At 44.0% G+C, this 107882-nt stretch overlaps 2 protein-coding genes and 1 long non-coding RNA gene across 9 annotated transcripts; 1 reads left to right on the forward strand and 2 right to left on the reverse strand.

Annotated features, from left to right (window-relative positions):
• Positions 1-6302: 6302 nt before the first annotated feature.
• LOC135525666 (sec1 family domain-containing protein 1-like) lies at positions 6303-23392 on the reverse strand. The gene is made up of 24 exons (XM_064953426.1): positions 23083-23392; positions 22196-22355; positions 21751-21841; positions 21407-21529; positions 21098-21185; positions 20852-20941; positions 20381-20436; positions 19621-19706; positions 19119-19218; positions 16891-17030; positions 14634-14724; positions 14433-14512; positions 14241-14322; positions 13904-14000; positions 12522-12592; positions 11208-11287; positions 11030-11092; positions 10746-10821; positions 7890-7943; positions 7354-7406; positions 7218-7251; positions 6937-7002; positions 6765-6833; positions 6303-6531 (listed from the first exon to the last, which is right to left on the reverse strand). Exons 1-24 carry the CDS (start codon positions 23111-23113, stop codon positions 6508-6510), a joined length of 1905 nt encoding a protein of 634 aa, XP_064809498.1. The 5' UTR covers positions 23114-23392; the 3' UTR covers positions 6303-6507.
• Positions 23393-25835: 2443 nt separating this feature from the next.
• Positions 25836-48554, reverse strand: LOC135525667 (G2/M phase-specific E3 ubiquitin-protein ligase-like). 3 transcript variants are annotated; one of them, XM_064953428.1, is made up of 15 exons: positions 48450-48554; positions 47079-47163; positions 46830-46927; positions 46367-46468; positions 37706-37830; positions 36736-36904; positions 36372-36478; positions 32670-32786; positions 32435-32559; positions 32176-32287; positions 30315-30628; positions 28653-28834; positions 28148-28320; positions 27755-27966; positions 25836-26639 (listed from the first exon to the last, which is right to left on the reverse strand). In XM_064953428.1, the coding sequence occupies exons 2-15, from the start codon at positions 47119-47121 to the stop codon at positions 26392-26394; spliced, it is 2127 nt and encodes a 708-aa protein (XP_064809500.1). In that variant the 5' UTR covers positions 47122-47163; positions 48450-48554; the 3' UTR covers positions 25836-26391. The 3 variants fall into 3 exon arrangements, with proteins under 3 accessions (XP_064809500.1, XP_064809501.1, XP_064809502.1); XM_064953429.1 differs by lacking the exon at positions 48450-48554 and adding an exon at positions 47364-47934; XM_064953430.1 differs by lacking the exon at positions 48450-48554 and adding an exon at positions 47330-47360.
• LOC135525668 (uncharacterized) lies at positions 47943-67480 on the forward strand. 5 transcript variants are annotated; one of them, XR_010453204.1, is made up of 6 exons: positions 47943-48084; positions 49607-50017; positions 51808-51955; positions 58850-59060; positions 59666-59884; positions 67277-67480. It is a non-coding gene; the product is annotated as an uncharacterized LOC135525668 (long non-coding RNA). The 5 variants fall into 5 exon arrangements; XR_010453205.1 differs by having other exon boundaries at positions 49607-49651; XR_010453202.1 differs by having other exon boundaries at positions 49607-51955.
• The last annotated feature ends 40402 nt before the right edge of the window (positions 67481-107882 follow it).

Raw genomic sequence — 107882 nt, forward strand, 5'->3', positions numbered from 1 at the left:
CTGCACAGACTACAATTACTTAGGTTTAAAAATAAGCTCAACTGGACACCTTACTGAGGCAGTAAATGAACTGAGAGAGAAAGCACGCAGGGTATTCTACACCATTAAAAAGCTAATTCAAATTGAAATACCGACTAAAATTTGGCTAAAACTAATTGAATATGTCATTGAACCAATTGCACTTTATGGCAACGAGGTGTGGGGTCCACTTGCAAAACAAGATTTCATCAAATGGGACAAACACCCCATTGAAACCCTGCATGCAGAGTTCTGTAAGATTATCCTACATGTCCAGAGGAAAACTACAAACAATGCATGCAGGGCAGAATTAGGCCAATATCCACTAATAATAAAAACTCAAAAAAGCAATTAAGTTTTGAAAACATCTCAAATACAGTGACCCCCTCTCATATCATTACCAAGCCCTGCAATGCCAAGAGCTGAGCAAAGAAAAGGGTCCCTTCATCCAGCTGGTCCTGGGGCTGAGTTCACAAAATTGTTCTACTAACACACTGAAGCCTCAGGACCAGAACATCCAATCAATCAGAATAAACCAAATTACAACACAGTTAAAACAAACCTACATTGCTTATTGGGAAACACAAGCACAAAGCAAAATGCAGTGCTATCTGGCCGTAAATCAACAGTACACCGTGGCTAAATATTTGACCATGGTTACTGATCAAAACCTTAGAAACACCTTGACAACGTCCAGGCTCAGTGAGCACAGCCTTGCCATTCAGAAGGGTAGACACAGGAAAACCTGGCTCCCTGTAGAGGAAAGGCTATGCAACCACTGCACAACAGCAGAACCTGAGACAGAACTGCGCGAGAGAGAGACAGAGCTGCGCAGAGAGTGAGAGAAAGAGAGAGAGAGAGAGAGAGAGAGAACAGACACACACACAGAGAGAGAGAGAGAGAGAGAACAGACACACACAGAGAGAACAGACACACAGAGAGAGTTAACAGACACACAGAGAGAGTTAACAGACACACACACACAGAGAGAGAGAGAGAGAGAGAGAGAGAGTGCAGAACAGTGCCCTGAGGTTGTGCCTGAACTTGGAGCTCATGCCCAGCTAGATGAAGGGGTTGTAGAAGCTGGCTGACTTAGTGAACAGTCTGGCCAGGATGTTGTGGAGAGGAGGCCACATTGAGATGAACTTGTTGGGAGACCAGAACATCAGGAAGGCTGAACACAGGATCAGACACCTAGGAGAGGAGTTGGTATAATACACACTACACATGAATAGCCACAAACACTGACCTAACCAATACCTTCTGAAGATGAGAAGATATAACTCTGCATTGGACTAAAATGTAAATGAAATCAAAGCAGTGTATAGCTAAAAGAGCAGGCCATCAGTCGACCCAAATTGGCTTAGTACTTTGAATCCAACAGCATTAACCAGTGTGTAGTATGTACCCAATCCTGCAGCTATCCTGATTTCACAAAAAACAATGACTACAACTGAGATCCTAATCTGATTCTCTCTAATAATAATAGTCCCATCTGATCTGTGCCATCAAGCCAACCTGCCCACCTGCAGTCCGGGAGCACTGAACAGCTTAAGGCCTTGACCAGGAGCTAATGGGGTTTAGAGTGGCTGACATTGACCCAGGGTGCACTGCCATGAGAACCTGGACCACACCCCCTGGCCCGCAACCTTGGCAGGGTCACAGCATAGACCATATACCATGGCTTGGCTGGCATCCCTTGTTGTAACGATTGACACTGATAGCTGTCAGTGTGTTGATGCTTATGAGCCCAAAGAGCAGGATCGGGAAGCCATCCACCTGGCAGACAGGCACCTACATCCACACACTTTTACATTAGGATGAAGCGCCTGCAACTCTCTGCCAGCCTGTGGAGGGAGGAATCCTTCCAAACCGGGTTTTGTCATCATTCACTAACCAGACTCTACAAGCCAGGTAGACGGACTACTGCAGAATAAAAACACATTATTCTCTGGTGGAATGGGATGTTTTTCTTTCTGTCGTTTATTCAATTGTCTGTCAAGTAGAATGCTGGGAGTCCTGGATAGAGACGGTAACAGTAGTCTACTGAGGGATTGATTTGATAATATGTGGGGCTAGAATGTAGTTCTGTTTTCATATTCACAGATGAACTCCTTGATAAGATCTGGGTTCCTTGTCAATCTATGAAGTGATCTTGAACCTCATTCAAGGTTTTAGAACAACTACTAACAGGGTTTGGTTCAATTACATTTAGTTCCGTCTGTTTGAACTGGAACTAAATTGGAATTGAAATTGTACATTTCACAGTTGATGGAATTAATACACTTATAAAAAATTGACTGCAGGATTTGTTTTAAATCATTTCTACCTGTATTCTACATTTCCAGTACAGCTAGTTTGTCTGAACAGTGACATTATCAGCCTGAAGGAATTTCATTTACATTTATGGAATTGTTGGGTTGGGATAATATTGATTGGGAATTTAAATATTGTAATTTACTGAACATTGGAATTGAGAGAAATTTAATTCTCAGAATTCAAAGACTGACATGGAATTAGAATTTAATTCAATGGAATTTACAGGAATTTAATTTGTGGAATTAACCACAACCCCGTCTCCGAACAAGAGGATCAGCATATCAACTTCTGTCACGTAATACACAAAACCACTATTAAAACAGTGCAACTATAACTAGCATTAGAAACATCAGAGGGCCATATAGGTCATCTGAAACATCTAATCTAATTGTATTGGTCACATACACATGGTTATCAGATGTTAATGCGAGTGTAGCGAAATGCTTGTGTTTCTAGTTCCGATAATGCAGTAATATCTAACAGATTCACAACTACCTAATACACACAAACGTAAGGGATGAATAAGAAAATGTACATATAAATATATGGATGAGCGATGGCCGAACGGCATTGGCAAGATATAGAACAGTATATATTGTACATATGAGATGAGTAATGTAGGATATGTAAACAATATTAAAGTGACTTGTGATACCTTTGTTAAGTACATTTATTAAAGTGGACAGAGATTTGAGTCAGTGTGTTGCAGCAGCCTCTCTATGTTAGTGATGGCTGTTTAACAGCCTGATGGCCTTGAGATTGAAAAACAGCTTCTGTCTCTCGTTCCCTGCTTTGATGCACCTGTACTGACCTCGCCTTCTGGATGGTAGCCGGGGTGAACAGGCAGTGGCTCGGGTGGTTGTTGTCCTTAATGATCTTTTTGGCATTCCTGTGACATCGGGTGCTGTAGGTGTCCTGGAGGGGAGGTAGTTTGGTGCAGACCGCACCACCCTCTGGAAAGCCTTGCGGATGAGGGCGGTGCAGTTGTCGTACCAGGTGGTGACACAGCCCGATAAGATGTTCTCGAGTCTGCATCTGTAAAAGTTTGAGTGTTATAGGTGACAAGCCAAATTTCTTCAGCCTCCTGAGGTTGAAGAGGCGCTGTTGCGCCTTCTTCACCACGCTGTCTGTGTGGGTGGACCATTTCAGTTTGTCGTTGATGTGTATGCTGAGGAACTTAAAACTATCCACCTTCTCCACTACTGTCCCATCGATGTGGATAGGGGGGTGCTCCCTCTGCCGTTTCCTGAAGTCCACGATAATCTCCTTTGTTTTGTTGGCGTTGAATGTGAGGTAATTTTCCTGACACCACACTCCGAGGGCCCTCACCTCCTCCCTGTAGGCCGTCTCGTCTTGTTTGTAATCAAGCCTACCACTGTAGTGTCGCCTGCAAACTTGATGATTGAGTTGGAGGAGTGCATGGCGACGCAGTTGTGGGTGAACAGGGAGTACAGAAGAGGGCTGAGAACACATCCTTGTGGGCCCCAGTGTTGAGGAACTCGTCATCAATCTCGAGACCCTGGGTTTCGACCCCGCCCTGTGCAACTGGGTACTGGACTTCCTGACGGGCCGCCCCCAGGTGGTGAGGGTAGGTAACAACATCTCCACCCCGCTGATCCTCAACACTGGGGCCCCACAAGGGTGCGTTCTGAGCCCTCTCCTGTACTCCCTGTTCACCCACGACTGCGTGGCCACGCACGCCTCCAACTCAATCATCAAGTTTGCGGACGACACTGCAGTGGCAGACTTGATTACCAACAATGACTAGACGGCCTACAGGGAGAAGGTGAGGGCCCTCGGAGTGTGGTGTCAGGAAAATAACCTCACACTCAACGTCAACAAAACTAAGGAGATGATTGTGGACTTCAGGAAACAGCAGAGGGAACACCCCCCTATCCACATCGATGGAACAGTAGTGGAGAGGGTAGTAAGTTTTAAGTTCCTCGGCGTACACATCGCAGACAAACTGAATTGGTCCACCCACACAGACAGCATCGTGAAGAAGGCGCAGCAGCGCCTCTTCAACCTCAGGAGGCTGAAGAAATTCGGCCTGTCACCAAAAGCACTCACAAACTTCTACAGACGCACAATCGAGAGCATCCTGTCGGGCTGTATCACCGCCTGGTACGGCAACTGCTCCGCCCACAACCGTAAGGCTCTCCAGAGGGTAGTGAGGTCTGCACAACGCATCACAGGGGGCAAACTTCCTGCCCTCCAGGACACCTACACCACCCGATGTCACAGGAAGGCCATAAAGATCATTAAGGACAACAACCACCCGAGCCACTGCCTGTTCACCCCGCTATCGTCCAGAAGGCGAGGTCAGTACAGGTGCATCAAAGCTGGGACCGAGAGACTGAAAAACAGCTTCTATCTCAAGGCCATCAGACTGTTAAACAGCCACCACTAACATTGAGTGGCTGCTGCCAACACACTGACTCAACTCCAGCGACTTTAATAAGGGGAATTGATGTAAAATACATCACTCGCCACTTTAAACAATGCTACTTAATGTTTACATACCCTACATTATTTATCTCATATGTATACATATATACTGTACTCTATATCATCTACTGCATCTTTATGTAATACATGTATCACTAGCCACTTTAAACTATGCCACTTTGTTTACATACTCATCTCATATGTATATACTGTACTCGATACCATCTACTGCATCTTGCCTATGCCGTTCTGTACCGTCACTCATTCAAATATCTTTATGTACATATTCTTTATCCCTTTACACTTATGTGTATAAGGTAGTAGTTTTGGAATTGTTAGCTAGATTACTCGTTGGTTATTACTGCATGGTCGGATCTAGAAGCACAAACATTTCGCTACACTCGCATTAACATCTGCTAACCATGTGTATGTGACAAATAAAATTGTATTTTATTTAGTTCAGTTACCTTCACTTTCTTGGGTACAGGAACAATGGTGGACAACATGAAACAAGTGGGTACAGAAGACCTGGATAGGGAGAGATTGAATATGTCCATAAACACACCAGCCAGCTGGTCTGCGCATGCTCTGAGGACGTGGCTAGGGATAGTCTTGGACAGCAGCATTGTGAGGGTTAACATGTTTAACTCATGTTGGCCACAGAGGAGGCCATAGGTTTTGGTAGCCGGCCGTGTCAGTGGCCCTGTGTTTTCCTCAAAGCGAGACACTTCAATAACAAATCCCCACTATTACCTAGCCAGGAGAGCCACCCTGGAAATGTAAATAAAATACATCCCAATTAAACCGTATCCATGAAGACAACTCGCAATGCTATCAGAATACAAGTACACTCAAGATTCACCATGTATTTATTTTGTGAAAGTTGTCTTTTCTATATTATCAACAGTGTAGCTCTACAGCAGTTTGACAAGGTAAACATTAGAATAATTACCTAGTATCAACAATGGCAGTCTCCTCCTTGGCTGACACACTGTAGACAGTTACATTAGGAAGGGATATAATGGTGTCCTCCATCAGCACCCTTGTCATTTGAGTGCCACTAGGCTAAGATCCAAACTTTCACAACGGTCTCATTTCAACCACACACACATCTGAAGAGCCCAGTGTTGTTCTGATTAAAGACAGGTGAAGTGAGTGGTGTCCCAGAGACCGCTCAGGTGGATGGTCGCGTTCTCTTGTCTCTCCACAGGATCACCATGTCTATGTGGCCAGCCAGCCAGCAGCAGGCAGGTGTACAGCAATAGACTGAGGCTGAGAGAACAGGCATGGCTGTGTCTTTCATACATTATTAGCCTAATCCCTTGATCCTGCTTGGTTGATGAGTTCAGCTCCAAAATGGCCCAAGGGGAACAGAAACAGACTAACGGGGCTATATGTAAACTTTTAAAATAATAATCCTGAAGTCTCCGCTAAAACACCCTGTTCTGATCTAGAATAAGATGAAACAAAGGACAAGTTGGAAAACCCTGGTACAAACACTAGACATCACAGCAGTGCTGAGTAAGACTGTTAATCTTTATTTGTTGAGAGTGTAAAGATAATTAGGTAAACAAACAATGTAAGTACAGTACACATGATAAAATACATGGAATATCAGAGAGAGAAACTAGAGGTATGATTCTACAGTATGATTCGGGAGGTCTTGAGTATTTAGGAGAAATGGAATTGAAGAAAATAAAATGTTCATATATTTTCTTGTTTTTACTTTTGGCCGAGTGAGGACAGCTGTGGAGATAAGCATGGAGAAATAGTCAGAACAAGACATCTGAGATCAATTAAGCAGAGTAGGTTATTTAACACAAACCCACAATGTGTGTCATCATTTCATATTATGTTTTGGGCTTGTTAATGATTACTGTTGATAAATATCATGATATTATCAAATGATAATGATCAATTATACATAATTAGCAATATTATTATTATTGAATTTTTTAAAAGGCTGTTGGTCCTCCTACCTGCTTGATGAACTGTCCTGCATTGAAGAGCTCACTGCATCCGTACAGCACCCTCTTCCCTGGCTTTGCCTAAAAAAGGGTACCACAAAATACACATGGTTCAATAAAAACTCAACTGGATATATGAAGAGGTTCTTGAAAAACAAACGGATTTAGAGTAATAAGAAGCTACCTTTGTGTAGTCCACCAGGTTTTGATATTCTACGTAGTTCCCTCCTCCCACCATGAAGACGATAGCCTAAAATAGGAGAGAAAGTCTCATTTTGAGACCGTAATGCTACATAAGGCTGCTAGATTCAGGTCAGGACACACAGATGAGATTAGTGCTCTACCCTTCACACAGTCAGGCCAGGCTAAGGGCCAGGACCGTCCAGGTTACTCAGGGCCACAGCAGTTACTGGACATGGAGGTTCTATTGGTGTGTCTCTTTCTGCTGACCATGGCAGGACTCACCTCTTGAAACGGGTTCTTGTTCCTTGGGATGGAGCTGGTTGGAAGGCAGGAGTGTTAGAAACATCTTGCAGGCACAGAACATGTATAGGCCTTAGCTAAGTAACTGCTATCTTTGGACTTCTTTATGGAGTCTTACCTCTCACTGCCACGCAGCATCTTGGGATCAAAGTATCTGTAGTCATCTGTCTCCTGCAGATCATATATCATCAGTACACCAGACTCAATTCTAGAAACACTCAATTCCTTCCATTGCTTAGAGGTCACCCAATTCCTCTTAGTAACCACAGCTCCTGTACAAGCAGGATGTATTCTGTGAGACACATTTAACTCATTCAGATCAAACAATACCCCTCTCTCCCTCCCTCCCCCATTTTGCAAAGTAGCTTAAGTATCTAAAAAAGTAATCCTTCACAAATAGTGATGAATAGTTTCTCCACATATCCAGTCAGAAGTGATCTGAACAGAATAGAGGCATGATTGCAGAGGTCTCAGACTCCATACATGAGCCTCCAATCAGGTTGTCCATCTTTTTGCTACTGTATTATGAGCATGCTTCCCTCCTGAATGTGACGGTGAAACACAAATACATAGAGGAATGTCCACGAGAAAGAGGGAACAGAGGAGGAGGGAAGAGAGAAGGAGAGGAGGGAATAAAAAGAGGAGGAGACTCACCGGGTTGGACTTCATCTCCATCAGGTTGTCCAGAATACGTGTGACGGGCAGGTTCTGAAAGAGAAACTCGTTCAAACTCTGTTCTGCTCACCGGATGATATCATTCATTACAGACTGACTAACATAGCAGCTACAGTGCCTTGCGAAAGTATTCGGCCCCCTTGAACTTTGCGACCTTTGGCCACATTTCAGGCTTCAAACATAAAGATATAAAACTGTATTTTTTGTGAAGAATCAACAACAAGTGGGACACAATCATGAAGTGGAACGACATTTATTGGATATTTCAAACTTTTTTAACAAATCAAAAACTGAAAAATTGGGCGTGCAAAATGATCTGCCCCTTTACTTTCAGTGCAGCAAACTCTCTCCAGAAGTTCAGTGAGGATCTCTGAATGATCCAATGTTGACCTAAATGACTAATGATGATAAATACAATCCACCTGTGTGTAATCAAGTCTCCGTATAAATGCAACTGCACTGTGATAGTCTCAGAGGTCCGTTAAAAGCGCAGAGAGCATCATGAAGAACAAGGAACACACCAGGCAGGTCCGAGATACTGTTGTGAAGAAGTTTAAAGCCGGATTTGGATACAAAAAGATTTCCCAAGCTTTAAACATCCCAAGGAGCACTGTGCAAGCGATAATATTGAAATGGAAGGAGTATCAGACCACTGCAAATCTACCAAGACCTGGCCGTCCCTCTAAACTTTCAGCTCATACAAGGAGAAGACTGATCAGAGATGCAGCCAAGAGGCCCATGATCACTCTGGATGAGCTGCAGAGATCTCCAGCTGAGGTGGGAGACTCTGTCCATAGGACAACAATCAGTCGTATATTGCACAAATCTGGCCTTTATGGAAGAGTGGCAAGAAGAAAGCCATTTCTTAAAGATATCCATAAAAAGTGTTGTTTAAAGTTTGCCACAAGCCACCTGGGAGACACACCAAACATGTGGAAGAAGGTGCTCTGGTCAGATGAAACCAAAATTGAACTTTTTGGCAACAATGCAAAACGTTATGTTTGGCGTAAAAGCAACACAGCTCATCACCCTGACCACACCATCCCCACTGTCAAACATGGTGGTGGCAGCATCATGGTTTGGGCCTGCTTTTCTTCAGCAGGGACAGGGAAGATGGTTAAAATTGATGGGAAGATGGATGGAGCCAAATACAGGACCATTCTGGAAGAAAACCTGATGGAGTCTGCAAAAGACCTGAGACTGGGACGGAGATGTGTCTTCCAACAAGACAATGATCCAAAACATAAAGCAAAATCTACAATGGAATGGTTCAAAAATAAACATATCCAGGTGTTAGACTGGCCAAGTCAAAGTCCAGACCTGAATCCAATCGAGAATCTGTGGAAAGAACTGAAAACTGCTGTTCACAAATGCTCTCCATCCAACCTCACTGAGCTCGAGCTGTTTTGCAGGGGGAATGGGAAAAAATGTCAGTCTCTCGATGTGCAAAACTGATAGAGACATACCCCAAGCGACTTACAGCTGTAATCGCAGCAAAAGGTGGCGCAACAAAGTATTAACTTAAGGGGGCTGAATAATTTTGCACGCCCAATTTTTCAGTTTTTGATTTGTTAAAAAAGTTTAAAATAGCCAATAAATGTCGTTCCACTTCATGATTGTGTCCCACTTGTTGTTGATTCTTCACAAAAAAATACAGTTTTATATCTTTAGGTTTGAAGCCTGAAATGTGGCAAAAGGTTGCAAAGTTCAAGGGGGCCGAATACTTTTGCAAGGCACTGTAAGTGAGATAATTATCATACACGTCTCCAGGAAAAACCTTCCCATCAAAACCAATTGACATCTGGACACTTTAAAAGAACACATACAGACAGTATCCTCGGCCAGCCTCTCCCAGCCGGGCCAGCCAGTCTCCCAGCCGGGCCAGCCAGCCTCTCAGCAAGCCAGCCAGCCTCTCAGCAAGCCAGCCAGCCTCTCAGCAAGCCAGCCAGCCAGCCTCTCAGCAAGCCAGCCAGCCAGCCTCTCAGCAAGCCAGCCAGCCAGCCTCTCAGCAAGCCAGCCAGCCAGCCTCTCAGCAAGCCAGCCAGCCAGCCTCTCAGCAAGCCAGCCAGCCAGCCTCTCAGCAAGCCAGCCAGCCAGCCTCTCAGCAAGCCAGCCAGCCAGCCTCTCAGCCAGCCAGCCAGCCTCTCAGCAAGCCAGCCTCTCAGCAAGCCAGCCTCTCAGCAAGCCAGCCTCTCAGCAAGCCAGCCTCTCAGCAAGCCAGCCTCTCAGCAAGCCAGCCTCTCAGCAAGCCAGCCTCTCAGCAAACCTCAGCAGGAGTAAGATTAGGAGACATTCGGTATCTTCCTACTCATCCTGTGTATTTCTCCCTCTGTGTTTGTGTGTGTGTGTATTTCTCCCTCTGTGTTTGTGTGTGTGTGCATTTCTCCCTCTGTGTTTGTGTGTGTGTGTATTTCTCCCTCTGTGTTTGTGTGTGTGTGTATTTCTCCCTCTGTGTTTGTGTGTGTGTGTATTTCTCCCTCTGTGTTTGTGTGTGTGTGTATTTCTCCCTCTGTGTTTGTGTGTGTGTATTTCTCCCTCTGTGTTTGTGTGTGTGTATTTCTCCCTCTGTGTTTGTGTGTGTGTATTTCTCCCTCTGTGTTTGTGTGTGTGTATTTCTCCCTCTGTGTTTGTGTGTGTGTATTTCTCCCTCTGTGTTTGTGTGTGTGTATTTCTCCCTCTGTGTTTGTGTGTGTGTATTTCTCCCTCTGTGTTTGTGTGTGTGTATTTCTCCCTCTGTGTTTGTGTGTGTGTATTTCTCCCTCTGTGTTTGTGTGTGTGTATTTCTCCCTCTGTGTTTGTGTGTGTGTATTTCTCCCTCTGTGTAGAGCTACTTACACGCTGTTTGAGCACCAGGTGCTTCACCCCCTCCATGACAAACTGGGAGCCAGAGTTCATCACCCTAGAGAAGAGGCTGTGAGACAGAGACAGGAAGACCGTGTCAACACGGGGGTTAGGAGAGTGTCAACACGGGGGTTAGGAGAGTGTCAACACGGGGGTTAGGAATATGGAACTAGCATGGATTATGTTATTGTAAAATAAAAATGTGTTCTCAATAACTTATCTGGTTAAATAATGATTAAAACTGTGGTCTATGGAAAGGGACACACTCTCTCTCTTACCCCATAGGTTTTACACCGCTGTTCCCATAGTTAGATGGTGTGGCAGCAATCTTAGTGAAAGCCCTGAAAAAAAAGAGACAATATATAAGTAGCTTGTTGTCTAAAACAAAATGTGGATAACTGTTATGTTTAACTGTTTTGTTCTGTATGTATGAAACAATTTTATGGACCAACTTACTTCCACTGCTTGATGTAGTTGACAGGGGACAGGTCACAGCCTGTGTCTAGCAGAGCCTTCTTGTATTGGTCCAGATCAGTCTACATCACAGAACATAAAGAATGCCTGTTTTCGACAAGGTAAAACATACAAGTGATCGAGCAGGCATTCAAGGTCTAGTACCCCAAAGGGATCGACACCCATTGTTCATAAACAGAGTGTGAGGCCAAGTGTGATGGCATCATCTTTATAGTATGGAATGAAGGCAGAGACTGTTTAATGTACCATGTTACACCACATCTGCCAGGGAAAACAAATAACCTTAAGAGCAGGAGTGGACGGATGAACCGGAGAGGGTAATCCCATGGTGATAATCTACCCAGGGAGGGTTCAGGTTCATGGGGACAGAGACGAAAGGAGAAATACCACAGACATTAGTGGTAGAAAACAATTTCCTGCTTGACTTCAGCGGTCAGGCCAGGGAACAGCATGGTGTCTCAGAGGAGAAGGCCTGTTAGGGAGACCATTGATCAACATGATGCTCCAGGACAGCCTGATCCTAACACTGATACCAGCCTGCAGCCACAGCCAGAAACCTGGGCCCATATTAACAAAGCGCCTCAGAGTAGAAGTGCTGTTCTGGGATCAGTTGTGTCTTTTAGATGATAATGAATAAGGTTATACGGACAGGGGTGAACAACAGATCCTAGATCAGCCCTAATCTCACTGAAGAGAACAGGAGGGACGTAGAACCCCCAGTCATTGTGGAGAGCCGGAAGGTCTCCTATACAGAGGGCCTTGAGATGCCCAGAACAGAACAGGCTAGCATTATTGGATATCTGGAGTAATGATGTTTGGTCGCGGCTTCAAAGGGTTTCAATGTTCCTAGAATCTGCCTCTACATGCGTCATATCGAACAATAAAGATTTTGAATGTTGTCAGAAGAAAAGAATATGAAAAATGAAAATGTTGGGAATTGGTGTTTTGCTTAATGGTGTTCTACATAATTAAATCCAAGGCAAGCCCAAGGTTTTTCAAAGTGTGTATTGTGTTTTTGTTTAGATTTCTACAGTGAAACCACAAAGTGTCTCTATTCAGGTTGCTAGTGTGTTGTTTTGGTCCATTGGACATGATACTGATCTGACTGCAGTGGATCAGCATAGAGTTCCCGAACAGAGGGGCCTGCATCCTGTGGGTCCTCCCCTGACCTGTGATAGAGTCTAGTTTGACATGCATTTGATGGGGACAGAACGTGTGATGGGAGTATGTTTTTGATAGGGACAGAGTTTAGGCTTAGACCGTTAGGGTAAGGGATCGGAGGGGCCCAGGCCTCACCTCTGAAGTGGGCTGCAGGGCTGTGATGTAGAAAATCAGGAAGAGTCTCATCTTGTCCTCCGGTGTTCCCGCTGTTACAAAGAGAAAAACGGTTGTTTGCCAAACCTTCAAAAAAGGCATCTCAGGTACTTCCAACCCTTGACAAAGTAGCACACATATGCATGATGCATGTCATTTCTGGCCAAGATAAGCACAGAGGCACATCTACCGTCAGGGTAAGATAAGCACAGAGGCACATCTACCATCAGGGTAAGATAAGCACAGTGGCACATCTACCGTCAGGGTAAGACAAGCACAGTGGCACATCGACCGTGAGTGTAAGACAAGCACAGTGGCACATCTACCGTCAGGGTAAGATAAGCACAGTGGCACATCTACCGTCAGGGTAAGACAAGCACAGTGGCACATCTACCGTCAGGGTAAGACAAGCACAGTGGCACATCGACCGTCAGGGTAAGATAAGCACAGTGGCACATCTACCGTCAGGGTAAGACAAGCACAGTGGCACATCGACCGTCAGGGTAAGATAAGCACAGTGGCACATCTACCGTCAGTGTAAGATAAGCACAGTGGCACATCAACCGTCAGTGTACGATAAGCACAGTGGCACATCAACCGTCAGTGTAAGATAAGCACAGTGGCACATCTACCGTCAGGGTAAGATAAGCACAGTGGCACATCTACCGTCAGGGTAAGACAAGCACAGTGGCACATCTACCGTCAGTGTAAGATAAGCACAGTGGCACATCTACCGTCAGTGTAAGATAAGCACAGTGGCACATCTACCGTCAGTGTAAGATAAGCACAGTGGCACATCTACCGTCAGGGTAAGATAAGCACAGTGGCACATCTACCGTCAGGGTAAGACAAGCACAGTGGCACATCTACCGTCAGGGTAAGATAAGCACAGTGGCACATCGACCGTCAGGGTAAGATAAGCACAGTGGCACATCTAACGTCAGGGTAAGATAAGCACAGTGGCACATCTACCGTCAGGGTAAGATAAGCACAGTGGCACATCTACCGTCAGTGTAAGATAAGCACAGTGGCACATCTACCATCAGGGTAAGATAAGCACAGTGGCACATCTACCGTCAGTGTAAGATAAGCACAGTGGCACATCGACCGTCAGTGTAAGATAAGCACAGTGGCACATCGACCGTCAGTGTAAGATAAGCACAGTGGCACATCGACCGTCAGTGTAAGATAAGCACAGTGGCACATCTACCGTCAGGGTAAGATAAGCACAACTACCGTCAGTGTAAGATAAGCACATCTACCGTCAGTGTAAGATAAGCACAGAGGCACATCTACCGTCAGTGTAAGATAAGCACAGTGGCACATCGACCGTCAGTGTAAGATAAGCACAGTGGCACATCTACCGTCAGGGTCACTGATTATGTCCAGTAAAGACTCCTCCAGGGTGGATTTGCTCATCAGCTTCTCCTCGTACTCAAAGTACACATCTAGTTTACGGCTCTGTGAATACATCCCATAAGGTGTAGATTAGTTGAAGAGGATTTTTAGGCAGCCCTTTGACAGATGTAGTAACTTTATATGAGATGGTAGAACTGCGATTGCACAGCACAACAGTCTTCCATATGTGTACAATATCTGAGAATAGTGTTAATGGGACGCTGTTCACTGTGGACATAAAGAGAACCCTCTCTCTCTAGACACAGAGAACACTGTCTGGCCAAGACAGTGCTAAACACTGACCTTAATGTGATCCAGAACGGCAGTGGCTACATTAGTGTGGAGGTCAATCAGCCTCTTCTTCTCCAGAAGTTCTGGCAGAGAGCTGTTAGAGGAAACACAGTTTGGTACGGACTGAGAGAACTGTCAATAATGGTGCCGTTATGAATAAATAATGATAATGATAAATCCTGTATATTCTACATTGATGCTTACCTGACAGCTGAGGTAAGTTTTGCGGTGTTGTCTGACATACTAATACTACTAATGGGTCCCTCATCCTCACCCTCCAATCCCTGGAGAAGAAAATTAAAGTTATTTTAGTGGGGAATATGCAAGTGTGAGTGTCGTCTTAATGTTTTCAGTGAGACTACTTCGTTGAACAGCTCTATAAAACCACCTGTGTGCCACGCTTACCATGATGCTCTTGAGGCGTTTCACCTCGTCCTCTTGGGCTCGGTATGTGTCTAACTCCTCCTGTACAGACTCAGCCACCTCTGGGAACGGGCTGGAAGAGTCAAAACGACCTCTCAGGCAAGAATAACTTCACTATGGCAATGCTCCAAATAGATTGTTTCTACCGAGTTATAAAGCATCCCCTGCAGACTACCTTCTAAATCAGTAATTGATCACGAGTTCCTAGGAAAGCTTCAAACTGAAACTAGTGCCTGCAAGCTGGTTCAGGTTATCAATCAACCTACCAGGGTAGTTAACCAGCACAAGATTGAAATAATCAACATGTATTGATCACATCTTTACTAAATCTGCAGAAATTTGTTTGAAAGCAGTATCTAAATGCATCGGATGTAGTGATCACAATATTGTAGCCATATCTAGAAAGCTGGGCCTAATATAGTGTATAAGAGGTCATACAAAATAAGTCTGGCTGTACAAGTAATTGGCAAACGTACTGTAAATTGAGAAATCATGTGACTAAACTGAATAAAACAAACTACGACTATGAAACAAAGAATGATACTAAAAAGCATTGGAGCATCTTAAATTACATTTTGGGCAAAAAGGCAAACTCCGCTCCATCATTCATTGAATCAGATGGCTCATTCATCACTAAACCCACTGATATTGCTAACTACTTTAATGATTTTTTCATTAGCAAGATTAACAAACTTAGGCATGACATGCCAGCAACAAACGCTGACACGACACATCCAAGTATATCTGACGAAATTATGAAAGACAAGCATTGTAATTTTGATTTTTTTTTATCAACAATGACAAACCACCTGGGTCTGACAACTTGGACGAAAAATGACTGAGGATAATAGCAGATGATATTGCCACTCCTATTTGCCATACCTTCAATTTAAACCTACTAGAAAGTGTGAGCCCTCAGGCCTGGAAGGAAGCAAAAGTTATTCCCTTACCTAAGCATAGTAAAGCCCCCTTTACTGGCTCAAATAGCCAACCAATCAGCCTTTTACCAACCCTTAGTAAACTTTTGGAAAAAATTGTGTTTGACCAGATATAATATAAATTGACAAACTTTCAGCATGCTTTTGTAGAAAGACATTTAATTACACAAATGACTGATGATTGGCTGAGAGAAATTGATGATAAAAAGGTTGTGGGGGCTGTTTTGTTAGACTTCAGTGCAGCTTTTGACATTATCAATCATAGTCTGTTGCTGGAAAAACTTGTATGGCTTTACACCCCCTGCTATATTGTGGATAAAGAGTTACCTGTCTAACAGAAAACAGAGGGTGTTTTCTAATAGAAGTCTCAAACATAATCCAGGTAGAATCAGGAATTCCCCAGGGCAGCTGTTTAGGCACCTTACTTTTTTCCATCTGTGCTTGAGTAAAGCCAGTGTATCTATGTGGATGACTCAACACTATTCACATCAGCAACTGTAATGACTGCAACACTTAACAAAGAGCTGCAGTCAGTTCCAGAATGGGTGGCAAGGAATAAATTAGTCTTAAATATTTCAAAAAGCATTGTATTTGGGACAAACAAAATCTTATAATGAATGTGGAAATTGAGCAATTTGAGGACACTAAACTGCTTGGAGTAACCCTGGATTGTAAACTGTCATGGTTAAAACATATTGATAACAGTAGCTACTCTGCATTCTTAACAGCACTTTCAGCACTGGCCCTTGGACGTGCAGACAGCTAATATTAATATGTCAATCTCTCCTGGCTCAAAGTGGAGGAGATCCCTACTTGTATTTGTGAGAGGTATTAACATGTTGAATGCACCGAGCTGTCGGTTTGAACTACTGGCACACAGCTCGGACACCCATGCATACCCCACAAGACCAGAGGTCTCTTCACAGTCCCCAAGTCCAGGACAGACTATGGGTAGGTGCACAGTACTACATAGAGTTCCGTTTAGTTATGGCTCTATTCCACATCAAGAAACTCATGCAAGCAGTAAAAATCTAGAGAAAAAAAAATGAACTGATAACACACCTTATGGAACAGCGGGGACTGTGAAGCAACACAATCATAGGAACAGACATGCATACAAACACACAATAACATACACACACGAACACGTGGATTTTGTGTTGTAGATATGTGGTAATAGAGAAGGGGCCGGAGGGCACACACTTAATGTTGTGAAATCTGTTGTGAATGCATTGCAATGTTTTCAAAAATGTGTAACTGCTTTAATTTTGCTGGAAAAATGTTGCATAGCAAATACAAACCTGCCCTTGTGTTTCTGCCAGAACATGTCGGCTGATGTGAGGTCATAAATCTTCTTGTTCTTCTTCTTGGGTCTGGCTCCGGCAGGACAGGATTCTGACCCCACAGACTCATCCATACTAACCCTGTTCAGGTGGAAGTCCTGGGACACACACAAATGAACAGACACCGGTACAGACACTAGTTACTCTGTTTGTTGGCTGGCAGAGATCCTATTGGATGTGAAGTCTAGTCATATTTCTACTCAAAACATTAGAAAACATACTGATCCATAGATACATGGGCCCCAGGTGGTGAGGGTAGGTAACAACATCTCCTCCCCACTGATCCTCAACACTGGGGCCCCACAAGGGTGCGTTCTGAGCCCTCTCCTGTACTCCCTGTTCACCCACGACTGCGTGGCCACGCACGCCTCCAACTCAATCATCAAGTTTGCGGACGACACAACAGTGGTAGGCTTGATTACCAACAACGACGAGACGGCCTACAGGGAGGAGGTGAGGGCCCTCAGAGTGTGGTGTCAGGAAAATAACCTCACACTCAACGTCAACAAAACTAAGGAGATGATTGTGGACTTCAGGAAACAGCAGAGGGAACACCCCCATATCCACATCGATGGAACAGTAGTGGAGAGAGTAGCAAGTTTTAAGTTCCTCGGCATACACATCACAGACAAACTGAATTGGTCCACTCACACAGACAGCATCGTGAAGGCGGCGCAGCAGCGCCTCTTCAACCTCAGGAGGCTGAAGAAATTCGGCTTGTCACCAAAAGCACTCACAAACTTCTACAGATGCACAATCGAGAGCATCCTGGCGGGCTGTATCACCGCCTGGTACGGCAACTGCTCCGCCCTCAACCGCAAGGCTCTCCAGAGGGTAGTGAGGTCTGCACAACGCATCACCGGGGGCAAACTACCTGCCCTCCAGGACACCTACACCACCCGATGTTACAGGAAGGCCATAAAGATCATCAAGGACATCAACCACCCGAGCCACTGCCTGTTCACCCCGCTATCGTCCAGAAGGCGAGGTCAGTACAGGTGCATCAAAGCTGGGACCGAGAGACTGAAAAACAGCTTCTATCTCAAGGCCATCAGAATGTTAAACAGCCACCACACTAACATTGAGTGGCTGCTGCCAACACACTGACACTGACTCAACTCCAGCCACTTTAATAATGGGAATTGATGGGAAATGATGTAAATATATCACTAGCCACTTTAAACAATGCTACCTTATATAATGTTACTTAACCTACATTATTCATCTCATATGCATACGTATATACTGTAATCTATATCATCGACTGCATCCTTATGTAATACATGTATCACTAGCCACCTTAACTATGCCACTTTGTTTACATACTCATCTCATATGTATATACTGTACTCAATACCATCTACTGTATCTTGCCTATGCTGCTCTGTACCATCACTCATTCATATATCCTTATGTACATATTCTTTATCCCCTTACACTGTGTATAAGACAGTAGTTTAGGAATTGTTAGTTAGATTACTTGTTGGTTATTACTGCATTGTCGGAACTAGAAGCACAAGCATTTCGCTACACTCGCATTAACATCTGCTAACCATGTGTATGTGACAAATAAAATTTAATTTGATTTTGATTTGATACATCTGGGAACAAACATTGATATCTACTAACATCATCATAGCCTACCTTCAAAATAACAACCGTTGTCATACATATATCGAGGCTAAAACAAAGGACCTGCAATGCTGAAAACCAATGGTTGGATAGGAGACTGGTTGGTCCACTCTACACCACAAATCATTTTAAGGCACGGATGGTGGAAAATGGTTCCTCACTAATATTTATGACCTCTGACACATGTCATTGCACTGAGCACATACCATTTACCCTCCTCTTTATCATACACACAGAGTAATTACAGTATCTCAGAAATAACATTCCAAGTTAAATCTGTTTGCTACCTTGAAAAACCACACACACCTTGGTGTACTGTATATACCCTATTCACACTACTGAGCAGACCAGTTCAGACTCAGTGTAAAATACCATACACCCAACACAATTCACCAGGAATGAGTCCAGACTGTAGAGGGGAGGTTTCTCATTAGTAAGCCCTTAGATTTGTCAAAGTGTATGATGTGTCTGTTAAGTCCATCATAACAGTGGCGGGAGAACGACAAACAGATCTGCTCCTCTCTTTCTCTCTCCCTGTATCCTGTCAGTCTTACCAGCACGTCGTGGATCAGGGCCTGGTAGGTCCATGTGTGGTGGAGGGGGGTGGCAAGATCCAGGTTGCGGTCAGCAAGTACAAATAAGGGTCTCTGGAAGCTGAGAGAGACAGACAGAGATGAAACGGAGGATGACATATGTACCCAGAGTTCCCCACTGACTAGGCTCTCTATGCTCCACCACAAAAAAAGACTTGAAATGGATCCAGCTTAGATTTTCACAGAGGAGGCATGACTGTTTTATCTTCATCCACCACTTGTGAAGGCCTAGCTAACTGTTCAGTGGGTCTGGAGAGGAGAACAGCAGGAGAGCACATTTCCACCTCAGAGTTAAACAAAGACATGGTGAAACAGTGTGTGTGAGAAGCCATTGTATGCGTTTTGTCATATGGAATGGAGTAGGCTTTCCATGGTAAAGTACACAATGGGATGAATGTCTACATCTAGTCTGCTCTCTTTATGGTTCATACCCAGTTTACTAGTCTACAGCACCCTGAACCACCTGAACTGGCTGGCCCCCATGTTGTCTCCAGTGAACAGGCTGTTTCTGGCGTCTCGCAGGTTCTCCCGAAGCTTCTTGTCAAGTTTCTGAAATAGAGAAACTGGGTTAAGATGTTTTAGTCTCTTAACTAGCGAGGCAAGAGGCCGTATTTATTTATTTATTATTATTATTTTTTAAATATTTTTTACCTTTATTTAACCAGGCAAGTCAGTTAAGAACACATTCTTATTTTCAATGACGGCCTGGGAACAGTGGGTTAACTGCCTGTTCAGGCAGAACGACAGATTTGTACCTTGTCAGCTCGGGGGTTTGAACTCACAACCTTCCGGTTAATAGTCCAACGCTCTAACCACTAGGCTACCCTGCCTCCCCTATATCTTCTGAACCAAATAAAGACTAAGCACACAGTCCTGCATTAAGATCACCACCACAACACAGCACTACATGGAACAAAGGGCAGTGTTGTGTGACTAGAGGAGAATCACTCTACCCATCCATTAAGGCCCCTGGAGGATCAGCTTCCACAGACTGCATCAACATTCCACCTGCAAATGCTGAGATTCTGGGGGTGGTTGGATTTGGGGTAGTCCTCAAATGACTAATTTCCCCTTTCACTGTGCCCACAGGGGATGGGTACTACTCTCCCAGGCCTCTCTGCACTGTCAAGACTAATATAAAGTTTTCAGACAGACTGCGCCCCTGACAGCGGGTGAGGTGAGGAATCTTCAGATGGTTAGAAATGAGGGAGGGTGATGCTTACCACCGCGACCATCTCCGCAGCATTCCCTCTTGGACAGCGGATTATGGGGACAGTACCTAAGAAAACAAAACACATCTGTTAGCTGCCAATAGAGAGCAATGAAGAGTTTAGCAGAGCTTCTCTATATGTGCTGGAGTCTAGTAGTGGCTGAACCCCATTAGGATAAAACTGAGACTCATTTAACAGACTGCAAGGTGGGTTTGTTTTGTCAAAGTGTCATCTATATGGTCACACTTTCAGACAAAACCCTTTACTTTCAAACAGCTTTCCTCGCTCAGAATAACTATTATCTTGATACTGCTTCGATTCTTGTGAGTAATAAATGGTAGTAATGCTGCCATCTAGCAGGTAGAAATGGTATAGCCACCTGAGTAAATGCATCTCACAGTATATTTTGAAATACCAAAGCAATGTTCTCTCAGGACTCTCAATAGTATTGTGACATTGATAACGTTGTGTTGAAGGACCCACCCAGAGTGACAAAAAAGCAGAAGAGACTGTCTACTATCGTATCCATGATGGCCTCCATCTCTGTGTCCATGATGTCCGGCTTGTTAATTGCTAATCAAAAGGGAATAGGAAAACAGGAAGTCAAATACAATCATGCCAGCTAATCAAGAAGACGATCTGAAGGTAATATGTGAATAAAAACAGTTATCTTTAGTTTCATTTTGACAATATCAAATCTTGCCCCGTTTTTGAATCCAATGAACTTACCATGGTAGGAGATGAACTCTTTATTTTGATTGCCGAGGATGAACATATCATCTTCAAGTGTGATGAAGTTCAAATACTGATCGAACACCTACAAAAGCAAAAAAAATACCTTCCTCTTAAAGGCTGTCAAATACCGTGATGTGATTTATAGAAAATGACTGGGCCTGAGTCCCAAGTTGCACACTATCCCCCTTTATAGTACACTGCTTTTCACCAGCGCCCTACAGGCACAAAGTAGTGCAGCAGGGAATAGGGTACCATTTGAGATGCAGACTGGCAGAGTGGTAAACTAGTGTGTTGTAGACTCACCTTGGTAACCTGTGTGATAGCGTTGGCTGAGAGAGCTGCACTGGCAATATCCTCTAGTTTACTTCTGGATATGGCTGAGATGAAGTTCAAATAGTAAGACTCATACAGCTGGCTACGAAGGTCCTGAGAAAGAGAGACAAAACAACGGAATGGAACAATATACTGACTAGTAGGATGTTACATGTCTGGGATGTTACGTTTGGACAACAAATAATTTTATCTGGGCAAAGCCACCAAATTCATAGACTCGGTGGCCAAAGACATTTATCCTTAGCATCTGGCCTATCCAGCGTTTAAACATATCTGACGATGTCATGTTGAAGTTCTGAGTGAGGGATGTTTACTTGGCATATCCGGTCAATGTTCTCCTCTGTCGGCATTACAAAATAGATGGCTGGCACATCGGGGATGGGATCTCTGTCTGAATGAAGCAACCTATAGAGAAATATAAAATACATTGAAGAGCTTTCTAGATGACTGTATCCTCCATTGAGTGACACCAAGTCAATGCTGTGTGTGTGTGGACTTATTTGCAATTGCTCAATTCAGTATCGACACATTCATTTTCTCAAAACTGTTGTTGTCCTTTGAAATATACTACACAGCTCCTTCATTACCAAAATACTCACCAGTTGATGGGTTGTTACACAAAAAGGTTCAATGCCTTTACAGCCTTATCAATTATTTGTCTGGCATATCATGATTTTAGCTTTTTCTAAATGTACCTTCTGTGAAGGAGACTAATAGATTATTAACAGTGATGTCAAATTGTGAGTTAGGCCTACTCACAAGTGCAACGTGATCCCCATGTCCCGTAGCTCTTTGACTGCCAGTAGAGGGGAGATGATGTCCTGGCCCCACCTGTCGTAGATCAGCACCTTCCATACTGGCTCAGCAGCAGTGTTTTTCAAAGGAGGAGCATTGAAATTCAGCATGCGCTTCAAGGCAGCTGGGGACATGGAAGAACACATGGGACAGTTTATTTTATTTAACTGGGCAAGTCAGTGACATCCTAGGAAGAGTGGGTTAACTGCCTTGACCAGGGGCAGAAAGACAGATTTATACCTTGTCAGCAAGGGGATTCGATCTTGCAACCTTTATGTCACTGGCCCAACGCTTTAACCACTAGATCACCTGCCGCCCCAGCCACCACTTTTTACTACAGCCACCACTTTTGTCCCACTAAACATTGCACAGGTCTGGGGTAACTGGGACTTTGCTATACCATTTATGCCACTCAATGTTGAGTGAAATTATGAAATCGTTAGATGAGTGAAATAGTTAACTAGCTACTGTTAGATACCCATTCACATTTTAATGAGGGGAAATGGAACATAGCAGTCTGTCTAGCTGTATTTCAGTGTGTCCGGCGACAACACATTCACTGCGTTGCATTCATGTTTCTTGACATGACAGCCACATCAGTGTCTAGTGAATTCAAGAGTACAGGTACGTTTAGGCTAGCCATCCGACTTCTTGCTGTTTTATAATACTATTGTAAAGTTAATTAGCCAGCTAGTAAGTTAGCTTAGCATTGCTTTTCTCGAGAAATGGTTGGTCGTCGTGGCAGATCGTTTTTTCCCCCAACATGTAGATAGCTAGGGTCAGATAAAATAGTCGATTATATTCGACAGCCTATGCTGATTAGGAATGAATAAACTAAACCATTGACAGACCTGCCTGCTTTTCACGGACGGAGGCGGCCATCTTTTCTGTTTATGCAATCACACGGGGCATAGGATGACCGGTCAGGCAAGTCTCGTTCGATGTCTGCTATATCGCTCATTACCGCGATCTCACGTGGTGCTTTCAATGTCGCGTTCAAAACAACCGAAACTCGAAAATCTCTGATTTCCGTGCGTTCAACATAAATGTGAACTCGGGAAAAACGAGCTCCGACTGGGAAAAATCGATTTGGACGGCCACCCAACTCGGAATTCCAACTCATTCCATATCGGAATTCCAACTCGGAATTCCAACTCGGAAACTCGGGCCTTGACCTAGTATTTTTCCGAGTTCCCAGCTGTTTTGAACGCGGCAGAAGACAACTGGGAACACGGTCAAATACAAGCGCAAATCATGACGTCAGTGATCTTCAATTCGGAAAGTCGGAGCTCTAGCTTGCAACAATTTCAAAGATTTTGCAGAGTTACAGTTCATATGAGGAAATCAGACAATTGAAATTAATTAGTTAGGCCCCAATTTATGAATTTCACATGACTGGTTAGGGGCGCAGCCATGGGTGGGCCTGATAGGGCATAGGCCCACCCACTTCGGGGGAGCCAGGCCCAGCCAATCAGATTAGTTTCCCCCCACAAAATGGCTTTATTACAGACAGAAATCCTCCTCAACTCACTAACAGTTTTTTAAACACATTTGTGCACAAAATGTAATTGAGAAATAAGCTTTTTGTGCATATGGAACATTTCTGGGATCTTTTATTTTAGCTCATGAAACATGGGACCATCACTTTACATGTTGCATTTATACACTGCTCAAAAAAATAAAGGGAACACGAAAATAACACATCCTAGATCTGAATGAATTAAATATTCTTATTAAATACTTTTTTCTTTACATAGTTGAATGTGCTGACAACAAAATCACACCAAAATTATCAATGTAAATCAAATTTATCAACCCATGGAGGTCTGGATTTGGAGTCACACTCAAAATTAAAGTGGAAACCCACACTACAGGCTGATCCAACTTTGATGTAATGTCCTTAAAACAAGTCAAAATGAGGCTCAGTAGTGTGTGTGGCCTCCACGTGCCTGTATGAACTCCCCACAACGCCTGGGCATGCTCCTGATGGGGTGGTGGATGGTCTCCTGAGAGATCTCCTCCCAGACCTGGACTAAAGCATCCGCCAACCCCTGGATAGTCTGTGGTGCAACGTGGCGTTGGTGGATGGAGCCAGACATGATGTCCCAGATGTGCTCAATTGGATTCAGGTCTGGGGAACGGGTGGGCCAGTCCATAGCATCCAATGCCTTCCTCTTGCAGGAACTGCTGACACACTCCAGCCACATGAGGTCTAGCATTGTCTTGCATTAGGAGGAACCCATGGCCAACCGCAACAGCATATGGTCTCACAAGGGGTCTGAGGATCTCATCTCGGTACCTAATGGCAGTCAGGCCACCTCTGGCGAGCACATGGAGGGCTGTGCAGGCCCCCCAAAGAAATGCCACCCCACACCATGACTGACCCACAGCCAAACCGGTCATGCTGGAGGATGTTGCAGGCAGCAGAACGTTCTCCACGGCGTCTCCAGACTCTGTCACGTCTGTCACATGTGCTCAGTGTGAACCTGCTTTTATCTATGAAGAGCACAGGGCGCCAGTGGCGAATTTGCCAATCTTGGTGTTCTCTGGCAAATGCCAAACGTCCTGCACGGTGTTGGGCTGTACGCACAACCCCCACCTGTGGACGTCGGGGCCCTCATACCACTCTCATGGAGTCTGTTTCTGACCGTTTGAGCAGACACATGCACATTTGTGGCCTGCTGGAGGTAATTTTGCAGGGCTCTGGCAGTGCTCCTCCTTACACAAAGGCGGAGGTAGCGGTCCTGCTGCTGGGTTGTTGCCCTCCTACGGCCCCCTCCACGTCTCCTGATGTACTGGCCTGTCTCCTGGTAGCGCCTCCATGCTCTGGACACTACGCTGACAGACACAGCAAACCTTCTTGCCACAGCTCGCATTGATGTCTCATCCTGGATGAGCTGCACTACCTGAGCCACTTGTGTGGGTTGTAGACTTCGTCTCATGCTACTAGAGTGAAAGCACCGCCAGCATTCAAATGTGACCAAAACATCAGCCAGGAAGCATTGGAACTGAGAAGTGGTCTGTGGTCACCACCTGCAGAACCACTCCTTTATTGGGGGTGTCTTTCTAATTGCCTATAATTTCCAACTGTTGTCTATTCCATTTGCACAACAGCATGTGAAATTTATCAAATCAGTGTTGCTTCCTAAGTGGACAGTTTGATTTCACAGAAGTGTGGTTGACTTGGAGTTACATTGTGTTGTTTAAGTGTTTCCTTTATTTTTTTGAGCAGTATATTTTTGTTCAGTGTATTTTTCCTAGTCGGAGCTTGTTTCTTTTCCCCCAGTTCCCAGTTGTCTTGGGAAGTCAGAGATTTCCGAACTCAAGAGTTGTTTTGAACGGCATCATGTACACGAGGGTGTACCCGGGCTTTGTTACCACACATTTTGATGGAGTAGCTCCTACTTTACTCTTAGATTGTAAATAGGCCCCTACTTTACTCTTAGATTCTACATCACTGGTCTGCTTGATTCAATTAGGATTCCCAGATCCTCACTAGGAAAGATGATGGCAAAGTAATAGGGGCTACTGAAATGCACTTACCTCATGCATTTTGAATACTGATGTTGGGGGGGGGGAATTGACCATCGCAGGAATATTTCAGAGAGTAAATGCAAATGTTTAATTTGGCATGAGTAAAATGCTTGAGAATGAAGTTAATAAACATAGAAAATACATACAAAGCCAAGAAAAATAAGGCATGCAACCTGAACAGTACATAAAAAAACAGAACAATCACAAAAATAGAAAATGTAGCATATAATTGACAGAACTTTACAGAAAACATTGACACACACTTCAGTATGTACAACATAAAATATGTCAAAGAAAATCCCAAAAGAGAAAGAAACAAATATTTCATACCAAACATATCATTCAAACAAAGAAAAGACCATTCAAACAAATTGTAGTACCTAAACTAATGCTCTTTCTAACAATTCAATTAGTGTAAAATAGTTTCTAAAAGTCAACAGCTAAAGCCTATAATACAAAACGCATTATCTCTGTCGTGGTGGAAATACCCTACCCAAACCTGAAACTCTATGAGGTGAGTAAATATCAACTGAAGTACAGAATCCAAATGAAATGTGTCCCACAAGTTCATTGACAGTCTATTAAAGTTGAGCTTATATAGATCAATACTGTCTGTGTGTCTGTGATCAAATGATCTGCAAGACTGTGAGTTGGCACACTGCATACTCCATGTGCTTCTTGAAGGCCTGGTAGGAAGGTACCACCGGCAGCAGGAGGCGGTTGGAGCTGGGCTGGCTCACAGGGAAGGCCCCGGCCGGGTCCAGTGGATGGAGGAAGGATAAGGTAGGGCTGGGGCTGAACCCTACAGCTGGTACCACATCAGCTGAGGTGGCAAAGATGAGCACGTCCTCTAGCGATGTTGCACATCTGCCAACTGAAACCAGAGAAGAGACTGGTGATGATGGGTAATATATGGAGACAGGCGGGGACATCCATGTGATTGTGTTAGTTTTACTGAATATCATTGTAATAGTAGAGTACACTGTCTGAACGGCCTTCAAGTGTCTGTACGGCTTGTTCTTCTTGGCTTGATATATACACTACCGTTCAAAAATGTGGGATCACTTAGAAATGTCTTTGTTGTTGAAAGAAAATGTAAAACATTTTGTACATTAAAATGACATCAAATTGATCAGAAATACAGTGTAGACATTGTTAATGTTGTAAATAACTATCGTAGCTGGAAACGGCAGATTTGGTTTCCAAGTTTATCATTTTAAAAGGCTAATTGATCATTAGAAAAACATTTTGCAATTATGTTAACACAGCTGAAAACTGTTGTTCTGCTTACAGAAACAATAAAACTGTCCTTCTTTAGACTAGATGAGTATCCGGAGCATCAGCATCTGTGGGTTTGATTACAGGCTCAAAATGGCCAGAAACAAAGTCCTTTCTTCTGAAACTTGTCCTTCTATTCCTGTTCTGAGAAATGAAGGCTATTCCATGCGAGAAATTGGCAAGAAACTGAAGATCTCGTACAACGCTGTGTACTACTCCCTTCACAGAACAGCGCCAATGGGCTCTAACCAGAATAGAAAGAGGAGTGGGAGGTCCCGGTGCACAACTGAGCAAGAGGACAAGTAAATTAGAGTGTCTAGTTTGAGAAACAGACGCCTCACAAGTCCTCAACTGGCAGTTTCATTAAATTGTACACGCAAAACACCAGTCAAAGGTTTTCTAATGATCAATTAGTCTTTTAAAAAGATAAACTTGGATTAGCTAACACAACGTGCCATTGGAACACAGGAGTGATGGTTGCTGATAAATGGGCCACTGTACGCCGATGTAGATATTAAATAAAAAAATGTAGTAATTTACAACATTAACAATATCTACACTCGTTCTGATCAATTTGATGTTACAAAAAAATGTGCTCTTCTTTAAAAAAGAAGAAGACATTTCTAAGTAACCCCAAACCTTTGAACGGTAGTGTATATCTTAAATTATGTAATAAATATTTAAATCATTGAGTCATTAGAGGTCAAATACCTTCACACTCCAATAGGTAGTGTCTCCAAAAGGTGACCACAGTGGTCTCCTTCCCTGCGGTCTCTTCCTGGTCTGAAAACTGAACAGTGAAGAGAGCTGCCATGGTGTCAGCAGTCAGCTTGTCATGAGAGGAACAGAACAGACCAACAAAGGCTCCTGGAAACATCTGGACCTGGTCAAACACACCAAGGGTTTTCAGACCCTCACAGAACCTACAAACACAAAGTTAAACAAAATATATTTAACAGAAACCAGGATTACAATGTCTCAAACATAGTTACAGTGGAATACTAGTGACAGTTTAAAATATGTTTGAGCAATGATAGAACATGTTGAATGTGAAAGAGTCAAAAAGGTACCCTTTTTCTAAAGGAAATACCCAGACATACAAACCTTTGGACGGGTAACTGCATTCTTGTTATTAGGTGGAAGCTTACAATGTCTTTAACGAGTGTATCTTTGTCCGAAAGGCTCTCAACTGGTCTTGTGCACCCAGCCACTTCCAGGTATTCTGAAGCTGACTCCATTGCCTCTCTCAATTCCTCCAAGGACTTGGATTCCTGAATCTGAACCAAAAGAGATGCCTTATGAGTTAAAGGATTGGTTAACAATTTTTGAACCAAATCATTATTTTTTATGTAAATGGCATGCTATAGGGTCCAGACACTTTTTTTAAAGCAATTTTACTTGGTTTTGAGGAACTATCCCCACTTGTAATAGACTTCCTCATTGCTCGTTTTGCATTATGGGGTTACGGAAAAACGTGAACAAGCCTCCAAAAACACCCAAATATGTATTTTTAGCAATGGCAAAACTCTCACTATAGTGACACGGGTCTTTAGATGTTGTACACATGAAATTAGCAAAGTTAGCAAAGCTAACATGTTAAAATATGTACCTTCTTGACTTTGTCTGTGAACACAGTGCTGCCCATGTCTTCCACAGTGAGAGGTGTATCCCTGGGGAAGTTGAACAGACACAGGTAGAGAGCCCTGGAGAAGAAGCCCAGAGGAGGTCCCCCGTGGACCAGACTCAGGGACAGAAGACACCCCACGTCAAAGTAGACGTCCTCCCTCAGAGCTAGGGAAACAGGACATAGAAATGAGACAACATAGAGAAGCCAGCACTTGACTTGGGCAGGAGCTCCCCAGAGCTGAGTACCAGCACCTCAAATGTTCTACTACTTGAGCTCCTGTTCCTCTTATAGAATATTAGCCCAAAGTATTGTGGAGCTCCTGCACCTAAATATATACAGCACCCAAAAGGAGTACCAGCACCTATTTCAGTCCAAGTCAAGCACTGAGAGAAGCGGAGCACAGATCGAAACCACATCCCCAGTATTTGATAACAATATACAGTTGAAGTCGGAAGTTTATATACACTTAGGTTGGAGTCATTAAAACTCATTTTTCAACCACTCCACAAATTTCTTGATAACAAACTATAGTTTTGGCAAGTCGGTTAGGACATCTGGCAAGTCGGTTAGGACAAGTAATTTTTCCAACAATTGTTTACAGACAGATTATTTCACTTATAATTCACTGTATGATAATTCCAGTGGGTCAGAAGTTTACATACAGTAAGTTGACTGTGCCTTTAAACAGCTTGGAAAATTCCAGAAAATGATGTCATGGCTTTAGAAGCTTCTGATAGGCTAATTGACATAATTTGAGGTGTACCTGTGGATGTATTTCAAGGCCTACCTTCAAACTCAGTGCCTCTTTGCTTGACATCATGGGAAAATCAAAAGTAATCAGCCATCATGTTGTGGGGTGCTTTGCTGCAGGAGGGACTGGTGCACTTCACAAAATAGATGGCATCATGAGGGAGGAAAAGTATGTGGATATATTGAAGCATCATCTCAAGACATCAGTCATGAAGTTAAAGTTTGGTCGCAAATGGGTCTTCCAAATGGACATTGACTCCAAGCATACTTTCAAAGTTGTGACAAAATGGCTTAAGGACAACAAAGTCAAGGTACTGGAGTGGCCATCACAAAGCCTTGACATCATTCCTATATAACATTTGTGGGCAGAACTGAAAAAGTGCATGCGAGTAAGGAGGCCTACAAACCTGACTCAGTTACACCAGCTCTGTCAGGAGGAATGGGCCAAAATTCACCCAACTTATTGTGGGAAGCTTGTGGAAGGCTACCCGAAACGTTTGACCCAAGTTAAACAATTTATAGGCAATGCTACCAAATACTAATTGAGTGTATATAAACTTCTGACCCACCGGGAATGTGGTGAAATAAATAAAAGCTGAAATAAATAATTATATTATTCTGACATTTCACATTCTCAAAATAAAAGTGATGATCCTAACTGACCCAAGACAGGGAATTATTACAAGGATTAAATGTCAGGAATTGTGAAAAACTGTATTGAAATGTATTTGGCTAAGGTGTATGTAAACTTCCGACTTCAACTGTAACTCCCAAATGTTACTATGAATGTGAGTTCATGACCCAAAACTTCTAGCAACAAGCAAGTGATGGTGCTTGCGTCAGTTTATGACTGAAAGCTGGAGAGTGTTTTGTATGGGGGTGGTATTGACCTACCTCGTGCATCGAGGGTCAGGGTCTTGGCACCATCCGGACCTTCAAAGACAGTGTTCTGGAGCTGCTGCACCAGGAGCCTGAGGAAGTGTCGGGTGTTGCCAGGGCAGGTGTCTGGGCTGGAACTGTGCTTGCTGCTTGTGAATCTCACTGCAAGGGCATGGGACGGGTTGAAGTCACTCCTCTTCACTAGCTCCATGGCAGCCTCCAGGACCTTGTTTCCATTCACCACCACTGGCATGGATAGTTGGTGCTGTGATGTCTGACTGGCAAGCTCCTGTAGGATCTCTCTAGCAGAGCCTCCCAACAAAAATGGCCTGCCAATCATTAAATAATCTATGTTTATCTCCAATGTGTTCTTAGCACAACATATAAGACCAAAAAACAATTCCCCTAGAAAACATTTGGACTTGGTCTATGACGGCAAGTACAAAAAATTAGAAGTATTTTTTTAAATGTATTTGATAGTTTTTATTGATAGATACAATGGTTAAGTTATTGAGATGGGGAGAGAGGGAACTTGGAATGGAAAGCCGTGCCGGTCAGGGCATGAAGCCGTGCCGGTCAGGTTTTGAAGCCGTGCCGGTCAGGGCTTGAAGCCGTGCCGGTCAGGGCTTGAAGCCGTGCCGGTCAGGGCTTGAAGCCGTGCCGGTCAGGGCTTGAAGCCGTGCCGGTCAGGGTTTGAAGCCGTGCCGGTCAGGGCTTGAAGCCGTGCCGGTCAAGTTTTGAAGCCGTGCCGGTCAGGTTTTGAAGCCGTGCCGGTCAGGGCTTGAAGCCGTGCCGGTCAGGGCATGAAGCCGTGCCGGTCAGGGCATGAAGCCGTGCCGGTCAGGTTTTGAAGCCGTGCCGGTCAGGGCTTGAAGCCGTGCCGGTCAGGGCTTGAAGCCGTGCCAGTCAGGGCTTGAAGCCATGCCAGTCAGGGCTTGAAGCCGTGCCAGTCAGGGCTTGAAGCCGTGCCAGTCAGGGCTTGAAGCCGTGCCAGTCAGGGCTTGAAGCCGTGCCAGTCAGGGCTTGAAGCCGTGCCAGTCAGGGCTTGAAGCCGTGCCAGTCAGGTTTTGAAGCCGTGCCAGTCAGGTTTTGAAGCCGTGCCAGTCAGGTTTTGAAGCCGTGCCAGTCAGGGCTTGAAGCCGTGCCAGTCAGGGCTTGAAGCCGTGCCAGTCAGGTTTTGAAGCCGTGCCAGTCAGGGCTTGAAGCCGTGCCAGTCAGGTTTTGAAGCCGTGCCAGTCAGGTTTTGAAGCCGTGCCAGTCAGGTTTTGAAGCCGTGCCAGTCAGGGCTTGAAGCCGTGCCAGTCAGGTTTTGAAGCCGTGCCAGTCAGGTTTTGAAGCCGTGCCAGTCAGGTTTTGAAGCCGTGCCAGTCAGGTTTTGAAGCCGTGCCAGTCAGGTTTTGAAGCCGTGCCAGTCAGGTTTTGAAGCCGTGCCAGTCAGGTTTTGAAGCCGTGCCAGTCAGGGCATGAAGCCGTGCCAGTCAGGGCATGAAGCCGTGCCAGTCAGGGCATGAAGCCGTGCCAGTCAGGGCATGAAGCCGTGCCAGTCAGGGCATGAAGCCGTGCCAGTCAGGTTTTGAAGCCGTGCCAGTCAGGTTTTGAAGCCGTGCCAGTCAGGTTTTGAAGCCGTGCCAGTCAGGGCATGAAGCCGTGCCAGTCAGGGCATGAAGCCGTGCCAGTCAGGGCATGAAGCCGTGCCAGTCAGGTTTTGAAGCCGTGCCAGTCAGGATTTGAAGCCGTGCCAGTCAGGTTTTGAAGCCGTGCCAGTCAGATTTTGAAGCCGTGCCCCCAGGTGCAATGTGTGGTCACTATCAATAGACCGGCTGAAAGGCGCCAAAGATTTTTGTGTGAAAAAATGCTAAATAATAATGTACAGTACCTTTTACAGACTATGGGTGACTGGCGAGGGGTCAGTGTGAGACTCCTTTTAGAAGTTCTGCTTCTTCTCTGCCCACCGGGCTGTGGAGAGTCAGTGTGTCTGGGGAGTGAAGCTAAACAAGAAATAACAATGATTATCAGAGAGAGAATAGACTTCATAAAGACAATAAAAGCAGTTCTTCATTCCAATCGTAACTGGTCTGGTCATACCTTCACTGCCCAGTAAAATCAAAACAGACACAGTACGGCAAATAACCTACCTGTCCCATCCACAGCTCCTACACAGTCCTCACAAGCCCAGTTAGTCTCGTCAAGTTTGAGGGAACCACATTTTCGATGGGTGCCACTTGAGCCACAGAGGGCACAGCGCAGAATTTGAAACCATCTGAAAACCAAAAAGACATATGAGTGAGACCCAAATTCATTTTAGAGATAAACACATTTTGGTTCGTCAACCATTTCAGCCACACACCCACACACTACATTAGAGCTTACCCAGTGCGTGAAGAATATGTCCGACCACTGTGGGAGAGACATTTTTTGGCATCACAGTGCTGGTACACCTGCAATAACTCTCCATAGGCATTTTCTTCCAGCTCCCAGGCTGCATCTCTATGGCACACATACAGAAAACTTTAGTTAAAACTCATAACGCCACAACACTAATGCAACAGTACTTTATTTGTACTTTAACTGTTACATCAGAAATTACATACAGTAAATACATACAGTAGAGCATGGACCATAAACACAATACAGTAGAGCCTGGACCATAAACACAATACAGTAGAACCTGGACCATACATACAGTAGAGGCTGGACCATACATACAGTAGAACCTGGACCATACATACAGTAGAGCCTGGACCATACATACAGTAGAGCCTGGACCATACATACAGTAGAGCCTGGACCATAAACACAATACAGTCGAGCCTGGACCATGCATACAGTAGAGCCTGGACCATACATACAGTAGAGCCTGGACCATACATACAGTAGAGCCTGGACCATACATACAGTAGAGCCTGGACCATACATACAGTAGAGCCTGGACCATAAACACAATACAGAAGAGCCTGGACCATAAACACAATACAGTAGAGCCTGGACCATGCATACAGTGGAGCCTGGACCATACATACAGTAGAGCCTGGACCATAAACACAATACAGTAGAGCCTGGACCATGCATACAGTAGAGCCTGGACCATTCATACAGTAGAGCCTGGACCATAAATACAGTAGAGCCTGGACCATAAACACAATACAGTAGAGCCTGGACCATGCATACAGTAGAGCCTGGACCATACATACAGTAGAGCCTGGACCATAAATACAGTAGAGCCTGGACCATAAACACAATACAGTAGAGCCTGGACCATGCATACAGTAGAGCCTGGACCATACATACAGTAGAGCCTGGACCATACATACAGTAGAGCCTGGACCATACATACAGTAGAGCCTGGACCATGCATACAGTAGAGCCTGGACCATACATACAGTAGAGCCTGGACCATACATGCAGTAGAGCCTGGACCATACATGCAGTAGAGCCTGGACCATACATGCAGTAGAGCCTGGACCATACATACAGTAGAGCCTGGACCATACATACAGTAGAGCCTGGACCATACATACAGTAGAGCCTGGACCATACATACAGTAGAGCCTGGACCATACATACAGTAGAGCCTGGACCATACATACAGTAGAGCCTGGACCATGCATACAGTAGAGCCTGGACCATGCATACAGTAGAGCCTGGACCATACATACAGTAGAGCCTGGACCATACATACGGTAGAGCCTGGACCATACATACGGTAGAGCCTGGACCATACATACAGTAGAGCCTGGACCATACATACAGTAGAGCCTGGACCATACATACAGTAGAGCCTGGACCATACATACAGTAGAGCCTGGACCATACATACAGTAGAGCCTGGACCATAAACACAATACAGTCGAGCCTGGACCATGCATACAGTAGAGCCTGGACCATACATACAGTAGAGCCTGGACCATACATACAGTAGAGCCTGGACCATACATACAGTAGAGCCTGGACCATAAACACAATACAGAAGAGCCTGGACCATAAACACAATACAGTAGAGCCTGGACCATGCATACAGTGGAGCCTGGACCATACATACAGTAGAGCCTGGACCATAAACACAATACAGTAGAGCCTGGACCATGCATACAGTAGAGCCTGGACCATTCATACAGTAGAGCCTGGACCATAAATACAGTAGAGCCTGGACCATAAACACAATACAGTAGAGCCTGGACCATGCATACAGTAGAGCCTGGACCATACATACAGTAGAGCCTGGACCATAAATACAGTAGAGCCTGGACCATAAACACAATACAGTAGAGCCTGGACCATGCATACAGTAGAGCCTGGACCATACATACAGTAGAGCCTGGACCATACATACAGTAGAGCCTGGACCATGCATACAGTAGAGCCTGGACCATGCATACAGTAAAGCCTGGACCATACATACAGTAGAGCCTGGACCATACATGCAGTAGAGCCTGGACCATACATGCAGTAGAGCCTGGACCATACATGCAGTAGAGCCTGGACCATACATACAGTAGAGCCTGGACCATACATACAGTAGAGCCTGGACCATACATACAGTAGAGCCTGGACCATACATACAGTAGAGCCTGGACCATACATACAGTAGAGCCTGGACCATGCATACAGTAGAGCCTGGACCATGCATACAGTAGAGCCTGGACCATACATACGGTAGAGCCTGGACCATACATACGGTAGAGCCTGGACCATACATACAGTAGAGCCTGGACCATACATACAGTAGAGCCTGGACCATACATACAGTAGAGCCTGGACCATACATACAGTAGAGCCTGGACCATACATACAGTAGAGCCTGGACCATAAACACAATACAGTCGAGCCTGGACCATGCATACAGTAGAGCCTGGACCATACATACAGTAGAGCCTGGACCATACATACAGTAGAGCCTGGACCATACATACAGTAGAGCCTGGACCATACATACAGTAGAGCCTGGACCATAAACACAATACAGAAGAGCCTGGACCATAAACACAATACAGTAGAGCCTGGACCATGCATACAGTGGAGCCTGGACCATACATACAGTAGAGCCTGGACCATAAACACAATACAGTAGAGCCTGGACCATGCATACAGTAGAGCCTGGACCATTCATACAGTAGAGCCTGGACCATAAATACAGTAGAGCCTGGACCATAAACACAATACAGTAGAGCCTGGACCATGCATACAGTAGAGCCTGGACCATACATACAGTAGAGCCTGGACCATAAATACAGTAGAGCCTGGACCATAAACACAATACAGTAGAGCCTGGACCATGCATACAGTAGAGCCTGGACCATACATACAGTAGAGCCTGGACCATACATACAGTAGAGCCTGGACCATACATACAGTAGAGCCTGGACCATGCATACAGTAAAGCCTGGACCATACATACAGTAGAGCCTGGACCATACATGCAGTAGAGCCTGGACCATACATGCAGTAGAGCCTGGACCATACATGCAGTAGAGCCTGGACCATACATGCAGTAGAGCCTGGACCATACATACAGTAGAGCCTGGACCATACATACAGTAGAGCCTGGACCATACATACAGTAGAGCCTGGACCATACATACAGTAGAGCCTGGACCATACATACAGTAGAGCCTGGACCATGCATACAGTAGAGCCTGGACCATGCATACAGTAGAGCCTGGACCATACATACAGTAGAGCCTGGACCATACATACGGTAGAGCCTGGACCATACATACGGTAGAGCCTGGACCATACATACAGTAGAGCCTGGACCATACATACAGTAGAGCCTGGACCATACATACAGTAGAGCCTGGACCATACATACAGTAGAGCCTGGACCATACATACAGTAGAGCCTGGACCATACATACAGTAGAGCCTGGACTATACATACAGTAGAGCCTGGACTATACATACAGTAGAGCCTGGACCATACATACAGTAGAGCCTGGACCATACATACAGTAGAGCATGGACCATACATACAGTAGAGCATGGACCATACATACAGTAGAGCCTGGACCACACAGTACAGTAGATTGTAATTAAAAAGGTTTAGGGCAGAATGTTCTGTAAGGTAAATAATACCTCTCAGGTATGTGGACTCCCATCTGGAGCATCTCCTGCTGGAACATGTCCTTGTTGTTGCACAGAGTGCATCTGAAGAAGAACATGCCAGCACTATGAGCCTGGTTCTGGAGGAATACATTGGAAATAAATAAGAGAATGCATGTAGTCACTTACAAGCCTTCATAAACTCTTTATATGGCCATCATAGATGCTTCACAAAGCCCATATATGCAAATGTAATGCCATATAGAGGGAAGAAATAAGGGTTATGCACATTGTAGCACATTGCAAGGAACTGTTACAACACCCTTTATATAGTATGAAAAATCATGTATTCCCATATTCACCCAAGATGGCCATTGCTAGTCTGGGATGTAGCTACCTGCACACAGTCTCTGTGAAACCAGCTGCCATGGCAGGCAGGACACTTGAGAATGGAGTAGGAGAGGACAGGCTCTATGGGGTCCAGACAGACTGAGCAGGACATAGGCTCACTGACACAAGCAGACACTGGCAAGGACTGGGTGGGACTGTGATCCTTACAGTAGGACCTGGGGGAATACAATCAGAGACGCACCAAAGCATGGCTTGTTGTTAATGTTTCCGAGAGATAAGAGTACTTCAACCAACTAAAAGTAGAGGCGTAGCCAGACTCAATCATTGGACACTGTTAAATGACAGATGTGGCTGCTTCGCGTGATGTATTGTTGTCTCCATCTTCTTGCCCTTTGTGCTGTTGTTTGTGCCCAATAATGTGTGTACCATGTTTTGTGCTGCTACCACGTTGTGCTGCCACCATGCTGTGTTGTTACCATGTTATTGTCAAGTTGTGTTGCTGCCATGCTATGTTGTTGTCTTAGGTCTCTCTTGTCATGATGTGTGTTTTGTCCTATATTTTTATTGAATGTTTTATCCCTGCACCCGTTGCCGCAAGGGGGCCTTTTGTTAGACCGTCATTGTAAATCATATTTTTTTCTTAACTGACTTGCCTAGTTAAAGATTAAATTAAAAACAAAAATAAAGTTCACAGGGAGAAAATAGGCACAGCTGTAATTTCTTTCTGATGAAGGCGAATATGAATATAACTGTTTATGAATTAATTATATATTTGTAATCTCTAAAACAAGAGCTGAGCCTAACTATCCCGTTACTACGTTTGCCATGGCTGCTGTCTATTATGTTTAGAATCTCTAGACACAACACATACTAGAGCTGGGCAATATGGATAAAAAGCAAAATTACCGACATATGCAAAATGCTTCGGTAAGAGGAAGGCAATGTCGGTGTTGATCATTTTCGGATTATGTCCCAGCTCTAATACATACTGGTGATATATAATCATCGTCACTTACGGAAATAAATCTGTGAATTGAAAGATGAATTGGTGTTGTTTGCCACATGGAAAATGGACCTTTTTCTGGCAGCTTTTGACGTAGCACCCAACTGAAGCACCATTCTTCTTGCAGACTGCACATTTCTAAACACAGGGTACACAGAAAGTAAAAAAGTACATTTAGGACATGATAATGATGTTTTTGAACAAGAATCCAAGCAATCAGAAACGATTGAAGGCAACATCTAAAATATGTACTGTATGCGTTTTGTGATAAAAGTGCTGCTTGGTCTTGGAGTGGACAAATGCTCTAGGATTACGGTAACCCTAATACAACCATACATCATACTAAATAACTTGTATGGACGGCACTACTGTTGGTGCTGAGTGAGCCTATCAGCCTTAGTTGAAAAGTTTCTGCTCGGTGAGTGATCAAGCTCCTGACCTCTACCTGGTGTCAAGCCACTGCGTAAACTCTCCTCTACCGAAACAGCTGAGGCCATGTTGGCCATGGCAAGCACAGAATTAAATAGAACATATTGTGCATGTCTTATACTATATTTCCATGGTGACAAGCATCACTCAAAGTGCCTGCTGAGCTGAAGAGGTTGAATAGTACCTAGCCCTGTACTCTTAAAGGAGCCTAACGTTACAGTACTGCCCTGTAGCACTCACATCTGTAATCATGAAGTGCTTTGAGAGGCTGGTTATGCTACACATCAACTCCATCATCCCAGACACCCTAGACCCACTCCAATTTACATACCGCCCCAACAGATCCACAGACGACGCAATCTCAATTGCACTCCACACTGCCCTCATCCACCTAAATAAGAGGAATACCTATCTGAAAATGCTGTTAATTGACTACACCTCAGTGTTCAACACCATTGTCCCCTCCAAACTCATCACCCACAGGGGTGTGTGCTTAGTCCCCTCTTGTACTCCCTGTTCACCAACAACTGCGTGTCCACACATGATTCCAACACCATTATTAAGCTTGCTGACAACATGACAGTGGTAGACCAGTGACCTGTCAGTGTGGTGCGAGAACAACAGCCTCTCCCTTAATGTCAGTAAGACTAAGGAGCTTATCGTGGACCACATCGATGGGGCTGCAGTGGAGCAGGTCAAGAGCTTCAAGTTCCTCGTTGTCCAAATCACAAAGGACTTAAAATGGTCCACACACACAGTCATGAAGAAGGCATGACAACGACTCTTCCCCCTCAGGTTTGGCATGGGCCCTCAAATCCTCAAAAAGTCGTACAGCTGACACCAACAGCCTCCTGAACAGCTTCTATCACTGTCTCTGCGCACACTCAAAGGGCCATACACACTCACGCACACTGACAACCCAAAACACACAAAGATTCACTCCATCATTTGCTCACAAACACATAATATGCATATACAATAATTAAATATGCTGCTGCAACTTTGTTTATCATATACAGTGCCTTGCAAAAGTATTCACCCCCCTTGGCATTTTTCCTATTTTGTTGCATTACAACCTGCAATTTAAATAGATTTTTATTTGGATTTCATGTAATGGACATACACAAAATGTTCCAAATTGGTGAAGTGAAATGAAAAAACCCCAGCTTGTTTAAAAAAAATTCAAAAACTGAAGTGCTACGTGCATATGTATTCCCCCCTTTGCTATGAAGCCCCTAAATAAGATCTGGTGCAAACAATTACCTTTAGAAGTCACATAATTACTTAAATAAAGTCCACCTGTGTGCAATCTAAGTGTCACATGATCTGTCACATGATCTCAGAATATTTACACTTGTTCTGAAAGGCCCCAGAGTCTGCAACACCACTAAGCAAGGGGTCCACCACCTTTTCATCGGCAGGGACTGGGAAACTGGTCAGAACTGAAGCAATGATGGATGGCGCTAAATACAGGGAAATTCTTGAGGGAAACCCGTTCAGTCTTCCAGAGATTTCAGACTGGGACAGAGGTTCACATTCCAACAGGACAATGACCCTAAGCATAATGCTAAAGCAACACTCAAGTGGTATAATTAAGGGGAAACATTTACATGTCTTTGAATGGCTTAGTCAAAGCCCAGACCGCAATCCAATTGAGAATCTGTGGTGTGACTTGTAAAGATTGCTGTACACCAGCAGAACCCATCCAACTTGAAGGAGCTGGAGCAGTTTTGCCTTGAAGAATGGCCAAAAATCCCTGTGGCTAGATGTGCCAAGCATATAGAGACATACCCCAAGAGACTTGCAGCTGTAATTGCTGCAAAAGGTGGCTCAACAAAGTATCGACTATGGGGGGTATTTATGCATGCTCAAGTTCTGTTTTTGTGTGTGTCTTATTTCTTGTTTGTTTCACAATAAAAACATTTTTGCATCTTCAAAGTGGTAGGCATGTTGTGTAAATCAAATTATACAACCCCCCCAAAAATCCATTTTAATTCCAGGTTGTAAGGCAACAAAATAGGAAAAATACCAAGGGGTTGAATACTTTCGCAAGCCACTGTATCCTGATGCCTAGTCACCTCACCCCTATGCATACATCATACAGTGCCTTCAGAAAGTATTCATACCCCTTGACTTTTTCCACAGAAATAACTTATTTACATAAGTATTCAGTCCCTTTGCTATGCGACTCTAAATTGAGCTCAGGTGCATCATTGATCATCCTTGATGTTTATACAACTTGATACACGTGGTAAATTTAATTGATTTGACATAATTTGGGAAGGCACACACCTGTCTATATAAGGTCCCACAGATGACAAGTGCATGTCAGTTCAAAAACCAAGCCATGAGGTCGAAGGAATAGTCCGTAGAGCTCAGAGACAGGATTGTGTCGAGACAGATCTGGGGAAGAGTACAAAAAAATGTCTGCAGCAAGAAGTTTGGGACAACCAAGACTCTTCCTAGAGCTGGCCGCCCAGCCAAACTGAGGGCCTCGGTCAGGAAGGTGACCAAGAACCCGATGGTCACTCTGACAGAGCTCCAGAGTTCCTCTGTGGAGATGGGAGAACCTTCCAGAAGGACAACCATCTCTGCAACATTCCACCAATCAGGCCTTTGTGGTAGTACTTCAGTAAAAGGCACATGACAGCCCACTTGGAGTTTGCCAAAAGGCACCTAAAGACTCTCAGACCATGAGAAATAAGATTCTCTGGTCTGATGAAACCTAGATTGAACTCTTTGGCCTCAATGCCAAACATCACGTCTGGAGGAAACCTGGCACCATCCCTACGGTGAAGCATGGTGGTGGCAGCATCATGCTGTGGGGATGTGTTCCAGCGGCAGGGACTGGGAGACTAGTCAGGATCAAGGCAAAGATGAACAGAGAAAAGTACAGAGAGATCCTACATGAAACCCTGTTCCAGAGCACTCACAACCTCAGACTGGGGCGAAGGTTCACATTCCAACAGGACAACGACCCTAAGCACACAGCCAAGATAACGAAGGAGTAGCTTCGGGACAAGTCTCTAAATGTTCTTGAGTTGCCCAGCCAGAGTCAGGACTGCAACCCGATCTAACATCTCTGGAGAGACCTGGAAATAGCTGTGCAGCAATGCTCCCCATCCAACCTGACAGAGCTTGATAAGATCTGCAGAGAAGAATGGGAGAAACTTCCCAAATGCAGGTGTACCAAGCTTGTAGCATCATACCCAAGAAGACTCGAGGCTGTAATCGCTGCCAAAGGTGCTTCAACAAAGTTCTGAAAAAAGGGTCTGAACACTTATGCAAATGTGATATTTCAGTAAAAAAATAAATATAAATTAGCAAAAATTTCTAAAACCTGTTTATTCTTTGTCATTATCAGGTAGTGTGTGTAGATTGCTGAGGAAAAGAACTTAGAAAAAGGCTGTAAGGTAACAAAATGTGGAAAAAGTCAAGGGGAATGAATACTTTCCAAAGGCAATGTATATACAAAAGTATGTGGACACGTCTTCAAATTAGTGGATTCGGTTATTTCAACCACACCCGTTGCTGGCAGGTGTATAAAATCGAGCACACAGCCATGCAATCTCTATAGACAAACATTGACAGTAGAAGGACCTTACTGAAGATTTCAGTGACTTTCAACGTGGCACCGTCACAGGATGCCACCTTTCCAAAAGGTTGGTTTGTCAAATTTCTGCCCTACTAGAGCTGCCCCAGTCAACTGTAAGTGCTGTTATTGTGAAGTTGAAACGTCTAGGAGAAAAAACAGCTTAACCGCAAAGTCATAGGCCACACAAGCACACAGAACAGGATTGCTGAGTGCTGAAGCGCATAAAAACTGTCTGTCCTCGGTTGCAACACTCACTACCGAGTTCCAAACTACCTCTGGAAGCAAAGTCAACACAAAAACTGTTAGTCGGGAGCTTTATGAAATGGGTTTCCATGGTCAAGTAGCCGCACATGCCAAGAGAACGTTACCTGCCCGAATGCATAGTGCCAACTGTAAAGTTTGGTGGAGAAGGAAAAATGGTCTGGGGACGTTTTTCATGGTTCAGGCTAGGCCCCTTAGAACAGAGAAGAGAAATCGTAACACCACAGCATACAGTCCAATGACATTCTAGACGATTCTGTGCTTCCAACTTTGGGGCAACAGTTTGGGGAAGGCCCTTTCCTGTTTCAGCATGGCACTGCCCCAGTGCACCAATCAGGTCCATACAGGAATGGATTTGGTCAAGATCGGTGTGGAAGAACTTCACTGGCCTGCACAGGGCCCTGACTTCAACTCCATCAAACACCTTTGGGATGAACTAGAACGCCGTCTGTGAGCCAGGCCTAATCGCCCAACATCAGTGCCATACCTCACAAATGCTCTTGTGGCTAAATGGAAGCAAGTCCCCGCAGCAATGTTCCAACATCTAGTGGAAAGCCTTCCCAGAAGGCTGAGCACACACTCTTGTGGGGCCCCAGTGTTAAGGGTCAGTGAAGTGGAGACGTTTTTTCCATCTTCATCACCTGGGGGCGGCCATCAGACAGTCCAGAACCCAGTTGCACAGGGAGGGGTTGAGACCCAGGAACAGCATTCTTACATTGGTATTCCTCTTGTCTAGATGGGATAGGGCACTGTGCAGTGTGATGGCGATTGCGTCATCTGTGGACCCGTTGGGGCAGTATGCAAACTTTGACTTCTTGGGTACAGGAACAATGGTAGCCATCTTGAAGCATGTGGGGACAGCAGACTGCGATAGGGAGCGATTGAATATGTCCGTAAACACACCAGCCAGCTGGTCGGCGCATGCTCTGAGGACGCGCTAGGGATACCGTCCGGGCCAGCAGCCTTGCGAGGGTTAAAAAGTTTAAATGTTTTACTCACGTCAGCCACTGAGAAGTAGAGGGGGGGGCCGCAATCTTTGTTAGCAAGTCATGACAGTGACACTGTATTATCCTCAAAGTGGGCAAATAACGTATTTAGTTTGTCTGGAAGCGTGATGTCGGTGTCTGTGACGTGGCTATTTTTGACGTCCGTGATTTCCTGTAAACCCTGCCACATACGTCTTGTGTCTGAGCCGTTGAATTGCGACTCCACCTTGTCCCTGTACCGGCATTTCGGTTGTTTGATTGCCTTGCGGAGGGAATAACTACACTGTTTATATGTAGCCATATTTCCAGACCTCTTTCCATGGTTAAATGCGGTGGATCGCGCTTTCAGTTTGCGCGAATGCCGCCATTCAGCTACAGTTTCTGGTTTGGGTAGGTTTTAATAGACAACATCTCCAATGCACTTCTTAATAAACACACTCACAGAGTCAGCGTATAAGTCAATGTTGTTCTCTGAGGCTGACCGGAACATATTCCAGTCCGCGTGATCAAAACAATCTTGAAGCGTGGCTTCCGATTGGTCAGACCAGCGTTGAATGGTTCTCGTCACTGGTACATCCTGTTTGAGTTTCTGCCTATAAGACGGAACGAACAAGATGGCATCGTGGTCAGATTTGCAGAAGGGAGGGCTTTATATGCATTGCGGAAGTTAGAGTAATAGTGATCGAGAGTATTAGCCCTGCGGGTCATGCAATCAATAAACTGATAGAATTTAGGTAGCCTTGTTCACAAATTCGCTTTATTAAAATCTCCAGCTACAATAAATGCAGCCTCCGGATATATGGTTTACAGTTTACATAGAGTCCAGTGAAGTTCCTTGAGGGCCGTCTTAGTGTTCGCTTGAGGGGGAATATACACAGCTGTGACTATAACTGACAAGATTTCTCTTGTTAAGTAAAATGGCCAGCATTGCACCCAGAGTTGCACCCCTTCTGAAAAAACCTACACTCGATCCCTCCGATGTCAACAACTACAGACCAGTATCCCTTCTTTCTTTTCTCTCCAAAACTCTTGAACGTGCCGTCCTTGGCCAGCTCTCCCGCTATCTCTCTCAGAATGACCTTCTTGATCCAAATCAGTCAGGTTTCAAGACTAGTCATTCAACTGAGACTGCTCTTCTCTGTATCACGGAGGCGCTCCGCACTGCTAAAGCTAACTCTCTCTCCTCTGCTCTCATCCTTCTAGACCTATCGGCTGCCTTCGATACTGTGAACCATCAGATCCTCCTCTCCACCCTCTCCGAGTTGGGCATCTCCGGCGCGGCCCACGCTTGGATTGCGTCCTACCTGACAGGTCGCTCCTACCAGGTGGCGTGGCGAGAATCTGTCTCCTCGCCACGCGCTCTCACCACTGGTGTCCCCCAGGGCTCTGTTCTAGGCCCTCTCCTATTCTCGCTATACACCAAGTCACTTGGCTCTGTCATAACCTCACATGGTCTCTCCTATCATTGCTATGCAGACGACACACAATTAATCTTCTCCTTTCCCCCTTCTGATGACCAGGTGGCGAATCGCATCTCTGCATGTCTGGCAGACATATCAGTGTGGATGACGGATCACCACCTCAAGCTGAACCTCGGCAAGACGGAGCTGCTCTTCCTCCCGGGGAAGGACTGCCCGTTCCATGATCTCGCCATCACGGTTGACAACTCCATTGTGTCCTCCTCCCAGAGCGCTAAGAACCTTGGCGTGATCCTGGACAACACCCTGTCGTTCTCAACCAACATCATGGCGGTGGCCCGTTCCTGTAGGTTCATGCTCTACAACATCCGCAGAGTACGACCCTGCCTCACACAGGAAGCGGCGCAGGTCCTAATCCAGGCACTTGTCATCTCCCGTCTGGATTACTGCAACTCGCTGTTGGCTGGGCTCCCTGCCTGTGCCATTAAACCCCTACAACTCATCCAGAACGCCGCAGCCCGTCTGGTGTTCAACCTTCCCAAGTTCTCTCACGTCACCCCGCTCCTCCGCTCTCTCCACTGGCTTCCAGTTGAAGCTCGCATCCGCTACAAGACCATGGTGCTTGCCTACGGAGCTGTGAGGGGAACGGCACCGCAGTACCTCCAGGCTCTGATCAGGCCCTACACCCAAGCAAGGGCACTGCGTTCATCCACCTCTGGCCTGCTCGCCTCCCTACCATTGAGGAAGTACAGTTCCCGCTCAGCCCAGTCAAAACTGTTCGCTGCTCTGGCCCCCCAATGGTGGAACAAACTCCCTCACGACGCCAGGACAGCGGAGTCAATCACCACCTTCCGGAGACACCTGAAACCCCACCTCTTCAAGGAATACCTAGGATAGGATAAGTAATCCTTCTCACCCCCCTAATGATTTAGATGCACTATTGTAAAGTGGCTGTTCCACTGGATGTCAGAAGGTGAATTCACCAATTTGTAAGTCGCTCTGGATAAGAGCGTCTGCTAAATGACTTAAATGTAAATAAAATGTAAATTTCTTTGTAAGGAATTCTAGGTTGAGTGAGCAGGACTTGAGTTCCTGTATGTTGTTATGATTACACCATGAGTCGTTAATCATAAAGCACACACCCCCGTCCTTCCTCTTCCCAGAGAGGTGTTTATCTCTGTCGGCGCGATGCATGGAGAAGCCCGGTGGCTGAACAGATTCTGACAACATATCCCGAGAGAGCCATGTTTCCGTGAAACAGAGAATATTACACTTGAAGAAAATTTCAAAGTTCTTGACTTTTTCCGGATTGACTGACCTTCATGTCATAAAGGAATGATGGGACTGTAATTTATTTTTGCTTATTTGAGCTGTTCATGCAATAATATGAACTCTGTCTTTTACGGGTTACCTTCTGTATACCACCCTTACCTTTGTTATTTCATAGTTTTGATGTCTTCACTATGATTCTACAATGTAGAAAATAGTACAAATAAAGAAAAACCCTTGAATGAGTAGGTGTGTCCAAACTTTTGACTGGTACTGTATATTTGCCTAAAACATAATCATTGTCTTGATCAGAAAACTTGGGCCAAATAAAATCAAATGCAGGCCGCCAGTTGGAGAACCCTGATCTACAGCTATCACTCCAGTATCCCTGCACATTGTAGATTTGGTACTGGAACTGACTGACCCTATTTATAGTATTCTTACTTACTTTCTCATATTCTTCTCATTTCTAGTTCTTGTGTTTTTGATCTAACTTATGTTATTTGTTGTATTACAATGTTATTGACTATTGCATTGTTGGGTTTTGAGCTCACAAGAAAGGCATTTCACTGCACATGTGACATTACAACTTGAAACTATATGTTATTTTCAGAGGTAGACTGTTGAGTCATAATCAAGGGTTAAATGGTACCTTGCCTATAATGAAAGTAGGATAAATAAATACGCCCTCAATATGAATGAACACACTGACTTACTAGTCTGGAGGATCTGCGAACCTCCTGTTTAATATCATCCACCAAGAAGCCATAGATCCCTTCGTTTTCCTCTCCACGCTGATACACGCCGCTTGACATCAGCTGGAATATAAAAACATCTGAATAGGATTGCAAAATTCCAGGAACTTTCAATAAATTCCCTGGTTTTCCGGAAATCCCGGTTGGAGGACTGCCGGAATCAGGAGGGAATAAGCAGAAAATCCAGAGTCCCTCTAACCAAGATTTCTGGAAAACCAGGGAATTTAAGTTGCCACCTTTCATCTGACATTGTAAACATTCTGTACATTTAAGGTCCCTTCAGTAAGCAACTGAATGATAAAACAAAAACTATTACTGTTTGAGTAATAGTATTCCGCAATGACAAGATATTTTGGTTTGAGCTAGGCCATAATTCATGAACAATGAGTAATTCTAACACACACTCTCTCTCTCTCTCTCTTACCAGGCAAAAGTAGTGCACAGTGAGTTCCTGTGACTTAAGTGTGATCTTCTCGCCATATCTGTCTGGACAATTCTCACTGCATTTACAAAGTGCACAACCTTAAAATAGAAACAAGACATTTCCAGTTCAATGTAAATAAACAAGTACCTTATGTGTGTTCTCACCATTGTCATCAAAGTCAAAGTGTTGAAAAAAAGTTATACAATGTTATACTACAACAACATAGTGGCCTTCATACTAATTACTCACGGTCTAAGTATTCCTGCTTGGATCTCTGAATGCTCCTCTTCATTTTTAAGAGTAAGAGGACCTTGATTCTTCACATGAAAATTGCCTGAAAAATAAATGTCAAAGCTGTATCAGCTAACTTTGAAGATACCAGACTGTGTCTGATACATGTCAAATACTGGAGCTGTGCTTAACTTATGCTAGTTTGTCTTGTAGAATGGAACCAGTGGAATAGTCCCAAAAGTGCAAACTACAAGCTGAATTGAGCGCACCTTAAATACCGTACTGTTGCATGGAATGTCATACCTTGGGCACTACAGACAAGCATAGCTATTTGCATGTGAAACTGTCTGGGAATACATTGGCTCCATTGTTTACTTTATGCAGGTGTGCCAGGACCAACTCTCCGGGTATGTTAGCTCTGGTGTCGGATGAGCATGCAGCGAGAAGGGTGTAACTGCAACCCGCAATTATGGGCGTTCAATCCCTCCTTTTATAGGTCCAGTAACCTAGATCCAGTAATGCACCATAACGTTGGATACCAACCGCCGATAAACTCCAGAGAAGAGGGCTGGACAACCGTTGCTAGCTACCGCCCCCTCTTGTCGGGCAGTTATCCCGCAGTTCTGTTAACGATGACGAGGGCAAGTGCTCAGCTGGCGGGAGCGAAGGACCCAGTGTCCTTCGCTCCCGGAACCTAAGGAGGACACCGGTACACAGCAGGCAGGGGCACAAAAAACGCAAAGAGAATACTTGTATTTCCCTTTTGTCCCACATCTAAAAGTTTCACACAAGCATGAGGGGGGGTCATGCAGGAACAAAAGGGATGTTCGAGGGGTGTGGTTCATGAAGGAACCAATGGGATACTCGATTATTTTTGGAGGGGGGATGCCCACATGTGGGAACGTCCCGAATTGCAGGTTTCAGTTCCATACAGCCAAAGATGGCTCAGCAGCTGATAAAATGCCCAAGTCGTTTTAGTGGACAGAGAAAAGCTTGAAATTACTCTAGCAATATCTTCACGTTGGTGAGTTACGAAAGTATACTGAATACAATGACTAAACAAAACTGGGGGGGGGAAACGTGCCAGAGCGGTGAACCAGAGCTATGGGTATGCGTGCGCATTTATAAATAGCTTCAGCTTAGATGCATATTTTTTTTCCCAAAAGTCTTCCTCATAGTCGTTATCTGTATTATATAAGTAGCAACGAGATCTACGCATTCGTGTAATGACCGAATGACGTTCTCGAATGCTCTCCAAAAATACAAGCCAATGATATGTTAACGCATTCGCTTGCTAAGTAGCTAGCTAATTAATAAAGACTGTTACAGAAGTGCATAGCTAAAATCTAGTTATCTACTATACACATTGAATGAAAACGTGCATCTTACTTTTACTCGATTTATATGGACTCTAGTTTCTTTGGTTTTCCATGATTTTAAATTTCCCTCGTCGCCCTTCGTCTTTAGAGGGTAAATTTCAAACCGAACCAAAACATTCGGAAATGGGAAGGGTCACAACGTTGATTTCCGGTAGAATCTGCTAATTATTTTCAGAATAAAAGCCTGAAAATGTAAATGAAAACAGAAACGAATGCATATAGTCCACTGATATTCATGTTTCTACAAGATCTGGGAGGGGAGCCATTAAATGGCATGTTGAAATATAGACTAAGTAAGCAATACAGGGCCGGCTCCAGTCCTTGATCGTGACCCTCGGGTTCCATTACATTACACATAAGTCATTGGACGAAGGCGTCTTATGTAAGGTGGGGTTTTGTTAAGAGCCCTGAAGCTCTGTGTGAACATGAACAAGCATGTGGAAGCATAAGGAGCTCAGGCAGTAGAACATGTAAGGTGCTGGTACTCAGCTATGGTTAACTCCTGCCCAGATCAAGCACTGCTTATCTTTCATACCAGCAAGAAACAATAATAAAACAATTGATACACATTTTTATAGGGTTAGTGTCACACACGGCCACATCTCAAGTGAATTTCATAAAAATGAAAATAGTGACAGTTTTAAAAAGTTACACATTTTAGCTAAAACTATACTAAATATATTAACGTCCCCAAATAATTGATTAAAACACACTGTTTTACTATGAAGATCTACAGTACCCTCAGCAGCACTCTATAGGTTTGCACCATGGTGTAAACAGAGGACCGCTAGCTTCTTTCCTCTGGGTCCATTGAATTCAATACAAAAACTAGGAGGCTCATGGTTGTCACACATCCCATAGACTTACACCGTAGTTATGACAACTTCCGGAGGATGTCCTCCCACCTATCAGAGCTCTTGCAGCATGAACTGACATATCCACCCAATCAAAGGATCCGAGAATTAATCTAGTAGTGAAAGTCTACGCTACAGCTAGCAAGCATTGCAGTGCATAAAATGTAAGTAGTTGACTCAGAGAGTGAAAGATGACAATTTGACAGTTTTGAACAAAAAGTAGAAGCAAGAGAGCTAGCTAGCTATATTTGGTTGTATGTATGTATTTATTTATTTTTAAACTTTCACTACTTTTTTTTTTGCCTGGTCACAGACAGCTGATGTGTTGTGCACTGAAGTCCACAAGCGAAGGGAAAAGGTGAGGAGGAGAGCGTGTAGATAGTTACGATAAGGAATTGTATACATACACACAACAAGCAAAGTGATCATACTGTTTTTGTGGCTGCTATGAAAGTGAACTGTGTTTGCGTGTGATCAGGGGTGTACTCATTCCGCCGATTCTGTTGTAAAATGTTTTTAAACGAAAGAAGGATAAACACACCTGAATTTGCCCAATAAAAACTCTAATTTTCAACTGTTGGACTAATGATTACACCCTAGATCAGCTAGATGCAGGCAAGAGTGTGCAAGACAGTATTAAATGTGTCACTGTCTGTCACCTTGACGTTGTAAACTTTCATCCATAGCAAGGTTGTAGCAACCTCATGATGGGTACAGAGAAAATGTGAGTATCATGTAGTAGCCTAAACCTATCGATGTTACATTGAGCTGGGGGAATGGAATATAACAATCATCATGTATGCTGTAATGGAAACAAGGCCATGCTCAAAATAAATAAATAATCCTCCCTCATCTTAAACGGCACCGAACACCACTGGTGTACAGTAAGTGTATATTTTACATTTGTGACATTATTGATGTGATATGAAAGTAAAGGGCTTTATGTTTCGAGCACCGTATCGCAATTGAGAATCTATTCACGTTTGGATAGGGTTTTTGGCTGCCAGAGCCAGTCAACCTCTGAAAATAAGTTCCAAGGACATAACGAGTAATGGCAGGCTCATTAAGAGCACATCTTGGGCTAGGCCGGTTCTAGTCTTTTGGGGCCATAAGCAAGATTTTGCTGGGGGGCTTCCCCCTCCTCCTCGCAGGCAAAACATTTTAGTGACCCCCCCTCCCCCCATTTTGCCATGGGGTGGAGAAATTGTTTCAGTTTTAAAGTGATTTTCCTGCAATTCTAACCATGTTGCCATGACTTATGCCATGTTAATGATATCTGAGTGACTAACAAATTCAATGCGGGTCCCGTGGAGTTCAGGGCCCCTGGGCATGTGCCTTGTTGGTATTTGGCCATGATTTAGATAGTCTAGCCAGCTAACTTACCAATCTAAAAATTGTTAGCTAACATGGCTATTTGAGTGACTGACATAACAGAAAAATTGCTGATGCACAACTAAATTTCAAAGTTGCACCTTGTGTATTCTACTTTTCCAACTCTCAACAGTAAGTTGACACCCTGACTGAGTTCATACAAATAAATAGGGTCCCTAAGCCGGCTCTGAAGCAACAAAACAAACGGAGACATAGGCCCTATGACTTTCTATCTAGAATATACAAGAGTCCTAGAGTCCTGTGTGGCTCAGTCGGTAGAGCATGGCGCTTGCAACGCCAAGCGTCGTGGGTTCGATTCCCACTGGGGCCACCCATATGTAAAAGTAGTGGCCCCAGCCGACTTGTAAGTCGCTTTGGACAAAAGCGTCTGCTAAATGGGATATATTATTATTATTATATTACAATGTTCTAAGTATACTTGATTCACAGGTGTACTCTGGTCCTTTTATATAGGTTTATTCAGGTAAACATTTTTGTCTGAAATACTGGTACTGGGAACTCTTGTACTGTGGAAAAGTATTGGTGTGGTGCACATGTCAAGGGAAATATTTAATTCAATTAGAGCATATGATTAAATAACAAAAACGTATCTGGGGGCACCAGGTTACATAAAACCAACATTGTCTATGCTTTAAGAATAGATTGCTTTATAGAGCTCCATAACGTCTTTATGATTAAATGAATTGTATTTTATAAGGCCATGTTCTGCATCTGGTGGACAGAAATGATTAACTCCATATCGCTAAAGGTTTTGGTCTCACTGCACCAATAGATGGCGCTAATAGACAATAAATTCCTTTTGATAGTTAGTTTTATTTCAGGCTTTTGAAAGTGTCAAGGTCCATTTGTTTTTTTAAGGATGTTTGACAAATGTTAAACTGGAATACTGTCAGAATATCCTCTTTTCACAATTCTCTTTGTCACATTATAAAATAGGGTGGGTTAAGTTTCTGAAAGTGTCATTTTTGTGAGTGCATAATCTGAGATGTTTGATCAGAATTAACCAAAAAATTATCTTTGGCAAGATTGATCTTTTGCAAATTCATAAACATCACTTGAACAAAATGAAGCCGAGGAAAGTCAGAGAAATGTCCAAGTTTCCCTTTCATGTCCCATTCCCAGCTGGCCACCAGCAGTCTCGTACCCTGATAGGCGAAGACCTCCAGGATGACCACATGAAACGTGGGCAACATCAGGACCTACCAGCTGTCATGAACAACGGAGAGCTATGGCATGCCATCGTCTGCCACATTGCACCTCCATAAGTAAAGTATGTAAGTCTCATTCTAATATAAGATAATACTATAATGATCTCCCCTCCCTGTCCCTCCTTCAGTTTTTCACGTATTGCATTGACCAGATGATGTACAGTAGCCACCCTACATAGTAACTAGAACATGCCATGAATCCATGACAATATTCTACAGGAGGACTATGCATAGTCTAATTTAATTGGGAATCGAGGCATGGTATATTGTAATGAGACTCAGTTTAGGCGTCTCAAACACTGAACTATACAGCCTCTCTCCCTCTGACGTGTAACATGAGCATTACTGTACGGCTAACTGAACTGATTTACCTTGTTTGTCAACACCACTGTGAGGACACACAAGTGTTCCTTTGCCCCAAGCCTCAAGATTACAGACCATTACACTCCTGCCCTGAAAAGTTTCCTAAGGGAGTCTAAACAACACTCTGGATTTCTAACATTGCACACACCTCCCCCTGAAGTCCACCACCATTCAGAGCTGGCATTATACAAGCTAATTTAGCCAATTATACACAGGTGTGATGCTAATTCCCCTCTCACATACTGTGCTCCTGGCAGTAAAAATAGTATAATTGCACATCTGTCCTCTGTTGGCTTCCTGTGATTTTTCACTAGCTTCTGTCTCACAGCAAAACACCTTTTTATATGACAAGACCATTTTGTTGTATTGGACTGACAAAATACAATGCTGCCTGCAGAGAGGAAGAGGAGGAGGGGGTTGGTTGTGCCCTGGAAAGTTTCATGGTTTCTCTTTTGTTTGAAGGATGCAATAGATTTTCTATGATAGACACATTTATTCAGATAAAAAAAATTACTTGACGTGATCTTACCTGTCCAATCATGGTACTGTAACACTGTTCAGCATTTCGATATAATAACGGGGCTACATTGTTCACATGTGCATGCAACTAATGTGCAGAAGTGTTTATAAGACCTAAGCACAATGACTCTTTACATAACGATGGCCAAATTGTCAACACCACATCAACACACATGTAACATGTAACCAAAATAAAGGAAACATTTGAGTAAATGAGGGATACAAAGTATATTGAAAGCAGGTGTGGTTCCTGAGTTGATTAAGCAGTTAACATCCCATCATGCTTCGGGTCATGTATGAAAATGCCCAGTTGCCCATTATTTTGGCTACCCTGGCTAGAAGAAGGGACCTCAGTGACTTGAAAGATGCATCTCAAAGGTGCATAGGGGGTTTAAAGGGCATGTGTGTGTCAGTCACCAGATCTCAACCCAATTGAACACTTATGGGAGATTCTGAAGTGGTGCCTGAGACAGCGTTTTCCACCACCATCAAAAATACACACAATTATGGAATATCTCGTGAAAGAATGGTGTTGGATCCCTCCAATAGAGTTCCAGACACTTGTAAAATCTATGCCAAGGTGCATTGAAGCTGTTCTTGTGGTGGCCCATCACCCTATTAAAACCCCCTAGAGTCTATTGGTGTGTCAAACTAAGTAAAAAATAAAATAAAATCCCCATCAAAATCCGTCAGTTTAAGCTCACGATATAGTTTTTTTTTGCATGGGCTGCGTCTCAATCCACCACCTTCGCCTATGGCAGCCTTCCGCATCTGTGGTGGAAGGTCACCAAGCTGCAGTGGTGTTTCTCAGACCCTGAGATATCCCGAAAATCAGTGTTCTCATGGAAAACATCTGTAACATCTGACTGGTTTGGCCTACAAACTAATATGACCACTCTATGCAAAGATGAAATTCTCACAATCTGTGGTGTTTTGCTCTACAGCTTGCATGGAGGTAGTTTTGTGCCTCCCCAAAAAAGGGGTTAAATGTGTGTAATAAAAAGTATTCTGACCCCTTGAATTTTTGCACATTTTGTTACATTACAGCCTTATTCTAAAATTGATGAAATTGTTTCCCCCCCTCATCTACACACAATAGCCCGTAAAGACCAAGCAAAAACAGGTTTTTAGAAGTGTTTGCTAATTTAAAAATCAGAAATGTCACATTTACATAAGTATTCAGACCCTTTACTCAGTACTTTGTTGAAGCACCTTTTGGCAGTGATTACAGCATCGAGTCTTCTTGGAAATGACGCTACAAGCTTGGTACACCTGCATTTGGGGAGTTTCTCCCATTCTTCTCTGCAGATGCTCTCATGCTCTGTCAGGTTGGATGGGGAGCGTTGCTGCACAGCTATTTCCAGGTCTCTTCAGAGATGTTCGATCGGGTTCAAGACCGGGCTCTGGCTGAGCCACTCAAGGACATTCAGAGACATGTCCCAAAGCCACTCCTGCCTTGTCTTAGCTGTGTGCTTAGGGTCGTTGTCCTGTTGGAAGGTGAACCTTCACCCCAGTCTGAGGTCCTGAGTGCTCTGGAGCAGGTTTTCATCAAGGATCTCTGTACTGCTCCGTTCATCTTTCCCTAAATCCTGACTAGTCTCCCAGTCCCTGCCGCTGAAGAACATACCCACAGCATGATGCTGCCACCATGCTTCACCGTAGGGATGGTGCCAGGTTTCCTCCAGTTGTGAGGCTTGGCATTCAAGCCTAAGAGTTCAATCTTGGTTTCATCAGACCAGATAATCTTGTTTCTCATGGTCTGATAGTCTTTAGATGCCTTTTGGAAAACTCCAAGCGTGCCGTCATGTGCCTTTTACTGAGGAGTGGCTTCTGTCTGGCCACTCTAGCATAAAGGCCTGTTTGGTGAAGTGCGACAGAGATGGTTGTCCTTCTGGAAGGTTCTCACATCTCCGCAGAGGAACTCTAGAGATCTGTGTTCTTGAAGACCTTCAATGCTGCAAAAATGTTTCCCAAATATGTGCCTCAACACAATGCTATCCATTTTAGAATAAGGCTATAACGTAATAAAATATGGAAAAAGTCCAGGGGTCTAAACACTTAAAGAAGGCTCTGTATATTTCCTGAGCTTTCTTTTCTCCTAGATATACACTGCTCAAAAAAATAAAGGGAACACTTAAACAACACAATGTAACGCCAAGTCAATCACACTTCTGTGAAATAAAACTGTCCACTTAGGAAGCAACACTGATTGACAATAAATTTCACATGCTTTTTGCAAATGGAATAGACAACAGGTGGAAATTATAGGCAATTAGCAAGAAACACCCAATAAAGGAGTGGTTCTGCAGGTGGTGACCACAGACCACTTCTCAGTTCCTATGCTTCCTGGCTGATGTTTTGGTCGCTTTCGATGCTTTCACTCTAGTGGTAACATGAGACGGAGTCCACAACCCACACAAGTGGCTCAGGTAGTGCAGCTCATCCAGGATGGCACATCAATGTGAGCTGTGGCAAGAAGGTTTGCTGTGTCTGTCAGCGTAGTGTCCAGAGCATGGAGGCGCTACCAGGAGACAGGCCAGTACATCAGGAGACGTGGAGGAGGCCGTAGGAGGGCAACAACCCAGCAGCAGGACCGCTACCTCCGCCTTTGTGCAAGGAGGAGCAGGAGGAGCACTGCCAGAGCCCTGCAAAATGACCTCCAGCAGGCCACAAATGTGCATGTGTCTGCTCAAACGGTCAGAAACAGACTCCATGAGGGTGGTATGAGGGCCCCGACGTCCACAGGTGGGAGTTGTGCTTACAGCCCAACACCGTGCAGGAATTTTGGCATTCGCCAGAGAACACCAATATTGGCAAATTCGCCACTGGCGCCCTGTACTCTTCACCAACGAAAGCAGGTTCACACTGAGCACATGTGACAGACGTGACAGAGTCTGGAGACGCCGTGGAGAACGTTCTGCTGCCTGCAACATCCTCCAGCATGACCGGTTTGGCGGTGGGTCAGTCATGGTGTGGGGTGGCATTTCTTTGGGGGGCCGCACAGCCCTCCATGTGCTCGCCAGAGGTAGCCTGACTTCCATTAGGTACAGAGATGAGATCCTCAGACCCCTTGTGAGACCATATGCTGGTGCGGTTGGCCCTGGGTTCCTCCTGATGCAAGACAATGCTAGAACTCATGTGGTTGGAGTGTGTCAGCAGTTCCTGCAAGAGGAAGGCATTGATGCTATGGACTGGCCCGCTCTTTCCCCAGACATGTATCCAATTGAGCACATCTGGGACATCATGTCTGGCTCCATCCACCAACGCCACATTGCACCACAGACTGTCCAGGAGTTTGGCGGATGCTTTAGTCGAGGTCTGGGAGGAGATCCCTCAGGAGACCATCCGCCACCTTTTCAGGAGCATGCCCAGGCGTTGTAGGGAGGTCATACAGGCACATGGAGGCCACACACACTACTGAGCCTCATTTTGACTTGTTTTAAGGACATTACATCAAAGTTGGATCAGCCTGTAGTGCGGCTTTCCACTTTAATTTTGAGTGTGACTCCAAATCCAGACCTCCATGGGTTGATACATTTGATTTCCACTGATAATTTTTGTGTGATTTTGTTGTCAGCACATTGAACTATGTAAAGAAAAAAAAGTATTTAATAAGAATATTTCATTCATTCAGATCTAGGATGTGTTATTTTAGTGTTCCCTTTATTTTTTTGAGCAGTGTATATACGACAGACACTTAACCTTATCCGTTGTGATTTATTTTTTGGCTGGCTTTTTTGCCATTTATGAATGTTAATCAATGCATTTTTATGAGCTACAATAAGGAAAGGCCAAATGTAATATTTTGTAAATGCCTAAAAGTGTCCTAAAAATCAGATAGCTACATGATCCATGGTATGACTGTCTTAAAACAAATCCTTGTGTTGACTATTGATTCATAGATTGGGATACCTGTTCTTCCATAATCTATTCAAGTCTGTTTGCGAGCTTGCATGGACACAGGGTTCCACTCATATACACATACAGTAGAGTAGCCAATATAGGCATAGCTCACTGAAATGCACTTTTTATGGGCCAAGTGGGAGAGCATACACAGGAGACGTCAAACCCTTCATTAACTTCAACCATGTTTGATGAGTGACAGTGACATGACTGTCATATGACCAACCGTAACCCGAGATCCAACTTGTCTGAAATAAAGCGAGGAGGAATCTGACATGATTATCATGCTATGTTAGAGCTGGGACCTCAACCAGACCCTGAAATTGAAGGCAATGCTAAGACTGAGGAACAGCCCTTCCCTTCGAAAGGAGTCAAATTAAATGATTTGGTCCCTAGTTAGTTGGAGCTTTCAATATTGGGATTTCGGTGGAAAATATAAAATTGACTTCGAACACTCTCGCATGGATTCCCTGTGCCATTTGTAACCGCTTGTAATATCTCATGTGGCTTGAGGAAATTGCTGTCTATACAACCCAAATAATTCTGTCCCTTTGACCCAAAGTCTATCAGTTCTCGGCTCACTAGGGTCACCATGTCATCCCTCCAGCCCTGCCTGCCTCCTGACCCCCTCAACGAAATTTAAGTTGTCTTCGGAGTTATACAATTGACTGCTAATTAGACATTTGAAAAGGCTCTGAGCCCTGATACACCAGGTCCCTTACTTTCTTGCTGTCTCTCGTTCCACTGAATAAATCCAAATCACACTCGGCTTTAGGAAGTCACACTGTTTGACTCTCCTTTCCTTTCAGAACTCTACTCTTATTACAACCTGTCTATGGTTTCTGTCAAAAAGCATATGTGTCTATACCTGTAGTTAATCACAAGATGGTAAGGTAGCATTGTTTGAATAACAGTAACACATTTTGATACTTGTTCCCAAAACTCTGTTTCTGTTTCATATACATATTCGATATGTACCACTTCATGAGGTAGGACTTTATTGTCACAGTAGCCGAAAAGGAAAATATGAACACTGATCAAAGAGAAAGTGCTGGCTAAAACGCTGTAAAATCCTCTCCACAGATATACAGTACCAGTCAAAAGTTTGGCCACACCTGCTCATTCGAGGGTTTTTCTTTATTTTTACTATTTTCTACATTGTAGAGTAATAGTGAAGACATCAAAACTATGAAATAACACCTATGGAATCATGTAGTCATCAAAAAAGTGTTAAACAAACCAAAATATGTTTTATATTTGAGATTCTTCAAACTAGGCACCCTTTGCCTTGATGACAGCTATGCACACTCTTGGCATTCTCTCAAACAGCTTCTTGAGGTAGTCCCTTGGAATGCATTTCAATTAACAGGTGTGCCTTAAGTTCATTGGGGGAATTTATTTCCTCCTTAATGCTTTTGAGTCAATCAGTTGTGTTGTGACAAGGTAGGGTTGGTATACAGAAGATAGCGCTATTTGGTAAAATACCAGGTCCATATTGTTGCAAGAACAGCTCAAATAAGTAAAGAGAAATGACAGTCCATCATTACTTTAAGACTTGAAGGTCAGTAAATCTGCAACATTTTCAAGAACTTTGAAAGTTTCTTCAAGTGCAGTCACAACCATCAAGCGCTATGATGAAACTGGCTCTCATGAGGACCACCGCAGGAAAGGAATATCCAGAGTTAACTGCACCTCAGATTGCAGCCCAAATAAATTGCAGCCCCCAGAGTTCAAGTAACAGACACATCTCAACATCAACTGTTCAGAGGAGACTGTGTGAATCAGGCTTCCCTGGTCGAATTGCTGCAAAAGAAACACTATTAAAGTACACCAATAAGAAGGGACTTGCTTGGGCCAAGAAACACGAGCAATGGACATTAGACCGGTGGAAATCTGTCTTTTTGGTCTGATGAGTCCAAATTTGATATCTTTGGTTCCAACCGCCATGTCTTTGTAAGACACAGAGTAGGTGAACGGATAATCTTCGCATGTGTGGTTCCCACCGTGAAGCATGGAGGTGGTGTGATGGTGTGGGGTTGCTTTGCTGGTGAAACTCTGATTTATTTCAAATTCATGGCACACTTAACCAGTATGGCTACGACAGCATTCTGCAGCGATACGCCATCCCATCTGGTTTGCGCTTAATGGGACTATCATTTGTTTTTCAACAGGACAATGACCCAACACACCTCCAGACTGTGTAAGGGCTATTTGACCAAGAAGGAGAGTGACTGAGTGCTGCATCAGATGACCTGGCCTCCACAATCACCTGACCTCCACCCAATTGAGATGGTTTGGGAGAGAGAAGAGAGAAGGAGAAGCAGCCAACAAGTGCTCAGCATATATGGGAACTCTTTCAAGACTGTTGGAAATGCATTCCAGGTGACTACCTCATGAAGTTGATTGAGAGAATGCCAAGAGTGTGCAAAGATGTCATCAAGGCAGAGGGTGGCTACTTTGAAGAATCTAAAAATCTATTTTGATTTGTTCAACTTTTTTTTTCCTACGCTATACAACCAGTATAGCGTAGAAGACTATATTATGCAGGACTCTTTTTCTTTAAAAAAAAAGGAGCACGTAGGTGAGAGAAATGTAGGTGAGCACACAAAGAAATTTAGGATGTATTTGATGTAATAATGCTCGAATCCTTAATTTTTCTAGGCGCACTGATACTAATTCTGGGTCACATAGCAAAATATTTAGGCATGTATGTGAGTAAAAGGGTTGCACTGTAGAGCCCTGTTCTGATTGGACGTGAGGGAGTATGCTACACATATGCAGCATTAGGTAGATTACTGTCTTATGATTGTATGTGAGGAAGTATTCTACATATCCAGTGTTCTGTTTATTACTGGCATGTTATGACTGTTCTGATTGGATGACAGGGTTGGGACTGGGGATGTCCTGATGGCAGTGAGGTTTCAGGGGAGTTGAGCTGTGCTTGCTCTCCCCTATCCCTCAACCCTAACTCTGCATGTCATCCTCAGGGCACGGAGTTCCAAAGAGGGTGGAGCCTATGTTTGGGATCTCCAGTGTCTCTCCACGTGATGGCAGGGGTATCACTGACCACTGTTTCCCCACAAAGGAGTAACACCCTCTTTTTTTAAATATATTTTTATATATATATTTTCTTTACCTGCCATATGAAAACAAACAGAGGGAGAGGAGCTACACAGACTACTGAAAGCCCAGGATACTGCACAGAGGTAATAACTTTACCTGAGCTTTAACTAACTACTTATTAATGTAGTTATTTTTATTTTTTCAACATATCTGCTATTTTTATTTATTTTATTCTTTAAAAAAAAATCTGTTGGTTTGAGAAGGTGTGAGTGGGATTTATTCAAGTATGTCATCTCAATTGAGAAGACTGGAGAAACGCTTGGTTAGTTAAAGGTTTGGCAATTAATCAGTTGGTGTTTTTTTCCCCCACACATTGAAGTATAGCAGTTGAATATGTTAGCAGTAGATTTGACATTTTTGAATCGTTTACTCAGATATGTACTAGTTAATATAATTTTCAGTTCAGATCCAAATCCCCAGAGTCATACCAGCTGTTTTGTGTATGACAGAACTTATAGAAGCCACCATTTACCTTTTCAACCTTTCAAATTTATAATAGAGGATATAGCTTTTCCCTCCTTTTGCCAAATTTGAATCACTCTAGATTTAGTTGTCACTCTGCCCTCATGCCTCTTCTTTATAATAAATGAAAGGGGAACAACTTTGATAATGTGCCTTTGAATTTTACAGCACAGTGCTTCAGTGGAAATCTAATTTGAGAGAAAATGGCAACCCAGCTGTTCTTTTGATGGAGCACAACCAAAACATGTGTTCTTTCAGAGCAACACACACAGGCCATCTTCATCTGCACATCAATGGGCCTCTTGGTGCATCGTGCAGGGTTGTAATTACAGTAGTGTGGCAGTGCTGGGGCTAATTCAGTCTCTATCTGGCGCGTCTATAACATCAGGTATTGGGGGGAATGATTGCAGGGAGAGGATGGACATGGGGTGTGTGTTCTGCCTCTCTCACAATACCACTGCTTTGTGTTGTTCCTGCCAGCAGCGTGCGTGCAGATGAGCTCCCATTAAATATCTACATTTATTATGCAAACAAAGGGGGTTAATTGTCCACATATTTGCATGCAGCTTGGTAAATGAATTATGCAAGATTGTTTCATAGCAACTGCTCCGGGCCAGGCCAAGGGAGGAGTTGAGCTGGGATTGGTGGGTTTGGGGGTTGACAGGTTCAGGCTTGGAGACAGACAGGACTGTAATGCCCTTTCACCATACTGAGCCAAGCTGAAGAAAGCCAAGCTAAGCTTTACTGTGCTGGCCTAGTTGCACATTCAGCATAGTTGCTGGAACTATGCTGGAAATAACAATGCAAAAAATAAAATACCTGAGCCAACACAGTACGGTTCTGGTTGGCACAATGGTGTGAACATATTTATTGAAGTAACAATCACTAAGACTAGGTCCTCCTGGCAGTGAAGAATTATGATAACAGTCATGCCCTTGTTATGGCAGATAGAAGTTATTCGAAGTTAGTAAATATACAGAAAATCTTATTCAGACAATGTGTAGGTAAATAAATAGTTTTTAAATGCAGATAATTGTTGTGGCTCCATGCACATGCCATATGCAGGTCTGTAGGTATAGCAGAGTTATTAGAATAATGTATTAGGCTACTATTCATTTATGCCAAGCCTTAATTGGTTCAGCTTGTCAATTAGCCATACGTGTTAACACCTGTGCAATCCCCAAAGAGAAAGGAGTGAAACACTTTAAGGACTGTAAATTAATATTCAAAGACATAATGTATTATTGTCAAAATGTTTAAGGTGTCAAATAGTTAAAATCTAATTAATTTAACAGCATGCATGGTGAAAAACTAGATAAGCTCTCGTATAGAGCTAGAATGAACGGCAGAGTGTCGGAGCCTCTGGGAGAAGGCATAACATTGTAACATATAGGGAGAAGACAATGCTACAAACCTGGATTTAATCTGCATTTTTATACCATCTCAGGGTACTTTTCAACATTAGAATGTATCTGTTACATATACTGTAACTTCATGCTCACATTGCATTACATGGTTAAATAATGCACACAATACACTATTTCCCCAGTGAAGGCTGAGGGCTATTGTAAAGAGCTTGTTAAATTGACTCTGCATTTGACATGTATAGTCCCTCAAAAGACATAACATTCCCAGTCCTATCATGCTGGATAGACAGCAGCTGTGGGACTGTCTGTAGCATCAGGGCTGGATTACCAACCTGGAACGCAGGGCCCTTGCGTCGGGGAGATCGGGGTGCCCCCAAATAGCATATGAACACATCATAAGCCATTGAAAAATGTGTAGAAATGTAGGACATTTGTTTTAAAACTGCTACATTTGATCTTAGCCTCACGGCAAAATGCAGAATTGTAGGAATTTGGCTATTGGCTATTTTATTTAACTAGGCAAGTCAGTTAAGAACAAATTTTTATTTTCATTGACAGCCTAGGAACAGTGGGTTAACTGCCTTGTTCAGGGGCAGAACGACCTTACGCTCTAACCACTAGGCTACTGTGTGTGTGTGTGTGTGTGTGTATACACAGTATATCCCAGTGGTGGCTTGTCTGGATTGGCCAATTGGATTAGTTGTTTAGTCTGAGTCATAGAGGTCATTTCTCTATAATATTTCAGCACTTGGTTTGGCAACTGCTTGGCATCTGACCGCAAGGAGCTACAGAGGGTAGTGTCTATGGCTCAGTACGTCACTGGGCTGAGCTCCCTGCCATCTAGGACCTCTATACCAGTCGGTGTCAGAGGAAGGCCCTAAACGTTGTTAAAGACTCCAGCCACCCAAGTCATAGACTGTTCTCTCTGCTACTGCATGTCAAGCGGTACCGGAGCGCCAAGTCTGGGACCAAAAGGCTCCTGAACAGCTTCTACCCCCAACCCATATTATTAGCAGTTAATCAAATGCCCCCCCCCCCCCTCCCTGTGCATTGACTCTCTTGTACTGGCTCTATGCACAGTGACCGGACCCACATACTCACACATACTACACTGTTACCGCAACATACACCCACTCTCACACTACATACTTGCATATTGATGCCACACTCACCCACATAGGGCTGGGCGATATGGCAAACATATCATATCTCTGTATTTTTTATTATTACATTTTTGGTGTTTGACATTATTTTATGTTTTTCAATAATACAATAATAATGCAATAATTAATCTTCAACCAAAAATAATTTCCTACATTTTCATCTTTCTGCATTTCCTGCACTCATTTGAGATCATTTCCATAATGCCATGTAGGGCTGCATGATATTGGCAAAAACTTCTCTGCCGTATTTTTAACCAAATATGTTCCAATTGCGATTTGACTTGTGATTTTAGATCAAAACACTTGGGTGAACTTTTGGAATCATGGAAATATGTTTATTCTAATTATATAGTTCTAATATAAGTAATAGTGAGCTTTTTGTTGTTTGACATGCTAGGGAGAAGTTATTGCTACAGGGTAGGAACCATAGTGTTGGTCGGTGTTTTCTAGGGGACCAGATAATCTTTGGCTACATTACATTTTTCTTCATGGCTGCATTCCAAACACATAAAATATGCCCTCAGCCCTCCAAGTGGACACTTCTAATGATGTATCATTATGTATGATGAGTTGACACTTACAGGGCGAGGGAAGAATGAATTAATTTTGTCACTCGTTTGTCCCATGGTTGGGTTTTCAGTTATCATGGAACCACTGGTAGTTGTTGTGTGTTTTTTTTTTATGTGTGCTTCAGTCAATTATGATTGCATTTCATATCTTTTCTAGAAGACAATGCATCCGAAGATGTCGAATTTTAGTCATCCGACGATATCAGGTAAATTGAGTGTGATGTCAGGGAAAGTTGTATGCACTAGCTAACGTTTCCAAAAGCTAACCAAACAAAATCATAATTACTTTTACAATACGTGTTTGTGCCGTCATGTGTATTAGTAGCACAATTTCGAACATATTTACATACATTTTTACTTACACTTGTATGTTGACTTCTCCATATTGATGTTGGTTTTAGGTTTTGGAAGACTTTTCTTAGCGTATGTACAATCATCCCAAATTGAATTATAGGGTGTTTCAGGCCCCGGAGTGAACAGTATTGTACACTCGCAAACTCGATCATAAATGAGGGCTGAAGGGCATACTTTGCCAACATCCCTTGCTTGGCTAATTGTGGCTGCAGTAAAGATGGCAACAGGGATTCCCCCAAGGGCATAAGGTGTGGGTAAGTGGAGGAGGGTGTGTCTTTTATGCGTTTGAAAGGCAGCCCATGTAGGCAACATATTCATGCTTCACCTATTCCTCTTTGTTAGAAGATACAGTCACACAAGCAACATGCTGATTTAGGCCTACACCATCACTGGTATTGGGCTGTATTAGCTAGCCACATTTGATCTGACTCAGTACATTTATTAGCTAGCTAATTAGTGGCTAACACGGTTGAACTAAAACTTGTTAAGGAAATACAAATTAGCTGTTTGCAGATGTAAGAAACACAAACAAAGTGTAATTATAGAACACTTGTGGATTTATATTAGGAAAAGTGGTAGCTGCATCATTGTCATCAACATGGTTGCATATGCTGCATTGACCATGCAGACTGAACGCAAGTTTCTCGTGGTTGAGGAACAGCAAATGCGCTCCTTCAGTGGCATGAGTTGGGGCTAGGTCTGTCGAAAGCGGCAAGGATAGAGAGTGGAGAGGGATGACTCAAGTAAACTACCAAAATGTACATTACACATGGCATATCACATTTAACAAACCAAATATTCAAATACCGTCAAGAAGTTAAAGTAAAAACCTGAACCGGTCCGTGCATCAATACCAGTATACCACCCATCCCTACTCATACACTTTCACATTCTTTCCATATGCTGCTTGAAAAATAGGGTTATGGTTGCAGAGAATGGAAGGACCATGAATGTAATAAGAAATCTTAAGTGCTGGCTTAAGACTGGTAGTAACCACTACAGAATGTCCGGTCAGAACAAGGATGAGGCGGATGTCCAGGTTAAGGGGAGTTCAATGGAAGATGTTCACATCACACACAAATCTGACTATTCATGGTTCAGATAACTGAGAATCATGTTCAGCGAGAACTGGCATGTGTGGTCATTTAGATGCACGCACAATTAAACATCAGACATACAGGGATTCAGTCCACAGGAGGAAAAGTTCAGCAGGAGGGAAAACTGGATGTGCTCATCAGGATGGGGAAAGCACGTTTCTGACCACAAAGCATGCTGGGTTCATAGACTAACTGCAACTGAAGTTGCGGGAATCAAGGCCACTGATAGGCAGAAGGAGATGTGATGATAAGTATTTGGTGTGACCTTGACCAATAAGACACTAACATAAGTGGGGGTCCTCAGAATGGGAGACTAAGCTGCCCGACTAGAACTAACCGGAAGGGATTGCTAGAATCACCTAACTGAAGCTTGCCGTTTTAACTCTCTTGCTACTCTGTTTGTTTACCCTTATTTGTCACTTTTACCCTTACCTACATGCACATATTATGTCAATTACCTCAACTACCTCATATCCCTGCACATTGACTCAGTACATGTGCGCCTTGTATATATCCTCGTTATTGTTACTATTTCCTTTATTTATTTTAGCAAAAAAAATCATATTAAGCATTTTATATGAATGTCTACACCTGTTGTATTTGGTGCATGTGATTAAAATATATTTGATTTGATATTTTACACTGTCGTTAATAATTTATCCACAAGCATGAGAGCTTATCATTCATCATAAGTGACAGTCATCCACAGACGGACTACAATCGACCCGGGTCGTATTTTTTCTCGTCATCAGTTGTATGGGTGATGTGGGTCGGTTTGGTTGGCTTACGTAGCATTAACCATTGGGTCTGCTTGTGCTAAGCAGACACCCTCTTGTGACAGCCTACACATTAATCATGACCTTGTGACCCCACTGTACTGCAGGCCCCCTGCTTAACCCAACTCTCGGCTGCCATGTGCTCCTGGTTAAACCCCCTTTGGTTCAGTGTCGTGACCCCTGTGAGCATTGAGCCCCTTAATCTAAATCCACAAGGAGATCAGCATATGGCCTGCACTTGAGCTGGCATGGCCTATCCCTGTTGATTTAAGCTTTATCAGGTTAAAATCCTGCCTGCCTGCACCACAGCAAATCATATCAGAAACAATGTTGATTTTCTGTTTTGAGGTAAATATTTGTATGTTTATACAACAAGCCGAGATGTAAAAAAATATAGTTATTGTAGCGCATTATTTTTTCCCCCCCAATTTCGTGGTATCCCATTGATAGTTACAGTCTTGTTCCATCACTGCAACACTGAACACGGGAGAGGCGAACCTTGAGAGTTGTGCGTCCTCCGAAACACGACCCAACCAAGTCGCACTGCTTGACACAATGCTTGCTTAACCTGGTAGTCAGCTACACCAATGTGTCGGAGCAAACACCGTACACCTGGCCACTGTGTCAGCATGCATACGCCCGGCCTGCCACAGGAGTCGCTAGAGTGCAATGGGACAAGGACATTCCGGCCGGGTACAAACCCTCCACTAACCCGGAAGACGCTGGGCCAATTGTGCGCCACCCCATGGGTCTTCCGAGCCTGGACTCAAACCAGGATCTCGAGTGGGACAGACTTTGTTTCAGGAGTCCTCCCTTAGTATTTATCTTGGAGCACAGTGGAATATTTCTTCAAGAACATAGTTTGATATCAAACTGTGGGAAAAAGGATGAATTGTCTGTGCCAGAAATAAAGCTGATCTCAAACCCCTGCTGTAGTTGTTATAATGACATAAGACTGTTAGAACTGTTGCACTCACTACAGTGCCTTTTTGTAGGGAGATTTTCAGCTTTGTAAATGTGTTTTCATTTTCCCACAGAGTACAGTAGTAACCCTTAGATGTTAATAGACTTTGTATGGACAATGACATACAATATTGATAAGTCATTTCTTGATATGGCAATTTCAACAACGTTGACAAATTGAGCTGTTCCACTTACTACATTTACAACTGCTAAACTTACTAATGTTGTTACCAGATCAAGACAAAACGATACTTACTAATATTTATAATCAATAATATTTATACTGAATAATCAATCCAAGAATATTAGGCACATAGTAACTACCGTAATAATATTAATATAGTTTATTTGAGAATGAGGATGTTTATTTGTAGACTATCAGTGGTACAGTTTGAAGTGCAGAACTATGTTGCCTAGAAACTAATGGAAGGATGAAAACCCAACTTGCCCCTGTTTGAACTGTTGGAGGTAACCATTGGCAACAGCTAAATATTTCCCAGCTATTGTGTTTTACTTTCTGGATGAGGGGTGCTGACAATATCGTACTTTTGTGATGAGCAGCATTGTATAAGCCACAACAAAAGCAATATTGTCCATATGTCCATTTTATTGAATGTATTGTTGTTGCCACAAGCTATTGCTATTATTCTCAATCCTACTATTATAGAATGCATGTTCTTATTATTGTGTTTGAGTGTTGAATTGTTCCTCTTTTTCTCCCTAGGAGCAAGAATCAAGTTGGATAAACCAAGGAGAGGTACCTTGAACAAAAAAGAAAATCATTTAAAGAAAAACATCATGTCTTATTCAACATTGAATGTTTTGTCAAGTTATTGAAATTCAAGTCATTAACATGGGCATCATATTTGTCTTTCATTTCACTGTCATACTTCATCTATAGAATAAAAAGATTGATTGGTTGACTCTAGCAGTACTACTACTAGTTATTATTATAATGACAAATTTGCTAGTTCCTAGATTGAGGTCGTTCCAAGGTCATCGTTCAAGACAAACATTTAGAGGAGCACCAATCAAAATCAGAATGTTATTCATTAACTACGCAGCTAGCTACAGCCCCTAATAGCCTAGCCTTCCATCCCTCAGACATCTAATGAATAGGGCAAAGTAAAATGCGCCCCAGTCAGGGAAAATGGCCCTTCTCTCTATTTCTTGCTGCTTTCCAATCACATAAATGCTCTATAAATCCAGTACCAACATAGCAATGCATAATTAACCAGGGCTCAGTCTTCCAAGCGTGCTTCCTTCCACACAGCAGGGTAAAGCCAGGGATGCTTAGTGCGAAGCGGAGGTTAGGTTAAGTTCGCTCCACTTGGGCCTTCGAGTTGGCAGGCAATTCCCTGGATTATCTGGGCTTTCAGAATCAGGCATTATGTTCTTATTGACAACATTGGAAAACTAGCAACACCCACAGCTTAAGCTAGACGCCTGCCGGTTGGAAAACAATGCCACACAATCAAGTTCTGTAAATTGTTTGTTGCCATTGGGGTCATGCTCAACAGGAAGATTAGACACTTGTACAGTGAGATGGTAATACCATTATTCCTGTGTAATCTCATCGACTGGGATAGAATGGAATACCATGGGAAATCCATACTTGGGATACTGTTTCCAACACCATTACCATTCCTTTTCAAATACTCTACCTACTAAAATAATGGGTCAAACTTACAGAATTCTGTTGATCTATATACTTTCATGTCATTGGGATGGGAGCCCGACGAGCCGGCTGAGGCGTGGGAGCCGGACAAGGTGTAACGTGGGATGGGAGCCGGACGAGGTATAGCGTGGGGATGGGAGCCCGACGAGGCGGCTGAGGCGTGGGAGCCGGACGAGGTGTAACGTGAGATGGGAGCCGGACGAGGTGTAAGAGGCGTGGGAGCCCGACGAGGTGTAACGTGGGATGGGAGCCCGACGAGGCGGCTGAGGCTTGGGTGCCGGACGACGTGTAGCGTGGGATGGGAACCCGACGAGGTAGCTAAGGCTTGGGTGCCGGATGAGGTGTAACGTGGGATGGGAGCCCGACGAGCCGGCTGAGACTTGGGTGCCGGACGAGGTGTAACGTGGGATGGGAGCCCGACTAGCCGGCTGAGACTTGGGTGCCGGACGAGGTGTAACGTGGGATGGGAGCCCGACGAGCCGGCTGAGGCGTGGGAGCCGGACGAGGTGTAACGTGGGATGGGAGACGGCTGAGGCGTGGTAGCCAGGCGAGATGTAACGTGAGATGGGAGCCAGACGAGACGGCTGAGGCGTGGGAGCCCGACGAGGCGTGATGTGGGACGGGAGCTCGACGAGTCAGCTGAGGCATGATGTAGGATGGGAGCCGGACGAGGCGTGGGAGCCGGACGAGGCGTGGGAGCCGGACGAGGCGTGGGAGCCGGACGAGGCGGCGGAGGCGTGGGAGCCCGAAGAGGTGTAATGTGGGATGGGAGCCTGACGAGACGGCTGAGGCGTGGGAGCGCGACGAGGTGTGCCGTGGGATGGGAGCCCGATGAGCCACCTGAGGCGTGGGTGCCCGGCGAGGCGTGACGTGGGATGGGAGCCCGACAGACGGGAGCCCGACGAGCCGGCTAGACATGATGTGGGATGGGAGCCCGACGAGCTGGCTGAGGCATGATGTGGGATGGGAGCCTGCCAAGCCAACCGAGGCAAGGAAACCTCTCAAGCCAGCTAAAGCGTGGAAGCCTGACAAGCCAGCTAAGACCCGACGTCACCTACAAAAACAAAAAAACTCCCTGATTCTTCAAATTGTGGTGTCAGCATTCTATAAGGACCAACGCTATGAGTTAAGAAGCAAGTACAGAGAGTGAACAGTTTTAAATAATAAACAAACATGAAACAGGACAGCATCTTGACATGGAAAACATAACATTAATGCTGACACCGGGAACAAACAGAGGAGCGGACCGATATAGAGGGGTAATCAACAAAGTAATGAGTCCAATATTGCGCAGATGCGTGTAATGATGGTGACCGGTGTGCGTAATGATGGGAGCGGGGCCCGGCGTGACACCAAAACTGTTCAGAGAATAGGCACTGAAATCATGAGCGTCATGCGTGTGAGAAATGCCTGTCTGAATCATGGCTGGATCACCAGCCATTGTAATTGGATTATACAGTATATTCCTCTTCCATCCTCCTCTCCAGCCCCAGCTCGCAGCCTCCCTTTACCTTGTATTTTAGGACTGGTCTTTTCAGCCTTGTTAAATTGAATTCCTGAGTATTATTAATCAGCTTTTAGGAGATTAGTGAACCACAGCTTCATCATGGGTAAATTCACATGCAAAAACAGTCCGACCCGGGCCCCAGAGCGCAATGCTGCGCTCTTAATCCAACTTGACATCAATAGCTCTGAGCTGTGGTTGAGGAGCAGACTTGGTGCAAACAGGGCAATTGTTTTCATGCTCTTTTAATGGTTTGGTTCAGGCAACACATCATAGTGCAGACGTTTCTCAACAGTGAGTGATTCTGTCAACGGGGGAGCATCGCGCCGGCCCTCTTAATTGCTTTAATGAAATATTGAGGGTTGTGGGAGGACCATCGTGCATCCGAGGCACTCAAGGTCTCAACCAAAGGCTTCAGAGTGTTCCAGTATAGTGGACAAGCAGTGTCATAATTATTAGGGCACACTATTGCAAAACGGAAAATGAAAATGATCACTTCTTATTGGATAAATCCAGGTAATCCCTCTCTGTTTCAGTCCTGTTTCACCTGTTTGGATACCTAAATAACACAACCCCACAACCAACGTGCACAGCTGTGCTGCCTCCTGCACTGAAACAAAACTGATGCATATCCAAATCTGATTTGACACTTGAACAATTTGTTGTACATGCATTATCGTTAGAGTTATGACAAGTGTTGGTGGAATCAGTAGGTTTCTTGGGGAGCATATGCACAACATGGTGGTTAGGATGAGGAGTAGTTCAGTCAGTACAGCATCCCTATGTTTTAGAAAAAAGTTTGATCAAAGAAATCCATTTGAATGGTGAGAGAGAGTTGAGTGTTGAGCTCATTCTGGATGAAAATATGTACTCATTAATAAGCCGACCAAGCAGGCCCCAGCCAAGCTGACAAGATGGATCCTGGGTCTTAACCTGGCAGGGGGCCTGCAGGTGGACTAATTTGTTCTGCCAGGTCAGGCTCTGCAGGCCTGGATCGGTGCTAATGATGGGAAGAACACGGATCAGAGCTCTGCCAGCTATAGTGTATAAACCCCAACCACTCAGGTCTGATGCCCCGCTGGAATTCCTCTCTGGATTATAAAATATCCAGGCTCCCTGACTTCCAGACCTTATTAGGCTGGGCTAGCCTGACCCGCTCTCCCCCTGGTTTCTCCTTTCTTTCCACCTGCTCTCCTCCTGCTTCCTCCGGACTCCCCTGCTTCCTCCAGTCTCCCTTGCCTCTCGTCTCCCTTGCTTCCCTAACTCGTCTCCCCTGCTTCACTCGGACTCCCTTGATCCCCCGCCTTCCCCCCCTGGTCTCTCCTCGCCTTCCACCCCCCGGTCTCTCCTCGGCCTTCCCCCCCTGGTCTCTCCTCGGCCTTCCCCCCCCCGGTCTCTCCTCGGCCTTCCCCCGGTCTCTCCTCGGCCCCCCCCCCGGTCTCTCCTCGCCTTCCCCCGGTCTCTCCGCGGCCTTCCCCCCCGGTCTCTCCTCGACCTTCCCCCGGTCTCTCCTCGACCTTCCCCCCCGGTCTCTCCTGTCTCCCCTTGCCTCCCGCTTCCGGCCAAGGGGCTTTCCTGGGTGAGAAGACCACATACCAGTTTTGGCTGGAGCCTAATGAAGCATAGATAAGAGCAGAGACTCGACTACTCTGAACCCCCTCACACTACAAAATGGACATGTGTTTATAATACAACACGCCTCAGAGAACACACAATAGAGGGAGAGAACAAGCGACATCTCTCTCTCTTTTTCCCCTCCCTTTGATAGTGTCTGTCAAACAATATTTCCATCAGGAAGAGCTTGGTGAGTTGTATGGCTTGCAATGTTGGTATAGGTCCTCCCCTCTTCAAATTAGAAACACTGTCTTAGACAGTTCTGTAGACGATTCTCTCCATCTTTGACAGAACATGTTCCTCATCTGTTTTTGAAAATCATCTACTGTGTAAAGAGACAGGGACACAACACAAGGGCTAATTTAAAAAATATCTCAATTAAGTTAAAAGCAACTGCCAATTGAATAGTAACAAGCTGAGTTTTGGCATCTTGGGATTTGTGCACGGACAGACGAGAGCAGGATGTCAACCATCCTCCAGCCTCTGTCTAGGATGTTTGCTATCTGAGTCCCCGGGACAGCTGCTGTGTATTAACTGGGCTGCATCTAAAATTCAATATGTGCTGCATATTTTATAAGCGTGCGTGCTGAGGGGTTGTGTTCAGGGCCAGAGGTGGTTGAGGGAGGATTTTCTGACTGCACTGCCCTCTCAACCTCATTATGCATGTTGACATGTTATTCTATCATTTGTATCTACCCATGTAAAACATCTTTGAGTTTAAAAAAACTAAACAAATGACCTATTTTTCTATCCAGGTTTATAATGGCAATAAGGCAGTAAAAAATAAATGTTTTGTCATATGAGGTATACGGTCTGATATACTACAGCTTTCAGCCGATCAGCATTCAGGGCTCGAACCACCTAATTTATAATGTTAATCAATGATGAAAATGTCTGTTTGACTCTGAAATATGATTAAAAATGTGTTGGCTGGTGGCAGTATGGCCCAATAAGCTGCCTTCTACCGCCTTTTCCTCAACCCAGATTCCCAGAAAAATCTTTGAACTTGGCAGAGGAAAGTTCACTTGTTGGGTGGGCTGACACCACCATCAGAACTAGCAATTAGCCAACAACCAGTCACATGAGCATAGTGGTGCTTGTCTTTTCTTTTTTACTGTTTCTCACAGATTTCCAAAATCTGAAACAGTGAATTTGTGACTGTTTTTGTAATGTATATTTGTAGTTATCATTTAGTTTTATACCAATAACGACTGCATGCAATAATGTTTGAAGTGTACTGTAGCAATAGGAATGTGTAATTGTGTTTTCCCAAATCCCAGATAACCGTTTGTGTGAGCACAGGGGATATCATGTTTGTTTTGGATATGAAGGTGTGTTGATATGGTCAATGCTGTAACAAGCAGCCTTCCCCACCAATAGACATTATCAGTGTGTATCAGGACTGTGGGGATGTGATGGCTGCCACACACAATATCCTCCACCCCAACAACTCACAGAGGGGGGAAGAGTGGGGGGGAAGACTGGTGGAGAGAGGAGGCGGCACTGGGACTCAGGTCACACAGCAAGCCACCCTGCATGCCCCCTGTTTCCATCGCCAGTCCACATAAAGCCACTGGGGTTTAATACAATCTATAAACTCATCTGTCTGTTTACATAGCAGCTAATGATACGTTTCTCCAATCCACTCTCGTCTTGGGGCATAATGTATACACAGAGCATGGACGTTGTGCACACAAGACACGGAGATAGCTGGGAGCTGTGTGCTGTCCCTGCTTTCACAGCAGACTGTCACTTTAATAAATAAAGCGCTCGCTCCAGCCAGCCACTCCATGAGAGCAGGCACAGCCACATTGCGTGCAAACCCAGCTCACTGCGTGAGCCTGGCTGACTCTGAGCCTAATCCAAACAGACATGTTACAGTAAAAGTACTTTATAAAATCAATATTAAATTCACAGCCTTTGACATCCTGGGACATCTAAGATAAAGGGGAAATAAGGCGTAGAGTAAATAGTCCTGCAGCTATGTCAGTGGCTGATGGAGGAAGGTAGGGTAGGACACAGGGGACCACGAGGGGAATTAGTGCAGTGCTAGTCATGTTTTATACCAAGGTCTTGACATCAATGAAAACATTATAAAACGGCACGCAAACTCTGACAGAAAAAAAAAAGCAAAGCATGGCACGGGAAAGACCCAGAGCTGCAGGAGCCTGGCTGCCTGCTTTATCACTGCATGGCCATTCAGACAGAGACCCAGAGCTGCAGGAGCCTGGCTGCCCACTTTATCACTGCTTTATTATTAAGACAGAGACCCAGAGCTGCAGGAGCCTGGCTGCCTGCTTTATCACTGCATGGCCATTCAGACAGAGACCCAGAGCTGCAGGAGCCTGGCTGCCTGCTTTATTACTGCATGGCCATTCAGACAGAGACCCAGAGCTGCAGGAGCCTGGCTGCCCACTTTATCACTGCATGGCCATTCAGACAGAGACCCAGAGCTGCAGGAGCCTGGCTGCATGCTTCATCACTGCTTGGCCATTCAGGCAAAGACCCAGAGCTGCAGGAGCCTGGCTGCCTGCTTTATCACTGCATGGCCATTCAGACAGAGACCCAGAGCTGCAGGAGCCTGGCTGCCTGCTTTATCACTGCTTGGCCATTCAGACAGAGACCCAGAGCTGCAGGAGCCTGGCTGCCCACTTTATCACTGCTTTACTATTAAGACAGAGACCCAGAGCTGCAGGAGCCTGGCTGCCTGCTTTATCACTGCATGGCCATTCTGGGAGGGGGGGGGGGCAGCATCATGTTGTGGGGGCGCTTTGCTGCAGGAGGGACTTGTGCACTTCACAAAATAGATTGCATCATGAGGGAGGAAAATTATGTAGATATATTGAAGCAACATCTCAAAACATCAGTCAGGAAGTTCAATCTTGGTTGCAAATGTGTCTTCCAAATGGACAATGACTCCATGCATACTTCTAAAGTTGTGGCAAAATGGCTTAAGGACAACAAAGTCAAGATATTGGAGTGGCCATCACAAAGCCCTGACCTCAATCCCATAGAACATTTGTGGGCAGAACTGAAAAAGCGTATGCGAGCAAGGAGGCCTACAAATCTGACTCAGTTACACCAGCTCTGTCACGGGGAATTGGCCAAAATTCACTCAACTTATTGTGGAAGGCTACCCAAAACGTTTGACCCAAGTTATACAATTTAAAGGCAATGCTGCCAAATACTAGTTGAGTGTATGTAAACTTCTGACCCACTGCGAATGTAATGAAAGAAATACAAGCTGAAATAAATCTCTCTACTATTATTCTGACATTTCACATTCTTCAAATAAATTTGTGGTCCCAACTGACCAAAGACAGGGGATTTTTACTCTGATTAAATGAGGAATTGTGAAAAACTGAGATTAAATGTATTTGGTTAAGGTGTATGTAAACTTCCGACTTCAACTGTGTATATATACTACAGTAGATATTCTTCTCAGTATATTTACTATACCAACTCCACTACATATTATTCGCCTTGATTTATTTGTTGGTTTGTCAGTTGAATGTTTACATGTACATTTTGCACATACATTTTGATAAATCATCATAGATTGATTTGGTAACTGTAAATATTACACAAATTGGAATGGCACGTAATCTGGGAGCTGCAGTTAGGTACATATTTCAGTGGTTCTATGAGCGCTAGAATTGTGTATAATTTTAAGGACACATCTTCAATATCTTCGATCTATAGTGATACCATTTTGGATACATCAAAATGACAGTATATAATGCTATTTTTGCCATTTTCCCGATCAATGTTTTTGCTTTTTTTGGCCAGGTACTGGCTTTGGCATATGTCACAGACCAGGCAAACCACAGAATAAGAAAACCTCATGTTTGTTCAAATCAAAATCAAATTTGATTTGTCACATACACATGGTTAGCAGATGTTAATGTGCGTGTAACGAAATGCTTGTGCTTCTAGTTCCGACAATGCAGTAATAACCAACGAGTAATCTAACCTAACATAGCCACAACTACTACCTTACACTTGTGTGTATAAAGGGATAAAGAATATGTACATAAAGATATATGAATGAGTGATGGTACAGAACGGCATAGGAAAAATGCAGTAGTTGGTATAGAGCACAGTGTATATATATATGAGATGATTAATGTAGGGTATGTAAACATAAGTGGCATAGTTTAAAGTGGCTAGTGATACATGTATTACATAACGATGGCAAGATGCAGTAGATGGTATAGAGCACAGTATATACATATGAGATGATTAATGTAGGGTATGTAAACATAAGTGGCTTAGTTTAAAGTGGCTAGTAACACTTTCTAATGAACTCGCTCACCGAATTGGCGTATTCGTCAATGTTGTTGTAGGACGCAATGCCGAACATATCCCAATCAATGTGATCGAAGCAGTCTTGAAGCGTGGAATCCGATTGGTCGGACCAGCGTTGAACAGACCTGAGTGCGGGAGCTTCTTGTTTTAGTTTCTGTCTGTAAGCTGGAAGCAACAAAATGGAGTCGTGGTCAGCTTTTCCGAAAGGTGGGCGGGGGAAGGCCTTATATGCATCGCGGAAGTTAGAATAACAATGATCCAGGGTTTTACCAGCCCTGGTTGCACAATCGATATGCTGATAGAATTTAGGGAGTCTTGTTTTCAGATTAGCCTTGTTAAAATCCCCAGCTACAATGAATGCAGCCTCAGGATATATGGTTTCCAGTTTACATAGAGTCAAATAAAGTTAGTTCAGGGCCATCGATGTGTCTGCTGGGGCGGAATATATGCACCTGTGATTATAATCGAAGAGAATTCTCTTGGTAGATAATGCAGTGTTCACATTGAATCATCACACTGTATTAGTAAAACACATGCACTCTGAACACGTTTTTACTGTATACGTGAATAGAGTTACTAATATATAATGTACATGTAGATAAACCATGAGTGTGTTTAACTTTTTCTGTTACTGTAGACGCATTCCTTTCAGTTCATTAATGCGCAATGACCTCCTGAATTCACTCCAACACAGATGGTGGTTATGAGAGAACTTCCAGTCTTGCGTCCAAATTTGCACCCTAATCCCTATGAAATTCGCAACTTTTGAGCAGGGACCATAGGGTTTTGGTCAAAAGTAGTGCACTTTATAGGGAATAGGGTGCCATGTACTGTCGAGTTACGTCCCACAACTGACTGGGGTGCCAGGATGTTGAATAACCATTCTTCAGCAGACTACAACAGTACAGTAAGTCTACCATGAGGAGGATGTGTTAAGGATGTCTGGCAAGTCTAAAAGGAAAACACTTTTACTGGGAAAGAGAGATCCCTTATTTCAGTGCAGTACAGTATTTATTTCTACATGTTCGTTCTATAACAGTCATTTCATATGCAAATAATAACAAATGAATGTCAGAATAGTGTCCGTTAGGATGTCACAACCTCAGGTATATACCAAACTACCTGCCCTCCAGGACACCTACAGCACCCGACGTCACAGGTAGGCCAAAACGATCATCAAGGACTGATGACCAGCTGAGCCACTGCCTGTTCACCCCGCTACCATGCAGAAGGAGAGGTCAGTACAGGTGCATCAATGCTGGGACCGAGAGACTGAAAAACAGCTTCTATTAGACTGTTAAACAGCCATCACTAGCACAGAGAGGCCGCTGCCTACTTAGACTTGAAATCATTGGCCACTTTAAATGGGTCACTAGTCACTTTAATAATGCCACTATAACATTGTTTACATATATTGCATTACTCATCTCATATGTATATTCTGTATTTTATACCATCTATTGCATGTTGCCTATATCGCTCGGTCATTGCTCATCCATATATTTATATGTGTATATATTCTTATTCCATCCCTTTACTTAGATTTGTGTATATTAGGTAGTTTTTGTGGAATTGTTAGATTACATCTTAGATATTACTGCATGGTCGGAACTAGAAGCACAAGCATTTCGCTAGACTCGCAATAACGTCTGTCAACCATGTGTATGTGACCAATAAAAATTAGATTTATACCCAGATCATATTTTAAAATTCCTAGTTCCTCTTTACAGGAAGTAAGGGAATCTTTATAATCAGAAACCTGCCATTTGTAGTTGAGGATAAACAGTTCTAACATTGGGCCTGACTCTGGCAGTTAACTCAAACTGGCCTCTCCTCGCTCCGCGATCCATACTGAGGTATACGGGGAGGATTATCCCTGCCCCAAATACACTAGGCGCCTTAATTCCATCCATGCCAAGTGTGTGTGTGCTGGATATTGTGCTGCCTAGAGAGAGGGAGAGAGAGCGAGCCTGCCTGAGCCAGGGGAGGGTGGACAGAGGAGTAATAGGTCATAGCCCAGAGAAAATGTGTTGTGACAAGGACGGCAGTTCTAAAAGGTCAGGGGAGAGGGAGCATGTCAGGTAACCCAACTACAGCCCCCCCAGAGCCCCTTAATCTGGCATCATGAAGGGGGGGGGGCATATGTGTTTGTTCCTGGATTTATTTATGATTTGAAACTGATCCTCAGTCGTCAAGTTGATAATGGACACTACAGACTAGGGTTAGGCCATCAAGGTTTGTCAGTGATTTTACCTGTTGATTCATACAGTGACAGAGATGTTTCGGTGTGTACAGTAGATTACATGGATCCAAAAGAGATATCTAATATATAGTAAATATTCTACTAGTTTTCCATATTTTCTCAAAAGTGGTGCCTCAAAAATAATTTGGTAAAAGTTGCACCCAATTTATTCAAACTGAAAATGTATTTTCATTTAATTAATTCTGAATTGATTTTATATTCTGTGTTAAGGGTTCCTCTTCAACACTAGCTACAGTTTACTTGGGTCACCCAACTGTGCCAGATTGCCATAACAAATGTTGCCTCAATGCTGCCTGCCTCAGCACGTGGGGGATGTGTTAGATTGAGTGTTCATGTTTGATGTGACTTAATGTGAGTTGGAAGACGCTGTTTCCCTACAGAGAAAGAACATAATGGAGGTTAAAAGTAGAACAAACTATGGAGGCATAGTGAGGTGAGCTAATTAGTCAGTGTTTGTCACCTGCTCCAAGAGTGTTTTGGGTTAAATGTTTTTGCATATGACTCTACATGCATAAAATTGTCAGTGTTGTTTTCAGGTTTGAATTATTATGATAGTAATTAAGCTCAAGCACAAGGCCAAATGTGTTTTTATTGCTTTAGGGAAATGCAAGCCCACTGGGCATAAACTGGTTGAATTAACATTGTTAATGTATTTTGTCAGAGTATTGTGACATGGAAAAATATGAACGTAAACTGTTGTTTTGAGGGTGAAATGTCATCATGGTAACCAAATGATTAAATATGCTGATTTTGTACCTTTAAAACAACATCATAAGGGTGTTGTTTTGCGGCCCCAGCTGCGCCACCAGAGACTCTTGGTTCGGGCCCAGGCTCTGTCGTAACCGGCCGCGACCTAGCGTCGTCCGGGTTAGGGAGGGTTTGGCAGGTAGAGAAATCCTTGTCTCATCGCGCACCAGCGACTCCTGTGGCGGGCCGGGCGCAGTGCGCGCTAACCAAGGTTGTCAGGTGCACGGTGTTTCCTCCGACACATTGGTGCAGCTGGCTTCCGGGTTGGATGCGCGCTGTGTTAAGAAGCAGTGCGGCTTGGTTGGGTTGTGTATCGGAGGACGCATGACTTTCAACCTTCGTCTCTCCCGAGCCGGTACTGGAGTTGTAGCGTTGAGACAAGATAGTAGCTACTAAAAAACAATTGGATACCACGAAATTGGGGAGAAAAAGGGGTAAAAACAAACATCAGATCTTCAACATTATGTCCACTATCAGAAAAAAACCAATAGGCTGGGCAGCACCTTCTACTGGATAATGTATCTATTTAGATCTTCCCTTTAGTCTCCCATCTAGGGTTTTACCAATCCCAGCCATGATATTTGTCATTGACTATTAGCAATGTGCTATCATGAGAATGATTGTTGAGAGATCTCCACGTAAAACCGAAATACGGTGAACAAAAATATAAATGCAACAATTTCAAAGATTTAACTGTTGCAGTTCATAAGGAAATCAGTCAATTTAAATAGATGAATAAGACCCTAATCTATGGATTTCACATGACTGGAATACAGATATGCATCTGTTGGACACGGAAACCTTTTTAAAAAAAGTACAGTGCATTCGGAAAATATTCTGACTATGTTACAGCCTTATTCTAAAATTGATTCAATTGTTTTTTTCCCCTAATCAATCTACACACCACCGCATATTGACAGAGCAAAAACTGAAATATCACATTTAAATAAGTATTCAGGCCCTTTACTCAGTACTTTGTTGAAGCACATTTGGCCACAATTACAGCCTTGTCTTCTTGGGTATGATGCTACAAGCTTGGCACACCTGTATTTGGGGAGTTTCTCCCATTCTTCTCTGCCTCTCAAGCTTTTTCGGATTGGATGGGGAGCTTCGCTGCACAGCTATTTTCAGGTCTCTCCAGAGATGTTAGATCGGGTTCAAGTCCGGGTTCTGGCTGGGCCACTAAAGGACGTTCAGAGACTTGTCCTAAAGCCACTCCTGCATTGTCTTGTCTGTGTGCTTCGGGATGTTGTCCTGTTGGAAGGTGAATCTTCACCCCAGTCTGAGGTCCTGAGCACTGTGGAGCAGGTTTTCATCAATAATCTCTCTGTACTTTGCTCTGATTATTTTTCCCTCAATCCTGACTTGTCTCCAGTCCCTGCTGCTGAAAAACATCCCCGCAGCATGATTCTTCCACAATCATGCTTCACCGTAGGGATGGTGCCAGGTTTCCTCCAGAAGTGACGCTTGGCATTCAGGTCAAAGAGTTCAATCTTGGTTTCATCAGACCAGAAAATCTTGTTTTGCATGGCGTGAGAGTCCTTAAGGTGCGCTTTGGCAAACTCCAAGTGTGCTGTCATGTGCCTTTTTACTGAGGAGTGGCTTCCATTTGGTCACTCTACCATTTAGATGTGATTGGTGCAGTGCTGCAGAGATGGTTGTCCTTCTGGAAGGTTCTCCCATCTCCACAGATGGATTATGGAGCTCTGTCAGAGTGACCATGGGGCCCTTCTCCCCCGATATCTCAGTTTGGCCAGCCGGCCAGCTATAGGAAGAGTCTTGGAGAATCCAAACTTCTTCCATTTTAAGAATGATGGAGGTCACTGTGTACTTGGGGACCTTCAATGCTGCAGACATTTTTTGGTACCCTTCCCCAGATCTGTGCCTCGGCACAATCCTATCTTGGAGCTCTACAGACAATAGTAGAGAAATTAACATTCAATTCTCTGATAGCAGCTTTGGTGGACATTCCTGCAGTCAGTATGCTAATTGCATGCTCCCTTCAAAACTTGTGTTGTGTGACAAAACTGACCATTTTAGAGTGGCCTTTTATTGTTACTAAACGATATCATAACCGCCATCGATAAAAGACAGTACTGTGCAGCCGTCTTCATCGACCTTGCCAAGGCTTTCGACTCTGTCAATCACCATATTCTTATCGGCAGACTCAGTAGCCTCGGTTTTTCGGATGACTGCCTTGCCTGGTTCACCAATTACTTTGCAGACAGAGTTCAGTGTGTCAAATCGGAGGGCATGCTGTCCGGTCCTCTGGCAGTCTCTATGGGGGTGCCACAGGGTTCAATTCTCGGGCCGACTCTTTTCTCTGTATATATCAATGATGCTGCTCTTGCTGCGGGCGATTCCCTGATCCACCTCTACGCAGACGACACCATTCTATATACTTCCGGCCCGTCCTTGGACACTGTGCTATCTAACATCCAATTGAGCTTCAATGCCATACAACACTCATTCCGTAGCCTCCAACTGCTCTTAAACGCTAGTAAAACCAAATGCATGCTTTTCAACCGATCGCTGCCTGCACCCGCATGCCCGACTAGCATCACCACCCTGGATGGTTCCGACCTTGAATATGTGGACATCTATAAGTACCTAGGTGTCTGGCGAGACTGTAAACTCTCCTTCCAGACTCATATCAAACATCTCCAATCGAAAATCAAATCAAGAGTCGGCTTTCTATTTCGCAACAAAGCCTCCTTCACTCACGCCGCCAAACTTACCCTAGTAAAACTGACTATCCTACTGATCCTCGACTTCGGCGATGTCATCTACAAAATTGCTTCCAACACTCTACTCAGCAAACTGGATGCAGTTTATCACAGTGCCATCCGTTTTGTCACTAAAATACCTTATACCACCCACCACTGCGACTTGTATGCTCTAGTCGGCTGGCCCTCGCTACATATTCGTCGCCAGACCCACTGGCTCCAGGTCATCTACAAGTCCATGCTAGGTAAAGCTCCGCCTTATCTCAGTTCACTGGTCACGATGGCAACACCCATCCGTAGCACGCGCTCCAGCAGGTGTATCTCACTGATCATCCCTAAAGCCAACACCTCATTTGGCCGCCTTTCGTTCCAATACTCTGCTGCCTGTGACTGGAACGAATTGCAAAAATCCCTGAAGTTGGAGACTTTTATCTCCCTCACCAACTTCAAACATCTGCTATCTGAGCAGCTAACCGATCGCTGCAGCTGTACATAGTCTATTGGTAAATAGCCCACCCATTTTCACCTACCTCATCCCCATACTGTTTTTATTTATTTACTTTTCTGCTCTTTTGCACACCAATATCTCTACCTGTACATGACCATCTGATCATTTATCACCCCAGTGTTAATCTGCAAAATTGTAATTATTCGCCTACCTCCTCATGCCTTTTGCACACAATGTATATAGACTCCCCTTTTTTCTACTGTGTTATTGACTTGTTAATTGTTTACTCCATGTGTAACTCTGTGTTGTCTGTTCACACTGCTATGCTTTATCTTGGCCAGGTCGCAGTTGCAAATGAGAACTTGTTCTCAACTAGCCTACCTGGTTAAATAAAGGTGAAAAAAAGTCCCCAGCACAAGGTGCACCTGTTTTAATGATAATGCTGTTTAATCAGCTTCTTGATATGCCACACCGGTCAGGTGGAGGGATTGTCTTGGCAAAGGAGAAATACTCCCTAACAGGGATGTTAACAAATGTGTGCACAACATTTTAGGGAAATAAGCTTTTTGTGTCTATGGACCATTTCTGGGATCTTTTATTTCAGCTCATGAAACATGGGACCAAACACTTTACATGTTGCGTTTATACTTTTGTTCAGTATCGATTCACTTTTGCTATTGAAGTCATTTCAAAGAGTAGGTTTAACAGAGCAAATTAAATGTGACCATACTTTATCACCATGTCATCATTGATGCTATTTCCGGTAGGCCTATATAGCATTTGCAAAGTCCTCAACCGCTATTGTTTAAATTTGACCCAGAATTTAATTAAGAGAATAGACCATACAATAGGCTTAGGGTTTCAAGCTTTGGTTGATTTCAAGTGTAATGATATTTGGAGATATGGAATTGTGTTTAGTTGTCAACTCAACCAAATATCAACATTTGAAGGAGATGTATGGATAGATACATCACTGCCACTATCTAAGTTAAAGAATAGTACTAAATCTAATCAAACTTGATTTTAAATGGCATTTTAAAGTTTGATTTGATTTAGTCCTCTTCTTTAACTTAGATATCCGGTTGAGATGGAGACGTGAATTCAACGTACCAATCATTCACTTGTAGACAAACTGGAATTAAAGCCAGATTAAGTGGCCCTGATGGAACTATCCAAGCAGAAGATAAATCTTCTTAAAATGTTGATATTTGGTTGCGTTGTAAACTAAACACAATTCAAAATGAGTTTTGTAATACAGTAAATAGCCTAACGTTATCTTACAAACTAATGTAACATTCAACCTTATAAGGAGTAACACATCCATGGTGAGGTTACTGAGTGTACATGTCTTCTTATGTAATCATATAAAGCGTGCATGTTCGAGCTAGCATGCATAGGTCGTCGCAGGTCTTTGGAGGTCTGAGCAGAATCTCAAATGGCATTGATCACTTTTACCATGTGTTTTTAATGTAATCTCAACTGCAATCCAGGTCATTTGGTTGTGCTATTAGATGAAGCATAAGCAAAATATCTGACGTTGTATTCCAATTTAATCTCTGCTGTGCTTTTAAATGGTTGAAAGCGCAGTGATAACATATTGAAAAATCATCACATTTTTAGCAGGGTTTTTGGGTGAATATATGTTTTAATCTCATTGATCAGCATCTCAAACAAATATTATCCACATTGAAATGATGTGGTGTGCCCATTGGTATGGTTGAAATTAGAGGTCGACGGATTAATCGGAATGGCCGATTAATTAGGGCCGATTTCAAGTTTTCATAACAATATCGGAAATCGGTAATTTGGGACGCCAATTATTATTATAATATTTTTTTACACCTTTATTTAATCTTTATTTAACTAGGCAAGTCGGTTAAGAACACATTCTTATTTTCAATGACTGGCCTAGGAACGGTGGGTTAACTGCCTTGTTCAGGGGCAGAAGGACAGATTTTTACCTTGTCAGCTCAGGGATTCAATCTTGCAACCTTACGGTTAACTAGTCCAATGCTCTAACCACCCGCCTCACGAGGAGCCCGCCTGTTACGCGAATGCAGTAAGAAGCCAAGGTAAGTTGCTAGTTAGCATTAAACTTAATCAATCATAATCGCTAGTTATAACTACACATGGTTGATGATATTACTAGTTTATCTAGCGTGTCCTGCGTGGCATATAATCGATATGCATCGATTCACGAAAAAGGACTGTCGTTGCGCCAACGTGTACCTAACCATAAACACCAATGCCTTTCTTAAAATCAACACACAGAAGTATATACAGTGCCTTGCGAAAGTATTCGGCCCCCTTGAACTTTGCGACCTTTTGCCACATTTCAGGCTTCAAACATAAAGATATAAAACTGTATTTTTTTGTGAAGAATCAACAACAAGTGGGACACAATCATGAAGTGGAACGACATTTATTGGATATTTCAAACTTTTTTAACAAATCAAAAACTGAAAAATTGGGCGTGCAAAATTATTCAGCCCCTTTACTTTCAGTGCAGCAAACTCTCTCCAGAAGTTCAGTGAGGATCTCTGAATGATCCAATGTTGACCTAAATGACTAATGATGATAAATACAATCCACCTGTGTGTAATCAAGTCTCCGTATAAATGCACCTGCACTGTGATAGTCTCAGAGGTCCGTTAAAAGCGCAGAGAGCATCATGAAGAGTTAAAATAAGGGTTAATTCAGTATTGTTGTAATTGTCATTATTACAAATACATGTAAAAAAAAAAATAGCCGAATAATCGTTATAGTCTTTTTTTTTGTCCTCCGATAATCGGTATCGGTGTTGAAAAATCATAATTGGTCGACCTCTAGTTGAAATACTGTAATAGAAAGTGTGCTTGTGAAAGCAAATTGTTTAAACTAAATTTAATCTGACTCACTTTAGCCCCTTTAAACATTTTATTTTGTAGAAATTCTAGACACACTCACAGGCCTAACTAAGAACTGTTGACTCGCCCATCAGCAAACAATCAATTTCCCAGTGATGTACAATACAATGACTAGCTTATCCTCAATAAAGTGAAATGGCCTACATCCAGTCAATGCATCCACCACAGCTATAGGATCCTCACACTGAATGATTTCCTGTTCAAGCCTATTCTGATTTGATAGTTGTGAGAGTGTTGTTTGGTGGTATTGTGGGCTGTCCTGGGGTTTGTGCTCCTTCAGTGCCTCACCCAGTCGGCCAGGCTAAGCAGGAGGGAGAGCAGGGAGCACGAGGAGAGTTCCCGCCCGGCTCCCTCTGAATGCATGAATGACCTGACCTGAAAATCAATGCCAGCGTGGCTGCTGCTGGGTCCTCTTACAACAGCAACACCGTGTAGAGCTGTAAGGGGATCCAGACACGCACTACAGTAGCTACTTCTTTTCCCAGGCTTATTTTGGTGTTGTGTAGGGTGGTGGACGAGGGCACTGCGGGGACGGCCTGGATTGTGGCCTGCAAGTGACTCTGAGTGAAGGGGATTTTGAAATATTATGTCCAAAAATAAAAGATTCAATTTCAGCACTGCCTTAAACAATGTCTATAGTCTATAATTTGCATCATACATTGTTAACCTAAATGCAGCCTAGCTACATGTCCATTTGGGGACAGAAGAAGGCCAGTGTTGGACAGATGAGAATATCCTTGTTTCTTCATATGGTCAATGCACAAAAACCATTCGCCTCTGAACTATGATTCTGCCATGTAGTATTAAAGAGAATCAGTGTTAAACTCCCTTGGCTGGAACCAACCCCTTTAAGACACCTGAGAGAAGAGTGGAGAAAATAATATGGACTTCTGGGTGAATTCACCATCTCGGCTAAGAAGGGATCAACCTACCCAATTTAAAAATACACCACTACACCAAAACACTTTTAAAATCACACCATATTTTTTTTCCCATTGAGGATAACAGCTAAATCTGGGTGGTCTATAATATATTCTTCGGGGTCGTCCTGGATATGCAATTGATAGGCATTCAGTTATACATGGTGACACCATTTTTCATTGACATTTTCTCATTACTACCAGTGCATCATTTGTTCCAAAAATGTCTATGGAATTAAACGTAGAATTAAGCCCTCTATTTCAATTTGTTTCCAAGTGGCAAAATGGTTAATTTATCTGTAAAAAGAAAGTGTCTGAAATCTTGACATGTCAGTGTGTAGTCTATGGAAGACAAAACACTGTTCGACCACGATGTCATTTATCACCACTCCTTCCTGTCACTCCTCTTCTTGGAGAGTCCCACCATGTAACGATGGAGAGGGGGGTGTCAATCGTGCTTGTGGCCCTCATTAGCGACAGGCCCTTTCTCTGTGGAGTGACAGACAGCTTGTTACGCTCAACCTGAGGCTGAGGCTCGTTAACACTGCTTGCCTAGAATATACAGACATAATGAAAGAACCTGGCAACACATCTCACTTAGTCTATTAGCCTCTCAGTTTCATCTCTGGGAAACTGCTCAGGGCCTCCTTTCAGACCAGGGCCAAACAAAGACCTTGGTTCTTAAATGCTAGACAGCCCCATGGATGGACAGCTGGGTAAGAAATGTCACACCGTGTGCGGAATGCCCATTATCAAACAGTCATTTGTGCTCTCTGTCTCTCCACCCCCTGTTCCATCAATGCCTGTACCCCTCCTTCTCCCTGCTCTCCACCCCCTGCTCCATCAATGCCTGTACCCCTCCTTCTCCCTGCTCTCCACCCCCTGCTCCATCAATGCCTGTACCCCTCCTTCTCCCTGCTCTCCACCCCCGCTCCATCAATGCTTGTACCCACCACCCGCTCCATCAATGCCTGTACCCACCACCCGCTCCATCAATGCCTGTAACCACCACCCGCTCCATCAATGCCTGTACCCACCACCCGCGCCATCAATGCCTGTAACCACCACCCGCTCCATCAATGCCTGTACCCACCACCCGCTCCATCAATGCCTGTACCCACCACCCGCACCATCAATGCCTATAACCACCACCCGCTCCATCAATGCCTTTAACCACCACCCGCTCCATCAATGCCTGTACCCCTCCTTCTCCCTGCTCTCCACCCCCGCTCCATCAATGCCTGTACCCACCACCCGCTCCATCAATGCCTGTACCCACCACCCGCTCCATCAATGCCTGTACCCCTCCTTCTCCCTGCTCTCCACCCCCGTTCCATCAATGCCTGTACCCACCACCCGCTCCATCAATGCCTGTACCCACCACCCGCTCCATCAATGCCTGTACCCCTCCTTCTCCCTGCTCTCCACCCCCGCTCCATCAATGCCTATAACCACCACCCGCTCCATCAATGCCTTTAACCACCACCCGCTCCATCAATGCCTGTACCCCTCCTTCTCCCTGCTCTCCACCCCCGCTCCATCAATGCCTGTACCCACCACCCGCTCCATCAATGCCTGTACCCACCACCTGCTCCATCAATGACTGTAACCACCACCCGCTCCATCAATGCCTGTACCCACCACCCGCTCCATCAATGCCTATAACCACCACCCGCTCCATCAATGCCTGTACCCACCACCTGCTCCATCAATGCCTATAACCACCACCCGCTCCATCAATGCCTTTAACCACCACCCGCTCCATCAATGCCTGTACCCCTCCTTCTCCCTGCTCTCCACCCCCGCTCCATCAATGCCTGTACCCACCACCCGCTCCATCAATGCCTGTACCCACCACCCGCTCCATCAATGCCTGTACCCCTCCTTCTCCCTGCTCTCCACCCCCGCTCCATCAATGCCTGTACCCACCACCCGCTCCATCAATGCCTGTGCCCACCACCCGCTCCATCAATGCCTGTACCCACCACCCGCTCTATCAATGCCTGTACCCCTCCTGCTCCCTGCTCTCCACCCCCCACTCCATCAATGCCTGTACCCCTCCTGCTCCCTGCTCTCCACCCCCCACTCCATCAATGCCTGTACCCCTCCTTCTCCCTGCTCTCCACCTCCGCTCCATCAATACCTGTACCCCTCCTGCTCCCTGCTCTCCACCCCCGCTCCATCAATGCCTGTACCCCTCCTGCTCCCTGCTCTCCACCCCCCGCTCCATCAATGCCTATACCCCTCCTGCTCCCTGCTCTCCACCCCCGCTCCATCAATGCCTGTACCCCTCCTGCTCCCTGCTCTCTACCCCCCGAGCTTTACAACCTGATTATGGAATTGATAAAATCGTGTGTCTGTGACAGAATATAATCAACCTGAAAGTGCATGGGAGCCAAGTCCTCCAGCACCCATTCTGCTCAATCTAATTGGTTTTCGGCATCAAAGATGTCACTCAATGAGAGACTCCCCATTTTTTTCGGCAATCTACTCCCTCGTCATGGCCCTGGGTCTGAGTTCCCTTTCTAGGTGGACCATCAGTTCCCCATACAGAGGGAAATCAAATGGGGAGGTGAAGGTAATAATGACCTTTTTCATTTGACGAAGCATTTCTCTCGCCATTTAATCCTTGACATCCCAGGTCACGTTTTCTCACAGTCTCTGGCTGTCTCGACCACATGGCAGTGACATTACATCATGTCTCCTCCAGAGGGTTGGGTGGATGCTCAGCACACGCACTTATATGTTCATTCATGGACAACCTCTGGCAGGTGAATGGTATAGATACTCCTAAGAGTAGTAATGGTAAAAGCACATCTAAGACATCAAACACGCTAATGTAATGCAATTTCAATGCATAAATATATAATTTTAGATATATGATCATGTTCTCAGAGGCTCCAGGATTGGAGTTGTCGATTCAGGTCCGTGACACAGAGACAAAAGGTCCTACTCCCACTGAGTGAATCCATAAATGTCATGAATCAAATCAATCTAAACAATTACTTTAGCTGAATTCAACTCTTCTCAACATTTGAACTTGGTTGAAGCCCTCCTCAAACAATGAAAATAAATGAAGTTTGTATTTACAATTTACAACCAACCCACCAGATGTCAGGTCAAAAATATACCACAATGTACACAGTAGCATTGGATTACATGTTAGAGTGTAACTGAATGAACTAAAACACCATAAGGCTTTTGGAGTATAAGCATTATGACAAGTGTTATGACAAAGAATCATGAGCCATTTTTAAATAACATGCCACACGCATTTAGCAATACAACATGTCTAGGTTGTATTTGTAGTGGTATTAAAATCACTATATCTGTGTACCATGGTTGTATTGTATCAGTTACTATTACTACCTGATCTTATGCTTTGTGACAGTATAAATGGAAATAATGCCTTTTTGGACATCACAAATCTTTGTGTACATGAAAGGACCAGTTCAATCAATTTCACGCAGATAAAGCGAATGCACTGCAGGCTCACCAATGAATCCCTCCGAATATTTACACAACATTTCAAACAGCAGCATAAAATACACTCTAACAACTTAAAGATACAGTAAAGTCCAAAGAGAGTTGGAAGGCATTCTGGAATGAGACTAGCACTTGCTGTAAACACAGCTCTCTTCTTCAGTAGTGGTGTGTGGGTGAAATCACTGAGCAAGCCAAGCCAGTAGAAATGCCATATTACAATCTATGTTGTGATAATTGTGTTGTTTGCTCTCTCTATAACCAGTTCATACGCCAGCGTGATAAACCAATAAGCCGTGACAACAAAAAGACAACAGTCACACAGTGGCAGAATAAATTAAACTACACACACGCTTGTTTTATCACAAAACCGGAGAGCAACATCTGTATTATAATGCATGTACTGTGACAAACAGTTATATGACCTGCAACATGATCAAGCAAGATAACGTTTTCGACTAAACAACTACTGATTTACCTGCTAAGGAGCCTTTTGGTCCTAGACTTGGCGCTCCAGTACCTGTTCGGCCCTCCTTTTCCTATAGTCCATAATCAGCTCCTTTGTCTTGCTCACTTTGAGGGAGAGGTGGTTGTCCTGGCACCACACTTCCAGGTTTCTGACCTCCCTATAGGCTGTCTCATAGTTCTCGGTGATTAGGCCTACCACTGTTGTGTCGTCAAACTTAATGTTGGTGTTGGATTCGTGCTTGGCCATGCAGTCGTGGGTGAACAAGGGAGTACAGGAGGGGACTAAGCACGCAGCCTTGAAAGGCCCCAGTGTTGAGGATCAGAGTGGCAGATGTTTTGTTACCTACCCTTACTACCTGGGGGCGGCCCGTCAGGAAGCAAGTCAACACAAAGACAACAGGAGCACTACCTTCACTATTCCAGCACCATTTCAACTTAAACATAATAAAATCAACAAGGCTGTATATGCTTAGTTTAATACACTGAAAGCAAACTTAAAGATACCAAAAACGATTTAGTCCAATCAATGTTGCTAAATATCATGTGGTTGTCCATGGTACGTGCATATGCTCATCCTACTTGTAGACTACTGTAGTTGATCGCTAAATAAAATCACATTTGATTTGGCACATGCGCCGAATACAACCTATAGACTGAACTATAGACCTTATAGTGAAATGCTTATTTACAAGTCCTAAACCAACAATGCATTTCAAGAAATAGAATTAAGAAAACATTTATTAAATAAACTAAAGTGAAAAGAAAGTAACACAAGAAAATACATAACAATAACGAGGCTATATTCAGGGGGTACCGGCACCAAGTCGATGTGCGGGGGTACAGGTTAGTCGAGGTCATTTGTAAAGTGACTATGCATAGGTAATAAACAGTGAGTAGCAGCAGTGTAAAAAGAGAGAGGGGAGGGTCAATGTAAATAGTCTGAGTTGCCATTTGATTAATTGTTCAGCAGTCTTATGGCTTGGGGGTAGAAGCTGTTAAGGAGCCTTTTGGTCCTAGACTTGGCGCTCCAGTACCTGTTCGGCTCTCCTTTTCCTATAGTCCATAATCAGCTCCTTTGTCTTGCTCACTTTGAGGGAGAGGTTTTGAGGGAGAGGTGGTTGTCCTGGCACCACACTTCCAGGTCCCTATAGGCTGTCTCATAGTTGTCGGTGATTAGGCCTACCACTGTTGTGTCGTCAAACTTAATGTTGGTGTTGGATTCGTGCTTGGCCATGCAGTCGTGGGTGAACAAGGGAGTACAGGAGGGGACTAAGCACGCAGCCTTGAGAGGCCCCAGTGTTGAGGATCAGAGTGGCAGATGTTTTGTTACCTACCCTTACTACCTGGGGGAGGCCATTCAGGAAGTCCAGGATCCAGTTGCACAGGGAGGGGTTTAGTCCCAGGATCTTTAGCTTAGTGATGAGCTTTGAGGGCACTATAGTGTTGAACGTTGAGCTGTAGTCAATGAACAGCATTCATGTTCCTTTTTGTCCAGGTGGGAAAGGGCAGTGTGGAGTGCGAATGCCATCCTCCTCTCTTTCATGTTGGAAAAAGGTATATGGCTTTGTCATACATATGGCTTTTAGTTTTTGTTGTCATAGGCTACCTAGCTAAAATACTTGCTAGCCTATCTTCCTGTCATCTTCCTGCAACAATGAACCAGGTAAGTTAGCTAGCTAGTTAACGTGAGCCTGAAAAGGCTACACCTTGGCTACATATTGAACTTCAATCGTCTCAGGCCAGTGGCACAACATATTAATTTATGGTTAGATCAGAATCGTTGTCATAATCATTGGCCTGTACAGAGAATTAAGTCAAAACCACAAGTCCAAATCCCCATCTCCATCCATGGCTTAGGAAAGGGCCAATTTAGTAAGGTAGCTACTGCAGGACAACAACACAAGCAGACTAGAAATGAAAATTACATTTTGCTTAGGATTTGATTGGTGAAAAGCCTAACTGTCCTCCCTTGGGGGGCGTTTTGCTGCACCAGCACAACCCACAGTTGAGCTCAGGCTAATTTATTTTATTTAAAAAAAAATTCAAGGAAGACTAAAGGCTTGCAGGCATCAAAATTGTCCCTAGAATTTCTAAGCAAACAGCTGGAGGCAGGGCTTTCTCCTATAGAGCTCCATTTTTATGGAACGGTCTGCCTACCCATGTCAGAGACGCAAACTCGGTCTCAACCTTTAAGTCTTTACTGAAGACTCATCTCTTCAGTGGGTCATATGATTGAGTGTAGTCTGGCCCAGGAGTGGGAAGGTGAATGGAAAGGCTCTGGAGCAACGAACCACCCTTGCTGTCTCTGCCTGGCCGGTTCCCCTCTTTCCACTGGGATCCTCTGCCTCTAACCCTATTACAGGGGCTGAGTCACTGGCTTACTGGGGCTCTCTCATGCCGTCCCTGGAAGGGGTGCGTCACCTGAGTGGGTTGATTCACTGATGTGGTCATCCTGTCTGGGTTGGCGCCCCCCCCCCCTTTGGGTTGTGCCGTGGCGGAGATCTTTGTGGGCTATACTCAGCTTTGTCTCAGGATGGTAAGTTGGTGGTTGAAGATATCCCTCTAGTGGTGTGGGGGCTGTGCTTTGGCAAAGTGGGTGGGGTTATATCCTTCCTGTTTGGCCCTATCCGGGGGTGTCCTCGGATGGGGCCACAGTGTCTCCTGACCCCTCCTGTCTCAGCCTCCAGTATTTATGCTGCAGTAGTTTATGTGTCGGGTGGCTGGGGTCAGTTTGTTATATCTGGAGTACTTCTGTCCAATTCGGTGTCCTGTGTGAATCTAAGTGTGCGTTCTCTAATTCTCTCCTTCTCTCCTTCTCTCTCTCGGAGGACCTGAGCCCTAGGACCATGCCCCAGGACTACCTGACATGATGACTCCTTGCTGTCCCCAGTCCACCTGGCCGTGCTGCTGCTCCAGTTTCAACTTCCACCTGGCCCTGCTGCTCCTCCAGTTTCAACTGTTCTGCCTTATTATTATTCGACCATGCTGGTCATTTACGAACATTTGAACATCTTGGCCATGTTCTGTTATAATCTCTACCCGGCACAGCCAGAAGAGGACTGGCCACCCCACATAGCCTGGTTCCTCTCTCGGTTTCTTCCTAGGTTTTGGCCTTTCTAGGGAGTTTTTCCTAACCACCGTGCTTCTACACCTGCATTGCTTGCTGTTTGGGGTTTTAGGCTGGGTTTCTGTACAGCACTTTGAGATATCAGCTGATGTACGAAGGGCTATATAAATAAATTTGATTTGATTTGATCAATCAATCAAATGCTACGGAAGCAACATGTTATATATATACTCTTTTGGTCCAGACAGCATCGGATACATGAGCTACACATACTGATACTGAGGGGAGCTTTCCCTCGATCTGATGATTTCTCAGGTGAGATTCAGCCACTTGTGAATTGACAGAAATGTATGGAAACAAAGAGAGAGTGTTTTAACTTTTATATTTGGGGAAGCCTGGCTTCCCTTGGCATCCATGAATACAAGCCACTGTTCTTCTCAAGAGCAGACTAACACAGTACTTGTGAGGACTTTTTTGGGGACCAATCATTGATTCCCATTCAAAATCTTATTTTCCCTAACCTTAACACCTAACCCTATACCCTAACCCCTAAGACTAAAATAGCCTTTTCACATTCAAAATCTTATTTTCCCTAACCTTAACACCTAACCCTATACCCTAACCCCTAAGACTAAAATAGCCTTTTTTACATTCAAAATCCTATTTTCCCTAACCTTTACACCTAACCCTATACCCTAACATCTAAGCCTAAAATAGCCTTTTCACATTCAAAATTCTATTTTCCCTAACCTTAACTCCAAACTCTAATTCTAACCTTAATTGCACCCCTAATCCCTAAGCCTAAAATAGCCTTTTTCCTTGTGCGGACTGGCAAAATGTCCCCACTTGTCCAAATGTTCTTTATTTGACCATCCTTGTGAGGAACTCTAGTCCCCACGAGGAGGGTAAAACCAAACACACATACCATAACAATCACATGCTACTGTATGAATGGAAACAAAGACCTTTGGAGAGGGATAAGGACTGTACATTTACATTTAAGTCATTTGGCAGACGCTCTTATCCAGAGCGACTTACAAATTGGTGAATTCACCTTATGACATCCAGTGGAACAGCCACTTTACAATAGTGCATCTAAATCATTTAAGGGGGGTGAGAAGGATTACTTTATCCTATCCTAGGTATTCCTTAAAGAGGTGGGGTTTCAGGTGTCTCCGGAAGGTGGTGATTGACTCCGCTGTCCTGGCGTCGTGAGGGAGTTTGTTCCACCATTGGGGGGCCAGAGCAGCGAACAGTTTTGACTGGGCTGAGCGGGAACTGTACTTCCTCAGTGGTAGGGAGGCGAGCAGGCCAGAGGTGGATGAACGCAGTGCCCTTGTTTGGGTGTAGGGCCTGATCAGAGCCTGGAGGTACTGCGGTGCCGTTCCCCTCACAGCTCCGTAGGCAAGCACCATGGTCTTGTAGCGGATGCGAGCTTCAACTGGAAGCCAGTGGAGAGAGCGGAGGAGCGGGGTGACGTGAGAGAACTTGGGAAGGTTGAACACCAGACGGGCTGCGGCGTTCTGGATGAGTTGTAGGGGTTTAATGGCATAGGCAGGGAGCCCAGCCAACAGCGAGTTGCAGTAATCCAGACGGGAGATGACAAGTGCCTGGATTAGGACCTGCGCCGCTTCCTGTGTGAGGCAGGGTCGTACTCTGCGGATGTTGTAGAGCATGAACCTACAGGAACGGGCCACCGCCTTGATGTTAGTTGAGAACGACAGGGTGTTGTCCAGGATCACGCCAAGGTTCTTAGCGCTCTGGGAGGAGGACACAATGGAGTTGTCAACCGTGATGGCGAGATCATGGAACGGGCAGTCCTTCCCCGGGAGGAAGAGCAGCTCCGTCTTGCCGAGGTTCAGCTTGAGGTGGTGATCCGTCATCCACACTGATATGTCTGCCAGACATGCAGAGATGCGATTCGCCACCTGGTCATCAGAAGGGGGAAAGGAGAAGATTAATTGTGTGTCGTCTGCATAGCAATGATAGGAGAGACCATGTGAGGTTATGACAGAGCCAAGTGACTTGGTGTATAGCGAGAATAGGAGAGGGCCTAGAACAGAGCCCTGGGGGACACCAGTGGTGAGAGCGCGTGGCGAGGAGACAGATTCTCGCCACGCCACCTGGTAGGAGCGACCTGTCAGGTAGGACGCAATCCAAGCGTGGGCCGCGCCGGAGATGCCCAACTCGGAGAGGGTGGAGAGGAGGATCTGATGGTTCACAGTATCAAAGGCAGCCGATAGGTCTAGAAGGATGAGAGCAGAGGAGAGAGAGTTAGCTTTAGCAGTGCGGAGCGCCTCCGTGATACAGAGAAGAGCAGTCTCAGTTGAATGACTAGTCTTGAAACCTGACTGATTTGGATCAGGAAGGTCATTCTGAGAGAGATAGCGGGAGAGCTGGCCAAGGACGGCACGTTCAAGAGTTTTGGAGAGAAAAGAAAGAAGGGATACTGGTCTGTAGTTGTTGACATCGGAGGGATCGAGTGTAGGTTTTTTCAGAAGGGGTGCAACTCTCGCTCTCTTGAAGACGGAAGGGACGTAGCCAGCGGTCAGGGATGAGTTGATGAGCGAGGTGAGGTAAGGGAGAAGGTCTCCGGAAATGGTCTGGAGAAGAGAGAAGGGGATAGGGTCAAGCGGGCAGGTTGTTGGGCGGCCGGCCGTCACAAGAGGCGAGATTTCATCTGGAGAGAGAGGGGAGAAAGAGGTCAGAGCACAGGGTAGGGCAGTGTGAGCAGAACCAGCGGTGTCGTTTGACTTAGCAAACGAGGATCGGATGTCGTCGACCTTCTTTTCAAAATGGTTGACGAAGTCATCTGCAGAGAGGGAGGAGGGGGGGGGGGGGGGAGGAGGATTCAGGAGGGAGGAGAAGGTGGCAAAGAGCTTCCTAGGGTTAGAGGCAGATGCTTGGAATTTAGAGTGGTAGAAAGTGGCTTTAGCAGCAGAGACAGAGGAGGAAAATGTAGAGAGGAGGGAGTGAAAGGATGCCAGGTCCGCAGGGAGGCGAGTTTTCCTCCATTTCCGCTCGGCTGCCCGGAGCCCTGTTCTGTGAGCTCGCAATGAGTCGTCGAGCCACGGAGCGGGAGGGGAGGACCGAGCCGGCCTGGAGGATAGGGGACATAGAGAGTCAAAGGATGCAGAAAGGGAAGAGAGGAGGGTTGAGGAGGCAGAATCAGGAGATAGGTTGGAGAAGGTTTGAGCAGAGGGAAGAGATGATAGGATGGAAGAGGAGAGAGTAGCGGGGGAGAGAGAGCGAAGGTTGGGACGGCGCGATACCATCCGAGTAGGGGCAGTGTGGGAAGTGTTGGATGAGAGCGAGAGGGAAAAGGATACAAGGTAGTGGTCGGAGACTTGGAGGGGAGTTGCAATGAGGTTAGTGGAAGAACAGCATCTAGTAAAGATGAGGTCGAGCGTATTGCCTGCCTTGTGAGTAGGGGGGAAGGTGAGAGGGTGAGGTCAAAAGAGGAGAGGAGTGGAAAGAAGGAGGCAGAGAGGAATGAGTCAAAGGTAGACGTGGGGAGGTTAAGTCGCCCAGGACTGTGAGAGGTGAGCCGTCCTCAGGAAAGGAGCTTATCAAGGCATCAAGCTCATTGATGAACTCTCCGAGGGAACCTGGAGGGCGATAAATGATAAGGATGTTAAGCTTGAAAGGGCTGGTAACTGTGACAGCATGGAATTCAAAGGAGGCGATAGACAGATGGGTAAGGGGAGAAAGAGAGAATGACCACTTGGGAGAGATGAGGATCCCGGTGCCACCACCCCGCTGACCAGAAGCTCTCGGGGTGTGCGAGAACACGTGGGCGGACGAAGAGAGAGCAGTAGGAGTAGCAGTGTTATCTGTGGTGATCCATGTTTCCGTCAGTGCCAAGAAGTCGAGGGACTGGAGGGAGGCATAGGCTGAGATGAACTCTGCCTTGTTGGCCGCAGATCGGCAGTTCCAGAGGCTACCGGAGACCTGGAACTCCACGTGGGTCGTGCGCGCTGGGACCACCAGATTAGGGTGGCCGCGGCCACGCGGTGTGGAGCGTTTGTATGGTCTGTGCAGAGAGGAGAGAACAGGGATAGATAGACACATAGTTGACAGGCTACAGAAGAGGCTACGCTAATGCAAAGGAGATTGGAATGACAAGTGGACTACACGTCTCGAATGTTCAGAAAGTTAAGCTTACGTAGCAAGAATCTTATTGACTAAAATGATTGAAATGATACAGTACTGCTGGAGTAGGCTAGCTGGCAGTGGCTGCGTTGTTGACTTTGTAGGCTAGCTGGCAGTGGCTGCGTTGTTGACACTACACTAATCAAGTCGTTCCGTCGAGTGTAATAGTTTCTACAGTGCTGCTATTCGGGGGCTAGCTGGCTAGCTAGCAGTGTTCGTTACGTTACGTTACTTTAAAAGAACGACAATAGCTGGCTAGCTAACCTAGAAAATCGGTCTAGACTACACAATTGTCTTAGATACAAAGACGGCTATGTAGCTAGCTAGCTACGATCAAACAAATCAAACCGTTGTACTGTAATGAAGTGAAATGAAAATGTGATACTACCTGTGGAGCGAAGCGGAATGTTGACCGGGTTGTTGAAGTTCTATTCAGTAGACGTTGGCTAGCTGTTGGCTAGCTAGCTAGCAGTATCTCCTACGTTAAGGACGACAAATAGCTGGCTAGCTAACCTCGGTAAATTAAGATAATCACTCTAAGTCTACACACTCTAAACTACACAATTATCTTGGATACGAAGACAGCAAAGACAACTATGTAGCTAGCTAACACTACACTAATCGAGTCGTTCAGTTGAGTGTAATAGTTTCTACAGTGCTGGTAGACGGTGGACGTTAGCTAGCTGCTGGGCAGATAGCAGTGTAGACTACGTTAGGACGACGAAATACGATAATTACGCAATTATCTTTGATACAAAGACGGCTATGTAGCTAGCTAAGAAGAAATTGCTAAGATTAGACAAATCAAACCGTTGTACTATAATGAAATGTAATGAAAATGTAATGAAAAGTTATACTACCTGCGGACCGAAGTGTAGATGCGACCGCTCGCTCCAACCCGGAACCGGAACAGATGTAATCCATTATGTGGCTGTAATAAACATACTCCTCCTCCCCAACTTTCACTAGGTCAATAACTGAATACCTATTGTGGAATGCATGCAGGTAAAGGCATACACTTTTAATGAATCAATAGGCGTACTAAAATATCTCATATCAAAATGTATTTGGCGTGCAACAGAGTACAAATGAAAGATAAGCTTGGGTCTCGACCCCGCCCTGTGCAACTGGGTACTGGACTTCCTGACGGGCCACCCCCAGGTGCTGATCCTCAACACTGGGGCCCCACAAGGGTGCGTTCTGAGCCCTTTCCTGTACTCCCTGTTCACCCACGACTGTGTGGCCACGCACGCCTCCAACTCAATCATCAAGTTTGCGGACAACACAACAGTGGTAGGCTTGATTACCAACAACGACGAGACGGCCTACAGGGAGGAGGTGAGGGCCCTCGGAGTGTGGTGTCAGGAAAATAACCTCACACTCAACGTCAACAAAACTAAGGAGATGATTGTGGACTTCAGGAAACAGCAGAGGGAACACCCCCCTATCCACATCGATGGAACAGTAGTGGAGAGGGTAGTAAGTTTTAAGTTCCTCGGCATACACATCACAGACAAACTGAATTGGTCCACTCACACAGACAGCATCGTGAAGAAGGCGCAGCAGCACCTCTTCAACCTCAGGAGGCTGAAGAAATTCGGCTTGTCACCAAAAGCACTCACAAACTTCGACAGATGCACAATCGAGAGCATCCTGGCGGGCTGTATCACCGCCTGGTACGGCAACTGCTCCGCCCACAACCGTAAGGCTCTCCAGAGGGTAGTGAGGTCGGCACAACGCATCACCGGGGGCAAACTACCTGCCCTCCAGGATACCTACACCACCCGATGTTACAGGAAGGCCATAAAGATCATCAAGGACAACAACCACCCGAGCCACTGCCTGTTCACCCCGCTATCATCCAGAAGGCGAGGTCAGTACAGGTGCATCACAGCTGGGACCGAGAGACAGAAGCTGTTTTTCAATCTCAAGGCCATCAGACTGTTAAACAGCAACCACTAACATTGAGTGGCTGCTTCCAACACACTGACTCAACTCCAGCCACTTTAATAATGGGAATTGATGGGAAATGATGTAAAATATATCACTAGCCACTTTAAACAATGCTACCTAATATAATGTTTACATACCCTACATTATTCATCTCATATGTATACGTATACAGTGCCTTGCGAAAGTATTCGGCCCCCTTGAACTTTGTGACCTTTTGCCACATTTCAGGCTTCAAACATAAAGATATAAAACTGTATTTTTTGTGAAGAATCAACAACAAGTGGGACACAATCATGAAGTGGAACGACATTTATTGGATATTTCAAACTTTTTTAACAAATCAAAAACTGAAAAATTGGGCGTGCAAAATTATTCAGCCCCTTTACTTTCAGTGCAGCAAACTCTCTCCAGAAGTTCAGTGAGGATCTCTGAATGATCCAATGTTGACCTAAATGACTAATGATGATAAATACAATCCACCTGTGTGTAATCAAGTCTCCGTATAAATGCACCTGCACTGTGATAGTCTCAGAGGTCCGTTAAAAGTGCAGAGAGCATCATGAAGAACAAGGAACACACCAGGCTGGTCCGAGATACTGTTGTGAAGAAGTTTAAAGACGGATTTGGATACAAAAAGATTTCCCAAGCTTTAAACATCCCAAGGAGCACTGTGCAAGCGATAATATTGACATGGAAGGAGTATCAGACCACTGCAAATCTACCAAGACCTGGCCGTCCCTCTAAACTTTCAGCTCATACAAGGAGAAGACTGATCAGAGACGCAGCCAAGAGGCCCATGATCACTCTGGATGAACTGCAGAGATCTACAGCTGAGGTGGGAGACTCTGTCCATAGGACTACAATCAGTCGTATATTGCACAAATCTGGCCTTTATGGAAGAGTGGCAAGAAGAAAGCCATTTCTTAAAGATATCCATAAAAAGTGTTGTTTAAAGTTTGCCACAAGCCACCTGGGAGACACACCAAACATGTGGAAGAAGGTGCTCTGGTCAGATGAAACCAAAACTGAACTTTTTGGCAACAATGCAAAACGTTATGTTTGGCGTAAAAGCAACACAGCTCATCACCCTGAACACCCCATCCCCACTGTCAAACATGGTGGTGGCTGCATCATGTTTTGGGCCTGCTTTTCTTCAGCAGGGACAGGGAAGATGGTTAAAATTGATGAGAAGATGGATGGAGCCAAATACAGGACCATTCTGGAAGAAAACCTGATGGAGTCTGCGAAAGACCTGAGACTGGGACGGAGATTTGTCTTCCAACAAGACAATGATTCAAAACATAAAGCAAAATCTACAATGGAATGGTTCAAAAATAAACATATCCAGGTGTTAGAATGGCCAAGTCAAAGTCCAGACCTGAATCCAATCGAGAATCTGTGGAAAGAACTGAAAACTGCTGTTCACAAATGCTCTCCATCCAACCTCACTGAGCTCGAGCTGTTTTGCAAGGAGGAATGGGAAAGAAATTCAGTCTCTCGATGTGCAAAACTGATAGAGACATACCCCAAGCGACTTACAGCTGTAATCGCAGCAAAAAGGTGGCGCTACAAAGTATTAACTTAAGGGGGCTGAATAATTTTGCACGCCCAATTTTCAGTTTTTGATTTGTTAAAAAAGTTTGAAATATCCAATAAATGTCGTTCCACTTCATGATTGTGTCCCACTTGTTGTTGATTCTTCACAAAAAAATACAGTTTTATATCTTTATGTTTGAAGCCTGAAATGTGGCAAAAGGTCGCAAAGTTCAAGGGGGCCGAATACTTTCGCAAGGCACTGTATACTGTACTCTATATCTACTGCATCTTTATGTAATACATGTATCACTAGCCACTTTAACTATGCCACTTTGTTTACATACTCATCTCATATGTATATACTGTACTCGATACCATCTACTGTATCTTGCCTATGCCGTTCTGTACCATCACCCATTCATATATCTTTGTGTACATATTCTTTTTTCCTTTACACTTGTGTGTATAAGACAGTAGTTTTGGAATTTGTTAGTTAGATGACTTGTTGGTTATTACTGCATTGTCGGAACTAGAAGCACAAGCATTTCGCTACACTCGCATTAACATCTGCTAACCATGTGTATGTGACAAATAAAATTTGATTTGATTTGAGATATATATCTAATAAAAAATGTGCTAAGCCATGTTATCATAGTTTGAAATATTTTGAGAAAAAAAAACTTCTGAGGTTGAGGAAATTCCCCCAAAAGGAATGTCCTGCTCCCCTGTTGTTGGATGTTTGCACAGGAAGCAACAGGAAGCAGAGTGTATTATGGGACATTAATGTGCCTGTGTGCTCAGTACTGTAGCTCTATCTATCCCAGACACCACCTGCTGTTTCTGGCCCAGTTTTCATTCAGTCTGTCATTCATAGCACAACATATAAAATATAAATTACCAGAGAATACATTCATTCAAATGATGTTACATACTTGAAAATGTGGCGTGTGTGTTATACTGTAGATGTAGTGATTCAAATGGAAATCAGAAATCTTGACACTCTGACACATTTTTCTTTTAGAGATTTTTTTTGTTTTCAGCGTTTTCCTTAATCTGTTTCTAAAGCTCACAGCTGGACTTTTGTTATATGTCTGTTTCATGACATGTTTCGTTTACTTTTCTCATTTCTGGGGGACTTGCGGTACGAGGCAGAATCCTGGAGATGTCAAATCCAATTCAAGGCTTTATTTATTTTACACAATAACTAGTCTGTCCAAAATGCCACCCTATTCCCTATAATATGAGTGCACAAAAGTAATACACTTTACAGGGAATAGAGTGCCATTTCCGAGCTGTTGACAGATCAGAAGTTCACCAGTTAGGATAACCCTGATTGTGCTAATCTACCATCAGCAAGCAGAGAAAGAGGACATAGTGTTCTGGGTTCAAATCCAGTATCCTGAACCTGGGTCGAAGCCCTTTTGCTCTACTAAGCATATAAGCCATTAAGTGGGTGTGAAATTGTGCTGCTTAGAAATAATGACAAACTCTCACATTATGCCATGATCACAAGTCGGCAAGGACTGGAACCAACCAGTGGTTTTATAAGGCATTTACTGTATATTGTAATTTCAAATACTTGCTATTTTTATACTGTAACATTACATAACAACAATAGCAACATCCTTTGTTAATAATACCTATTTTATACTTTATATAAGTCAACTTGATGTACTGTAGTTCTGTCCTTGAGCTGTTCTTGTCTATTAATGTTCTGTATTATGTCATGTTTCATGTGTTGTGTGGATCCCAGGAAGATTAGCTGCTGCTTTTACAACAGCTAATGGGGATCCTAATCAAATACCAAAAAAACACATTCTACTTCAACCATTGTAAACTCACATAGCCATGGTGTGTTCTGTAAGGTAGTTTCTGACTTACATGTTATATGTGTTGCTGATTCGATGTTAGCGTCCGTTTCTATATCAACGGTGTGATGACAGGTCCACCCTTGTCAGAGGGATATCTTCATACAATGGATGGGTGGTTGTGGTTGTCTTTCTGTGTGTGTGTGTGTGTGTGTGTGTGTGTGTGTGTGTGTGTGTGTGCATGCATGCGTGCTTTGTTCACGCACACGTGTGTGTGTGTGTGTGTGTGGGCTGCTGATGGCTGCTGTCCACATTCTGAACAGGTACCCACCTGACCTGAGCCACCAATCCTCAGGGCCTGGGCCTTGTTGACATGCTAACATGGCAGGCATGTCAGCTATAGCTCTGACTATAAGTTAACAGTTTATTTTAGATCCGTAGCATGTCAACTGCATGTCTTTAGCCTTTCAGTAGCATCTCAATAGCATGTCCCTAGACATTCAGTTGCATCTCAACAGCATGTCTTTAGCCTTTCAGTTGCATCTCAACAGCATGTCTTTAGCCTTTCAGTTGCATCTCAACAGCATGTCTTTAGCCTTTCAGTTGCATCTCAACAGCATGTCTTTAGCCTTTCAGTTGCATCTCAACAGCATGTCTTTAGCCTTTCAGTTGCATCTCAACAGCATGTCTTTAGCCTTTCAGTTGCATCTCAACAGCATGTCTTTAGCCTTTCAGTTGTATCCCAACAGCATGTCTTTAGCCTTTCAGTTGCATCTCAACAGCATGTCTTTAGCCTTTCAGTTGCATCTCAACAGCATGTCTTTAGCCTTTCAGTTGCATCTCAACAGCATGTCTTTAGCCTTTCAGTAGCATCTCAACAGCATGTCTTTAGCCTTTCAGTTGCATCTCAACAGCATGTCTTTAGCCTTTCAGTAGCATCTCAACAGCATGTCTTTAGCCTTTCAGTAGCATCTCAACAGCATGTCTTTAGCCTTTTAGTAGCATCTCAACAGCATGCATTTAGCCTTTCAGTAGCATGTCTTTAGACTTTCAGTAGCATCTCAACAGCTTGTCTTTAGCCTTTCAGTTGCATCTCAACAGCATGACTTTAGCCTTTCAGTTGCATCTCAACAGCTTGTCTTTAGCCTTTCAGTTGCATCTCAACAGCATGTCTTTAGCCTTTTAGTAGCATCTCAACAGCATGCATTTAGCCTTTCAGTAGCATGTCTTTAGACTTTCAGTAGCATCTCAACAGCTTGTCTTTAGCCTTTCAGTTGCATCTCAACAGCATGACTTTAGCCTTTCAGTTGCATCTCAACAGCTTGTCTTTAGCCTTTCAGTTGCATCTCAACAGCATGTCTCGAGATGTAGAGCATCTACAGATGGACTATCCAATAAAGTGTTGCCTAATTTGTTTACAAGCATGATAGCTGGACTTTTAGTTTATGGTTTACACAGCTTGTTGGACATTATCCAATCAGCGTTTCTCAATGAGTTCAAAGCAAGTGAATGCATTCAACTGCTATTTACGACTTCACCGCACACTTGGTTAAGATGGCTGCATAACAGGTTCCATGGTTCCTTAAGATATAGGCTGTGAGCTCTGCCCCAGTTGCTCCATAGCCACACGCACAGTCACTTCCTGGTTTGAGTTGGGTCTGTCAGAGATGGGGGGCCTTTTATCAATTAGATTTCCTCACCTCCTGCTTCCTCTCTCCTGCTTCCTTTTGGAAAAGGTTACATCGAGGAGAGTCGGCGAGGAGAGTGAACGTGGACGAGACAGTCCTTCTCTAATAGCAAGTCATTTGGCAAAATAAATGTGTAAATTGCGCAAAACAAATGACGTTTGTTTTGTGCAAGACATTTAATAGATAAAACGATAAGTAGCATGTTGTTTTTAAATGTGTGCATGTTTTTCTCCTCCGACAAAACAAAAACTGAGTTGTCCTAAAGGCAGGAAGGCAGGTGGTCTGCTTATAAGCCTGCATATTGGTATGCTTATGTGGACAGATTTTATTGGAGTAAACCCTCTCGCTTCACCTCTTCCTCTCTGGGTCTGTCAGGAGTAATTTTGTTTTGGTCAGAAATGTTTGATTGCTTAAAAAAACTGTTTATAATTCAAAAGCGTAGTATTCACACGCCATACAAGTGAGAACTATCTTAAAGACTTGTATGGAATATGGTCTCTGTTTATCAGAACAAATAATTTATTGTGGCTGGAGTAAATCGATTTTTGCTTATTGAATGTTTTATGGATTTTGGGATTGAATTGAATTTGTACCAGACCCTGATAGCAACTATAGATTCATTTTATTTCAAAACCCTCACTAGCTTTAAGCACCAGCTGTCAGAGCAGATCACTGCACCTGTACATAGCCCATCTGTAAACAGCCCATCTATCTACCTACCTCATCCCCATACTGGTATTTATTTATTTATTTTGCTCCTTTGCACCCCAGTATCTCTGCTTATAAGCCTGCATATTGGTATGCTTATGTGGACAGATTTTATTGGAGTAAACCCTCTCGCTTCACCTCTTCCTCTCTGGGTCTGTCAGGAGTAATTTTGTTTTGGTCAGAAATGTTTGATTGCTTAAAAAAACTGTTTATAATTCAAAAGCGTAGTATTCACACGCCATGCAAGTGAGAACTATCTTAAAGACTTGTATGGAATATGGTCTCTGTTTATCAGAACAAATCATTTATTGTGGCTGGGTTAAATCGATTTTTGCTTGTTGAATGTTTTATGGATTTTGGGATTGAATTGAATTTGTACCAGACCCTGATAGCAACTATAGATTCATTTTATTTCAAAACCCTCACTAGCTTTAAGCACCAGCTGTCAGAGCAGATCACTGCACCTGTACATAGCCCATCTGTAAACAACCCATCTATCTACCTACCTCATCCCCATACTGGTATTCATTTATTTATTTTGCTCCTTTGCACCCCAGTATCTCTACTTGCACATTCATCTTCTGCCGATCTACCATTCCAGTGTCTAATTGCTATATTGTAATTACTTCGCCGCCATGGCCTATTTATTTCCTTAACTTACCTCATTTGCACTCACTGTATATAGACTTTTTGTTTTATTTTGTACTACTGTATTATTGACTGTATGTTTTGTTTATTCCATGTGTAACTCTGTGTTGTTGTATGTGTCGAATTGATACGCTTTATCTTGGCCAGGTCGCAGTTGCAAATGAGAACTTGTTCTCAACTAGCCTATCTGGTTAAATAAAGGTGAAATAAAAAATACAAATATACTAATTGTTCAACTGAATGTTAATTGTTAACCCTTTGGTGAAACACTAACAAAAATTACACCAACAATGGACTTTCAAGAAAATGCATGACAGGACAGGACTCAAACTTTGCAAACGAACAGACTTGTCAACAAAATAGCTTCCAGAGCTGCCTGGCTGGATAACCTTGAAACAAGCAAAGAACGCCCAGCCAGTGGAGATTTCCATAGAACTGTGTGTGCGTGTTACTGTGTGTCAGCTGGCCAAACATAACACAAGTATTTAACAGGCCACTGCTCATTGATGTAACATCACTGATCATCTAGGTCACACAAACGAGTAAAAACTCATATGAGGAATTCAAATCCTCCTGAATGCCGTTAAACTCCTGGAAATAACTCAATGAGAGGGAAAGGGGATACCTAGTCAGTTGCACAACTGAATGCATTCAACTGAAATGTGTTTGAGTAACTCACCTTACTGTAAATACAATATTACCGTTAACTCTCTATTCCTGTATATCTTAATCTTAAAATATACATATTCACACGGAGCCTTTGTACAGTAAATTATTGTATAATTCAATAATTATAACCAGTATTGGTTTCATGCTGTTTTAGACAGTCCATACATTCTAAATAATATTTAAGAGTCAGTCTGTCATCTTACACCTTGCATTTGTACTGGAAGCTTGCACACGTGGGTTTTCACGACTCATGTTTTTTTTCTTCACATATGGATTTCTGTATGTTAATTGTTGTTTCCTACATAAAGGGCAGACCTGCAACAGCTGTGTCTAAGGGGTGGTATCTTGAGACATGTAGGATGCGGGTTAAATTCTCAAGTGGTGTTATTCTCAAACCTATAGAAGTCACACAGGTTGAGAGACAATATGGTGTTACAGTATATAACAATGTGTAGCCACATGATTATAGATGCTATGCAAACCACACAAGTTAAATCATCTCTTGATTCCTCTACAGAGTTTTGGCCAGACAACCAATGCACCCAACAGGTATGAAGCATAATATTAATCCCTTGACTATTTTTGTTGTACATGCATGTTATGATGCTGTTGATTCTGTCAGGGTCTAGGAGGGTCTGTGAGATTCTCAGTGGTAAATTAACTATGGAAAACAGTGCCCCCTGTTGGGGAGGATGCCTCAGAGCAGAGACATTAATTACTGTCAGCAATAGGTTTGGGCTTATCCAATAATCAATATTTAAACAAACCAACTCCTACAGGAGGATACAGTCCAAATAATATTGATCTGTTATTGTGCAAAACTCTGAATGAATAAGTATCTAGGCGTCACCAGATGAATTCGAGATATAACCAAACACACAGTACTGTACGTGTGCTCAACAACAGACAGTAGATGGCAGTGCAGAACAGATTGAGTGACAGCTATGCTTGGCATAACATTTATATAAATTATTAAAGAATACCAAATCAAGCAACATTATTTACAACCGACATCTTAAATCCCACACAAAATAATGAAATTAATTCCTCAGTAATTCTATTAATGGCTTTGTATTATCACTGAGTGTGATACGAACTGGGAAATGGAACTAGACTAATTTAAGGTATCTAATAACATCTGTTTAGCATAGTGTGATGGCGGTATAGATGGTAAAAAAAAAGTTCAGATGATTAACTCAGTCTAAAATAAATAAATACAATTAAATTAATCTAATGTATTTCATAAAGTCCTTTTTACATCATCAATTGTTACAAAGTGCTTATACAGACACCCCAAACAGCAAGCAATGCAGATGTAGAAGCACAGTGGCTAGGAAATCTCCCTAGAAAGGTAGGAACCTAGAAAGAAACCTAGAGAGGAACCAGGCTCTGAGGTGTGGCCAGTCCTCTTCTTGCTGTGCCAGGTGGAGATTATAAGAGTACATGACCATTTAAGGGTAGATATACCCCAAATACCCATCAGTTCGGTGGAGTGAGTCACTAATGGCTGGATGACTGAACCTTCAAATCCTGTCTCCCCTGTAGATGGAGCTTCTAATTATATGGACAGAACATTCTTCTTGGCTTGAGCAAAGCTAAATAGGCTGTACTACCACTGTATTGTACATGACTTGTCTAGACATAGCTCTTTATGGTTGAACATGCACAACTATCACTGTGCACGGGGCAAACACTGGAATTAAACAGGAAATGATACACAAGGATCAGTGGTTTTCATTAGCATTGTGCGGTCAGTCCTAAATCTGCCTCACTCAGACTCAGCCTCTACCAGGCATCGACTCATTTTCAGAAATCGTCTCGGTGATTAAGTTGCTCTATTTACCCCCATTGTGTCGTGTGAATAAAAAGCCCATGGAGGTGGCTGTCGGGCAAGAAGTGCGGTGTAAAATGCCAAGTAGACAAATGGGGGGAGGGAAGACTGAGGAATATAAAGGGATGCAGCTTGCCTTGCAGTAGTATGAATTTGGTTAGGTCAAGTCAAATACTGGGTTGAGATATCCTGGTTACTGAACAGA

The sequence above is a fragment of the Oncorhynchus masou genome, chromosome 32, assembly GCF_036934945.1.
Source record: "Oncorhynchus masou masou isolate Uvic2021 chromosome 32, UVic_Omas_1.1, whole genome shotgun sequence".
Classification (NCBI taxonomy): Eukaryota; Metazoa; Chordata; class Actinopteri; order Salmoniformes; family Salmonidae; genus Oncorhynchus; species Oncorhynchus masou.

Bases quoted from the DNA above. Each gene is read 5' to 3' on its own strand.
- LOC135525667 (XM_064953428.1), bottom strand. From the start codon at position 47,121: ATGAAGAGGAGCATTCAGAGATCCAAGCAGGAATACTTAGACC. The intron at 30,629-32,175 runs GTACTGTACATT...AATGATTGGCAG, and splicing joins TCACCCATAGTCTGTAAAAG to GCCATTTTTGTTGGGAGGCT. The intron at 28,835-30,314 runs GTAGGTCAATAC...CTGTTTCCCTAG, and splicing joins CCTGACCCTCGATGCACGAG to CTCTGAGGGAGGACGTCTAC.
- LOC135525666 (XM_064953426.1), bottom strand. From the start codon at position 23,113: ATGGCCGCCTCCGTCCGTGAAAAGCAGGCAG. The intron at 21,530-21,750 runs GTAAACATCCCT...TCTCTTTCTCAG, and splicing joins ACATTGACCGGATATGCCAA to GACCTTCGTAGCCAGCTGTA. The intron at 10,822-11,029 runs GTAAGAGAGAGA...TCTGTCTCACAG, and splicing joins AGCGGTGTAAAACCTATGGG to CCTCTTCTCTAGGGTGATGA.